The sequence below is a fragment of the Vitis riparia genome, chromosome 19 (assembly GCF_004353265.1).
Source record: "Vitis riparia cultivar Riparia Gloire de Montpellier isolate 1030 chromosome 19, EGFV_Vit.rip_1.0, whole genome shotgun sequence".
NCBI lineage: Eukaryota > Viridiplantae > Streptophyta > Magnoliopsida > Vitales > Vitaceae > Vitis > Vitis riparia.
In genome coordinates this window covers 5,718,820-5,846,189 of record NC_048449.1, presented here as the reverse complement: position 1 = coordinate 5,846,189, position 127,370 = coordinate 5,718,820, and the positions used below count along the sequence as shown (strand labels likewise).

General features: G+C 34.2%; 16 protein-coding genes, 1 long non-coding RNA gene and 1 other non-coding gene across 24 annotated transcripts; 7 read left to right on the top strand and 11 right to left on the bottom strand.

The window, feature by feature from the left end:
* Positions 1-2,570: 2,570 nt before the first annotated feature.
* LOC117908098 (disease resistance protein At4g27190-like) lies at positions 2,571-3,026 on the bottom strand. Its single transcript, XM_034821773.1, has one exon. The coding sequence runs from the start codon at positions 3,024-3,026 to the stop codon at positions 2,571-2,573; it is 456 nt and encodes a 151-aa protein (XP_034677664.1).
* A 7,867-nt stretch (positions 3,027-10,893) lies between these two features.
* LOC117908096 (protein FAR1-RELATED SEQUENCE 5-like) lies at positions 10,894-12,240 on the top strand. Its single transcript, XM_034821772.1, has 2 exons — positions 10,894-12,021; positions 12,118-12,240. The coding sequence occupies exons 1-2, from the start codon at positions 10,894-10,896 to the stop codon at positions 12,238-12,240; spliced, it is 1,251 nt and encodes a 416-aa protein (XP_034677663.1).
* Positions 12,241-14,040: 1,800 nt separating this feature from the next.
* Positions 14,041-14,636, top strand: LOC117909327. The gene is made up of 2 exons (XR_004650333.1): positions 14,041-14,233; positions 14,408-14,636. It is a non-coding gene; the product is annotated as an uncharacterized LOC117909327 (long non-coding RNA).
* Positions 14,637-14,707: 71 nt separating this feature from the next.
* On the bottom strand, positions 14,708-17,787 carry LOC117908095 (disease resistance protein At4g27190-like). The gene is made up of 2 exons (XM_034821771.1): positions 16,471-17,787; positions 14,708-16,377 (listed from the first exon to the last, which is right to left on the bottom strand). Exons 1-2 carry the CDS (start codon positions 17,657-17,659, stop codon positions 14,708-14,710), a joined length of 2,859 nt encoding a protein of 952 aa, XP_034677662.1. The 5' UTR covers positions 17,660-17,787.
* Positions 17,788-25,273: 7,486 nt separating this feature from the next.
* LOC117908671 (disease resistance protein At4g27190-like) lies at positions 25,274-30,326 on the bottom strand. The gene is made up of 2 exons (XM_034822340.1): positions 27,057-30,326; positions 25,274-25,498 (listed from the first exon to the last, which is right to left on the bottom strand). Exon 1 carries the CDS (start codon positions 30,125-30,127, stop codon positions 27,062-27,064), a length of 3,066 nt encoding a protein of 1,021 aa, XP_034678231.1. The 5' UTR covers positions 30,128-30,326; the 3' UTR covers positions 25,274-25,498; positions 27,057-27,061.
* Positions 30,327-46,979: 16,653 nt separating this feature from the next.
* On the bottom strand, positions 46,980-47,381 carry LOC117908094 (probable disease resistance protein At4g27220). Its single transcript, XM_034821770.1, has one exon. The coding sequence runs from the start codon at positions 47,379-47,381 to the stop codon at positions 46,980-46,982; it is 402 nt and encodes a 133-aa protein (XP_034677661.1).
* A 15,976-nt stretch (positions 47,382-63,357) lies between these two features.
* Positions 63,358-67,166, bottom strand: LOC117908500 (disease resistance protein At4g27190-like). Its single transcript, XM_034822123.1, has 2 exons — positions 64,020-67,166; positions 63,358-63,935 (listed from the first exon to the last, which is right to left on the bottom strand). The coding sequence occupies exon 1, from the start codon at positions 67,095-67,097 to the stop codon at positions 64,122-64,124; it is 2,976 nt and encodes a 991-aa protein (XP_034678014.1). The 5' UTR covers positions 67,098-67,166; the 3' UTR covers positions 63,358-63,935; positions 64,020-64,121.
* Positions 67,167-74,406: 7,240 nt separating this feature from the next.
* LOC117909293 (disease resistance protein At4g27190-like) lies at positions 74,407-78,827 on the top strand. Of its 4 annotated transcripts, none has more exons than XM_034823260.1 (4): positions 74,407-75,203; positions 75,324-77,370; positions 77,706-77,805; positions 78,039-78,827. In XM_034823260.1, the coding sequence occupies exons 1-2, from the start codon at positions 74,651-74,653 to the stop codon at positions 77,300-77,302; spliced, it is 2,532 nt and encodes an 843-aa protein (XP_034679151.1). In that variant the 5' UTR covers positions 74,407-74,650; the 3' UTR covers positions 77,303-77,370; positions 77,706-77,805; positions 78,039-78,827. The 4 variants fall into 4 exon arrangements, with proteins under 4 accessions (XP_034679151.1, XP_034679150.1, XP_034679148.1 ...); XM_034823259.1 differs by having other exon boundaries at positions 74,407-75,554; positions 75,645-77,370; XM_034823257.1 differs by having other exon boundaries at positions 74,407-77,370.
* A 301-nt stretch (positions 78,828-79,128) lies between these two features.
* Positions 79,129-82,131, bottom strand: LOC117908093 (disease resistance protein At4g27190-like). Its single transcript, XM_034821769.1, has one exon. The coding sequence runs from the start codon at positions 82,129-82,131 to the stop codon at positions 79,129-79,131; it is 3,003 nt and encodes a 1,000-aa protein (XP_034677660.1).
* Positions 82,132-87,721: 5,590 nt separating this feature from the next.
* LOC117908092 (disease resistance protein At4g27190-like) lies at positions 87,722-90,634 on the top strand. Its single transcript, XM_034821768.1, has one exon. The coding sequence runs from the start codon at positions 87,722-87,724 to the stop codon at positions 90,632-90,634; it is 2,913 nt and encodes a 970-aa protein (XP_034677659.1).
* A 3,470-nt stretch (positions 90,635-94,104) lies between these two features.
* Positions 94,105-97,460, top strand: LOC117908624 (probable galacturonosyltransferase 12). Its single transcript, XM_034822283.1, has 6 exons — positions 94,105-94,445; positions 95,377-95,432; positions 95,577-95,732; positions 95,836-96,426; positions 96,508-96,810; positions 96,937-97,460. The coding sequence occupies exons 1-6, from the start codon at positions 94,235-94,237 to the stop codon at positions 97,219-97,221; spliced, it is 1,602 nt and encodes a 533-aa protein (XP_034678174.1). The 5' UTR covers positions 94,105-94,234; the 3' UTR covers positions 97,222-97,460.
* Positions 97,461-99,659: 2,199 nt separating this feature from the next.
* Positions 99,660-102,290, top strand: LOC117908922 (putative zinc finger protein CONSTANS-LIKE 11). Of its 3 annotated transcripts, none has more exons than XM_034822774.1 (5): positions 99,660-99,761; positions 99,896-100,493; positions 100,605-100,808; positions 101,120-101,382; positions 101,796-102,275. In XM_034822774.1, exons 2-5 carry the CDS (start codon positions 99,960-99,962, stop codon positions 101,905-101,907), a joined length of 1,113 nt encoding a protein of 370 aa, XP_034678665.1. In that variant the 5' UTR covers positions 99,660-99,761; positions 99,896-99,959; the 3' UTR covers positions 101,908-102,275. The 3 variants fall into 3 exon arrangements, with proteins under 3 accessions (XP_034678665.1, XP_034678666.1, XP_034678667.1); XM_034822775.1 differs by having other exon boundaries at positions 101,120-101,386; XM_034822776.1 differs by lacking the exon at positions 100,605-100,808 and having other exon boundaries at positions 101,796-102,290.
* Positions 102,291-102,324: 34 nt separating this feature from the next.
* LOC117908924 lies at positions 102,325-103,828 on the bottom strand. The gene has a single exon (XM_034822777.1). It carries the CDS (start codon positions 103,549-103,551, stop codon positions 102,532-102,534), a length of 1,020 nt encoding a protein of 339 aa, XP_034678668.1. The 5' UTR covers positions 103,552-103,828; the 3' UTR covers positions 102,325-102,531.
* A 286-nt stretch (positions 103,829-104,114) lies between these two features.
* Positions 104,115-108,127, bottom strand: LOC117908925 (transcription factor ILR3). Its single transcript, XM_034822778.1, has 5 exons — positions 107,861-108,127; positions 105,599-105,662; positions 105,008-105,084; positions 104,777-104,939; positions 104,115-104,607 (listed from the first exon to the last, which is right to left on the bottom strand). The coding sequence occupies exons 1-5, from the start codon at positions 108,001-108,003 to the stop codon at positions 104,341-104,343; spliced, it is 714 nt and encodes a 237-aa protein (XP_034678669.1). The 5' UTR covers positions 108,004-108,127; the 3' UTR covers positions 104,115-104,340.
* Positions 108,128-109,552: 1,425 nt separating this feature from the next.
* On the bottom strand, positions 109,553-110,649 carry LOC117909297 (thioredoxin-like protein CXXS1). The gene is made up of 3 exons (XM_034823263.1): positions 110,400-110,649; positions 110,169-110,291; positions 109,553-109,960 (listed from the first exon to the last, which is right to left on the bottom strand). Exons 1-3 carry the CDS (start codon positions 110,499-110,501, stop codon positions 109,805-109,807), a joined length of 381 nt encoding a protein of 126 aa, XP_034679154.1. The 5' UTR covers positions 110,502-110,649; the 3' UTR covers positions 109,553-109,804.
* Positions 110,650-113,349: 2,700 nt separating this feature from the next.
* LOC117909359 (photosynthetic NDH subunit of lumenal location 3, chloroplastic) lies at positions 113,350-114,599 on the top strand. Its single transcript, XM_034823373.1, has 3 exons — positions 113,350-113,759; positions 113,872-114,158; positions 114,253-114,599. Exons 1-3 carry the CDS (start codon positions 113,480-113,482, stop codon positions 114,349-114,351), a joined length of 666 nt encoding a protein of 221 aa, XP_034679264.1. The 5' UTR covers positions 113,350-113,479; the 3' UTR covers positions 114,352-114,599.
* LOC117909358 (kinesin-like protein KIN-14N) lies at positions 114,528-122,369 on the bottom strand. Of its 2 annotated transcripts, none has more exons than XM_034823371.1 (17): positions 122,147-122,369; positions 121,431-121,673; positions 120,297-120,441; positions 119,917-120,026; positions 119,694-119,813; positions 119,364-119,567; positions 118,072-118,281; positions 117,922-117,996; positions 117,622-117,768; positions 117,402-117,537; positions 117,171-117,280; positions 116,646-116,807; positions 116,320-116,537; positions 116,008-116,089; positions 115,800-115,904; positions 115,601-115,705; positions 114,528-114,985 (listed from the first exon to the last, which is right to left on the bottom strand). In XM_034823371.1, exons 1-17 carry the CDS (start codon positions 122,213-122,215, stop codon positions 114,806-114,808), a joined length of 2,421 nt encoding a protein of 806 aa, XP_034679262.1. In that variant the 5' UTR covers positions 122,216-122,369; the 3' UTR covers positions 114,528-114,805. The 2 variants fall into 2 exon arrangements, with proteins under 2 accessions (XP_034679262.1, XP_034679263.1); XM_034823372.1 differs by having other exon boundaries at positions 122,142-122,225.
* Positions 122,370-125,677: 3,308 nt separating this feature from the next.
* On the bottom strand, positions 125,678-125,750 carry TRNAA-AGC. The gene has a single exon. It is a non-coding gene; the product is annotated as a tRNA-Ala (tRNA).
* Positions 125,751-127,370: the final 1,620 nt, after the last annotated feature.

The window sequence follows — 127,370 nt, the reverse complement described above, 5'->3', positions numbered from 1 at the left end:
AGACTTGAGCAACCAACATAAATTTTTGTGAGTCTTTCTAGCTTTAGCTTGTAAATATTTTTTAAAATATATCAAATTTCTTGTATGCTGTAGACTTGGTGGTTTCAGTAGCAGCAGAAGCATGTACACATCTTTGTTGGTGTATCTGTTATAAAATTGGGAATCGGACCTTTTACATCAGGGTGAGATGAAACTTTTAAAATATCTGAGATATGAAATGGAAAATGACTCAGATTCAACCATATAAAAGCAAATGAGTGGCTTAAAGAGGTAGAGGGGTCAAGCCTGAAATGAAGGATATTGCATTGTGAGAGCTTTGGGTTGAACTGAAGCTGAGAATGTAAAGAAGACAATGAAGGAGGAGAAGCTGCTCATGTTGGAGTGTTTCAAAGCTCTGATACCATAATAAATCATTGTACATGCTTTATACAATTGTTTGTACAGCCAAATAAATGGAAATCAACTACAAGGAAATTATATGAATAGAACGATTAGGATTGTGGAGCGATGTGGTTGATGAGATTCTTCTTTCCTAATGACCATTAGTGAACCGCCCAATCTTCCTTCATTGCAGGGACCCTGTTCCATGTGTGCCAATTCAATAACATATATTATCAAAATTCATAGAAATAACAATTCTTCTTTGCTTTCAATCAAATTTACCTGTAATAAAAAAGGTAGCTGCATGTGTTTGGCAACGGTTCATGGAACATGTTCAACAAGATGGATGGAATAAAGACAACAGAGTTTTCTCACACATGCAGGTTATCTGCACAGTTGGCCTGGAAAAAAGGCCGGAGAGTGGATCAGGTTTCGTGGTTGTCCCACTCTAATTTGTCCCACCATGGCAGTTCTCCTCTTATTTCTTTTATGCTATTTTACTTTGGACATTCAGAGGGAGCTTATTCAAATTTCTGCACTCTCTCACTATCAGATGCTCTAGATGTAACCATGTCTCTTCTTCTCTACTTAGAGTCGTCAATTGAGGAAGACATCCCAACTGTACTTTCCTCAAGTTTGGAACAACAGAACCCAAAGTTGTGGGCATCGATAATGTCCTCCGGGAATTGTGTATAAATAGATCCCTCAAATTGTCGCAGTATTCTACCTTGATTACTTCTAGGTTTTCCAAGGATATTTCAACACCATCATAAGACAGAAGGTATTTTATTTTGGGACAACCCAACACTTCCAATTGCCTCAGCCTTGAGAATCTGAGTCTAAGATGAACACCTAATTCTGAAATGCTCTCAAGATTAAAGAGATTGGAGAGATGTTTTTCTAGATTGGGCAGTAGATCATATTGGCCACCATATGATCCTCCTGTTAGCACAAACATGGAGTGGGAAAACATAATTGAAAGAGACTTCAAACTAGCAAAGCAACCAGAGCTCCTTGTAGCTAAGTTTTCAAGCATCTTATTTAGTCCGCTGCATTGATGAAACGATAGAGAAATTGCATCAGATAACATCCACCCAATCCATTCTCCTGAGAGATCAAGATTATCAATAATGACCAAACTTTCCTCAAGGTTTGTGCCTCCTCCACCATGAGTCAATGTGCCCACAGAAAATTCGAAGCTTTTCAATCTTCCAAACCAGCTAATATTCTCAGAGGAGGGGTATATGATGCTTTCCAACTCGATGCTTAAGCGAATTAGTTGCTCCAGGCACCCTAGGTCCTTAAATGTTGCTTCTCCTTCTTTGATCTTTTGCCTCACACCCCACTTGTAGTTGCTACCTATCATTTCTAGAACCTCTAGACCAGACAACCCAGACACTAGTTTGGCTCCAAAGGTTTGCAACTGCTTAGTGTATGATAGGTTCAAAAACCCTTAAGCAGCTCAGCTGCTCCATTCCTTCTGGTAATTCCTTGCGGTCAGTACAACTGCAATCAAGCACTTGTAGTCTTCTAAGCCCTCCCAGTGAAGGTAATTCTTCAAGGGAACTGCACTGCCTTAGTATAAGAGCAGGGAGTTCACCCAGCTGGAGAAGAGAATGAGGCAATCTTTGGATCTTGGTTTCACCCAGATTGAATACCCTTAGTGCTGGAAAGCCTAATAGGAAGCCCTCAGGAACTGTCTCAAGGGGGTGGTAGTTACCTTGTAGAAGTAAAGTTGTTGCCTCTGAGCAAGATATTGGACAATCAGGTAGCCTTGCAATTTTGTTATTCATGTAAGAAATTCTCTTTACAAGCTTCAACATTACAGACTCTGAAACCTTACTCAATCTGATTCCTGAGCGCACTAGAGATTTACATCCATGCTCCAAGGAAGTTGCAATCCATATGGCAACATCACGAACCACATCATGCATCTTCACAGTGGTTTCTTTCGGGTCATCATGTTCCAACAAACAGCAGTCCTTGAGATATTCAGCTACAGCAAATCCTCTGTTGTGGATATTGTCATAGGTTTGGTGCTCATCTATTAAGCCTTCCGCCAGCCAGTATTTTGTCAGTTCACTTATATCAATTGAAAAATCCTCAGGAAACAGGGAGCAAAATAGGAAGCAAGATTTCATATTCTTACGCTGCAATGAATCGTAACTCCACTTTAGGACTCTATAAACCTAATCCTCGATCCCCGGGATATTATCTGGCTGTGAATTTTGTAGCTCATTCAAAGCATCCTTCCAAAGCTCAGCCTTCTTCTTCCCCCTCATAGATGTGGCCATGATGATTATGGCCAAGGGCAATCCGCCACATTTTTTGGTAACGGTCTCCGCTAATGGTTTTATAGGCTTTAAGGTGGCTACCTCGCTTGCATTTTGACAAAACAATTCCCAGGCCTCATCATAATTCAAGATCTGCACTTTTACTCTTTTACCTATCTTCATCTGCCTGCAAACATCTAAAAACCGAGTTGTTATTATGATCTTACAACCCATATGAACTTCAGGCCTTGGGACACCAAAAGCGTCCAAATCAATTCCCTTCCAAACATCATCCAGAATGAGAAGAAACTTGCTTGTCCTCTCCAGTCTCCTGAACAATTTAATAGCCAAACTCTGTGTGCTTTCTTCCATTTTAACTTCCACATTCAATCTGTGAGCTATTTGTATTTGGATCATTTTCAAGTCCAACTCCTTGGACACAGTGATCCATATGACAACCCCAAAAGGTTGTGCAGAAGAAGCATTCTCGAGCTTCTTGTTCAAGTTCTATACCAGGGTAGTTTAAATAGCTTTCATAATTTATTTGTTTTAAATAAATATATTTTATTTATATTTAATATATAATTAACTAATTATATTTATATTAAATATAATGTCTATTGTTTTAGTAAAATTTTAAAAATATTTTTATATCAAATTAAAAATATCAATTATTTAATTTCGTGTATTATTATCTTTTAAATAATGAGATAAGTTTACTTAAAATCAAAATAATATCCTATTTTCATTTTAAAAAATTAAAGTTAAATATTTGAAACAACATAATTATATATATAATTAAAATCGACCGTAACTTTAAACTTAAGTTAAAATAGTTGTTAATAACTACAGTTTTTAGTTGTTTAAAAAAAATAAAATCATAGTCATCAATTACGATTTTACGATACGATAACTTATTTAACACAGATCCATTAAATTGGATATTATTTTAAAAATATGTTTATTTTATAATTTTTTTTTTCAATATGGTATTTTGGTTCAAAACTCTTTGCATTTGAGCACAACTTGCCCACTTTCTCTCAATTACTCATTGTTTATTCCCTGGTGGGCGTGGTTCCCAACCTGCCGGAACCGTACGTGTTGAAAGCAAAAATGAAGTCAATTATCAGTGACCTTTTCTTGTGTTCATTGTCTGCTTTTTCTTCATGGGTCCACAGCGTCCCTAGGAACCACATTTGAATCTAGATGGTGGGTATTTGCTTAATTAGCCAAGTATCACTCCATGCCTACCACTGCCACCTCAATTGGGTGACATGATCAGATCGAAAAAGTTGGTTTAAGATATACTACTCTTTTGAAATTTGAATTCTTTTAGGTAGGGGCAATATTATAATATACTAATGATTTAGGCCCTTTTGCAAATAAAAATACTAAAGACCAAAAACCCTGAACAGTGCACTCAGTAAAAGAGAATCGTGTAGGGACACATGGTCCAAAAAAATATGGATTTTTTTAAACTTTTTATAAAATAATTTAACAAACTACTTAAATATTAATATCATTAAAATATCAACTATTCACGTATACTTTTTCAAGTGACGTGAATGGGCAATACTCTGAGGAGGACAAACTCAATTAATCATCGTTTGTTTTCTTGTGGGCGTGGATCCCCAACGTGGCAGTAATCGAGTTGTCAGCTTCCCCAGCTTATCAGGAACCGCGTTTGAATTCAGAGGGGCATTTTCTTAATTAACCAAGTCTTACTCATGAGTACCAGGAAGACTTGAATTTCTTTGGGAAAATTATGTTTTGGTTGCTCAAAAATTAATGTTTCATATTTAACCTCAACACCCAATGAAATAGTGGAAATTGAAAGTAAAGATATTGTCTTTAAAAAATCTCTAAAATGCTTTTGACTATTAAATGAAAAAACTAACCAATCACCTCACATTTCGCATTCTCTCTTTGACTTTTTTATCATTCTCTCACCTATTTAATAGTCGAACCAACTTAATCATTTTTCTTGGTCAAATATGAAAGATGGTTAAAAATAATTATTATCAAATGTATTTTTAAAGTGAATAACTTTTAAATACCTCATCAAATATTATTCTTTTTTCCAAACTTACATAATATATAATAAATATTTTTTAAATATATTGAAAACTTACATAATATATAATAAATATCATTCTTTATTTCAAACTTACATTATTTCTCATATATATTAAATATTTTTTAAACACCTCATAAAATATTAGTATTATTTGTTTACTCTAACTTGTAAATTATATATATATAATCAAATATTATATTTTTTCAAATTTGTAGAACATATAATAAATACTTTTTAAATACCTCATAAAATATTATTAATTTTTTTTTCTAACTTGCAAATTGGACACATGGTGTTTATTATTTTTTCAAAAATAATGTAAACACTCACATGCATATATATATATATAATATTAATCAAGAAGACAATATTTCTAAGACTAATTTACCAACTTTTTAATAATTTTGAAAGTGTAAATAGGATAATTGGTCGAATTAAAGTCTTCAAAAATATTCAAAATTTCTCTATTCCAAAATTACTTAATTTCTCTCCACACTAATCCTAAATATTTTTGAATAAAGATTTAAATATTTAAAACCATTAAAATAAAGACTTTTTTATTAAAGCAATTTTTTCAAAGTAATAAGATAAAAATCATGAAATCTTCAAAACTATAATTACAACAAATATTTTTAATTTTAAAACTAATTTCATAATTTAAATTAATGATTTAAAAAATAAAAATGTTATAAAAATAATTTTTGTTTATTTTTAACTCCATTTAGATATGATTTTTTTAATCTCTATTGATAACAATGAAATTATATTTATAAAGGCAAAATAGTAAAAATATATATTTCATTTAGTTTACTTATAATGAACAATTCAAACATGATTGATTTTTATTTTATTTCCTATGTGTTAATTTTTATAGGGAATATCTTAATGACATAGTTTGGTAAAAAAAAGAAAAAAAAACTATCAATAATCGTCTTAATATCAAACTCAAGTTGTTTAAAAATCGTATAAAACCTATTAGAAGTCTTGTACACCCTTATACACTTAACACATTTCCCTTGTACAATTAGTGCAATACCCTTGTACAATGACACAAATTTCATATCTTTCATAAGTTATATGTCCATGTAGGTGTAATAATCATATTTTCAATGGTTTAGTTGAGAAAACGGTGGATAACTTAGGGTTAATTTTTTTTCCCCAAATATCATTATTGGGAAAAATATTAGAATTTTCATATGAAAGTTAAATAAAGTACATGACATAGGTGTACAATCCTTGGGTGGTAAGGAAAATAAAAAAGTAGTTTAGAATCAATTAAAATCATTCACAAAGGGTAATCTTGTACACCTTTGTACAATTAGTACATTTCCTTTGTACAGTTAGTGTAATACATTTGTATAATGACACAAATTTTATATCCCTCCTAAATTATGTGTCCACGTAGAAGTGTTTAACCATATTTCCATTGATTTAGTTGAGAAGATGGTAGATGATTTAATGTCAAAATTTTTTTTCTCCAAATATTATTATTGGGGAAAATATTGGAATTTCCATGCTGGAATTAAATAAAGTGCATGACATATGTGTACAATTCGTGAGTGATAAGAAAAATAAAGGAATGACTCATAATCGATTATAATATTTCACAAAGGGTAGTCTTGTACACCTTTGTACACTTAGTACATTTCCCTTATACAGTTAGTGTAATACAATTGTACAGTGGCACAATAAATGAATAAATAAAATTTATTATTTTTTTATTTTCACATAAAAAAAATAGTACTAAACAAGGTCTTCAATTTTCATTTTTAAAAATAGTTTCATTTTTTAATTAAACATATTTTCAAAAAGAGACAATATAAAAAATAAAAATTATTTTTAAAAATAAAAAATAAAAACTAGAAAAATATTTTAAAACCAAATTCAAATATAATCTATATAATTTTTAACTACTTGTTTTCATCTAAAATAAGTAAATATACATTTCAACCCTTTTATATAAGAAAAATTCAATCTCTACTATGTATTGATATAATCCACTTCTAAAGTTAGGTCATATGAAAACATTTTAATTGAGTACTTAAAATAAAAACTCTTTATTCATCCTCTTTCTTTCTTTTTCTTTTTCTTATTTTAATAAATTTTCAATTAATTCAAATCATTAAAAAAAAAATCCTTAATAAACAAATTTGTAATATTTCATATAACTTATTATTAAAAGTCATGTTCAAAAGTTATTAAAATAAGGAAGAAAGAAGATTAAAAAAAATTAAACTTTTTATTTTATAAAAGTAAAAAAAAAAACTTTAAAATACTTTTTAGTATAAAAAAATTAAAATAGTGAATATATTTATTTTAAATAGTATTTTAAATCATTAAATTATTTACTTCTAAAATGTAAAAGATAAATTTTATTTATTTAAATTAATAATTTTTTAGAAAGTATTTTCCAAAATAGTCTTTGAATCATTAATATAATTTTTGTTTATTTATAATTTAAAAATAAAAAATAATGTTGATTTTTCAATTATTTATAAAAGAGTTTAAAAAAATAATGAAAAATCAAAAAATGGTTAAATAAGAAAAAATAGTGGCATGTGAAGAGTGGTAGAATAAAGACAAAAACGAGTCAAGTGAGTTTTTTTGTCAATTACTATCTTATATCCTTAAGATCAATTATGGGTGGTTGAATGACCTTATTTTAATTATCAAGTCTATATAGGTTGAAAACATAATTGTCCCAATTTCTTTTAAATAGGGGGCAGAATTATAATGTGCTAATGTTTCAAGGCCTTTTGCAAATAAGAATAATTAGGACCCTAAACCCCAAAAAGTTGACTGTGTGCTGACAGTGAGTCATCAATTCAATACAATGGGAAAAAATAAATCATTTCATGGAAAGAATGATAAAGGCAACATGAGACATATTTGTATATTTTTTTTGGGGTTGTTCTATGGTACCCACTCTTCATTTTGGGGGTACCTATCCACATTTGACCCCAATAAAAATATGACATGTGTAAAGTACATATTATTAAAAAATTTATAAAAACTTATCAAACCGGTAAGATGACTTGTTGCTGATAAATAATCACATGCATTTCATATATATCTAAATATTACAACTTTTTTATAATTTATTATTAAATATCAATATAATTTGTTATTTAATGCATTACCTAACTCTATCTAAAAAAAGAAAATCTTACCTACTACTCTTATACTCTCATTATTCATATATATAAAAAAAAAGGATAGTAATTTAATATGAAAATTAAATAATTTCAACTACCAAATTACAAAATATGTAAGATGTATTTTGATGAATCAAATTTCAAGATCAAGTTCAAAACTTTTTGAGAGAGAAAATTTAAAATTTGTATTATATGAAGAAGATGAAGGATTTCAAGCGATTACAAGTGTCAAAGGTAATTTTTGATATTTTTTTTTATCCAAATATAATTGTTGTAGGAAGAAATGTGATGTTAAATAACGATTTTAGAATTTTTTATGAGTTTATTATAAAATTTTGTTATCAAATTGTTATTAATATTTTTATATAATTTTTTTTTTTTGTTCATATATTAAATTTGAAGATGAAGCTTTATATGTCTTGAAGGATGTCAAGTGATTACAAGTGTTAAAAGGTAACATTTGATTTATTTTTTTTCCATTTACATATAACTATTGTAGGTAGAAATGTCATGTTAAATGACATTTAAATATGTAATGATTTATAATATCTAGATTTTTTAATTTTTTTTTTCTGAGTTATTTCTAATCAAATTGAGAGCATTTAGTAATTTGTTATGGAATTGTCATCAATATTTTGTAAGAGAGGGTACGAACTTTGTAAGAGATGGTACGAACTTTCTAAGAGTGGGTACGAACTTTCTAAGACCGGGTACGAACTTTCTAAGAGAGGGTGTGAACTTTCTAAGAGAGGGTACGAACTTTCTAAGAGAGGGTACGAACTTTCTAAGACCGGGTACGAACTTTCTAAGAGAGGGTACGAACTTTCTAAGAGTGGGTACGAACTTTCTAAGATATGGTACAAACTTTTTAAGACCGGGTACGAACTTTCTAAGGGAGGGTACGAACTTTCTAAGGGAGGGTACGAACTTTCTAAGAGTGGGTACGAACTTTCTAAGATATGGTACAAACTTTTTAAGACCGGGTACGAACTTTCTAAGGGAGGGTACGGACTTTCTAAGGGAGGGTACGAACTTTCTAAGAGAGGGTATGAAATTTTTAAGAGTGGGTACGAACTTTTTTCGCATATTTCAACTCCATGAGAATTAGTTCATTCAGTCTCACCTGCACAAACCATCATCAAAAACGAAATGTGAAACTTTCTAAGAGAGGGTACAAAATTTCTAAGAGAGGGTACGAACTTTCTAAGAATGGGTACAAACTTTCTAAGAGAGGGTACGAACTTTCTAAGAGATGGTACGAACTTTCTAAGAGAGGGTACGAACTTTTTAAGAGTGGGTACGAAATTTCTAAGAGTGGGTACGAACTTTCTAAGGGAGGGTACGAACTTTCTAAGGGAGGGTACGAACTTTCTAAGGGAGGGTACGAACTTTCTAAGACATGATACGAACTTTCTAAGACCGGGTACGAACTTTCTAAGAGAGGGTGCGAACTTTCTAAGAGAGGGTATGAACTTTCTAAGAGTGGGTACGAACTTTCTAAGAGATGGTACGAACTTTCTAAGATATGGTACGAACTTTCTAAGACCGGGTACAAACTTTCTAAGAGAGGGTACGAACTTTCTAAGAAAGGGCACGAACTTTCTAAGAGAGGGTAGGAATTTTCTAAGACCGGGTATGAAATTTCTAAGAGAGGGTACGAACTTTCTAAGAGAGGGTACAAAATTTCTAAGAGAGGGTACGAACTTTCTAAGAATGGGTACGAACTTTCTAAGAGAGGGTACGAACTTTCTAAGAGAGGGTAAGAAATTTCTAAGAGTGGGTAAGAACTTTCTAAGAGAGGGTACGAACTTTCTAAGGGAGGGTACGAACTTTCTAAGAGTGGGTACGAACTTTCTAAGAGTGGGTACGAACTTTCTAAGACCGGGTACGAACTTTCTAAGAGAAGGTACGAACTTTCTAAGAGTGGGTACGAACTTTCTAAGGGAGGGTACGAACTTTCTAAGACCGGGTACGAACTTTCTAAGAGAGGGTACGAACTTTCTAAGATCGGATACGAACTTTCTACGAGAGGGTACGTAACTTTCTAAGAGAGGGTATGAACTTTCTAAGAGAGGGTACGAACTTTCTAAGAGAGGGTACGAACTTTCTAAGAGAGTGTACGAACTTTCTAAAAGTGGGTACGAACTTTCTAAGAGAGGGTACGAACTTTCTAAGACCGGGTACGAACTTTCTAAGAGAGGGTACAAACTTTCTAAGACAGGATACGAACTTTCTAAGAGAGGGTACGAACTTTCTAAGAGAGGGTACGAACTTTCTAAGACAGGATACGAACTTTCTAAGAGAGGGTACGAACTTTCTAAGAGAGGGTACGAACTTTCTAGGATCGGATATGAAATTTCTAAGAGAGGGTACAAACTTTCTAAGAGTGAGTACGAACTTTCTAAGAGAGGATACAAACTAGATAATGTAATTTTCTAACTACTCTATCTTTTATATTTCAGTTTCTTCGTAGATACGATGGACAAAGGCAAATGAAAGGAATTTATCATTGATTTGAATGATGAAGACTTTGATTACCAATATGATAGCATTGTTAAAACTGAGTCTGATGAAGAGGCCATTCTAGTTTCGGACAAGATTTTTAATGATTTAACTGTTGAAGATGTATGGAAGATGGAGTTTAGCCCAGTAGAGGAGGCAGAAGAATTTTATAATTTATTTGCTAAAGTTACCGGATTCAGTGTTAGAAAGGATGATATGAAACGAGATAAAAATCAAAATATAGTATCTCGTAAGTGGGTTTGTTCGAAAGAAGGATATCGACATAGAGTGTGTTTAGAGAATGAAAATCGAAAACGAGAACCTAAGGCAATAACTCGAGTTGGTTGTGAGGCAACATTTCGGATTAGGTTTAATAAACAAATGAACAAGTGGGTTGTGAAAGAGTTTATGGCTGATCATAATCATCCTTTGGTGGAACAAAAAAATGTCAATTCCTTCGATCCCATAGGGTCATTAAAATGCAGATAAAGCTCAATTGAATGCAATGCGAGGTGTTGGCATAGGAACTAGCCAAATTATGGATTACATGGTGCAACAATCAGGTGGATATAACAATGTTAGCTTCACAAAAAAAGATCTATATAACCATGTTGATGCTGATCGTAGAGTTCATCTAAGAGATGGTGATACAGAGGGTGCTCTGGCGTATTTGTGTGGAAAGTCTGAAATGGATCCATCATTTTATTACAAGTACAATGTTGATGAAGACAACCGTCTAGCAAACCTGTTTTGGGCAGATTCTACTAGTAAATTGGATTTCAGTTGTTTTGGAGATGTGTTAGCATTTGATACAACTTATCGGACTAATGCTTATAAAAAACCGTTGGTCATACTAGTTGGCATTAACCATCACCATCAAACTATAGTGTTTGGATGTGCATTATTGGTAGATGAGAGTGTTAGCACTTATACTTGGGTCTTGGAGACTTTTTTGGATGCAATGAATAACAAGAAGCCTCTCTCTGTTATTACTGATGGGGATAAAGTAATGCGTAAAGCCATCAAGAGGATATTTCCAGACTCTTGTCATCGATTATGTGCTTGGCATATTCAATGCAATGCATTCACTAATGTCCATGTCAAAGATTTTACTAATCATTTTTCTAAGTGCATGTTCATGGAAGGCACCGTTGAAGAATTTGAATGTGCATGGAATGACATGTTGGAAATGTTTAATCTTCATGGACATAAGTGGGTGATAGATATATATGCTAAGCGTTCTAGATGGGCAGAGGCTTATTTAAGGGGGCATTTCTTTGCTGGTATGAAAAGCACACAAAGGTGTGAGAACATGAATGCATACTTGAATCGTTTCCTTAAAACTCGTTTAAAGTTGTTTGAGTTTGTCAAGCATTTTGATAGAGCACTCTCACGTATTCGTCATAATGAGGCAAAGGCAGAGTTTGAGACACACCATTCTTCAGTTGTTCTAACAACCAAACTTTATGCACTTGAGAAATATGCAGGGACTGTTTTCACAAGGCAATCTTTTCTAAAATTTAGGGATGAGATGAAGAATGCAGAATTGTTTTTCCCTGTCAGTACAGAAAATCATGGAGGTTATCGTGTCCATACATTGACCAAGTTTAGAAGCCCTGACAAGATTTGGAAAGTATGTTATGGTAATAGTGATCGGTCTATGAAATGTATTTGTATGATGTTTGAGTCAATTGGTTTTCTATGTCCCCACATGATTGTTGTAATGAAGATAGAACTCCTTGAAGAAATACCTGAGACTTGTATTATGAAAAGGTGGTCTAAGTTAGCAAAGGAAACGGTCCAAGTTCATCATGACAATGAAAGTCAAGGTGATGCGACTAACATCATATGATATGGTGCACTCAGCTCTATGTGCTCACGGATGTCTTATTTCGCATCTCAATCGGAAAAAGCTTTTAAAGAGGCTAGATGTGAAATACAAAGACTCACTTGTCAAATGGAAGAACTTTGTAAAAATTTAGTGGAAGAAAGTGAACGAGAAGATTTGAAAGCTACAAAACACCATGTTCGAGATCCTATCATTGTGAAGACGAAAGGTAATCCGGGTAACTTAAAAGACAAATTTAAGAAGCCAAGGCATTGTGGGAAATGTAAGAAAGTAGGACACACTGTTCGAAAATGCCCAGAGTTCGTCAACACTCACAATGCATTTATCAACATTGAAGATTCAATTGAAGATATGGTATGTTCAAACACACATTCACTAAATTCATTAATTATTCACTTTATAGTTATTTTTATTTGGTTAAATTGGTTGAAATAAAAAATTGAATTCTTTATATTAATACAGGGGGACATGCCTTCATTACTAAATCACAACATGGAAGGTGGATCAAGACACGGGACAAATGAATTTTCTCAAATGTAAGTTTAACATTTTTTAAGTAATTTTTATCATGATGTGAAAAATATTACTTATTAGAGTAATTGAAAAATTAAATCATATCACAGACAACACTTGGCACATTTCAGAATGGTCCAGAAACAAGCTTAAATGATTCATGGCTTGGGTTACATCCACCAAATTACTCCACAAACCAAGTAAGAGTCATAGAATAAATTATTTACACCACATATCATATATCTATATATTGACAGAAGTTCCTTAACATTTAGTATTTAATCATATGGATTTTCTTTCAAAATATTATGTATAACTGTAAATATTTTCAATGTAGGTCACCATGAACCACTTTACATCCGGAATTTCGGGAGCAAGTTCTACATATCATAACCAATGAGTTGTACTACAATGCAAAAAATTATGTACAAAAAAAAAAATCAACTCTTGATTGTATTCTATACTCTTCTTCTCTTTATTTTTGCATGATTCTGAACTTTATCTAATATTATAGCTTTCTCACTATTTTCATCATCAAGAAGTAATTTAATTGTCAATTTGTGTCTTATAGCTGTAGAGTCCCTAAAAAAATTGGAGCCGCACATGTAGATTGCACGCAGGCTGCGTGTACCGGATACACACAAGCTATCAAGGAGAATTATTAGTTAGAATAGATGACTGGTTTGACATTAGGGCTCACAAGTTATTAGTCAAGAGGGGGTACGACTTCACTTCGAGACCGTTTGACACTGCTGTTAGAGAAAGTGTTTTCTATTATAAAACTTTGGTGAAAAAAACTTTTATAAGATTTAGAAAAGTAATTTTAATAGTTTTTTTTATAATATATTATATAAATATAAAAACGCTAATAAATTACTCCAAGTAACATTTATTTAAAAAAAAATGTTATAATAAACCAAAAACTTTTATTATAAAAAATATATAAACATTGATATTGTTAAAAAAAACTCAAAAAATTATTTTTATGAAAGGGAAGTGAAAAGAGGAAGAAGAGCGTAAAAAGGAAGTGAAGAGTAAAAGGAAATAGAGAAAAATGGGAAAAGGTATTTTATAAATATTACAAATTTTGAAGTGTTTTTTTTTAAAAAGAAACACTAACCAAGTGTTTCTCTAATAGTAATATAAATGGGCATATACTGCATCATAAGTCTGGACCATCTGAAAATGGCAGGCTATCTTGCAGGAGCAGCTCTGGCTCTCTTGACTTAGTAGCTGATGGTGGTGTAGCAGTAGCTGAACATCCCACTGGTATCGAAGAAAATGGTTGGAACGGTCTTCGGATGCCAGAAACAGACAAGGGATTTGTAAATAGCAATGACAGGCCTAAAACAAAGACGCTCGAGACTGTAAATAATAGAGAGAGCTTTAAGATGGAGGCTCAACACAAGTTTGTAAATAATAACAAAGATGGCCTGAACGTGGAGAATCAATTAGAAGATGCGGATGATGAGTTTGATTAGAGGTAACCATTTTGATTACTTTTTAGGAGTGCCAGTGTTTACTTGTTCTACGTATGATTCACCTTTTGATTTTCTTTCTTTTCCTTCATAATTTGAAATGCATATTTCATTTAATAACGTGTTTGCATGCATGCAGTATTTGATTTAACTTTACTTCTTTTTTCACATTTTTTTAGGTGTGCAGAAATTCTTTTATTCTCCAGGGAGGTTAATTAACAGTGTCATGGGTGGAAATTGTAAAGAGTGAGGCATAGGTGGGGGTTTGACCGGAAACTGAAATTATGGGATACTAAGTTGCTGGGGTTTTCATGTTCTGTTGACTATGTAAATAACAGACTTAACAGACTTCAGAATATGTTCCGAATAATCAGTTGTATTATGTAAATAATAGCATGACTTTATAAACCCTTAGTTGCTTAGTCTTTTATTCCATTAATTTAATTTTATTTGTTACCATTCTTATCTTTCTTTATTTTTTATTTTTTTGCCCTGAACACAATCAGTTGCATTTTCTTGTGACACATTTTATTTGCACTTCGCTCATTCAAAGGTAGCTTCTTCAGATTTCTACACTCTCTCACATAAATATGCTCTAGATGTTGCCATGTTTCTTCTTGTCTGCTTAAAGTCTTCAAGTTGGGAAGCCCTGATAACGCTATTTTCTGCAAGTTTGGAGCAACGGGATATGGCATTGAGGTCTGCCCTGAACTGTAAATGAACATATCACTCAAATCGGAACAGTGGACTAAGTAAATTAGTTTCAGCTTTTCCAAGGGTTGAGTAAAATCATCACAAGAGAGAAGATATTTTAGTTTCGGACAAAAGAGCACCGTCATTACTTTTAGCCTTGAGAATTTGAGTCCAAGACTCCGAACTAATTCTGAAATGCTCTCTAGGCTATGGAGATCCATGAGGTTAAGTTCCTCTAGATTTGGAAGTTGGTCATTTGGGGAAAGACATCCTCCTGTTGGCTTAAAACTGACGTTGGAATCCATAATAGAAAGTGACTTGAGACAAACAAAGCCACCAACACTATCAAACAGATTATTTAACCCCGTGCACGATTTCAGTTGAAGAACGGCTGCACGTGTTAACAACAACCATTCATTCCATTTGCCTGACAGATCCGATCGCACAAATATAAGCTTTCTTTCCTCAAATTTTCCATCTTCATTCCTTAAACAATCCGTGATTCGATTTTTTTCATACAGTGCGAAAGACTTCTGATTATCACGGGTCATAAGAGAATCAGTAATTTCGTCATGAACTCCAGATACCCTAATTCTGAAGCTTTTCAACCTTTCCATCCAAGGAGCATCTTCCGAAAAGGGATGTGTGGTGCCATTCAAGTCCACCATTAAAACAATTAATCGCTCCAGACATCCTAGCTCCTCAAGTAGTGCTGCGTTTCCCTCGTTTGCCTGTGTCTTCAGACCCCGTCTACAGTAACTGTCACTCATGTCCAGAATCTCTAAACCAGACAGCCTTGATACCAATCCAGCTCGGATGGTTTTCAACAGCAGAGTGCCTGACAAATTTAATTCCCGTAAGTTGCTCAACTGCTCCATCCCTTCTGGCAATTTCTTGATAACACTCCCACTGCAATCCAGCACTTGTAGTTTACTAAGCCGCCCCACAGGGGGTAATTCATTGAGCCTACGACATTGGCTTAATAAAAGGGCACGAAGTTCACCAAGGTGGATGAAGGAAAGAGGCAATCGCTGGATGTTGGTATTACTTAGATTCAAGACCCTGAGTGCTTGAAATCCGAGCAGGAATGCCTCAGGAACTATCTCAAGTTTGTAATTATTTTGTAAAAGCAAAGTGGAGGCCTCCGAGCTCTGACTATCTGGCAGCCATGTTATTTTATTTCTCATGAAAGAAATTCTCTTCAAAGATGGTGTCAATCTGGACTCTGGGAATTTGCTCAATCCAATTCCGGATTGAACAAGAGATTTACATTCATCCTCTGAGGAGGATGCAATCCAAATCGCAACATCACGAACTACATCATGCATCTTCACAGTGCGGCTTCTGCCACCATCACCACTTTCCAGCAAACAACAATCCTTGAGATTTTCAACTAAGGCAACTCCACTTTTGTAGATATCCTCATAGCTTTGTTGTTCATCTACATCTAAAAGGCCTTCCCCCAGCCAGCATTGTACAAGTTCACTTATTTTAATTGAGAAATCCTCAGGATATAAAGAGCAATACAAAAAGCAAGATTGGATGTTACCTTGCAAGGAATCATAACTCCACTTTAAAGGCTTGTAAACCCTCTCCTCTACCCCGTAGATGTTATGCGGCACTGACCTTCGCAGCTCCGTCAATGCAAACTCCCACAGGTCTTTACTAGTCTTCTTTCTCATGGATGTTCCCATCACATTTATTGCTAAGGGCAATCCTCCACACTCCTTAGTTATTGCCCTCGCAACTGTTTCAACGTCTTCTAAAATGGCTGCCTCCCCTGCATTTTTACAGAACAATTCCCAAGCTTCATCATCGTTTAGGACATGAATGGGAATCTCTCTGTCTGTTTTCATCCCTCGGCAAACATTTAAAAATCTGGTTGTCAATATGATTTTACAAGCCGCGTGGTCTTCAGGTCGGGGAATACCCAAAGCATCCAAATCAATTTCCTTCCAAACATCATCTAGAAGGAGGAGAGACTTTTCTTCCCTCTTCAGTCTTTCACAGATTCTGGCAGCCAGACTCTCGGGGCTTTCTTTGGTTTTCTCTTCCATTTTCAATCTCTGAGCGATTTGTACCTGGATGCTATTGAGGTCCCACTCCCTGGACACGGTGATCCATATGACAATGCTAAAAGGTGGAGTAGTTGAAGAAGCATCCTTAAGCATGTTGTTCAAATTCTTAACCAGAGTAGTTTTGCCTATTCCTCCCAGACCCCAAACCCCTATTGTTCTAACTGTATCGTCATTCAGCAGATTCATAATTGTGGCAAAATTTTTGGATGCTGCTGGTTGATGATCAATTGATTCCACAGGCCTATGCTCCACTGCTCTTGCTTGACGACTGGCAGCCAGCAAATTGGCAAGGCAATTTCCACGTTCCTCAAGTCCTCGCACCTCCTTCAGTGCCTCTGCCACTTCCCTGCTTTGCAGAAAGAGATTTTTGAAGCCACCACAACACCTCTCTTTGTTGGCTTCTATCTTTGCTTGCATCGGTCTCACTTTACAGCCAGTTTCTTCAACGTTTCTCCACCAGTCATTTACTCCTGGAACCGATTCATCGTGGTCCCTTTCCACTGTGGATTTCAGATCGTTTAGACGTTGCAGCTCCTGTTGCAGATGACTATAATTAGACTTGAACGTGAAGGGATTCCCAACTTTGGAGCAGATCAAGCCACAGAGATGTTCAGAAAACGATGATACTGCTGAACTCAGGCATGCAATCACACATTCCATTTGCGGAATTGTGGTAAAATAGAAGCAAAAAATTAAAATTTTCAAGGCAAGGTTTTGCAGAATGAATGCAACTTTTCAATTCCCGGACTCCTTTAAGGGTACTAATTTTCTTACAAATGGCATAATTCAAAAGCAAAAGCTAAAGAGGGGACCCTCCTGCCTAGAAGGATTACTCCTCTCCATTATCACAGCATGTACTGTGTTTGGATTTGAGGAAAATATATTCTTTTCAAACTTGTCCACTTAGGTGCTTCTGTTCAAATGATGTGAATGGCCAATACTCCGAGTAGACTCATTGATCGTTTCCTTGTGGTCGTCGGTCCCCAACCTGTCAGAAACAGTGTCGAAAGCTAAATTGTCAGTGACCTTGCCTTCTGTTCATTGTCTGTTTCAATTATTAGGAGCCACGTTTGAATCTAGATGGAGGGTATTTGCTTAATCAACCAAGTATTACTCCATGCCTACCACTACCACTTCCACCTCAATTGGGTGACATGATTTGATGGAAAAAGTTGGTTTAAGATATTCAGACTCTTTTGAAATTTGAATTTCTTTTAGGTAGGGGCAAAATTATAATATGCTAATGTTTAGGGCCTTTTGCAAATAAGAATAATTAGGATTCAAAACCCCAAAAGGTTAACTGTGCACTGAGGCATGAATTCAATACAAGTTTAAAATAATAATAATAATAATATTCGATAACATGGAAAGAATGACAAAGGGAACATGAGCCTTTTTTTTTTTTTTTTAACAATAATAAATTTATTATCCTTATAAATGAATGTGAAATCCCTTATTTTTATGAATGTGAAATCACTTATTAATGAAAATTTTTAATTAGAATGGGTAGCAAATAAAGAGAATGATTATATTTGAAACTTTAAGTTGTATTTGGTTCCGTAATTTTATTTACTAACATTCTTGTGAATTTTTGGAAGCTTGTTGAGATTGTTGGAGTTGCCTTGAACTCGATCTAATGGATTTGTAGATGCCAAAAATTTGGTGGCACTAAAGCACTATGGGATTAATCATCAAATTTGATTATCCAATATTTTAACTCTTTGTCTCAACAAATTCAAGTTTGACAAATGATAAGTGAAATCTTACATTATATATGTGGCATCCAACTCATTAAATTTCATTGTTATCCAAATAACAAGTGAAATTTTTTATTCATCAAAAAAAAAAATAACAAGTGAAATTTTGTAAGACTAGAAAAATTAAATTTTGTAAAAGAAAAAATCAAACTAAATCAATTCAAATTGATGTAAACGGATTATTAAAAAAAAAAAAAAGCTCTCTTATTGACAAGTTTAATCCACGAAGGAAGCAAATAATCAAATTAGTGAATCAAATTCTTTAAATCAAGTAAATCAATTTTTTTGAGATGTCAAATTTAATCCTTAGCTTCATCTATAAATAAAGATACATTCTTTGATATAAGACACTTATTTAGATAACTTAATCATTTATGTAATGAAGAATTAACCACTTTATTTAAACAAGATCGTTTGCCATTGCTCCATTCATTTTCAAAATTTAAGACTATGTTTCAATGTTGAGAAATTTGAGGGAAACAACTAAGCATGCATATTCATAATTTTACAATATGAAAATAACTTTCATTTGGCTTAAGAGGATTTATCGATAGCTTCCAAATATTCACTTTAGGGTATTGAACTTTAAAGGCTACTTAAGATTATCTTTTTATAGTAAATTCAAATTTCCAACTTTTTTTTATTCTTTATTTGGTGTTTAATTTAGTATATGTTAAAACATATATCCTACCTTTTTGTGACGTCCCATATCGGATAGGGGGAAAGTTTTTGACGCTATATAAGTATGGACTCCTTTAAACCTTGTAAACGCGTTTTAAAGCCGTGAGTACCCCTTTAGGTCCAAAGCGAACAATATCTACAAATGACATCAAAGTCAATCTCTAACCTCAGCGTGAGGTTTGTTTGGTCTCATAAGGGTGTGAGGTTTGTTTGGTCTTGTAAGGGTGTTTGTCTATTTGGCCCCACAATCTTGTGGGACACAATGAAGTAACCCTGTAAACGCGTTTTAAAGCCATGAGGGACCCTTTGAGTTCAAAAAAGACAATATCTACACAGTTGGGAGCGAGTCATTACAAAACAACTAACATGATCTCATTAACTCAAAATTGAAGTGTAAGATGCTAAGTGTCTGAATCGTCAAATCATGAATCACTATCTAAACTTAAATTCAAATTTCTTATGGAGCATAACATGAATATCTGAAAATTAAGGATGCCTACCCATTTGCAATTTGAAGAACACACAATTTCAAGAGCGCAAGGTTGATATAATCCTTAGCAATATAATATCTCTACTTGCAAGGCACAAGTGGGCAATCATAGTACTTGAGCAACCAATTACATGAATCCTAGTGACAGTTTTTCTAGCTTTAGCTTGTAAATATTTTTTAAAATATATCAAAGTTCTTGTATGCCATAGACTTGGAGGTTTCAGTAGCTGCAGAAGCTTGTACACATCTTAATTTGTTGGTATATCAATAAAAGAAAACCGGGAATCAAACTTTTAGATATGGGGATCTCGAAAAGGAGATGAAAGTTATAAAATTCTGAGATATGAGGGGGAAAATGACTCAGGTTCAACCATATAAAAGCAAATGAGTGGCTTAAAGGGGTGGAGGGGTCAAGCCTGAAATGAAATTTACGAATGTTGTGGGCTCAGGAGTTGTTTTTTTCAATCTTCTCTTCAACCCATGCTTTTGAAAGCAACTAGTATTGACCATGGAGCCACAGACCTTGTTCTTTTCCATCATCACAACCTCAACCACAGTTTTTCTGGATTGTGGGGGTTTGGGCAAAAAAGGGAGTACCTTAAGCAAATGATTCAAGGGACATTATGTTTTGAATCCAATTGAGTCCAAAAACTAAATTTTAATCCATATAAGTTGTATAATTAATGAGAAGTATATAAAATATGAAAAGATCAATATATCCTTCAAAACTATTTTTTGCCATAATATTTGACAAACTTTTTTATCTTAATTTTTTTTAATAATTATTCTGAAAGTTTATTATTTTTAGAAAAATATTTTTTTTAAAAAAAATATATTCTAAAAATATATCATTTAAAAAATAAATTTGACATATTTTTAGTTATTTTTTATATACATAATTTTAAATATATATATTTTCCAAGATGTTTGATTTTTAAATAATAATAATAATAATTTATTTTTATTTTTTTGGAAAATGGTATATTTTTTTCCAAATCATTAAATTATATTATATTTTATTGAAATTTATAAAAGGAATAAAATTTAAATTAATATATTTTTATTTATTTATTTTTTCATAGTCAGCAAAGATTATTTTTAAAAAAATAAAAAATTCATATCCTACTTTTCGATTTTCACACTTTTTATAGATCATAGGTGAATTCATACGTATCAAAACTTAAATTTTGGGCTCTGTGAGTGGTAGCTGACGGGCCAAAGTGTAACTTCAGCTGCGGTTCCAGGAGCTTCTCCGTCTCGGTGGGCCCATTTTAAATGATAAAAGAGGCGCTTTGCCTTTTAATCAAACACAAGGGCCACTCCAATCCCCCCGTATCAAACACGTGATTCTCTATTTTTCAACTCCGGAAATGCTTCCCTCTATTCACGCTCGCACGGTCACACCCTAATCAATCTTCCCTGACCGTCGACCGTCCCTCGAGTAATGGTAGGTTCATCCCACGGTGAGAGGTTAGCTATCTCTAATCTCAAGACCCATCCACGTGTCAACTGTGGGATTCTTGATTCAGGAAAGGACAATTCCATATAGTAACCGATCATTGTGTTCATTGTGTATAGTCAGTTTTTATATTGTCTATGTATTTTTCTGACAATACAAATGGTAGAAAATAATAATAATAATTGTCTTTCAGGTAGAGTTTTGATTTTGGGTGGGGCCAGAGATGAGAGAGGGTGTGGACGGTTGGATTTATTCAATTTTGGGCTGATGAACTTATACACTGTTTCGATGTTGCAGAACATACTATTCTTACAAATCCTATGGTAACTGGTTCTCTTAGCTCAGGGAATATGGGCTATGGACCTCTTGCAGTGGGTCCAGGAGGCTGGCTTATGGTGCCAATCCTGTTGTAGTCTCAAATTATGGGCGCGTTAGTCCTCAACATTTAACCACTTCTGCAAAGATAATTTCTCTCTTCAAATGGGAGTCTGGTTGAGGCAGTCTAAGTGGAATATTGTTTATCAAAAGCAACATCGAAGAGAGCGTGAAGATGGTATTGACATATATGGTGAAAATGGAAACATAGCAGCAAAATATTTCCTGAAGGAATTAAAAAGAAAAATGCTTTCCAACCAGACACTAGGAGTGCAGTTTCAAAACGTATGATCAGTCCTGAGGAAAGGCATCATTTGCTTATTTCAGAAGTGGAACTGCAGATGCATCAAGCTCAAAACCCATTGTGGGCAAGACCTGAGGTATTTAAATGCTACGCAGGAAACTTGAAAAGATATTTGTGTCCATGGATCATTCAGGTCTCTTGTTTTAAGCTATAAGATGCACTTTGTTCCTGTAAACTGCTTGCCAGATATACTTCCAGAGGATGATGGTAGATGGAGTGGAAGAAAATGTTTTGGGAGGGGAAATTGAGGTCGAAAGGTTTCCAACTCACATGCAATCACACATTCCATTTGCGTAATTGTGGTAAAAGAGAAGCAAGAAATTAAAATTTTGAAGGCAAGGATTTGCAGAACGAATGCAAGTTTTCAATTCCCAGAGTCTTTTTAAAGAGTAGTAATTTTCTTACAAATAGTGTAATTCAAAAGCAAAGGCTAAAGAGGGGACCCTCCTGCAGGCTGTAGGCCTCCTCTTCCTTATTACAGTACAGCGAGTACTGTGTTTGGATTTGAGCACGACTTGCCCACTTGGCTGCAGGCCTCCTCTTCATTATTACAGCGAGTACTGTGTTTGGATTTGAGCACAACTTGCCCACTTTCTCTCGATTACTCATTGTTTGTTCCCTTGTGGGCGTGGGTTCCCAACCTGTCGGTAACCGTGTTGAAAGCAAAATTGGAAGTCAATTATCAGTGACCTTTTTCTTGTGTTCATTGTCTGCTTTTTCTTCATGGGTCCACAGCGCCCCTCTGAACCACGTTTGAATCTAGATGGTGGGTATTTGCTTAATTTGCCAAGTATCACTCCGTGCGTACTAGTACCACCTCAATCGGGTGACATGATCAGATCGAAAAAGTTGGTTTAAGATATACTACTCTTCTGAAATTTGAATTCTTTTAGGTAGGGGTAAAATTATAATATAATAATGTTATAGGCCCTTTTGCAAATAAAAATAATTAATACCAAAGCCCTAAAAAGTGCACTCAGTAAAAGAGAATCGTGTAGAAATACATCGTCCAAAAAAATATGGATTTTCTTTTATAAAATAATTTAACAAACTACTTAAATATTAATATCATTAAAATTTCAATTATTCTCTCTTCCTCTTTCTTTGTAAGTCAACAAATTCATTTATTTTTTCAACACAAGTGATTCTTTTTAAGTTTGACACATGTACAATTCTTTGAGGAGGGCAGACTCAATTAATCATCATTTGTTTCCTTCTAGGCGTGGGTCCCCAACGTGGTAGTAACCGTGTTGTCAGCTTCGATAGCTTATTAGGGACCTCTTAGAGCAATCTACACTCGTTCACTAGTCGAAGAATATGAAAAATTCTGAAAAAACCTAGAAAAGTTCACACATTTTTTTACATAAAGATGGAATGCAAGAAAAAAATGTGGGGCATTTTATAAAGTTTTAGACAACTCTTATACATATTTTGTATATAGGGATTGTATAGGAGTTTATAGAGAATTTTAAAGGTACAGGACTTTTGTGGGTTCCGGAGAGTTCTTTGAACGTCTATAAATAGGAGGTGACCTCATTTGGCCAATGCACCAAATAGTTGAGAGCTTCTTAATATTATAAAACATTTTTTGTGTAATACAAAATTTTATTTCTTAATTGTTGCCTTTGTTGCATGTGCGTCTAACTACCGAGTTGCATAGCATTGCTTAGCTTAGCAAGCTAAGATCGGGAAAAGGCCGACTTAGTAGTGGCTTGAGTTGTCTAAGTGGCCTATGTGAGCTTAGGAAGGTCTAAATCCATGACATGTGACTCTGTTGACTCAGTAGCTAATGGTGGTGCAGCAATAGTTGAACTTCCCATTGGTATCGAATAAATTGGTTGGGGCAATCTTTGGATGCCAACAGAAATAACCCAGGGCTTGTAAATGGTAGTGACAGGCCTAAAACAAAGACTCCACTCAGAGATTTTAAATAATAGAGAGAGCTTTAACATGGAGGCCCAACTCAAGTTTGTAAATAATACCAAAGATGGCCTGAACGTGGAGAATCAATTATATAGCTAGTATCATTGCTTGCTTATAAATAATGTGTTTCAAGAGGTAGGGGGTACAAGCTCTTGAAGAAACAAAAAATGTAAGAAATACTTAGGATGCAGCCGTGTGAATGTATAACTAATTTATAAAATAACCTGGTTTTTGCTGTGTACATGTAAATGTTGTTCAACGACTAACTTTTGTAGAAGTTTAAGTTGTTAGGTAATAAGTCAATTATGCACATTGAGGTCATTCAGGTTTTAAAGCCAATACTATGTCAAAGAGAACCTTCTTTGGATTTGCACATGAATTCAATTCTTTGGATTTGCACATGAATTTAATAAGAGAAATAAATTCATACTAAATAAGCTCTTGTTCAAGTGAATGTTTTGCTAGTTGGACTCGAGTTTGGATGAGATTGGGTTTGGATAGGCTAAGTCTAGATCAATTAATACCAAACTTAGCACATCTTCATCTTGGGTTCTGACCAGCCCACGTTAGCCCATTCTCAAGCTTCAACTCTCAAGTTTTGGATTTTTGCTTAAGAATGGGTTTTATGTTTTTTTTTTTCTTTTTTTTTTTCTTTTCAAATTATAACTAAGGGTGGTTGCACAAGTATTTATAAAAATATGGCACTTTGTGTGGTGTTTTGTTAATATTAGAAGGAAATGATTTCAATCTATGCAAATTTATAAAATGTAACTTCTAAAAATATGATTTTGGAAGATGAAATTATATTTTTAGAAGATTATTTTAACATGAAGGGAATGAATTTTACTTATGTTGTATGATTTTTCAAAAATTCATTTGGCTTGGAAAATTTACCTATATTGTCTTTTTAGAAATCAGATTTAATTACTTTGGCAATAAATATACAAATTAATGAATCTATCCAAGAGAAAGTTTGAAAAATAGTTTCAAACACAACCCATCAAAACTTGAAAGTTTCTTAAAATCAATCCTTCTTTGGATTTTAGAAAAGCAATTGAAAATAGTATAATGTTTTTATTGTGCACAAAACCCATAAACATCTCCAACCCCATTAAAGACCATGGTAAAATGTATCTTACCACTGTTGGATATGCTTAGAGCAAAATTGCCTTTGTGAATATACACCACAAAAATAAAAGGGGATAATTACATACCAACTCTTGTACCAAAGTATTACTAGGAGACTCTAATATCTCAGAATTTTAATTCAAATTTAATAGCTTCAAACTTGTTATAGTACTATTATCCAAGGCTTTTATTACACCATGATAGTCACACATCAATTTCTTCAAGCTTAAGTACAATCCTATATTCAACTTTTCACACCCAAAATACATCAAAATAACAACTCAAAACTCTAATATACATATAGTAACAAAGAAGATCTCTCAAAAATTATATCGAGCACCATGTTCTTGTTCTTTGTCATAGGAAGCCACATCAACCAAATCTGAAAAAGAAAAATTGTTGATGTGAGTTAATATGAAACAAAATAAAACATGTACAAGGTGTTAATTTCGTTTTCTCAGTCTTTTCTCGTCTAATATAGTTCACTAATTATCACACCCAATTTGTTCAAATTAATAGACCAGAAACAAGTATCCATTTCAAATAAGAAAGAAATAATTAGTGTAGATCCAATATTTCGATTTTAACATGGTTTGGAATTAAGGGCCTAATGCAATTGGTTAAACAACTTGGAAAATATATTGGGACAACCTTAGTTTCATTCTTAAAAAATTTGTTCAAATTAATTAACCCTAAGTTTCATTCTTAAAAAATTTGAAGGAATGAAAATAAAGAGAAAAAATAGAAGGAATGAAAAATTACATTTACAATCAAGAAATTATTTTTACTTGTTTTTTCAAACTCATTAATTTCACTTATTTTTTCTTTTTAATATAAAGAATAAATAATTTGAAAATGCATATGTTTCTGACTTATTTGATTATATTTGACTTACTTTCATATATTTCATGGTAAACCAAATCTACGAAAATTCTACTCTTGAACATTTTTTATTTCTTAGTAATATCTTTAGAACCAAAAATAGGAGGTGCTTGGTAAAATTTAATATTTATTACTTAATTATTTAAGTTAATTTGAAGTTAAATTATATTTAAGTTGTTGACTAAAAACTTACTATTTAATTCTTATTTTAAGTATTAATTGTTTGATAAAATTAGCTTAAAATTTATTCTAAATCATCAAATTGATATATTTATCCTCATAAATTATAATCAGGATAAAAGAAGTTTAATAACAATGGAGATCGAGGGGTAGTAAAAAAGATCATAATAGAAGTAATTATGAAAAATGAGGATAAAGAGATAAAATGAAGATGTGGACGTAAAAATAAGTTAATTATTTTTATTTATTACTTAAAATTGTTTTTAACTTTAAGTCATACCATTATGTTATTTTATCAAACATACTTCATTTATTTAATGATTTAAATGAAGTTATTAAATCATTTTAAGTTATTAAGTTGGTTTACCAAACACCCACATAATATTAGTTTTATCATATATTTATAATCTCTAGGGATTGTGTTTGTGTTAAAGAGAAGCATATACCCAAGTTTCTTGTTTGAGTTTCCAAGTTTTTATAGCTCAAACTAAGTAGAGGTAATGAAAACTAATTAAAGGTCTCTATAAGTCAGGAACTGATCAACTCCAAATAAAATATTTAACGTACAGAGTGCAAGTTTGGACCTACTTCATACTATTAGGTTTAAAGCGGTTGACAAACTTAAAACACTAGCAGTCTCAATTTTTAAGTGTTGTAAGAAATCATTAAGCTAAGTAATCATTCCAGTCAACAAGATTACATTGATTTTAGTTGAATAACCTCTTTAATTTATTTAACATACATATTTAAATGTATTTGCCTAAGCAAGGATATGGTGGAAGTAAGAAGGAGAAATCTACAGCAATTCGTGCAGCAGAATAAACTACGTGTTAAAGAAAATGAAATAGAAAAGTGAAGTAGGTGACGGGAGAGCTCACATGATCTATTCCCCATAAGAGGAAGCTGTTTGAACTCTCCTCTCCGAGTTGTCTTCAGAAAACCACCAGGCTGGACCTTTGAAAAGGGGCTGGAGACTGGAGCTGGTAACATCATCATCCCACTTCAATTGTGTCCACCACTCTATTTCTCCTCTTATCTCTTTCACAGTATTCGCACTTAGCTTATTCAAAGGTAGCTTCTTCAGACTCCCACAATTTCTAACATAAATATGCTCCAGATGTAGCCATGTTTTTTTTCGTCTGCTTAAAGTATTCAATTTGGGAAGCCCTGATAACGCTATTGTCCGCAAGTTTGGAGCAACGGGATATGACTTTGAGGTCAGCCCTGAACTGTAAATGAACATATCACTCAAATCTCCAGAGTCCTGTAAATAAATTATTTCCAGCTTTTCCAGGGGTTGAGTAAAATCATCACAAGAGAGAAGATATTTTAGTTTCTCACAATAGAGCACCCTCATTACTTTTAGCCTTGAGAATTTGAGTCCAAGACTCCACACTAATTCTGAAATGCTCTCTAGGCTAGGGAGAGAAATGAGGTTAAGTTCCTCTAGATTTGGAAGTAGGTCATTTGGGGAACGACATCCTCCTGGTGGCTTAAACCTGACGTTGGAAGACGAAATAGAAAGTGACTTGAGATAAACAAAGCCACCAACACTATGAAACAGATTATTTAACCCCCTGCACGATTCCAGTTCAAGAACGGCTGCACATGTTAACAAGAATTCATTCAATTTGCCTGACAGATCCAATCCCGAAAGTAAAAGCTTTCTTTCCTCAAATTTTCCATCTTTATTCTTGAAACTATCCGGGAATAGATTATTTTTAATCATTCCCGATACACGCTCAACATAATGCGACCACACACCAGGATTTCGTTTACCAACTCCAGACACGCTAATTCCGAAGCTTTTCAACCTTTCCATCCAAGGAGCATATTCCGAAAAGGGATATGTGGTGCCATCGAAGTCCACCATTAAAACAATTAATCGCTCCAGACATCCTAGCTCCTCAAGTAGTGCTGCGTTTCCCTCGTTTGTCTCTGTCTTCAGACACCATCTATAGCTACTGTCTCTCATGTCTAGAATCTCTAAACCAGACAGCCTTGATATCAATCCAGCTCGGAAGGTTTTCAACTTCTCAGTGCCTGACAAGTTTAATTCCCGTAAGTTGCTCAACTGCTCCATCCCTTCTGGCAATTTCAGGATACCACTCTTACTGCAATCCAGCACTTGTAGTTTACTAAGCCGCCCCACAGGGGGTAATTCATTGAGCCAACGACAATTGCTTAAAAAAAGGGCACGAAGTTCACCAAGGTGGATGAGGGAAGGAGGCAATTGGTGGATGTCGGTATCACTTAGATTCAAGACCCTGAGTGCTTGAAATCCAAGCAGGAATGCCTCAGGAACTCTCTCAAGTGTGTTATTATTTTGTAAAAGCAAAGTGGAGGCCTCTGAGCAAGGTATCTGAATATGTGGCAGCCTTGTTAATTCATTACGCATGAAAGAAATTCTCTTCAAAGATGGTGTCAATCTGGACTCTGGGAATTTGCTCAATCCAATTCCGGATTGAACAAGAGATTTACATTCATCCTCTAAGGAGGATGAAATCCAAATAGCAACATCACGAACTAAATCATGCATCTTCACAGTGCAGCTTCTGTCAGCATCACCATTTTCCAACAAACAACAATCCTTCAGATTTTCTACTAAAGCAACTCCACTATTGTAGATATCCTCATAGCTTTGTTGTTCATCTACATCTAAAAGGCCTTCCGCTAGCCAGCATTGTACTAGTTCGCTTATATCAATTGAGAAATCCTCAGGATATAAAGAGCAGTACAAAAAGCAAGATTGGAGATTACCTTGCAACGAATCATAACTCCACTTTAAAGGCTTGTAAACCTTATCCTCTACCCCGTAGATGTTATGCGGCACCGACCTTTGCAGCTCCTTCAATGCATACTCCCACAGGTGTTTACTAGTCTTCTTTCTCATGGATGTTCCCATCACACTTATTGCTAAGGGCAGTCCCCCACATTCTTTAGTTATTGCCTTTGCAACTGGTTCAATATCTTCTACAATGACTGCCTCCCCTGCATTTTTACAGAACAATTTCCAAGCTTCATCATCATTGAGGACATGAATGGCAATCTCTCTGTCTGTTTTCATCCCTCGGCAAACATTTAAAAATCTGGTTGTCAATATGATTTTACAAGCCGCTTGGTCATCAGGTCTGGGAATACCCAAAGCATCCAAATCAATTTCCTTCCAAACATCATCCAGAATGAGAAGAAACTTTTGTTCCCTCTTCAGTCTTTCACAGATTCTGGCAGCCAGACTCTCGGGGCATTCTTTGGTTTTCTCTTCCATTTTCAATCTCTGAGCGATTTGTGCCTGGATGCTCTTGAGATCCCACTCCCTGGATAGGGTGATCCAGATGACAATGCTAAAACGTGGAGTAGTTGAAGGAGCATCCTTAAGGATGTTGTTCAAATTCTTAACCAGAGTAGTTTTGCCTATTCCTCCCTGACCCCAAACCCCAATTGTTCCAACTGCATCATCATTCAGCAGGTTCATAATTGTGGCTAAATTTTTGGATGCTGCTGGTTGACGATCAAAAGATTCCACAGGCTTATGCTCCACTGCTCTTGCTTGACGATTGGCAGCCAACAAATTCGCAAGGCAATTTCCACGTTCCTCAAGTCCTCGTACCTCCTTCAGTGCTTCTGCCACTTCCCTGCTTTGCAGAAAGAGATTTGTGAAGCCGCCACAACACCTCTCTTTGTTGGCTTCTATCTTTGCTTGCATCGGTCTCACTTTACAGCCAGTTTCTTCAACATTTCTTAACCAGTCATTTACTCCTGGAACCGATTTATCATGGTCCCTTTCCATTCTGGAGTTCAGATCATTTAGACGTTGCAGCTCCTGTTGCAGATGACTATAATTAGACTTGAAGGTGAAGGGATCCCCAACTCTGGAGCAGATCAAGCCACAAAGATGTTCAGAAAACGATGATACTGCTGAACTCAGGCATGCAATCACACATTCCATTTGCGGAATTGTGGTAAAAGAGAAGCAAAAAAATTAAAATTTTCAAGGCAAGGTTTTGCAGAATGAATGCAACTTTTCAATTCCCTGACTCTTTTTAAGGGTACTAATTTTCTTACAAATGGTGTAATTCAAAAACAAAAGCTAAAGAGGGGACCCTCCTGCCTAGAAGGATTACTCCTCTGCATTATCACAGCATGTACTGTGTTTGGATTTGAGCAAAATATATTTTTTTTTTGCCAACTTGTCCACTTTGGTTCCTCTTTTCAAATGATGTGAATGGCCAATACGAGTAGACTCATTGATCGTTTCCTTGTGGTCGTGGGTCCCCAACCTGTCAGTAACCGTGTCAAAAGCTAAAAAGTATGTCGATTATCACTCATCAGTGACCTTTCCTTCTGTTCATAGTCTGTTTCAATTATCAGGAACCACGTTTGAATCTAGATGGTGGGTACTTGCTTAATTAACCAAGTATTACTCCATGCCTACTGGTACCACCTCAATTATTAGGAACGATGTTGGGGACTTTTCTCGATAGTACGGTAATTTAAAACAATTATTCTTAAATTGTTGTAGTAAAAAAAGTTATTACAAATATATGATAGTTTTTGCCATCTAGGAGAGAGGGTGAACGGATAATTTTTTTTTTTTTAACCAAAATCGTCTTTTCAAAAGACATTTTATTTCCATTTTAAAAATAAATAAAAATTCAAAAGGGAAATCGTCTTTTGAAGAGACGAGTTCCCATGAAAAAAAATAATATTTTTTTTAAAAAAAATCTCAAATTAAAAAAAAAAAAAATCCTCCAGGGAAATCGTCTCTTGAAGACGATTTCCGATTAAAAAAAATTAATATATTTTTTTTAAAAATCCCAAATTATAAATATAAAAAGAGACGATTTCCTAATTTTTTATTTATTTATAATTTGGGATTTTTTTTAAAAAAATATATTAATTTTTTCATGGGAACTCGTCTCTTGAAGAAACGAGTTCTCTTGAGGTTTTTTTTTTTTTTAATTTTAAATTTGGTATTTCTTTTTTTAAAAAAAAAAATTATTTTTTTTCATAGGAACTTGTCTCTTCGTCTCTTGAAGAGACGAGTTCCCTTGAAGCTTTGTTTTCTTTTTTTTAAATTTTTTAACTTTTATTTTATTTTATTTTATTTTTATAATTTGGGATTTAAAAAAAATATATTATTTTTTTTTCATGGGAATCCCTTGAGGCTTTTTTTTTTTTTTTTTAATTTGGGATTTTTTTTAAAAAAATATATTATTTTTTTCATGGGAACTCGTTTTTTATTTATTTATAATTTGGGATTTTTTAAAAAAAAAACATTAATTTTTTTCATGGGAAATCGTCTATTGAAGAGACGAGTTCCCTTGAGGATTTTCTTTTTTTTTTTAAATTTGGGATTTTTTTTTTAAAAAAATTATTTTTTTTCATGGGAACTCGTCTCTTGAAGAGACAAGTTCCCTTGAGGCTGTGTGTTTTTTTTTGTTTTTTTAATTTGGGATTTTTTTAAAAAAAAATATTATTATTTTTTTTATGGGAACTCGTCTCTTCAAGAGACGAGTTCCTTTTGAGCCTTTTTATTTTATTTATAATTAGGGATTTTTAAAAAAAAAATATATTAATTTTTTTTCATGGGAACTCGTCTTTTCAAGAGACGAGTTCCCTTGAGGGTTTTTTTTTTTTTTTTTTTTTTTTTTAATTTGGGATTTTTTTTATTAAAAAAAATATATTTTTTTCATGGGAACTCGTCTCTTCAAGAGACGAGTTCCCTTGAGGCTTTTTTTTTTTTTTTTTTTTTTATAATTTGGGATTTTTTTAAAAAAAATATATAATTTTTTAAAAAAAATATATATATTATTATTTTCATGGGAACTCATTTCTTTATATTTATAATTTGGGATTTAAAAAAAATATTAATTTTTTTTTTCATGGGAACTCGTCTCTTCAAGAAACGAGTTCCCTTGAGATTTTTTTTTTTTTTAATAATTTGGGATTTTTTTTAAAAAAAATATTAATTTTTTTTCATGGAAACTCGTCTCTTCAAGAGACGAGTTCCCTTGAGGATTTTTTATTTATTTATAATTTGGGATTTTAAAAAAAAAAAAACATATTAAGAGATGAGTTCCCTTGAGGATTTTTTTTTTTCATGGGAACTCGTCTCTTCAAGAGACGATTTCCAGGGTTTTTTTTTATTTTATATAATTTGTAATAAATATTAAAAAAAATATTATTTTTTTTAATGGGAAATTGTCTCTTCAAGAGACGATTTCCCTTTTGAATTTTTATTTTTTTAAAATGGAAATAAAATCGTCTTTTCAAAAGACGATTTTGATTAAAAAAAAAAAAAATTATCCGTTCACCCTTCCTAGCTGGCAAAAACTACCATATATTTGTAATAACTTCTTCTACTACAATAATTTAAGAATAATTTTTTTAAATTACCGTACTATTGAGAAAAGTCCCGACGTTTGAATCTAGACATTCGACTCTTGAAATTTGAATTTCTTTTAGGTAGGGGCAAAATTATAACATGTTAATGTTTCAAGGCCTTTTGCAAATCATAACAATTAGGATCCAAAACCCTAAAGGTTAATTGTCAGCCCCTTAGCCTCTTGACTTAACTATGGAGGAAAAGGCCTCATGGGTAGGCCTTGCACCCATGAGAGCCTAGGTTGAAAGCAAGGAAAGTCTGGAGGTTTGGTGGTTCAAACTCCAGGGGCTCAATGAGGAGGCCGCGGGCGAGCCAGACACGCACCGCACGAGCACTGCGTGCGAGCCAGACATGCACCGCGTGCATACCAGATGGGCATCGCGCGCGCACCTGACTTAGGTGGTGTAGATGAAGGTTGAGGGACTTTTGAAATTTTAATTTATAATTATTTATTATTCCATTATGTCTCCTCAGGCATATTGTTGTCTCCTTCAGAAACAATAAAAACGGCCCGTATTGCTCTTTAAGGGGGGAGTAGGTGACTTAAAGGAGGGAGCACCAAGGAAAGCCTTGACCGTACCAAGGGGGCACCATGGCACGGCCTTGGGCGTGCCTAGGACACACGGACGGGACATAAGCACCCACATATGGGCTCCACGACGTGTGGTGTGCACTCGGTGGCCACAATGGCATGGGGCCTGGTGTAGCCTACCTCCTCCCTGCGCAAGCACGAGGGCGCTTAAGCCTTGTGCGGTGAGCCAGCTGATGAAGCTATGGGCACAATGCCATGGTTTGATGGGGCACCAAACAATAGCTGACTCGCACCATGATGCCTACGCACAACACAGGGGCGCAATGCCCTGTGTACCAAGAAAGATCAGCCATGGGCGCAATGCCATGACTCGTTGCTATGAAGCTGGACCTAATAGGGGAAGCAAGCAACAAGCCTAAGTCATGGGCACCTAGACATGGCACGGGCTCACACATCAGTGTGGGGAAGGCATACTGATGCACCAATCACTTGGTCAGCTGGTCGGTGCACGCTGCCTAGCTCAGAAGGCCTTGATCAAAGACATACTGATGGGCATCCGGTCACAAGAGGCACCTTGCGGGGAAGGAGACAACTTGTTAGGGGGACTCTCCAGCAGCTTGGTGAGCAAGGCTTGAGAAGATGGCAATGCAGCTAGCTAGTGGTAGCGTAGCTAGTTAATGGCAGCTAGCTAGGACATCAGGTGATCAAGTCAAGCAGCTAATTGACTTGCAGTTGGCTGAGGAGATGATGGCTGGTGCAAGTAGATGGCATGTGCAGGCCACTATCTGGGTGGTGGGTGGTTATGCAAGGCAATTATGGGCAGTTCTGGCTAGTTGCATAACCACCATGTTGTCCAACTTTTGAATTTGGAAATTCAAATGTGTAACTGCAGGCTAAGTATTTTAAAAGGGCTCCTATAGTCTTGAAACAGAGAGAGATAGAGATTGGGATAGGGTTCTTCTCTTAATGCTTTTGGGTGTGAAACATGTACTCTGACTCAGGGGAACAATTGTCTTATAGAGTGAATTAATACAAGTTGGGAAAGGTTTCTTGTAATTCTTGGTGTCCCTGTTACTGTGCTTTTACTTTGCTTGAGTTTGCTTTTATTCTGTTTTTCTGAAAGCTGGGAAGGAAGGTTGACTAAGGAAGGGTCCTTAGCACCGCGCACTCGTGAAAAATTTAGTGAGATCTTCAGGGGTGTGACATTAACTGTGTTATGAGAGGCATGAATTCAATACAAGTTTTAAAAAATAAAATAATAATCGCTGGCATGGAAAGAATGACAAAGGCAACATGAGACATATACGTATTTTTTTTACAATAATAAATTTATGAATGTGAAATCACTTATTAATGATAAATTTTAATTAGAATGAGTGGCAAATAAAGAAAATGTTTATATCCAGAACTTTAGGCTATGCTTGGTTCCTATAAAATTTGAAGGAAAATGTAAGAGAAAAAAAACATGAAGAAAAAGTAAAATTTGAAGGAAAATGCAAAGGAAAAAAAAAACATGAAGAAAAGAAAAAGTAAATTAAAAAAAAAAAAGTTTAAAGTCAAAATATTATTTTTATATACTACTTTAAATTTATTTCATTTATTTTAATTTTTGGGATTGAGTAATTTGAAAGTGTATAAGTTTTTAAATAATTTTAATTATATTTGATTTTTTTTTTTTTTTTGTATTTTTCATAGGACAATCAAATATGAAAAAAATTATTTTTCTAAGCATTTTTTTAATGCTTTTTAGGAACCAAATATAACTTTAATAATTTAACACTGAGGGATTATCTTAACATATTATGTTGGATGTCTTATTGATCGTAAATTTGCGGAAGGATATTATATTTTTTCAAAAGATAATTTAATTAGTTGGAGTTTCAAAAAATATTTTTTAGTTTTAAAGTTGAGTCAAGAAGTATATAATGTCAAGATTGAGCATTAATGCCAAACATTGGTATCGTGACCTCATCGTTATTGTAATTACATAATTTCCCCCATGTTTTAGGATTTGCATATTTCCTATTAATAACTCTTATTATTTATTCAATGTGATTAATGTATCATATCATATCTCTTGCTTTTAGCATCATGTTTTATGTGTGCACCAAATGCTTGGAATAGATTATAATCGTGTAGATAAGAAGTTGTTCACAAGGAAATGGATGTTCAATATATGATGTGTATTAATTAAGTCATAAATATTTTTACTAAGGGTTTCATTCTATTTGATTTGCCACTTTGAAGTTCAATCTAATAACCCATTGTTAGACCCATTAGTGTAGGGAGGTATGATAAACTTGAAGATTCTACAATAATATACTTGAAGATTTATTCTATTGCAATTTCATTTTGTTTAACTCATTCTTATTATTCTATTGTAATTTAATTGATAAAAGTATCCCTAAACTTAAGAGATAAATGACCTATAAACTTCTATCAAATACAAGAATAAGTAGTTTACTATTGGATCAAGAATTGTTTTTACTTTCTATCAGATCATGAGTTGGCTTGAACTCAATCTAATGGATTTGTAGATGCCAAAAATTTGGTGGCACTAAATCATTTTGGGATTAGTCATCAAATGTGATTTTATTCGATATTTTAATTCTTTGTCTGAACAAATTCAGGTTTGACAAATGATACAAGAAATCTTACATTGTATATGTGGCATCTAACTCATTAAATTTCATGGCTGTCCAAATAACATGTGAAATTTAGTAAAACTAGAAAAATTAAATTTTGTAAAATAAAAAATCAAATTAAATCAATTCAAATTGACGACAAAGGATTATTAAAAAAAAAAAAAAAAACTCTCTTATTGACAAGTTTAATCCACAAGGGAAGCAAATGGCCAAATTAGTGAATCAAATTCCTCAAATCAACTAAAATATTTTTTTTTGAAATATCAAATTTAATCCTTATCTTCATCTATAAATAAAGATGCCTTCTTTGATTAAGACACCTATATAGATAACTTAGTCACTCATGTAATGAAGAATTAGCCACTTTATTTAAACAAGATTATTTGGACCATTCACTTGATAATATGCTTCATTCATTTTCAAAATCTAAGGTTATGTTTAGATGTCAAGAATTTGAGAAAACCAACTAGGCATGCACATTCATATTTTTACAGTATGAAAATAACTTCTATTTAGCTTATGAGAATTCATTGATAACTTCCGGGTATTCACCTTAGGGCATGGAGCTTTAAAGACTACTTAAGATTATCTCTTTATAATAAATTCAAATTTCCAACTTTTTTTTTCATTCTTTTTTCAGGTGTCTAATTTAGTCTATGTTAAAACATACACCTTACCTAAGTCTTACTAATACAATCTGTATTAAGTCACAATTGAATCATAAGATGCTAAGTGTGTGAATCATCAAATCATGAATCATTATTTATACTTGATTTCAAATTTCTTATGGAGCATAACATGAAAATCTGAAAATTAAGGATGCATACTCATTTGCAATTTCAAGAACGCAAGGTTGATATAATCCTTAGCAATATCTAAGCTTGGAAGGCACAAATGGGCAAGCATAGTACTTGACCAACCAACATAAATCTTAGTGATAGTTTTTCTAGCTTTAGCTTGTAAATATTTTTTAAAATATATCAAAGTTCTTGTATGCCATAGACTTGGTGGTTTTAGTAGCAGCAGAAGCTTGTACACATCTTAATTTGTTGGTGTATCTGTAAAAGAAAATTGGGAATCAAACTTTTAGATATGGGGATCTGGAAAAGGAGATGAAACTTTTAAAATATCTGAGATATGAAGTGGAAAATGACTCAGGTTCAACCATATAAAAGCAAAAGAGTGGCTTAAAGAGGTGGAGGGGTCAAGCCTGAAATGAAATTTACGAATGTTGTGGGCTCAGGAGTTGCTGTTCTTTTCAATCTTCTCTTCAACCCATGCTTTTGAAAGCAACTAGTATTGACCATGGAGCCACGGACCTTGTTCTTTTCCATCATCACAACCTCAACCTCAGTTTTTCTGGATTCCACAGGGTTTGGGAAAAAAAAGGGAGTACTTTAAGCAAATGATTTAAGGTACAATTTTTTTTTTTAATCCTTCTTTTGCTACTTTAATAAAGAAAAAGAAAGGGAAAATAAAGGGCCTCAATCATGGTGCGTTTTATAAAGTTGGACCAATCAAATATATATGTGAATTCTCATTCATTATTGAAAAGAATTAAAGAAAGGGCAAATGAGAATCTTGCTAGGATTGAAATGGTAGGAAGGACAAAACCAAGCTCTTCAATTATCCACACAAAGTGCCAACCTCTTTTTCGTTTTTTGCCCTAGTGATCAAGCCTGTGATATGTGCACCGTTTTGATACACTGTTTCGATGTTGCAACATTGGAGAGGGAATATACTATTCTTACAAATCCTATAGTAACTGGTTCTCTTAGCTCGGGGAGTATATGCTATGGACCTCTTGCAGTGGGTCCCAGGTGGCTGGCTTATAGTGGCAGTCCTGTTGTAGTCTCAAATTATGGGCGCGTTAGTCCTCAACATTAACCACTTCTGCAAGATAATTTCTCTCATCAAATGGGAGTCTGGTTGAGGCAGTCTAAGTGGAATATTGTTTATCAAAAGCAACTTCAAAGAGAGCGTGGACATAAGATTGACATATATGGTGAAAATGGAAATATAGCAGCAAAATATTTCCTAAAGGAATTAAAAAGGAAAATGCTTTCCACCCAGACACTAGGAGTTCAGTTTCAAAAAGTAAGTTTAGACCTGAGGAAAGGCATCATTTGTATATTTCAGAAGTGGAACTACAGATGCATGAAGCTCAAAACCCACTGTGGGCAAGACCTGAGGTATTTAAATGTTAGGGAGGAAACTTGACAAGATATTTGTCTATGGATCATTCAGTTTCTCTTGGTTTAAACTATAACATGCACTTTGTTCCTGTAAACTGCTTGCCAGATATACTTCCAGACGATGATGGTACATGGAGTGGAAGAAAATGTTTTGGGAGGGGAAATTGAGGTCGAAAGGTTTCCAACTCGCAGGATTGAAGCGAGGTCAAAAGATCTAGTTCCAGTTTTTGACTGTCTTCAAACTGCCAAATTTTAAAAGCAAGGTGAGGTGAAGTTCTATTTGTCCATGTATTTTGCTAAGGGACCCAAGTATGGCTTCTATTGAATACACTTGTTGTTCATTTGTTGGGACTAGTTTGATTGGTTGATCTTGCTTCATATTATTGTTTAGAAAAATTGCTGATATTGCCAAATTTTTGTCCAATTTATTAACTCATTTGTTTGTGTAATGTGCACACTAATTATTTTAGCATTGTTTCCTTTTATGCTTTGCTTCCTAATTATAGTTTTAATGCACAACTTTTGATAGTGAGAACTTTGTACTCATATTTCTAAATTACAATTTCTTATTCAGGGCTCTTGCTTTAGATAGTGATGCAAATGGGCTTGTACAATATTATAAGTTAGGCTGTTTGAAAATGGCAGGTCATCTTGCAGAGCAGCTCTATGTCACAACCTACTCAAATGACTCTCCTTTGTGCTTTTAAAGGAGAGCAAGAAGCCTATGGAACCTCTTAGAGCAATCTACACTTGTCTACTAATGGAAGAATATGAAAAATTATGAAAAAACCTAGGAAAGTTCACACATCTTTCCACAAAGATGGAATACTAGAAAAAATGTGGGGCATTCAATAGAATTCTAGAAAACTCTTGTACATACTTTGTATATAGAGTTTGTTTAGGAGTTTATAGAGAATTCTAGAGATACGGGGAACCTTTGTGAGTTTCAAAGAGTTCTTTGAATGCCCATAAATAGGAGATGACCTCGTTTGGCCAATGTACCAAATAGTTGAGAGCTATTCCTAATATTAATAAGTATTTTTGTGTAATACAAAACTTTTTTTTTAATTGTTGCCTTCATTGCAGATCCTAACTACCAAATTACGTAGCACTGCTTAGCTTAGCAAGTTAAGATCGGGAAAAGACTGACTTAATAGCGGCTTTAGTTGTCTAAGTAGCCCACGTGAGCTTAGGAAAGCCTAAATCCGTGACTTCTGACTCTCTTGACCCAGTAGCTGATGGTGGTGCAGCAGTAGCTGAACTTTCCACTGGTATTGAATAAACTGGTTGGGACAATCTTCCGATGCCAACAGAAATAGCCAAGGGCTTTGTAAATGGTAGTGACAGGCCTAAAACAAAGACTCCACTCAGAGATTGTAAATAATAGAGAAAGCTTTAAGATGGAGGCCCAACTCAAGTTTGTAAATAATACCACAGATGGCCTGAACATGGAGAATCAATTAGAAGATGAGTATGATGAGTTTGATTAGAGGTAACCATTTTGATGACCTTTTAGGAGTGCCATTGTTTAATAGATAATAGTATTCCAAGGAGGTTAATTAACAGTGTCAATATTATGGTTGACATTGTGTAGAAGAATGGTGGAAATTGTAGAGAAGAGTGAGACATAGGTGGGGTTTGACGGGGAACTGAAACTTAGGATACTAAATTGTTGGGGTTTTCATGTTCTATTGACCATGTAAATAACAGACTTCAGAATATGTTTCATATTATCAGTTATATTATGTAAATGCTTAGTCTATTATTCCATTAATTTAATTAAATTTGTTTCCATTCTGTCCATTTTTATTTATTTTTTGCCTGAACACAATCAGTTGCATTTTCTTGTGACCCATTTTATGTGAATTGATGCTAATATTTTTGTGAGTAGATGAGGGAAAAATTTACTGCTAGATTGGTTTATTTTTATCTTTTAAACATTTTGTTTCTGAAACAACATTTGATGTGCTATGAGACATTGACTTTTAGACCTCATTCAAGGCATGATAGGCATCCTTTCAGACCTCTACCTTATCCTTGGGCTTCATAGATGTTCTCTTCATCACCACTGTAAATGTCTCCCAAACATCATCTATAATCAGGAGGTGCTTTTGGTCATGTTCACTTCTATCTTCAATCTCTGACCAATTTGTGCTCGGATCCTTTTCAAGTTGGACTCCTTGGGCAGATCCATATGATAATCCCATAATGTTGGTTTGAAGAAGAATCCTTGAGCTTATTGTTCAAATATCATCCCATAAGTCTTCCCTTCGATATCACAACATGTTTGCAGGGAGATTTTAGCACAAGTGCTCTTGTATTCAGATGCAACCAAATTCTCTTTCTTTTCTAACAAATTGTCCACATTGGCGTCTTTGTTCTAATGAAAATGGCAATTTCAGATTTCAGCTACAAGCTAAGCATGTCTTGAAATGTTCTTTTTTCTTGAACTCCAGCAACAAAAAGCCCATGTTATATATATATATATATATATATATATATATATATATATATATATATATATCATATTTTTGGAAATTAATAAAAATTAATGTGGTTCAGAGTTCAAGTGTAGGGTGACTTACATCACTCTTAGCAACTTGTCTTCTAAGTTTGTTTTAGGGCCAAATTCTTAGACATTGTATCTCACCATAATGTCAAAAGGCAGTGTACCAAATAGGCACTCTTGATCTTAATTGTTGTTCTAGTTTTTTTTAGTTTCCCTACTCACCCTAAACCTGGAATGCATATCTATCCCACTGATTCATCATTTATCAAATCCATGCCTTGGGCTCAACTTTTTGGTGGAACAAAAGCCAAGGGTTTGGAATTCTCATTTAATTACTATTTAAGTTTATATGTAGGTAATAATTTTATACTTTGAATTATCAACATGAAATATAAAAGTTGAAATTCCTAAAAGCTATGTTTACAAGTGGTCTTAGCTGTGTACATGTTCTTGAAGTTCAAGTTGTTAGGTAATAAGTCATTTGGGTTTTAAAGCCAACACTACACCTAAGACAACCTTCTTTAGACTTGCACATGAATTTAATAAGAGAAATAAACTCGTACTAAATAAGCTCTTGCTCAAGTGAATGTTTTGGTATGGACTCATGTTTGGATGAAATTGGGTTTGGCTATGCTAAGTTCAGATAAATTCATACCAAACTTAGCACATCTTCATCTAGGGTTCTAGCCCAGCCCATATTAGCCCATTCTCAAGCTTCAACTCTAAAGTTCTGGATTTTTGCATGAGAATGGGTTTTATGGTTTTATTTTTTGTTTTTGTTTTTTTTTTCAAATTTTAACTAAAGGCAGTTGCAAAATTATTTTTGAAAATATGACACTTTGTGCCGTGTTACATTAATATTAAAAGGAAATGATTTCAATGGATGCAAATTTATAAAATGTAATTCATAAAAATCACTAAAAATATGATTTTAGAAGATCGATGAAATTATCTTTTTAGAAGACAATTTTAACATGAAGGGAATGCATTATACTTATATTGTATGATTTTTCAAAAATTCACTTGGCTTGGAAAATTTACCTATGTTGCCTTTTTAGAAACTAGATTTAATGACTTTAGTAGCAAATATACAAATTAATGAATCTAGTTTGAAAAATAGTTTCAAACACAACCCATCAAAACTTGAAAGTTTCCCTTGCAGGGCATTCCAATGCCTAGTAGGTTAGAGTATTTATTTAAAATCAATCCTTTGTTGGTTCTTAGGAAAGTAATTAAAAACAGTATATTGTTTTTGTTTTGCACAAAACCCATAATCAATTCGGATCCCATTAAAAATCATGGTAAACTTATCTTACTAAAATTGGATATGTTTGTAGAAGCATTGTCTTTGTGAATATGTACTCCAAAATTAAAAAGGTACAAGTACATACCAATTCTTGTACTAAATATTACTACAACTCTAATAACTCATAATATTACAAATTTAAAAGTTTCAAATTAATTTGTTATGGTATTATTACCCGAGTTTTTATCATACCATGATAGTCACAGATCAATTTCTTCAAGCATAAGTACAATACTATATCCAACTCCTCATACCCAAAATACATTAAATAACAACTCAAAACTCTAACATACATATAGCAACAAAAAAAGATCTCTCAAACATCATTTCAAGCACCATATTCTTGTTCTTTGTCTTATGAAGCCATATCAAGTCACATCTGAATCTAAGAAATGATTGTTGAGGTAAGTTAGTAGAGCTAAGTGGAGAATAACTCTATATATAAAGATTAAGCTAAAAATCCATGAATAATATAGATCATAGAAAATGGCAAATAATTTAACATGTAGAACAGTGTCAAATAATCACATGCATCTTTTTTAAGTATGTTAGCCCTCAAAAGCCTAAAGCACATTATCATTAGTAAAATAAACAAATATACCATTTAAATTTTTAAAAAAAGAATAAAACCTCACAAGTTGAATTCAAACACAAGTGGTAATTGATATCTCACAAGTTGAATTCAAACTCAAGTGCTAATTGATATGAAACAAAATAAAACAAGGTTGTACAAGGTGTTACTTTTGTTTTCTCAATCTTCTCTTCTCTAATATAGTTCACCGGTTATCACACACAATTTGTTCAAAGTGATAGACTAGGAACAAACATCTATCTCAAATAAAGTAGAAAGGACATGTTAAGGTCCAATTTTTGGATTCTAACATGGTTTGGAATTAAGGGTCCAACACAGTTGGTTAAACAACTTGAAAGATATATTGAGATAATCTTAAAGGATTGAGCATACAAGTGAGTTAATTAACCTTATGTTTCATTCTTAGAAAATTTGAAAAAAAGAAAATAGAAAGGAAAAATGGAAAAATACAAATTTAAAATTAAGAAAATATTTTTGTCTATTTCTTTAAACTCATTCACTTATTTTTTTTAGTTTTAATATAAAGAATAAATAATTTGAATATGCATAATTTTCTAACTAATTTGATTTATGTTTGATTCTCTTCCATATTTTTCATGATAAATTAACCAAACTTACGAAAATTACACTCCTAAACATTTTTTTTTTCTCAATAATTTAATAGTCTCAGTTTTGTCATATATTTATAACCTCAAAGGATGGTGTTTAAGAGAAACATATGGACACCCAAACCCAAACTTCTTCTTTGAGTTTCCAAGTTTCTATGTCTCAAACTAAGTAGAGGTGATGAAAACCAATTATAGGTCTCTATAAGTCAGGAACTAATCAACTCCTTATAAATATTTAATGTACAGAGTGCAAGTTTGGACCTACTTCATACTATTATGTTTAAAGTAGCTGACAAACATTAGCAGTTTCAATTTTTAAGCTAGTGTTGTAAGAAATCATTAAGCAGAATAATCATTCCAGTCAAGATTATATCGATTTATTTGAATAACCCACTTTAATTTATTTAACATACATATTTAAAAGAATTGGGCTAAGCAAGGATACAGTGGAAGTAATAAGGCGAAATGTACAGCACTTAATGCAGCAGGATAAACTATACATGCTAAAGAAAATGAAATAGAGGAGTGATGTACTAGGTGACGGGAGAGCTCACATGATCAATGCCTGGGTTTATTCCCCATAAGAAGAAGCTGTTTTTGAACTCCCTTCTCCAAGTTGTCTTCAGAACCAGTAGCTTGGACCTTGGAAAAGAGGCTGGAGAGTGGAGCTGGTAACATCATCATCCCACTCCAATTGCTTCCACCACTCCATGTCTCCTCCTATCGCTTTCAAAGTATTTGCACTTTGCTCATTCAAAGGTAGCTTCTTCAGACTTTCACACTGTAGCACATAAATATGCTCTAGATGTTGCCATGTCTCTCTGCTTAAAGTCTTCAATTTGGGAAGCCTTCTTAAGTGTATTTCCCGCAAGTTTGGAGCAACAGGATATGACATTGAGGTCTGCCCTGAACTGTAAATGAACATATCACTCAAATCATCACAGCCTTGTAAATAAATTTGTTCCAGCTTTTCTAAGGGTTGAGTAAAATCATCACAAGAGAGAAGATATGTTAGGTTCGGACAAAGGACCACCTTCATTGCGTTTAGCCTCGAGAATTTGAGTCCAAGACTCCCAACTAATTGTGAAATGCTCTCTAGGCTAGAGAGAAAAATGAGGTTAAGTTCCTCTAGATTTGGAAGTAGGTCATTTGGAGCACGACATCCTCCTGGTGGCTTAAACCTGACGTTGGAAGATGAAATAGAAAGTGACTTGAGATAAACAAAGCCGCCAACACTATCAAACTGATTATTTAACCCCTTGCACAAATCCGGTTGAAGAACGGTTGCACATGTTAACAACCATCCATTCCATTTGCATGACAGATCCAATCCGCAAAGGAAAAACTTTCTTTTCTCAAATTTTCCATCTTTCTTGAAAGTTGAAACTATTCCGGCGTGTAATTTTTTTATTCACTTTCAATAATGCCTTTGCACGATACCATTGCTCCGTACACACAATTTTATCGAAAGATACACTAATTCGGAAGCTTTTCAACCTTTCCATCCAAGGAGCATATTCCCAAAAGGGATAAGTGGTGTCAGTCAAGTCCACCATTAAACCAATGGGAGAATTGTGTTTTGGATCAGCTGGCCCAAAAATTAACATTTGGTCCTCCAACCATCCATATTTAAGCCCAAGACCTAAACAAAATATGAAAATTAATATGAAGGATATTGTCTTTCATTAATTCCTAAAATACTCTTATCCCTCATATGCCTATAAGTGAGTGTGAATTTTAATATTTTTTTGTATTTTTTTTCCTTTTCTATTCCCTATTAAATATTACTCATTTTTAACTTTTTTTCCTTTTTATTCCAATATATATTTCTATTTTATGTCAAATAAAAAGCAATAATATTTTTTTATTTTTCATTTTTAAAGATATTGAATCTTTTTGCTCTTATTAAAAGCAATGATAAAAATTTTGGGATTTTTCATTCAAATATGTTTTATCTTTTTGTATTTATCTTTTAGTTTAATTTTAATTTTTTATTTTAAATTTATATTACCCTTTCATCTATATTTTTCTCTTATTTTTAATTATTTTTTATATTTTCTACATTAACCATATTTTAAAAAATTTTAAAATTAACTATCCCTTCCACTTTATTATATATATATAGCTTTTTAATTTTTAATGTTTTTATTTTAAAATTTTTAAAAAGATAAATTTGTTGAAAAAAAATAACTAAGATATGAAGTTCTAATATCATATTAATAATTTTTCTTATCTAGATAGATTAATGTAAAGTATTTTGACCCACAATAAGAAAATTGTCAATACAATTTTTTAGTTAAACTTTAAAATTAAGTTTCAAATAAAATATATTATATAAAATTTTATCTAAAATTATTGAAAGCGGTATTTAATTTTTTTATTTATTGACTTTCAAACTTATCTAATTTTTTACTTGAAAGGTAATAGAACATGTTTACAAAAAAAAAAATTAGTTTTTCATTTTTTAAATAAATGAGTATAAATATATTAAAAGAATTAAAGATAATCTAAGTAAAAATTTTGATAAATATGATTATAATTTTAAATATAGATTCATTTGGATAAAATTTCACAAAAAAAAAAAAAAAAAATAGTGAAAAGAAAGAACATTGCTAAAACTACAAAAACAAAATATGCAATCACAAAATTTTGATGATGAAATTTAAAAATAAAATTCAAAACAATTCTTGAGTGAGAGAATTTGAGTGGGAGAAAAATCTTTGAGTGGAAAAAAATAGGAAAGTTTTTCAAAATCACTTGAAATCCATAACAAAAAATAATCTTGTACACCCTTGTACAATTAATAAATTTGTCTTGTACAGTTAGTGTAATACCCTTGTACAATAACTCAAAATTTTATTTCTTATATGTTAATTTTTGTAGGGAATGTCTTAATGAAATAGTTTGGTAAAAAAAAGAAAAAAAAACTATCAATAATCGTCTTAATATCAAATTCAAGTTGTTTAAAAATTGTACAAAACCTATTAAGAGCCTTATACACCCTTGTATACTTAGCACATTTCCCTTATACAATTAGTGTAATACCATTATACAATGACACAAATTTCATATTTGTCATAACTTAAACGTATTTTCAAAAAGAGACAATATAGAAAATAAAAATAAAAACTAGAAAAATATTTTAAAACCAAACTCAAATATAATCTATATAATTTTTAGTTATTTGTTTTCATCTAAAACAAATAAATATACCTTTCAACCCTTTTTATATAAAAATAAATAAATAAATTTCTACTATGTATTGATATAATCCACTTCTAAAATTAGGTCATATGAAAACATTTTAATTGAGTACTTAAAATAAAAACTCTACATCCATCATCATTTTAATCGAATACTTAAAATAAACACTCTCAATCCATCCACTTTCTTTATTTTTCTTTTTCTTATTTTAATAAATTTTCAATTAATTCAAATCATTAAAAAAATCCTTAATAAACAAATTTGTAGCATTTCATATAACTTATTACTAAAAGTCATGTTCAAAAAGTTATTAAAATAAGGAAGGAAGAAGATTAAAAAAAAAAATTGAACTTTTTATTTTATAATAGTAAAAAAATTAAAATAGTGAATATATTTATTTTAAATGGTATTTTAATCATTAAATTATTTACTTCTAAAATGTAAACTATAAAACTAAATGTAAAAGATAATTTTTATTTATTTAAATTAATATTTTTTAGAAAATATTTTCCAAAATAGTCTTTGAATCGTTAATATAATTTTTGTTTATTTATAATTTAAAAATAAAAAATAATGTAATTTTTCAATTATTTATAAAAGAGTTTTAAAAAAATGAAAAATCCAAAAATAGTTAAATAAGAAAGAAGAGTGGCAAGTAGTAGAATAAAAACAAAAATGAGTCAAGTGGGTATTTTTGTCAATTACTATCTCATATCCTTGGCTTAAATATGAGTGGTTGGAGGATCAAATGTTAATTTTTGGGCCCAGCTGGGCCCAAAACACAATTCTCCCTAAACCAATTAATCCCTCCAGGCATCCTAGCTACTCAAGTGTTGCGTTTCCCTCGTTTGTCTCTGTCTTCAGACACCATCTATAGTTACTCTCTCTCATGTCTAGAATCTCTAAACCAGACAACCTTGATATCAATCCAGCTCGGAAGGTTTCCAACTGCATGGTGCTTGACAAGTTTAATTCCCGTAAGTTGCTCAGCTGCTCCATCCCTTCTGGCAATTTCTGGATACCACTACCACTGCAATCGAGCACTTGTAGTTTACTAAGCCGCCCCACAGGGGGTAATTCATTGAGCCTAGCACAATTGCGTAATACAAGGACACGAAGTTCACCAAGGTGGATGAGGGAAAGAGGCAATTGCGGGATGCTGGTATTACTTAGATTCAAGACCCTGAGTGCTTGAAATCCAAGCAGGAATTCCTCCGGAACCATCCAAAGGTGGTGATTATTTCCCTCTGTCTAGAATCTCTCTGTCTGTTTTCATCCCTCGGCAAACATTTAAAAATCTGGTTGTCAATATGATTTTACAAGCCGCGTGGTCTTCAGGTCGGGGGATACCCAAAGCATCCAAATCAATTTCCTTCCAAACATCATCTAGAAGGAGGAGAAACTTTTCTTCCCTCTTCAGTCTTTCACAGATTCTGGCAGCCAGACTCTCGGGGCTTTCTTTGGTTTTGTCTTCCATTTTCAATCTCTGAGCGATTTGTGCCTGGATGCTTTTGAGGTCCCACTCCCTGGAGGGTGATCCATATGACAATGCTAAAAGGTGGAGTAGTTGAAGAAGCATCCTTAAGCATGTTGTTCAAATTCTTAACCAGAGTAGTTTTGCCTATTCCTTCCTGACCCCAAACCCCAATTTTTCTAACTGCATCATCATTCAGCAGATTCATAATTGTGGCTAAATTTTTGGATGCTGCTGGTTGATGATTAATTGATTCCACAGGCATAAGCTCCACTGCTCTTGCTTGACGATTGGCAGCCAGCAAACTGGCAAGGCAATTTCCACGTACCTCAAGTCCTCGTACCTCCTTCAGTGCCTCTGCCACTTCCCTGCTTTGCAGAAAGAGATTTTTGAAGCCACCACAACAACTCTCTTAGTTGGCTTCTATCTTTGCTTGCATCGGTCTCACTTTACAGCCAGTTTCTTCAACATTTCTCGATCAGTCATTGACTCCTGGAACCGATTCATCGTGGACCCATTCCACTGTGGATTTCAGATTGTTTAGACGTTGCAGCTCCTGTTGCAGATGACTATAATTAGACTTGAATGTGAAGGGATTCCCAACTTTGGAGCAGATCAAGCCACAAAGATGTTCAGAAAAAGATGATACTGCTGAACTCAGGCATGCAATCACACATTCCATTTGCGGAATTGTGGTAAAAGAGAAGCAAAAAAAATTAAAATTTTCAAGGCAAGGTTTTGCAGAATGAATCCAACTTTTCAATTCCCGGACTCTTTTAAGGGTACTAATTTTCTTACAAATGGTGTAATTCAAAAGCAAAAGCTAAAGAGGGGACCCTCCTGCCTAGAAGGATTACTCCTCTCCATCATCACAGCATGTACTGTGTTTGGATTTGAGCAAAATATATTCTTTTCAAACTTGTCCACTTTGGTGCCTCTGTTCAAATGATGTGAATGGCCAATACTCCGAGTAGACTCATTGATCGTTTCCTTGTGGTCATGGGTGTTAGTGAACTAGTTGAGTTAGTTGTGAAGTCCAGTTAGTTTCAACTAATCATTTCTGTTTAAAACCAACCTCTCAAGTTAGTTATAGCTATCAACAACTAAGTATATAAATACTACAAAAGTGTAATGATATAAGCACTGAAAATAACAGCAAGAAACTTTACTCTATTTTTCTCTTACTCTGTTTTCTCTTCCTCTTCTTCTAATCGTTTCTGTTATTCCATTTCTTCAACATGGTATCGGAGCAGGCTTTAGCTTAGTTATCCGCCGTGGAAGAAACCTCAAGAACCACCAGTTTTCTCCTAGTTTCCTTTCCCCATCCAGTCTCATCCAAACTAGACAATCACAACTTTTTGGTTTGGCGAAAACAGATACTCTCCACATTAAGAGGCCATAAGCTGCAACACTTCCTTTCTGAAACTTCAGTTCTACCCTCAAAGTTTCTCTCCTCAGACGATGTAACCCAAAATCATGTAAATCCCAAGTTCCAGGATTGGGAACAACAAGATCAGCTTATTATGTCTTGGCTTCTTGCATCTATAATTGATGCTCTTCTCACTCGTATGGTGAATTGTGACACTTCAGCCCAGGTATGGAAAACCCTTGAACTATACTTTGCTACTCAAGTGAGAGTCAAAGTAACTCAATTCAAAACGCAATTGCACAACACCAAGAAGGGAGACTTGTCTATAACTGATTACCTCCTTAAAATCAGAAATGTAGTTGACCTTCTTGCTCCGGTTGGCCACAAGATTTCTATCAAAGATCACATAGATGCAATTTTTGAAGGTCTCCCTCAAGATTATGAAACCTTCATCATCTCTGTCAATTCCAGACTTGATCCATACACAGTTGAGGAAATTGAAGCTCTTCTTCTTGCTCAAGAAAGCCGTATTGAGAAAAACATCAAGATTGCAGACCTTTCCACTCCTAGCTTGGTTCATCTCATCACAACTAATAGAAATGGTTCTCCACATTTCAACTACAGAGCTAGCACCAGAAACTCAAATTTCCATCCACCTACACATTCTGGAAATGGAATGCAACACTTTCGTGGGAACTTCACTCAACAAGGAAGAGGACGCCATGGTCGAGGCTCCTGGAAAAGCAACAACAAACCTCAATGTCAACTTTGTGGAAGAATTGGTCATGTTGTCATGCAGTGCTACTACTGATTTGATCAATCTTTCACAGGACCCTCACAACTTCAAGGAAATCGTCCACAGGAAAACATGGCTCATCTTCATCAACAACTATCTGAAAATTTTTTCCCAGGAACCTCATTAGTCAAACCAACAACAGCAGAAATAATCCAAGACAACAACTGGTACCCTGATTCTGGAGCCACTCATCACCTTACACCAAACCTCAACAATCTCCTGACCAAATCACAGTTTCCTTCATCAGACGAAGTCTTCGTGGGAAATGGTAAGGGTCTCCCTATTCATCACATTGGTCACACCTCATTTTCATCATCATTCATTCCCTCCAAAACACTTGCCTTAAAACAACTTCTCCATGTACCAGAAATTACAAAGAATCTTCTTAGTGTTTCTAAGTTTGCTGCTGATAATCATGTATATTTTGAATTTCATCCTACCTCTTGTTTTGTCAAGGATCTTTCCACCCGGACAGTCCTCATGCACGGCCAGCTTAAGGGGGATTATATGTGTTCGATAACACACAGCTGAAACTCCCTCTTCACAGTGTAGAAACTTTCAACTCTTCATGCTTTGCTTCTACAGCTCTCCCGTCCAAGGAACCAACAGTACCTGCTTCACCTACATCTCCCTTTATATTGTGGCATATTAGACTTGGTCATCCTTCCTCACATATCGTTTCTCTTGTACTCAATAAATGTAATCTCCCTCACCTTAATAAAATTCTATCTCTTATCTGTTCAGCTTGTTGCATGGGAAAAATTCATAAGTCCCCATTCTTGCATTCAACATCCTCCTACACCAAACCCTTAGAACTTATACATACTGACCTATGGGGGCCAGCATCAACACCCTCCTCACATGGACATCAATACTATATTCACTTCATTGATGCCTACTCCCGTTTCACTTGGATCTACATGCTTAAACATAAGTCTGAAGCATTTCAAGTCTTTCTTCACTTCAAGTCTCAAGTTGAACTTCAACTAGGCCACAAGATCAAAGCTGTGCAATCTAATTAGGGTGGAGAATATCGTTCATTCACTCAATACCTTACCTCCAATGGAATTATCCACCGTATTTCATGTCCTTATACTCATGAACAAAATGGACTTGCTGAACTTAAACACCGACACATTGTCGAACATGGCATTGCCCTCCTTGCTCAAGCCTCTCTTCCTTTTAAATACTGGGATGAAGCTTTTCGCACCAGTGTTTATCTCATTAATCGATTGCCTACTCCATTTCTGAAAAACAAATCTCCCTTAGAAGTTCTCTTCCACCAAAAACCATCCTATTCTCAGCTTAAAGTCTTTGGCTGCATGTGCTATCCCAACCTCCGGCCCTTTAACCGTCACAAGCTGCAATTCAGGTCCATTCCCTGCACATTCCTTGGATATAGTCTCAACCACAAGGGCTATAAATGTCTCAGCCCTAATGGTAACATATTGATTTCCCGTGATGTTATCTTTGATGAACATGTCTTTCCATTTGCCCAGCTGCAGTCCCAAAAACAGACAACCTCTTCTTTCAGCTCTTCATCCACTTCCCTTCCCTGTCAAACCTCTCTCCCACTAATGGTCCTCCCTTCTTCAACCTCTTGTTCAACCTCTTCTCCAACCAATCCATCAATATTTCCTGCCACCTCTAACCACAATGTAACATCACAACCTCCACCATCCTCTGCCCCTCATTTTCCCACCCATCATATGATCACTCGATCCAAAAATGACATTTTTAAACCAAAGGCCTATCTCATTTCTACAACTCCCACTTCAGTCCCTGAAGCCCTCCAACTTAGCCATTGGAAACAGGCCATGACTGATGAATATCTCGCTCTTCTCCGAAACAACACTTGGGATCTTGTTCCTCCTCCCACTAATCGTAAATTGATCGGCTGCAAATGGGTGTTCAAAGTCAAGGAGAATCCCGATGGAACTATAAACAAATACAAGGCCCGTTTAGTTGCTAAGGGTTTTCATCAGATTGCTGGATTTGACTTCAATGAAACTTTTAGCCCGGTTGTCAAACCGACTACCATTCGCATTGTTCTCACTATTGCTTTAAATCTACAATGGAAAGTTCGATAATTAGATGTCAATAACACCTTTCTCAATGGCGACCTACATGAAGACATATTCATGCATCAACCTCAAGGCTTTATCGACCCTGTCAACCCAAACTATGTCTGCAAACTCAATAAATCTCTTTATGGCCTCAAACAGGCCCCTAGAGCTTGGTTAGAAAAGCTACATCAAGCACTTGGCACTCTTGGTTTCTCATCCACCAAATCAGATCAATCTCTATTTATCAACATCACACCTACTCACTCCACTTACATTCTAGTATATGTGGATGATATTCTTATCACCGGCAGCAATGATCAGTTTGTTCAACAAGTGATCACTCAGCTTAACAACCAATTTGCTCTCAAAGATCTTGGAGATATTGATTACTTTCTGGTATCCAAGTCAAGCATACATCCGCTGGAATGCACTTGTCACAGGCCAAGTATATCTCCAATCTACTTCAAAAAACCAAGATGCTTCATGTCAAGCCGGTTCCTACACCTATGGTATCTAATCAGTCCCTATTCAACAACACTCAACTCTATAGAAGCACTGTTGGTGCCCTCCAATATGCCACCATCACAAGGCCAGATATCACCTATAGTGTCAATCGAGTTTGCCAATTCATGCAAGCTCCTCTGACTGCTCATTGGAAGGCTGTCAAGAGAATTCTACGCTACCTGGCTGGCACTCTTCACCATGGACTCCATCTTCAGCACAGCTCCAACTCACACCTCAACATAACAGGGTTCTGTGATGCAGATTGGGCATCAGATGTTGATGACTGCCACTCCACATCAGGATATTGCCTCTTTCTTGGTCCAAACTTGGTTTCCTGGCACTCACGAAAGCAACATACAGTCTCTAAGTCTTCCACCAAGGCAGAATATTGAAGTGTAGCTACCTTAGTTGCTGAAATTTCTTGGTTGCAGTCTCTCCTCAAAGAATTAAACATATCTTCCTCCACAACTCCGGTCATCTGGTGTGACAACCTCAGCACAGTGTACCTCTCGGCTAATCCCATTCTTCATGCTCGGACTAAGCACATCGAAATTGATCTTTATTTTGTCCGAGAAAAAGTTCTTCAGAAGCAAATACAAATCCATCATGTACCTTCCTCTGATCAGCTGGCAGATGTCTTCACCAAGGCAACTCCTAACTCCAGATTCCTCACCATACGTGCCAAACTCAGTGTCAACCAAAGTCCACCCTAAGTTTGAGAGGGGCTGTTAGTGAACTAGTTGAGTTAGTTGTGAAGTCCAGTTAGTTTCAACTAATCATTTCTGTTTAAAACCAACCTCTCAAGTTAGTTATAGCTATCAACAACTAAGTATATAAATACTACAGAAGTGTAATGATATAAGCACTGAAAATAACAGCAAGAAACTTTACTCTGTTTTTCTCTTACTCTGTTTTCTCTTCCTCTTCTTCTAATCGTTTCTGTTATTCCATTTCTTCAATAGTGGGTCCCCAACCTGTCAGAAACCGTGTCGAAAGCTAAATTGTCAGTGACCTTGCCTTCTGTTCATTGTCTGTTTCAATTATTAGGAACCACGTTTGAATCTAGATGGAGGGTACTTGCTTAATCAACCAAGTATTACTCCATGCCTACCACTACCAGTACCACCTCAATTGGGTGACATGATTAGATGGAAAAAGTTGGTTTAAGATATTCAGACTCTTTTGAAATTTGAATTTCTTTTAGGTAGGGGCAAAATTATAATATGCTAATGTTTAGGGCCTTTTGCAAATAAGAATAATTAGGATTCAAAACCCCAAAAGGTTAACTGTGTACTGAGGCATGAATTCAATACAAGTTTTAAAAAATAATAATAATATTCGATAACATGGAAAGAATGACAAAGGCAACATGAGCCTTTTTTTTTTTTTTTTTTACAATAATAAATTTATTATCCTTATAAATGAATGTGAAATCCTTATTTTTATGAATGTGAAATCACTTATTAATGAAAATTTTTAATTAGAATAAGTGACAAATAAAGAGAATTATTATATCTAAAACTTTAAGTTATGTTTGGTTTTTGTAATTTTATTTATTGACATTTTTGTGAATTTTTGGAAGCTTGTTGAGATTGTTGGAGTTGCCTTGAACTCGGTCTAATGGATTTGTAGATGCCAAAAATTTGGTGGCACTAAATCACTATGGGATTAATCATCAAATTTGATTATTCAATATTTTAACTATTTGTCTCAACAAATTCAAGTTTGACAAATGATAAGTGAAATCTTATATTATATATGTGGCATCCAACTCATTAAATTTCATTGTTATCCAAATAACATGTGAAATTTTGTAAGACTAGAAAAATTAAATTTTGTAAAAGAAAAAAATGAAACTCAATCAATTCAAATTGACGTAAACGGATTATTAAAAAAGAAAAAAAAAGCTCTCTTATTGAGAAGTTAATTCACAAAGGAAGCAAATGACCAAATTAGTAAATCAAATTCCTTAAATCAAGTAAATCAGTTTTTTTGAGATATCAAATTTAATCCTTAACTTCATCTATAAATAAAGATACATTCTTTGATATAAGACACTTACATAAATTACTTAATCATTTATGTAATGACTAATTAGCCACTTTATTTACACAAGGTTGTTTGAAACCTCCACTTGATAATAATGTGCTCCATTCATTTTCAAAATTTAAGACTATGTTTGGATGTCGAGAAATTTGAGGGAAACAACAAACCATGCACATTCATATTTTTACAATATGAAAATAACTTCCATTTGACTTAAGAGGATTTATCGATAACTTGGAGGTATTCACCTTATGGTACTGAACTTTAAAAACTACTTAAGATTATCTTTTTATGATAAGTTCAAATTTCCAACTTTTTTTTTTATCTATTTTTTATTTGGTGTTTGATATGGTATATGTTAAAACACACATCTTACCTAAATCCTACTAATACAATCTCTATTGACACACAATTAAAGTGTAAGATGCCCAAGTGTGTGAATTGTCAAATCATGAATCACTATCTAAGCTTAATTTCGAAATTCTTATGGAGCATAACATGAATTTCCGAAAATTAAGGATGCATACTCATTTGCAATTTCAAGAGTCGCAAGGTTGATATAATCCTCAGCAATATAATACCTCTGCTTGCAAGGCAGAAGTGGGCAATCATAGTACTTGAGCAACCAATTACATGAATCTTAGTGACAGTTTTTCTAGCTTTAGCTTGTAAATATTTTTTAAAATATATCAAAGTTCTTGTATGCCATAGACTTGTAGGTTCTTGTACACATCTTAATTTGTTGGTGTATCTGTAAAAGAAAATTGGGAATCAAACTTTTAGATATGGGGATCTGGAAAAGCAGATGGAACTTTTAAAATATCTGTGATATGAAGTGGAAAATGACTGAAATAACCATATAAAAGCAAATGGGTGGCTTAAAGAGGTTGAGGGGTCAAGCCTGAAATGAGTGGCTTAAACATTGGAGAGGGAATATACTATTCTTACAAGTCCTATGGTAACTGGTTCTCTTAGCTCAGGGAGTATAGGCTATGGACCTCTTGCAGTGGGTCCCAGGAGGCTAGCTTATGGTGCCAGTCCTGTTGTAGTCTCGTTAGTCCTCAACATTTAACCACTTCTGCGTACCAGAGCCACCACCTCAATTGGGTGACATGGTCAGATCGAAAAAGTTGGTTTAAGATACACTACTCTTTTGAAATTTGAATTTCTTTTAGGTAGAGGCAAAATTATAATATACTAATGTTTCAGGGCCTTTTGCAAATAAGAATAATTAAGACCCAAATCCCTAAAAAGTGAACTCAGTAGAAGAGAATAGTGTAGAGATACACTGTCCAAAAAAATATGGATTTTCTTTTAAATTTTTATAAAATAATTTAACAAACTACTTAAATATTAATATCATTAAAATTTCAATTATTCTCTCTTCCTCTTTCTTTGTTAGTCAACAAATTCATTTATTTTTTCAACACAAGTAATTCTTTTTAATTTTGACACATGGTTAATTAATATATCACATTTTTTTTTTTCTTTATTTTAGGTAAAAAATAATGTGATTTTAAACTTTTTTTAATATGCTAATTACACATTATTATGAAATCTTTTTAAATTTTTATACAAAATAAAAACTTAATTATGATTTTAACCTTTGCTTAATCACACATTCGGTTCGCAGAATTGTGGTAAAATAGAAGCAATAAATTAAAATTTTCAAGGCAAGGATTTGCAGAAGGAATGCGATTTTAACCGTGTTGTCGGCTGCCCTAGCTTATCAGGAACCGTGTTTGAATCTAGATTGTGGATATTTGCTTAATTGACCAAGTCTTACTCATGCGTACCAGACCACCTCATTGTCGGCTTCCCTAGCTTATCAGGAACCGTGTTTGAATCCAGATTGTGGATATTTGCTTAATTGATCAAATCTTACTCATACTTACCAGGACCACCTCGATTGGGTGACATGATCAGATCCAAAAGTTGTTTTAAGATATATACTCTTTTGAAACTTGAATTTCTTTTGGGTAGGGGTAGAATTATAATATGCTAATGTCTCAGGGCCTTTCACAAATAAGAATAATTAGGACCCAAAACCCCAAAAAGTTGACTGTGTACTGACAGTTAGAAATAATAATAATTTTTTTTCTTGAATGGTATATTTGTTTTTTCAGTTAAGAAAAAAAAATTCTTGTTACTTTGAGATCCAATTTTGTTAAAGATATTATAAAATTTTGTCTTAAGATTTTTCTTTTTTCTTAATATTGGTATATAATTTATTATATATATATATATATATATATATATATATATATATATATATATATATATATATATATATTTTTTTTTTTTTTTGTGTCAATTATTAGTCTTTTCATCTTGATTTTAGTGATGGGCAAACCTTGTCATCTTATGTTTAAGGCACGAGTGATAGAAATCAATCCCATTAATGCAAGTCACCCAAATGGTTGAAAAATCAAATCCATCCTAATCGTCCAATCTCTCCCTAAGATCTTAAGCCATTGATGGGTAGAACCCAATGAATTACAAGTCCAAGTCATGGGAATTGCCTGGTGCTAGCTTGGTTGAAAAATCAAATCCATCCTAATCGTCCAATCTCTCCCTAAGATCTTAAGCCATTGATGGGTAGAACCCAATGAATTACAAGTCCAAGTCATGGGAATTGCCTGGTGCTTGGTAACATCCATCACTACCCACCCACTGAAACAAAATTAAATAAAAACAAGAAATAAGAAATTAAAAACACAAAATATAACAAACCAATGGACCCGGCGTTTACTTTTACTTTGACTATGTTTTCCACTTTTCCAATCCAAGTCTTCAAATCATGCACCATTTTTCCATTAATCCCTATTCTTCTCTATATGCTGTCTTCTAAATTTATTTATTTTTATTACAAAATTTTGAAACAAATTAGGGTCTCATTTAAATATACTTTGTTTTTAAAGGAAAAAAACTTTGTAGGATGAACTATTATTTGTATAACAAATATAACAAACTTTGTTTTTTTTTTTTTCTAAAAACAACATGAGACATATTTGTATATATATATATATATATTTACAAGAATGATTCTTGAAAAATGAGTTTACAAGCTATCAAGGAGAATTATTAATTAGAATAGATGACAGGTTTGACACTAGGGCTCACAAGTTATTAGCTAAAGTGGGTTATGACGAGCCCGTTTGACACTACTTTCAGAGAAAGTATTTTCTTTTATAAAACTTGGGTGAAAAACGCTTTTATAAGAATCTCGAAAAGCAATTCTAATGATTTTTTGATAATATATTACTACATAAATATAAAAACGTTTTTAAAAGTAATAAATTACTCAAAATAACATTTGTTACAAAAAAAAAAAAAAATTATAATAAATCAAAAACTTTTAATATAAAAAATATATAAATGCTTATATTGTTAAAAAAAGACTCAAAAAATTATTTTTATAAAAGGGAAGTGAAAAGAGGGAGAAGAGAGTGAAAAGGAAACAAAGGATAATAGAAAAAATGATTTTAATATGAAAAATTTTGAAGCCTTTTTTTTTCAAGAAACATCAACCAAGTGTTTCTCTAAAAAACATTTCAAGTTTTTTTTTTTTAAATTCAAAATATTGTTAAACACTTTTTTTTTTACTTTTAAAACACTTTTAAGTGTTTTTAAGGATAAAAATACTTTTAAAAAACATTACCAAACAGACTCTTTGTCATCATGATTATGAGAACTTGGCCCCAAGATCGCATGTGAAAAGATGCATGGTCTTAACTTGTAAGCTCCATGAATTTAATTAAAATGAGTGCAAATAAGGAGAATTATTATGTCTTGAACTTTATAATATGTTTGTGTGAATCCCGCATTTCCGCTCATGCGTTTCCCACTTGATGGTGAGCTCGATTTTAATTTGAAAAATGATTTTTATGGATTAAGAAAATGACTTGGAGTCGCCACTCATTTTTGTTTTATTTTTGAAATGGTAAATGAAATAAGAATAAAAACCCTAAGTGCGACTCCTAGTTTTGGAAAAGGTGATTTACGAAAAATCGGATCGGGTTCGGGGGTCAGGTTACTTATCGGGAAGGTACGGTGAAAACCATAACACCCGTCTAAGTCCCTAAAGTCGGGTCTCTACTAATAAAACGAAGCTGACGTGGCAATTGATGAGTAAGTCAATGAATACCCTGAATGATCATGCACACATAAGAATCGAGACATGCATAGACAACGATTAGAGGGAAAATGGGTACATACCTGGGCGACGAGCCACCATGCGCTATCGATAGAGAGGGTTAGTGCACCATATAGAGCACAAAGCATGTCACATGCATCACTAAACAGGGATTAAAATTGTTCGAAGGGAAACTAGATTTTTGAAATTTATTCGAGAATCGGAATCTTAGAGATTATTTGAAAATAGGATTCTTAGGAATTAAATGTAAGAATGAGAATTTTTAGAAATTAAATTTGAAAGAAAATTGGGATTTTGAAGAATTATTTGAAAGTTCGGGATTTTTAAGAAAAATTAAGTTACGAAAATTGGGATTATGGGAGTTAAATTTTGAAAGGGATCAGAATCGTAAGTTATTTGAGACGTAGAAATTATGAAAGTTGATGTATAAAAATTGGAAATCTTAGAAATCATTCGAAGGTGAAATTTATAGAAATAATGAATAAGATGATAATGATAATGATAATAATAAGTAGCGGGATAAATACGGGAATTGGAGCATGGAAAACTGAAAATTAAGTTCGGAGATTGGACAATTGGAGTTTCAAATAGCTAAATTTAGAAATCGGAATTTTGAAGAATTAGACTTTAATGATTGAGATTTTTAAGAGAAATAAATAGGTAAATATGGAATAATGTTATTAATTAATCAAAAGGATATTTGAACGGATGAATAGTGAATAGTGAGATTTTTGAAAATTAAGTTTGAAAGTCGGATCTTTGAATAATTGGACTATATTTATTGGAATTTTTAGAAGAGGGAAATAAGTAAACGTGGAATTTATAACAGTGATGACAAAGATGATATTTGGATGAATAAGAGTGAATGGTGGAATTTTTGAGGTTAAACTTGGAAATCCGGTTTTGAAGTATTGAATTTTAATGATTGAAATAAATGAATAAATAAATATGGAATAATGATATTAATTAACAAAAATAATGTTTGAATGAATAATAAAAGAAAAGATTAGTGGAATTTTTCTAATTGAGAATTTGAATTAGGGCGTTTGGTTTTTAAAGGATATGACTTTGAATAAATTGGTAGGTATGAGATTATAATACTAATTGACGAGAATAAATATTTAGGCGAATAACGATGGATAGTAGAATTTCTGGGATTGAAAAATTGAATTAAGACAAGAGATTTTTGAAGAACTAGGTTTTAAATTAATAGATGAATATGAGATAATAATCCTGATTGATGAAAAATAAGATTTAAATGAATTATTGAAAAATTAAATTAAGACAGGGGATTTTTGAAGGTTTAGATTTTGAATAACTAAGTGAACATGGGATAATAATTCTAATTGATGAAAATAAGATTTAAATGAATTATTTGAAGAATTAAATTAAAACATAGGATTTTTGAAAGACTAGACTAGATGGATAGGTGAATATAAGATAATAATTCCAATTGATGATCATAAGTTTTAAACGAATATTTGAAGAATTAAATTAAGGCATGAGATTTTCTTGATGGATTTAGACTTTGAATAACTAATAAATACGGGATAATAGATTTGATTTATGAAAATATGAATTAAACGAATTATTGAAAAATTAAGTCAAGGCGTGGGATTTTTGAAGGATTAGACTCTTAATAAATAGTTAAATGGGGGAGGATAATTCTAATGAAAATAAGATTTAAACGAATTGTGGAATTTTTAGAATTGAAAAATTAAGTTAGGGAGTTGGATTGTCGAGGGATTTAGACTTTAAATAAGCAAATGAATATATGATACTAATTCGAATTAAAGAAAGTAACATTTAGACAAATAGTAGAATTTTAGGATTGAAAATTAAATTATGACATTGGATCTTTTAAAAGGATGGGATTTTGGATAAATAAACTAACATAGGATGATAATACCAATTAATGAAAATAACCATTTAAAACGGAATAAAAAGAACAGTGGAATTTTTAGGGGTTTGAAAATTAAGTTAGGACATCGGATTTCTGAAGGGTTGGATCTTAAATTAGTAAAGAAATGTGGGATGCTAACTCTAATGGATGATAATGAGATTCGAACTAATATTTGAAGAATTTAATTAAGACACATGATTTCTTTGAAAGCTTTAGACTTTAAATAGCTAGATAAAATATGGTAATAATTCTTATTTGATGAAAATAGGATTTAAATAAATTATTGAAAGATTAGATTAAGGTATGGGATTTTTCAAGGATTAGAATTTAACTTTGATGACTGAGAGATTTTTTTTTTTTAAAGATGACAAATAGATACATGCGAAATAATAATTAATAATCATATTGTTTAAGCTAGTGAAATTGAATAGTATAAATTTCGAGATAAAAATATAATTAACAATGATAATTCGTCTTTTAATTGTCTTTAAGATGAGTTAACTAAATGGGTAAAAATAAGATGACAAATAAAAGGAAATGATTTAATTAATTAATTATGGATATTAGAGGTTTTGTTTTTTTTTTTTAAAAAAGGATTATTTAGGAATGGGGTAGCCTAATGGGCTAACTTGAAGTGGGCATGGGCCACTTTAATAAGGGGAATTGGCATAAGGCCTTCATCAATGTAAATGGGCTTAGGCTCCAACTTAAGCCCAGGTCCAATGACAGCAATGGGCAAGACTCAAGGCTCCATCTTCAGCATAGGCTTGGGCCTAGGCTCCAAATTCAAACCCAAGCCCAAAGCCATCATGGGCAGCACCAAGCCCGTCACCAACACAAGCTCCTTCACAGCCCAAGGCATCCCTCTCCATCTGGGCAACTCTTTCAGGCGAAGCCTCCACCGGCAACGACGTAGAGGAGAAGGACGGGGGCGGCGGCGCCGAGATGGTGGAGATGCATGGCTTTCGAAGCCACGGCACCAGCAGGTGGACGTCTCCGCCGATGGCGCCGTCGACCATGCCGCAGGAGCAGTAGAAGAGGACGGCGAGTAGGCCGCCATCGACAGCCTAGAGAGAGGCACCCCAAACCGAAGCAGCAGCGCCGAACCCCAATGGCGGCTCCGGCGAGGCCCGTGGGGAATGGAAGGCTTGCTTAGCTGCTGCACGCTCCCAGCCACTGAAGAGGACTTGCGCGCATGGAGGTGTGAGTGATGGTGATTACACGGGCATAGAGAAAGAAAAGGTGGCGAGAGATGGGATTGGCGTGGAGATGGGTATGGAAAGATGGGTGAGTGGAATCAAACGGGTATTAAATCAAGATATGGTTACATGAATCTCATGAGGAATCTGAAACAATACTAAATTAATCTTCAATAAGAACCAAATAAATAATGAACCTGAACATTCTATAACCCCACCAAACCATTCTAAAGCTCAGCTGAGATACACATATGGCATTAGACTTCTATTCCCATTCAACAAATAGCACCCAACAGTCAACAAAGAAAGAGAAGAAAAACAGATAAGTTGAAACGAAGTGGAAATCCATAATATTCATACCTGAGGACGATCTTCTTTAGCAAGATGGGTTGGATTCCTAACTGCTCTTGCTCCAAAAGTCTCCCAACTGATCTACAAACTGCCCTCTCGTCCCCCATCCCCCTGAATCCGCCAACTCACCCATTTTTTAGTCCAACTTTCACCCACTCTATTGTCCTATGATCAGAACATCTCATCATGAGCGTAGAGGTAGGTGGTTTGTGATCCCATGCAGCCCTTCAGCACTTGAGGAAACCGGCCCCCACTCATTCTACAGCCAGCTGCTAATTCTTCTAATGCTATATATATATATAAAAAAAAACTAAAATCCCTTGGCTCTTCAAAGGGGATCTACAGTTTGGTTACCATAAAATTAAAATTCAATAAACCATTTTTGTATGTTGTTTTAAATTTATTTTACTTATTTTAATTATTTGATATAAAGATTAAATAATTTAAAAATATAAAAGTTTATAAAGAATTTTAATTATACATGATTTTTTTCTTGTATTTTTTATAGTACAACCAAATATAAGAAAATGATTTTTTTAAGCATCTTTTTTTGCTTTTCATAAACTAAACATAACCTTAATAATTGTTAATTTGAGGGTTATTTAGTGCATTATGTCTAATTGATCGCAAATTTTCTCGGAAGGATAGTATATTTTTCCAAAAGACAATTTAATTAATTAGAGTTTCAAGAAATATTTTTTAGTCCTAAGGTTGGGCTAAGAAGTATATAATCTCAAAATTGAGTATTAATATTAAAAATCAATATCTTGACCTCAAAGTTATTGAAATTTCATGATTTCCCCCTTGTTTTAGGATTTGCATATTTCCTATTCATAACTCTTATTATTTGGTGTGATTAATGTGAGTTTCATATCTCTTACTTTTAATATCGTCTTATTATTTAATCATAATTTTGACCTTTAAACTTGTATCAAATACAAGAATGAATAATCTAATATTATCTTAAGAATTGTTCTTACTTTCTATCATATTATATAACTCTTTTTTGCATGTCTCAATATTCTAATAATTTCAATTTAATTTATTAACATTCATGTGAATTTTTTGAAGCTTGTTGAGATTGTTGGAGTTGCCTTGAACTTGATCTAATGGATTTGTAGATGCAAAAAATTTGGTAGCACTAAATCACTATGGGATTAATCATCAAATTTGATTATTCAACATTTTAACTCTTTGTTTTATCAAATTCAAGTTTGTCAAATGATTAGTGAAATATTACATGGTATATGTGACATCCAACTCATTAAGTTTTGTGGTTGTCCAAATAACATGTGAAATTTTATAAGACTAGAAAGTTAAATTTTGCAAACTAAAAGATCAAAACTAAATCAATTCAAATTGAAGCCAAAAGATTATACAAATATAAAAAAAAACAAAGACAATCAAAGTTCTTGTATGCCGTAGACTTGGTGGTTTCAGTAGCAGCAGAATCTTGTACAGATCTTTGTTGGGGCATCTGTTATAGAATTGGGAATCAGACCTTTTAGATCAGGGTTCCTGGAATATCTGAGATATGAAGTGGAAAATGACTCAGATTCAACCATATAAAAGCAAATGAGTGGCTTAAAATGGTGGAGGGGTCAAGCCTGAAATGAAGGATATTGCATTGTGAGAGCTTTGGGTTGAACTGAAGCTGCTCATGATGGTTGAGAATGTAAAGAAGACAATGAAGGAGGAGAAGCTGCTCATGTTGGAGTGTTTCAAAGCTCTGATACCATAATAAATCATTGTACATGCTTTATACAATTGTTTGTACAGCCAAATAAATGGAAATCAACTACAGGGAAATTATATGAATAGGACGATTAGGATTGTGGAGCGATGTGGTTGATGAGATTCTCCTTTCCTAATAACCATTAGTGAACTACCCAATCTTCCTTCATTGCAGGGATCCTGTTCCATGTGTGCCAATTCAATGACATATATTATCAAAATTCATAGAAATAACAATTCTTCTTTGCTTTCAATCAAATTTACCTGTAATCAAAGAGGTAGCAGCATGTGTTTGGCAGTGGTTCATGGAACATGTTCAACAAGATGGATGGAATAAAGACAACAGAGTTTTCTCACACATGCAGGTTATCTGCACAGTTGGCCTGGATGAGAAGCCATGGCCCGGAAAAAAGGCCGGAGAGTAGACCAGGTTTCGTGGTCGTCCCACTCTAATGTGTCCCACCATATCAGTTCTCCTCTTATTTCTTTTATGCTGTTTGCACTTTGGACATTCAGAGGGAGCTTATTCAAATTTCTGCACTCTCTCACTATCAGATGCTCTAGATGTGGCCATGTCTCTTCTTCTCTGCTTAGAGTCGTCAATTGAGGAAGACATCCCAACTGTACTTTCCTCAAGTTTGGAACAGTAGAACCCAGAGTAGTGGGCATCGATGATGCCCTCCCAGAATTGTGTATAAATAGACCCCTCAAATTGTCGCAGTATTCTACCTTGATTTCTTCTAGGTTTTCCAAGGATAGATCAACACCATCATAAGACAGAAGGTATTTTATTCTGGGACAACCCAACACTTGCAATTGCCTCAGCCTTGAGAATCTGAGTCCAAGATGAACACCTAATTCTGAAATGCTCTCAAGATTAAAGAGATTGGAGAGATGAAGTTTTTCTAGATTTGGCAGTAGATCAAATTGGCCACCATATGATCCTCCTGTTAGTACAAACATGGAGTGGGAAAACATAATTGAAAGAGACTTCAAACTAGCAAAGCAACCAGAGCTCCTTGTAGCTAAGTTTTCAAGCATCTTATTTAGTCCGCTGCATCGATGAAACGATAGAGAAATTGCATCAGATAACATCCACCCAATCCATTCTCCTGAGAGATCAAGATTATCAATAATGACCAACCTTTCCTCAAGGTTTGTGCCTCCCCCACCATGAGTCAATGAGCCCACAGAAAATTCGAAGCTTTTCAATCTTCCAAACCAGCTAATATTCTCTGAGGAGGGGTATATGATGCTTTCCAACTCGATGCTTATGCGAATTAGTTGCTCCAGGCACCCTAGGTCATTAAATGTTGCTTCTCCCTCTTTCATCGTTTGCCTCACACCCCACTTGTAGTTGCTACCTATCATTTCTAAAACCTCCAGACCAGACAACCCAGACACTAGTCTGGCTGTAAAGGTTTGCAACTGCTTAGTGTATGATAGATTCAAAACCCTTAAGCAGCTCAGCTGCTCCATCCCTTCTGGTAATTCCTTGAGGTCAGTACAACTGCAATCAAGCACTTGTAGTCTTCTAAGCCCTCCCAGTGAAGGTAATTCTTCAAGGGAACTGCACTGCCTTAGTATAAGAGCGCGGAGTTCACTCTGCTGGAGAAGGGAATGAGGCAATCTTTGGATCTTGGTTTCACCCAGATTGAGTACCCTTAGTGCTGGAAAGCCTAGTAGGAAGCCCTCAGGAACTATCTCAAGGGGGGAATTACCTTGTAGAAGTAAAGTAGTTGCCTCTGAGCAAGATATCGGACAATCAGGCAGCCTTTCAATTTCATTATTCATGTAAGAAATTCTCTTTACAAGCTTCAACATTTCAGACTCTGATACGTTGCGCAATCTGATTCCTGAGCGCACTAGGGATTTGCATCCATGCTCCAACGAAGATGCAATCCATATCGCAACATCACGAACCACATCATGCATCTTCACGGTGGTTTCTTTGGGGTCACCATGTTCCAACAAACAGCAGTCCTTGAGATATTCAGCTACCGCAAATCCTCTGTTGTGGATATTGTCATAGGTTTGGTGTTCATCTATTAAGCCTTCCGCTAGCCAGTATTTCGTCAGTTCACTTATATCAATCGAAAAATCCTCAGGAAACAGGGAGCAAAATAGGAAGCAAGATTTCATATTCTTACCCTGCAATGAATCGTAACTCCACTTTAGGACTCTATAAACTTGATCCTCGATCCCCGGGATATTTTCTGGCTGTGAATTTTGTAGCTCATTCAAAGCATCCTTCCAAAGCTCAACCTTCTGCTTCCCCCTCATAGATGTGGCCATGATGATTATGGCCAAGGGCAATCCGTCACATTTTTTGGTAACGGTCTCCGCTAACAGTTTTATAGGCTTTAAGGTGGCTACCTCGCCTGCATTTTGACAAAACAATTCCCAGGCCTCATCATAATTCAAGATCTGCACTTTTACTTTTTTATCTATCTTCATCTGCCTGCAAACATCTAAAAACCGAGTTGTTATTGTGATCTTACAACCCGTATGAACTTCAGGCCTTGGGACACCCAAAGCGTCCAAATCAATTCCCTTCCAAACATCATCCAGAATGAGAAGAAACTTGCCTGTCCTCTTCAGTCTCCTGAACAATTTAACAGCCAAACTCTCTGTGCTTTCTTCCATTTTCACTTCCACATTCAATCTGTGAGCTATTTGCATTTGGATCCTTCTCAAGTCCAAATCCTTGGACACAGTGACCCATATGACAACCCCAAAAGGTTGTGCAGAAGAAGCATTCTCGAGCTTGTTGTTCAAGTTCTTTACCAGGGTAGTTTTGCCCACACCCCCCATACCCCAGACACCAATACTCTTGACTCCATCATCATTCAGCAGATCCATGATTCTGGCTAGATTTTGTGATGCTGTCGACTGATTTTCGACTGATGGTCCAGGCATGTGCTCCACTGCATGGGCTTTTCGGTTGGCAGCAGCCATAGAAATGATGGAATTGCCCTCTTTCTGAAGCATCTGTACCTTCTCGAGTGTTTTAGCGAGTTCCCTGCTCCATTGACAGCAACTAAAGAAACCACCACAACGCTTCTTGTTGTTGGCTGCTATACTTTGTAGAACAGAATTCACTTCATCCTGGATCCCTTCAACCTCTGTAAGCCACCCAGTTACTTTGGGCATTGAAACTGAATCATCAAGTTCATTCTCCATCTTGTATCGAACATCTTTTAGAAGCTCCAACTTCTTTTCCAAGTCATTGAAGTTTGATTTGAATCTGATGGAATTCTTAGTTTCCGACCAGATAAAGCCACAAAAAAATCGAGAAATTTCAGCTACCACTGAACCCAAAACAGAAGTAATCAATTCCATTGCAGAATCTTTGGTGAAAGAGGAGGTAGAAATTTTTGAAGGCAAGAAGTCGCAGAAAAGAGCACAGGTCTTCAAGGCAGATGAGATGGTATGGAAGCGAGTATTCCAATTAACTAAAGCAATAATGGCCCAACCCAATTTAAAGGTAAAATCGTAATTTAAAAATTATTAATTAATTAAAATAATTTAATAAGAGTAAAACAGTTTTTTCATATTTAAAATCCCTAAATATAAATTAGATTTTTTATTTTATTTTTTCTAATCAGAAAACCTTTTTACACAAAGATCAGAAAGATCAGAGAACCCAAAACATAGGGTAAAAGATTTGGAGGTTTAGAGTTTGAAAATTAATTTTTTAGATAAGATTTTAATTCTTAAATTAATATTTTATATTCATTAATTAGTTTTAAAAAATTTAGATAATTTTTGGAAGATCTCAATCTAAATTAGGGTTTATAAATTAATTTTTAGATTAAAAGACTAAAAATTTATGAATGTGAATTAATTTGTGATGAAAATAGGAAAATATAGAAAATTTAAATTAAATAGAAAATGGAAGAAAATAAATTTTAGATTTAGAAAATAAATAAATAAATCGTTTGTGTAGGCTTTAGATTTGAAAAAAAAAAAAACGGTGTAGATATATGTATTGTGTGAAAAATTAAAATTAAATATAATGAGAGGCGTGTAGGTGGCTTTGTACGATGTGGTGGGATTTAAAAAAAAATGGAGTAATCGTGTGTTGAAAAAATAAAAATTTGGAGTATGCGTGTGTTGAAAAAAGAAAAAATTGGAGTACGCGTGTTGGTTATGTATTGAATTTGAAAATTAATAAAAATTATAATATTTAATTTTAAGCTAACAAATGAAATATTAATAATAATAATAATAGTTATAAGTTTTAATTTAATTTAAGTATATAAAGAAATAAATAGTGAGGGTTAGATTAGGAAAGAAAAAGAATTTTACAATAATTTAGAAACTCACTAAAATAATTTATTATTGTTTAGTAAGTTGAAAAATAATATTGGGCAGTAATAATATTAGTATGAGAAATTAATTAGGATTCCTAATACTAAATAAAATATTTTTAGGATTTTCAAATTTATATATTTAGATAAATAATTAATAATCAATATTGTGTATGATATTATGTTAGGTGAGGAGGAAAATTTTCAAGATTAAAATACTTCAAGATTTTGAGTACTTCTTCAAGGTAAGGGAAAATTAATGAAGATTTTTATAAAAGAAAATAATTTTCTTTTTATATTGTATTTTGAAATGTGTAAAAATATTATTTTTATTTTTCGCATGAATCAAATATGTGTTTTGTATGGAAAATATATTTGAGAATTTTATTTGTTTATGAAAAGTGAAAATTTGAGGAAATATGATATTTTGTTTTATAAATTTGAATTAATGAAATAAAGTATTTGACTCTGGATTATATGGTCCTAATCAACAGGTTATAATTGTTAACATTTTCGACCCTAATCGACGGGTTATAATAGTTGATATTATATGATTCTAATCAACAGGTTATAATAGTTGACCTTATAGCCCTAGTTAACGAGTTATAATAGTTGAACTTATGATCTTAGTCAACAGGTTATAATAATTAACATTTGGTTTTATTTGCCTTAAATGGAACAAATTTAAAACTAGTTACTCAATTGTGAAGTCTCACCTAATTGGGCATTATTTATCATACGATAATCAGAGTAAAAATATTTTGAATATATTCAATTTCGTTTTGATGAGAAATTGTTTTGGAATTAATATGAGAATGTTTTGTTGAAAAGTTTGAATGTATTAGTATTTTGTACTCAAAAGTTTTTATGAAAATAAGTATATGTTATATCCTCTATTTGAAAGTATGATTGAAAATATTTGATCTATGAAACTGTATTAATGTTTCTTATTGGGTTTTGAGTTCATCCCCTTTATTAATAATCTTCCAGGTAACCTCAGTTCGGGCAAGGAGTAATCGTTAAGAGGGAAATTTGGCTTTATTATGATATTTGTTTAAACTCTTTTTATTTTGGACATTGTTTAGATGTTAAAACTTAATTATCGTTTGAATTATTTTTAGTTTGAAGTTATTTGGATAATAACACTTTAGTTGATGTATTAGTTTTTTTTAAGTTGATACTTGAAAATTTTAGAATTTTGTTTTACTATTTTTAATAGAAATTTGATAATTAGTAAATTTTCAATTATAATACTCAAGCCCTTGGACTTGAGATGTGAAATGACCATCCTGTAATGGGTTTTGGGACGTGAGAAAAGCAATTATGATTAACAAATTGTTTACTTAAGAGGATTACGTGGACAAGCACATGGGAAGAAAAGATGATCAGAAAAGCTCTAGAGGGGACCTGTCATGTTTCTCACGATACGTACATAAGTCCTTGCTTTAAGTCTTTTTTTGATGTGACAATTCACCCACAACTTGGCATAATCTTCGTAAAAAGGGAAGGAAATTTTGAAGCATAAATCAAATAAGTGATCTAATATAACTTATATAATTTCATTAAATCATTATGTAAATTAAATGATCTTAAAATTTATCCCAAATTTATTAACATTAAATCTAAATCTAATTTTATTCTTAAATTCTAATTCAAAAATTTTTTTTTCCCACTCATGCTCTTTGAATCTTCATCCTTTTTTTTTCTTCCTTTTCTCACTTTCCTTTCTATTTTTTTCTTTTATTTATTTATCTATTTATTCTTCCTTCTCTTTTCTTCTTTCTCCCCCACCTCACCTACCCACACTACCAGAGACCCACGCGCCCCTCCTTTCTCTTTCATTTTTTTCTCTTTTGATCTTTATTTATTTTTTTATTTTTTTATTTTCCTCTTCTTTCTCATTTCTTTGGGCTTTCCTCCCCTTTTCTTACCCGCCCCCCCATCTCTCATGGCCGACTGCCTCCATAATGCCCACAACCCCTCCACAGCACCACTCCAACATAAGATTTCAAAGATGGTAATTTCTTTTCCCTCTACTTTATTTACTAATTTGAATCCATTTTATGGTGAGGTTTATTTCATTAATTTAAATATTGTTTTCGGAAGTTTTGTACATTTTTTTATATTTAGTTCATTCCACTATTCTTATATAGATTTGTAGCTCATTCCACTACTCATATATTGATCGAATTTCATAGAAGAAAAAAAGATTGAGGAAAGTTATAATTGGGACATGAAACCTAAGTAAAAGGAGAACATTAACTAGGCTTGGATGTACATTTTCTTTCCTTATTTCTATTTAGTTTTATTCAAAAATTTTGTTTTAATAAAATAAACTCTTCAACAATCATGTTTTAATAAAATTAATGTTTGAGAAAGTATTCTTTTTAATAAAAATTCATAAAAATGTTTTTAGAGGAATCCAAGAAATCATTTCATAAAAAAATTTTAAAAATTGTTTTTAATAACAATTCTTTGTTTAATAAAAATTGTCTCAAAATTAGTTTTTAATTCTCCCGTCGCATTCACATTGAACCCAATGCTCCCATGTCCAGCAACTACTTCAGCGAAGATTTTTGAGTTTTGGGTCAAAATGACCCATTTTTGAAACTTAATGTTGAAAATGGGCACATTTTGAAACTATTGTTCAAAATGGCCTCCTTGATGCCACGTAGGCATCACATCATTCAAAATTTTTTTTTTTCGTCATTATAGTGAAAGCCGCAGTTGGGAAACGCGGCTTCATTTTTGCACTAAAGCCGCAGTTGGGAAATGCGGCTTCATTTTTGCACTAAAGCCGCAGTTGGCAAACGCGGCTTCTTTTTTGTACTAAAGCCGCATTTGCCAAATGCGGCTTCATTTTTTAACTAAAGCCGCGGTTGGCAACCGCGGCTTTAGTTCATTTTTATTTAAATTTAAAATTTAATTAAAAAATTATTAAATTACAATTTATGAATGAAATTTAAAAATATACTTAAATAATAAATTATTTATATTTAAATTTAAAATTCTAGTATTACTTCAACAAATATAAATTGATAAATAGAAGATATTATAAATGAATGTTTTATTTATTAATAAATTAATAATCTTAAAATAATAAATTTATATAACATATAAATAATATATAAAATTGTATAATTTATTAATTTAAAATATTTAATTTGTTAATTTTTAAGATATTAATTTATTTATATTATGATAAATTTATCTTTATCGAAATAATAGTATAGTAGTTAATAACTGAGATTTCAATTATAATTTTTTTTTTACTTTCCAATTTAATTAAAAACTATTAAATCACAATTTATGATTGAAATTTAAAAAATATACTTAATTAAAAATTATTTATTTATACTATTATTTTGATAAAGATAAATTTATCATAATATAAATAAATTAATATCTTAAAAATTAACAAATTAAATATCTTAAATTAATAAATTATACAATTTTATATATTATTTATATGTTATATAAATTTATTATTTTAAGATTATTAATTTATTAATAAATCAAATATTCATTTATAATATCTTCTATTTATCAATTTATATTTGTTGAAATAATACTAGATTTTTAAGTTTAAATATAAATAATTTTTTATTTAAGTATATTTTTAAAATTTCAATCATAAATTGTAATTTAATAGTTTTTAATTAAATTTAAAAGTAAAAAAAATATTATAATTGAAATCTCAGTTATTAACTACTATACTATTATTTCGATAAAGATAAATTTATCATAATATAAATAAATTAATATCTTAAAAATTAACAAATTAAATATCTTAAATTAATAAATTATACAATTTTATATATTATTTATATGTTATATAAATTTATTATTTTAAGATTATTAATTTATTAATAAATAAAACATTCATTTATAATATCTTCTATTTATTAATTTATGTTTGTTGAAGTAATACTATATTTTTAAGTTTAAATATAAATAATTTTTTATTTAAGTATATTTTTTAAATTTCAATCATAAATTGTGATTTAATAGTTTTTAATTAAATTGGAAAGTAAAAAAAAAATATTATAATTGAAATCTCAGTTATTAACTACTATACTATTATTTCGATAAAGATAAATTTATCATAATATAAATAAATTAATATCTTAAAAATTAACAAATTAAATATTTTAAATTAATAAATTATACAATTTTATATATTATTTATATGTTATATAAATTTATTATTTTAAGATTATTAATTTATTAATAAATAAAACATTCATTTATAATATCTTCTATTTATCAATTTATGTTTGTTGAAGTAATACTAGAATTTTAAATTTAAATATAAATAATTTATTATTTAAGTATATTTTTAAATTTCATTCATAAATTGTAATTTAATAATTTTTTAATTAAATTTTAAATTTAAATAAAAATGAACTAAAGCCGCGGTTGCCAACCGCGGCTTTAGTTAAAAAATGAAGCCGCGTTTGGCAAATGCGGCTTTAGTACAAAAATGAAGCCGCGTTTGCCAACTGCGGCTTTAGTGCAAAAATGAAGCCGCATTTCCCAACTGCGGCTTTAGTGCAAAAATGAAGCCGCATTTCCCAACTGCGGCTTTCACTATAATGACGAAAAAAAAAATATTTTTTAATGATGTGGTGCCTACATGGCATCAAAGAGGCCATTTTGAACAATAGTTTCAAAATGTGCTCATTTTCAACATTAAGTTTCAAAAATGGGCCATTTTGACCCAAAACTCAAGATTCTTTCTGGTCTTTCTGTTGAGCAGCTAATATGTCAAATCATGGTAAATATGCAGTATACATGCATATGTCACATGGGGGATGAACCTTTTAAACGACCGAAGATATAAAGTCGAAAATGACCATATCAAAGCAAATGAGTGGCTTAAAGAGAAATGAATTTTATGAATATTGTGGGTTCATCATTGAACATGGAACCACAGTTTTTTAAGGGCTCTTGTCATCGCTCTGCCTCATCCTCTTCCTATCAAAGTCAATGTGGATCAAGTCGCACCATTATTCAATAGGCCTCGTTAGTTGGGTCCAATTGTTTAAAAGATCATTTTATCATTCAAATTTGAAACTTTATTTAATTTCTTTTTCCCTTCTTTTGCTACTCCGCTAGAAAAAAGAAATAAAAATCATGTTTGACATCAGTATTTTAAAACAATTTTTATTATTTAAAATTAAAACAAAAAGGAAATTAGATATTTTTAAAAAATATTTTTTTAGTTTTTTTTATAAAATATTAAGTAATAATTTTAAAAAGCTGTTTTTTCAAAACTATTTTATAAAGCACTCCTCAAAGGAAGCCAAAAGGCCTCGAATTGAAAGGGTAAAAGAGAATCTTGTTAGGATTGAAATGGTAGAAAGGACAAAACCAAGCTCTTCCATGATCCACACAAAGTGCCACGTGACCAGGCATGTGGTATGTGTACCATCTTGATAGCTTTGAGAATCTTACATGGTGGACTATCATAGAGTGGATCAAACATGGTCGGGAACCATTCTACTCCTTCTATTAGTCTCATAGATTTGGAACAAAACCAACATAAAGTTTTAAGGACATATTTAAAAATAATTTTTGTATGTAATATTTTATTTTTAATTGTTTTATATATTTATATAATAGTTTTTATATGTAGTGTTTTGTTTTTAATTATTCTACATATTTATATAATTATTTCTTAAAACAATTCTTAGAAAATAATTAAAATATATTATTTAAAAATACTATATTTTATATTTTTAGGAACAGAAAATAGTTTTTAGTTATTAAATACGTTTTTTATGATTTTTTATTCTAAAAAATAGAAAAATATTCGAAAAAACAGTTCCAGTCCATAAATTTTATTTCTCTCTATCTTATATTTTTTTACATAGCCATGAGTCCCATTTCTTTTTAGGTTTATCCCACGGTTAAAATTTTGTTACACATATAAAGTAATGGAATTGTAACTTGGATGCACGTGGAAAGAGCATCTTACAATTTTCTAAAATAAATATTAGTAAAAGAAAAATATTAGTTAGACTTATCATTATTTTTATTGTATTACTAGACAATTGATAATTGAATGTTTATTAAATCTGAACATCATTTGTAGACCTCATTCCAAAATTTGGTCTAAGTACTCCACCTATGTTGACTGGACCTGCAAGTGGATATTCAACATGCAATAATGATGGACGACAAATAATTTTAAGCATGGTGGGCCATCTACCTTCTCTTTTTCCTTTCCCTACTGCTGCCTTGTGATTTACATTATTTTTGCTTTACAGCAACTGATAACATGGAAAATCATTGTAAGCACCATAGTCCATCTTCACCTCTCTTTTCTTTTGTTTTCTTTCCTTCAATTTTTTTTTTTTTTTTTTCTTTCTCCCAATGCTTATCCCTGTAGCCTTTTGGCTGACGTTATTCGTGTTTAATTTAGCTTTGAATTACATTCCTGAGAGACTGGGATTGAGTTCAAGACTTTCAGCCTCTCTGTAAATTCTGAACTGCAAATTCCCATCTTCATCAGAATTGTTGTAAGCATCTGTATTCTTTTTTTCTTTTCTTTTCTTTTTTTTAAACCAAAATTTTGCAATGGAAGTTGTGGCTTCAATAGTGGGTGCACTTATAGCAGAAGCTGCTCGACATCTTTGTAGCCGTGTTTATTCTACAACCAGGGGTTGCCTTGCCAGGATAGTGGCTGTGAGTTGTGCAAAACGAGCAGTGGAGCATATACCAGGGCCGTCGATCGAAGATCAAACCACAGCCTCAAGAACCTTAAAAAAAGTCATGGATCTTCTGAATGATGATGGAGTTAGGAGGATTGGTATCTGGGGTATGGGAGGCGTGGGCAAGACTACTTTGGTAAGGAACTTGAACAACAAGCTCAGGAATGATCCAAACAACACTTTTGGCTTGGTCATATGGAGTACAGTGTCCAAGGAGGTGGATTTGAAAAGGATCCAAACAGATATTGCAAAGAGATTGGGGATGGAAGTGAAAAAAGATGAAAGCATCCAGACTCTAGCTATTCAATTGCTCCAGAAACTGAGAAAGCAAGACAGTTTTCTCCTCATTCTGGATGATGTTTGGAAGGGAATCGATTTGGATGCTTTAGGCGTCCCACAGCCTGAAGATACAAAGGGTGGTAAGATCATATTGACTTGTCGACCTTTGAATGTTTGTCGAGAGATGAAGACTGATCAAGATGTTAAAGTGGATGTCTTGACTGATGATGAAGCTTGGAAATTGTTTTGTCAAAATGCAGGCATGGTAGCTGAATTAGAACATATTAAACCACTAGCAGAGGCAATTGTTCAAGAATGTGCTGGATTGCCGTTGGCGATAAACATCATGGCGACATCCATGAGGGGAAAACAAATGGTTGAGCTCTGGAAGGATGCCTTGAATGAGCTGCAAAAGTCTGTGCCGAGTAATATTGAAGGGGTTGAGGATAAGGTTTATCGGACCTTGAAATGGAGTTATGACTCACTACAAGGTATGAACATCAAATATTGTTTCCTGTATTGTTCTTTATTTCCTGAGGATTTCTCAATTGAAATAAGTCAGCTTGTGCAATATTGGATAGTGGAAGGCTTGATAGACGAGGATCAAAGCTATGAAGTTATGTACAATAGAGGATTTGCCTTGGTTCAGAATTTGAAGGACTGCTGTTTGTTGGAACATGGTAGCCGGAAGGACACCACTGTGAAAATGCATGATGTTGTTCGGGATGTTGCTATATGGATTGCATCCTCCCTGGAGGATGAATGTAAATCCCTTGTTCAATCAGGAATTGGGCTGAGCAAAATATCAGAGTACAAATTTACAAGGTCTCTCAAGAGAATTTCTTTCATGAATAACCAAATATCATGGCTGCCTGACTGTGGGATAAACTGCCCAGAGGCATCAGCTTTACTTCTGCAAGGTAATAGTCCCCTTGAAAAAGTTCCAGAAGGATTCCTACGAGGCTTTCCAGCACTCAAAGTCTTGAATCTATCTGGAACCCGCATCCAGAGGTTGCCACTTTCCCTTGTCCATCTTGGTGAACTTCGTGCTCTCCTTTTAAGGAATTGCAGTTTCCTTGAAGAATTACCCCCTGTAGGAGGGCTTAGTAGACTTCAAGTGATTGACTGTGCCTCTACTAACATCAAGGAATTACCTGAAGGGATGGAGCAATTGAGCTACTTAAGGGAGTTGCATCTATCAAGAACCAAGCAGTTGACAACCATTCAAGCTGGAGTCTTCTCTGGGTTGTCTAGTTTAGAGGTTCTAGACATGAGAGGAGGTAACTACAAGTGGGGTATGAAAGGAAAGGAAAAACATGGACAAGCAGAATTTGAGGAGCTAGCAAATCTCAGGCAGTTAACGGGTTTGTACATTAATGTTCAGAGCACCAAATGTCCTTTGGAGAGTATTGCCTGGATAAAAAGACTGAAAAGCTTCAAAATCTGTGTGGGTTTAAGTATCTGTGATGTATATGAACATGGGCATTTTGATGAAAGAATGATGTCTTTTGGTCATCTCGATCTATCGAGGGAATTTCTTGGGTGGTGGTTAACTAATGCAAGTTCTCTGTTCTTGGATTCCTGCAGGGGCCTAAATCTGATGCTTGAAACCTTAGCCATCAGCAAGGTTGATTGCTTTGCTAGTTTAAAGAAACTTACTATTATGCATTCTGCTACCAGCTTTCGGCCAGCAGGAGGATGTGGTTCCCAATATGACCTACTTCCAAATCTAGAAGAACTTTACCTTCATGATCTCACTTTTCTGGAGAGTATTTCAGAATTAGTTGGTCATCTTGGACTTAGATTCTCAAGGCTGAGAGTGATGGAGGTGACCTTGTGTCCCAGCTTAAAGTATCTGTTAGCTTATGGTGGTTTCATTCTGAGCTTAGACAACCTGGATGAAGTCAGCTTAAGCCATTGTGAGGACCTGGGTGATCTCTTCCTATACAGTTCAGGGGACACCTCAATTTCAGATCCTGTTGTTCCAAACTTACGGGTGATAGACTTGCATGGCCTTCCCAATCTGAGGACCTTTTGCAGACAAGAAGAGTCATGGCCCCATCTGGAGCATCTTCAAGTGTCTCGGTGTGGTCTTCTCAAGAAGCTACCTCTCAATAGGCAAAGTGCAACCACAATAAAGGAAATAAGAGGAGAACAAGAGTGGTGGAACCAATTGGAGTGGGATGATGACAGCACCCGGTTGAGCCTCCAGCCCTTTTTCCAAGCTCACTTGATCTGAAAAACTTCAGGCCAAGTTGAAGCTTGGCAGACCTGTACTCCAGACCAGCTGCCCCTTAGCCAGATATGGTATGTGAATTCTATGCATTTCATCTTCACCTTATCTTAGTGGTATTCACAGATACAATGGTTAATTTAAGTAAAGCTGAAGCTAGATTTGATGTTCAAAGTTGAGTTATTGCTTTACCCCGGAATACACGACGTGGATACTTGGTACAACTTGATACTTAATATTTAATAGCTTAAGATGAGTTTAAGTTAAATTTATCAGCACCTCTGCGCCATACACCATGCTTTTATACTTACTTAATCTCATTGTTTCATTTTTTCTACCTTAAAAAAAAAAAAAAGAAAAAAAAAACATGAATAATTATATATTTATATAAAGGGGCTAAATTTGGCAGGAAAGAGATGGAGCTTTGAATCAATATATTTGATCATGATCATGGCAGGACTTAGTTCTCTTCTGTGCTCTTCTTTGGTAGCTTACCTCTTCCAATTCATGTAAGTCACAATTCCTTTCTATCCCGTAGTTTACCTTTTTGATAGTCCAGATCACTAAAACATCATGCATCTATGGCTTCCAACACTACAAGTGGGGGAGAAATTTCAATGGTCCAATATTTCCACAAAATTGGCAATTTTTCATTGATAAAGCAACATTTTTTAATATTTTGGTTGAGTGCCACTAAACCAACTTTATTTTTGTTATTAATATTCACGTATTTGTGATGCAGCGTTCAAAGATATCAACTTTGCTTCCACAAGATATCCCCTCATGCATCGATTGTGTTTAACCTTAGAGAGCCTGGAAGACCTCAAGGTCTCGTCCTGTCCCAAGGTAGAGTTAACCTCTTCAAATGCAGCCAAGCATCGAACTCAGTTGCCAATCCGACTGTTCCAGGCCTACAGAGAATAAAGTTGACAAACCTTCCCAAATTAAAGAGTTTAAGCAGACAACGGGAGACATGGCCGCATCTAGCTTATGTTGTAGTGATAGGATGTGGTAGCCACAAGACATTACCTCTCAGTAAGAGAAGTGCAGATGCCACGAAAGAAATAGTAGGCGAATTGGAGCGGTGCAACCAATTGGAGTGGGATAGTATTGATATCCAGTCCAAACTCCAGCCCTTTTCTAAAGAACAGAGGCCACGCTGATGACACATTGCAAATTTTTTATTGGACAATGGACTACTTTAAATTCTCCTGCTGATTATTAATTCATGTTGGATAGATTTTTTTTTCATTTAGAGTTCTTCTGTCTTGAAGCTGATAGTGGTGGTGCCGGCTCTTTTTTTATTTTCTTTTATGAAATAAAGGTGCAATGGGCTGGCTTTGACAAGTTAGAATATGAAGGAAACATCAATCGGCAAGTTTTCTTGCTTGGGTATGAAAATTGTACTCTTGAATTTTATTTTTTTTTCTTGGTAATTTCTTAAAACCAAACATAATCTCAATTTTGTCATATGTTTATAACTTCTAAGGATTGTGTTAAAGAGAAGTGTATACCTCAGCTTCTTGTTCGAGTTTCCAAGTTTCTATAGCTCAAACTATGTAGAGGTAATGAAAACTAATTATAGATCTCTATAAGTCAGGATGCGATCAACTCCTTATAAACATGGTTAAAGTATTTTGCTAAGGATATAGTGGAAGTAAGAAGGAGAAATGTACAGCACTTAATGCTGCAGAATAAACTATATACGTTAAAGAAATGAAATAGAAGAGTGATGTACTAGGTGACAGGAGAGCTCACATGATCAATGCCAGGGTTTATTCCCCATAAGAAGAAGCTGTGTTTGAACCACCTTCTCCAAGTTGTCTTCAGAACTAGTAGTAGCTTGGACCTTTGAAAAGAGGCTGGAGAGTGGAGCTAGTAACATCATCACCCCACTCCAATTGCTTCCACCACTCCATGTCTCCTCTTATCTCTTTCAAGGTATTTGCACTTTGCTCATTCAGAGGTAGCTTCTTCAGACTTTTACACTCTTCCACATAAATATGCTCTAGATGTTGCCATGTTTCTTCTTGTCTGCTTAAAGTCTTCAATTTGGGAAGCCTTTTTAAGTGTATTTCCCGCAAGTTTGGAGCAACAGGATTTGACATTGAGGTCTGCCCTGAACTGTGTATGAACATATCATTCAAATCTTCACACATTTGTAAATCAATTATTTCCAGCTTTTCCAAGGGTTGAGTAAAATCATCACAAGAGAGAAGATACTTTAGTTTCTGACAAACGAGCACCTTCATTACTTTTAGCCTTGAGAATTTGAGTCCAAGAGTCCCGACTAATTCTGAAATGCTCTCTAGGCAATAGAGAGAACTGAGGTAAAGTTCCTCCAGATTTGGAAGTAGGTCATTTGGGGCACAGCATCCTCCTGGTGGCCTAAACCTGACGTTGGAAGATGAAATAGAAAGTGACTTGAGATAAACAAAGACCCCAACACTATCAAACAGATTATTTAACCCCTTGCATGATTCCAGTACAAGAATTGTCGCATATGTTAACAACCATCCACTCAATTTGCCTGACAGATCCAGTCTGGAAAGTAGAACCTCTCTTTCCTCAAAATTTCCATCTTTCTTAAAACTATTCATGAACGGAACTCCAGATACTTCCTTCATGAAAAACAATAGGTCTGTCCAAACATAGCATGGAACATAGCATGGAACTCCAGATACACTAATTCTAAAGCTTTTCAATCGTTTCATCCAAGGAGCATATTCCGAAAAGGGATATGTGGAGCCAGTCAAGTCTACCATTAAACCAATTAATCGCTCCAGGCATCCTAGCTCCTCAAGTGTTGCTTTTCCCTCGTTTGTCTCTGTCTTCAGACACCATCTATAGCTACTGTCTCTCATGTCTAGAATCTCTAAACTAGACAACCTTGATACCAATCCAGCTCGGAAGGTTTTCAACCCATCAGTGCATGACAAGTTTAACTCCCGTAAGTTGCTCAGCTGCTCTAGCCCTGCTGGCAATTCCTTGATATTAGTGTAGCTGCAATCAAGCACTTGTAGTTTACTAAGCCGCCCCACAGGGGGTAGTTCATTGAGCCTAACACATTTGCTTAATAAAAGGGCACGAAGTTCACCAAGGTGGATGAGGGAGAGAGGCAATCGCTGGATGCGGGTTTCACTTAGATTCAAGACCCTGAGTGATTGAAATCCAAGCAGGAATTCCTCGGGAACTATCTCAAGGGGGCGATTATTCTGTACAAGTAAAGTGGAGGCCCCTGGGCAAGCTATCTGACGATCAGGCAGCGCTGTTAATTCATTATCCATGAAAGAAATTCTCTTGAGAGACTCTGTCAACTTGGACTCTGGGATTTTGCTCAATCCAATTCCCGATTGAACCAGAGATTTACATTTATCATCCGAGGAGGCAATCCAAATAGCTACATCACGAACTACATCATGAATCTTCACAGTGCGGCTTCTGCCACCATCACCATTTTCCAGCAAGCAACAATCCTGGAGATTTTCAACTAAAGCAACTCCACTTTTGTAGATATCCTCATAGCTTTGTTGTTCATCTACATCTAAAAGCCCTTCCCCCAGCCAGCATTGTACAAGTTCGCCTATATCAATTGAGAAATCCTCAGGATATAAAGAGCAATACAAAAAGCAAGATTGGATGTTACCTCGCAAGGAATCATAACTCCACTTTAAAGGCTTGTAAACCCTATCCTCTACCCCGTAGATGTTATGCGGCACTGAACTTTGCAGCTCCTTCAATGCATACTCCCACAGGTGTTTACTAGTCTTCTTTCGCATGGATGTTCCCATCACATTTATTGCTAAGGGCAATCCTCCACACTCCTTAGTTATTGCCCTCGCAACTGTTTCAACGCCTGCTAAAATGGCTGCCTCCCCTGCATTTTTACAGAACAATTTCCAAGCTTCATCATCGTTTAGGACATGAATGGCAATCTCTTTGTCAGTCTTCATCCCCCGGCAAACGTCTAAAAATCTTGTAGTCAATATGATTTTACAAGCCGCGTGGTCTTCAGGTCGGGGAATACCCAAAGCATCCAAATCAATTTCCTTCCAAACATCATCCAGAAGGAGGAGAAACTTTTCTTCCCTCTTCAGTCTTTCACACAATCTGGCAGCCAGACTCTCAGTGCTGTCTTCGGTATTCACCTTCATATTCAATCTCCGAGCAATCTGTGTCTGGATGCTTTTGAGGTCCCAATCCCTGGAGAGGGTGATCCATATGACAAAGCTAAAAGGTGGAGTAGTTGAAGAAGCATCCTTAAGCATGTTGTTCAAATTCTTAACCAGAGTAGTTTTGCCTATTCCTCCCTTACCCCATACCCCAATCGTTCTAACTGCATCATCATTCAGCAGATTCATAATTGTGGCTAAATTTTTGGATGCTGCTGGCTGATGATCAATTGATTCCACAGGCATAAGCTCCACTGCCCTTGCTTGACGATTGGCAGCCAGCAAATTGGCAAGGCAATTTCCACGTACCTCAAGTCTTCGTACCTCCTTCAGTGCCTTTACCACTTCCCTGCTTTGCAGAAAGAGATTTTTGAAGCCACCACAACACCTCTCTTTGTTGGCTTCTATCTTTGCTTGCATCGGTCTCACTTTACAGCCAGTTTCTTCAACATTTCTCGACCAGTCATTTACTCCTGGAACCGATTCATCGTGGTCCCTGTCCATTGTGGATTTCAGATCGTTTAGACGTTGCAGCTCCTGTTGCAGATGACTATAATTAGACTTGAACGTGAAGGGATTCCCAACTTTGGAGCAGATCAAGCCACAAAGATGTTCAGAAAACGATGATACTGCAGAACTCAGGCATGCAATCACACATTCCATTTGCGGGATTGTGGTAAAAGAGAAGCAAAAAATTAAAATTTTCAAGGCAAGGTTTTGCAGAATGAATGCGACTTTTCAATTCCCAGATCTTTTTAAGGGTCCTTTCTTACAGCATGTTCTGTGTTTGGATTTGGGCACCCAGGAGAGCAGACCCAATTACTCATTGTTAGTTTCCTTGTGGTCTCGACGCGTGGTTCCCCAACCTGTCAGTAGTCTTTTCTTCTATTCATTGTCTGTTATCTTCATGGGTCCACAGCTTCCTTAGCTCATCAGGAACCCCCTCAATTGGATAACATGATCAGCTCGAAAAAGTTGACTAAGATGGGACGAAATAATAACATGCTAATGTATCAGGGCCTTTTTCAAATAAGAATAATTGGGATCCGAAACCCTAAAAAGTCAACTGTGTACTGAGAGTCATGAATTCAAGACAAGGGAAAAAAAAAAATCAATCACTCGCATGGACAGAATGACAATGGCAACGTGAGATATATTTGTACTTTTTCTTTACAATAATAAATTTATCATTCTTGAAAAATGAGTTAACAGGCAACTTTATAGGTTGAACTATTATTTGCTTGATAGGGTAAGATGATAATCTTTCAGTGCTCAATGAATGTGAAATTGCTTTTTAATGAAATATTTTAATTAGAATGAATAATAACAAATAAAAAGATTTATCATATTCGGAACTTCAATAATTAAACACTCCAGGGTTATTTTAGTGCATCATATTGGAGGAGTTGTCACCCGTTGTCAAAGTATGTCCAAAGACCCATCTGAAATTCCTTTAAGCAGAGTCCCTTTTTCTGTGAGGGGTTATAAGTCAGTCTTTCAGTGCTTTTCCAAGAGTGTAAGTAACTCTAAAAGTTCTTTATAGGTTCATGAACACGACCCGACAATCATAGACCCTTCCTCTAGTTAGTGACTTGGCTCCCTTCCTTCAAGTCACTGCTAATAGGATAACATTTATTAGTCCCTTCTCTTCCTTCTCCTTTTACTTTTTTTATGTCCTTTGGTTTAAGGTTCATAAGGGGAGTCGCTAATATAAGACAACTCTGCATTTGTTCGAGCCAATCATAGCCAAGCTCTAAGACTATTCAAGCTAGCATGGTAATGCTATTAAGAAGGATACCTAGCCAATCTTGAACCAAAGCAGGGAAGTGAAGCCCTCGATTAGCAAATAGCTCCCCATTCCATCCAATAAACTCTTTGCTAGAGTTCAAAGGCCACTTTCTTCACAAGATGTAGAAAGTTTGATTGAACTGCGTATAAAAAGAGACTTTTTTTTTTTTTTGGTACACAGGGGACATAGACCCTTCCTCGGAGACTTGCCCCCATTGATTAGCCCGACCCAATTCCAATTCAAGTTCTTATTCACTGGAAATACTTCCTTTGTTGGAGCTGGTAATAGAAATGCTAAAGTTTTAGCCTGTGTTTTTTTGTCTTCTTTGCCTTGCCCACTCCACCTTATTTGTCAGAGGGAGGATATGATTGTCGAAGTTGAAGTCCTTATTAATAGTCAATTTGCAGAAGAATATTATATTTTTCCTAAAGTTAATGTAATTAGTTGGAGTCTCAAGAAACAATTTGCAGTTTTAAGATTGATGAGAAGTATGTAACATCAAGATTGAGCATTAATGCCAAATATTGATATCTTGACCTCAAAGTTATTGAAATTTTATGATTTTCCCCTTGTTTTAGGAATTGCATATTTCCTATTCACGACTCTTATCATTCGATGTGATTAGTGTGAGTTTCATATTTCTTGCCTCTAGTATCGTGTTTTATGCATGCAACAAATGCTTGGAATAGATTATCATTGCATAGATAGAAAGTTGTTCATAAGGAAATGGATATTTTATATATGATGTGTATTAATTAAGTTACGAATATTTTTTGTTAACGGTTACATTCTACAATCTCTCACTCCAACTCCTCAATGTGCTCCCATGACTCTGGTTCTCTGCCTCTGCATAAAGTCTTCAACTTGGGAAGCTTGTACAAGTATATTTTCCTCAAGTTTTGAGCAACAGAATATGACGTGGGACTCTGCCCTGGACTGTATATGAATAGATCATGCAAACGTTCACAGTAGTGTTACCTGATTTCTTCCAGGCTTCCCAAGGTTCGAGTAAAATCAGTACTGCAATTGAGAAGATATTTTAATTTGGGACAACCCAATACATGCAATACTCTTAGGCTTGAGAATCTGAGACCAAGATGCACAGCTATTTCTGAAATGCTCTCCAGAGCTGTTAGCTTAATGAGTTTAAGGTGCTCTAAGTTTGGTAGTAGGTCATATTGGGAGCCACTTCCTCTCACTGGTGGAAAGGTATAGTCACAATTCGCGATAGAAAGCGACTTCAAACTAGAAAAGCAATCAACACTTCTTATGACCAAGGTTTCAATGGTCTGATTCAGTCCCCTGATATTAAAGAGGGTAAGAGAACTTGAATTGGTTAACAAGCACCCAATGCATTCACCAGAGGGATCAACATTACCCAGTCTCACCTGCCTGAATTAATTGCTTCAGGGATTCTAATTCATCAAATGTTGCTTGACCCTCTTCTACCTTTCCCTGCACTCCCCATTTATAGTTACTGTAAGTCATTTCCAGAACCTCTAAACCAGATAACCCGGACACTACTTGTGCCTGAAAGGTTTGCAACTGTTTGGTGTGTGACAGGTTTAATACCCTTAAATGGCTCAGTTGCTCCATCCCTTCTGGCAATTCCTTGAGACGAGTGTAACTGCAATCAAGCACTTTCAGTCTTCTAAGCCCTCCCAGTGGGGGTAATTCTTCAAGATACTTGCAAGTTGCAACCCATCAAAATGAGCTCAAAGTTCATCGAGTTGAAGAAAGGAATGAGGCAGTCTTGGGATGTGGGTGTCACTTAGATTCATAACCCTGAGTGCTTTAAGCCCTTGAAAGAATCTTTCTGGAACTATATCAATGTCTGGATTACCTTGTAGTAGTAAAGTCGACACGTCTGAACACTGTATTTCTCTATCAGGTAATGCTGTTAATTTGTTGTACATGAAAGACATTCTCCGGAGAGACTGTGACTACTCAAAATTTGAAATCTCGGTCAAACTGATTCCTGATCGAGCAAGGGATTTACATCCATCCTCCAGGGAAGATGCAGTCCAAATAGCAACATCGCGAACTAAATCATGCATTTTCAGTGGTTTCCTTTGGTTTACCCCTGTCCAACAAACAACAGTCCTTCAAATTTTCAACTAAAGCACATCCTCTTTCATAGATATCTGTGTAGCCTATCAATGAAGCCTTCCGCCAGCCAATATTGTACAAGTTCTCTCGCATCAATGGAGAAGTCCTCCACAAATAAAGAGCAATACAGAAAGCAAGACTTGAGATTCTTACCTGGTAATGAATCGTAACTCTACTTTAAGGACTTGTAAACCTTATCCTAACTCCTTTGATATTGTGCGACACTGATTTCTGCAGCTCATTTAAGGCATCCTCCCAGAGCGCTGTCATAGTCTTTTCCCTCATAGATGTTCCCATGACAGCTATTGCAAATGGCAATCCACCGCATTCTCTAGAAACCGCCTCTGCATATGGTTTAATATGCTCTAAGGTGGCTACCTTGCCTGCATGGTCAGAAAACAATTCCCAAGCTTCACCCTCATTTAGGACATCCATTTTAACTGCTTCATCAGTCTTCATCTGCAGACAAACATCCAAAACCGAGTTGTCAATATAATCTTACAACCGGTATAAACTCCAGGCTGTGGGACACCCAAAGCATCCAAATCAATTCCCTTCCAAACATCATCCAGAACGAGGAGAAACCTGTTTTGCTGCTTCAGCCTCCTATGCAATTTGATAGCGAAACTCTCAATGCTTTCATCCATATTCAATCTGTCAGAAATTTGTGTTTGACCTTTTTCAAGTCCAACTTCTTTGACACTGTAGTCCATATGACAATGTCTGGAAGTGATGTCAAAGAAGGATTACTGAGCTTGTTGTTCAAGTTCTTTACCTGAGTAGTTTTTCCCACTCCCCCCATGCCCCAAACACCAATCCTCCTGACTCCGTCATCATTCAACAGATATATAATTTTGGCTAAATTCTCTGATGCTGTTTTTTGATGTTCAGTTAACTGTCCAGGAATATACTCCACTCTTCTTTCTGGACCCTTACTGCAGCCACCATGCTGGTGCCTACTTGATGAAGTCTATGAACCTTTCTCAGCTTTTCTGCTACTTCCTTGCTATGCAGACGGCAATTGAAGAAACCTCCACAACAGTTTTGCTCGTTGGATGCTGTGCCGTCACGCATGGAATTCACTTCATTCTCAATCTCTTCAACCTCTACAATCCACCCTCTGGCTACCGATCCATCAGGTTCATTTTCCACTTTGTTTCTCACATCTTGTAGAAGTCCCATCTCCTTCTCAATATCATTGACATCCATTTGGAATTGGAAAGCATTCTTAATTTTAGAATAGACAAAGCCACAGACTCCGAAAAGCTCCTGCAACTAGTAGACCCATTACAGTAGTCACGATTTCCATGGCAGAATGTTGGTAAAAAAGAAGATATAAAAATTTGGAAAGCAAGAAAAATTGTGGAAGAAAACAATTTGCAGAGACGATGCAATTCTTGTTTTGTGATGTGCATTTGTTTGTTTTTGTTTCACTTTTCTCGTTGTTGATGTCATCCTAGAAAATCTTCTTGGTTTTTTCACAGAACCATCTTTTGGACAGCAGGCCGGCTGGCAGCTATGGGGCTGGATCCAACAATGCGCTTACCCAATTCTAGAGAGTAATCCGAGAGGTGTTGGTCGGCCTGTCCCTGCCCAGCCCACCTTGCAGCTCTAGCCAAATCATAGATATTTACTTTTCAAACTCGTAAGATAAGCTGTAAACCACAGTTTCAAGAAGTTAGAATCTTGCCTAGCTATCACCATTAGCTCCAAAGGCAAGCCTAACCCAAACATGAACTCAACTTGTAGCATCATTTTAAATTAATTGAATCCCAGCCAATTTAAACTTACCAAAGATTTGAGTTTACTTGTTTAAAGAATTATAAGAGATCATTCGATGGGGCTGAGTATTCATTGTTACTTAATAGGATTAATTAGTCTTGTTGAATTACTACAATGAGCTAAGTTTGTTCAAAGATTATGCAATTATTTGAAGAACACTTTTTAGCAAATAATCCTCCAAGTGTCATAATATTATAAACTATTGAACACAAGAACACGATGGTAAAATAAATCATATACAAAGGTATATATAATTTTGACATGGTTCGACTAACTATGTCCACATCTACACGAATATAGGAAATATTTATAGTCATCACTGAAGAAGGCCAGCATGGTCCCCATCTGAAGATTCGCTAGGCTGGCGTCTCTAGCTTTTCTTTGTTTTATTCGGCAACTACCCACCGCAGTACATTTTTGAATGATAATGCCGCGTTAGTCAAAGCAAATTCCTACAATCAGTATGAAAACATGGCTTTCTCTATCATTCATAGCACTGGGAAAACTTCGCAATCTTTCTGAAAATCCTTGCCTTCAGAATTAACTCTTCTTCTCTTCTGCTATAATCCACCAATGGAATTCGTGGCTTCAGTATTGGGGTCAGTAGTTGCAGAAGCTTGTCGACATCTTTGTGGGTTTCCCTGTTCTAAATTTAGTAATCCCTTCAAATTCAAATCAAACGTTAATGATCTCGAAAAGGAGATTCAGCATCTAACTGATCTGAGATCTGAAGTGGAAAATGAGTTTAATTTTGAGTCGGTTTCAACGACACGAGTAAGTGAGTGGCTTACGGCGGTTGGAGGGGTAGAGAGTAAGGTGGGTTCAACGACAACAGATTTATCAGCCAACAAAGAGAAGTGTTACGGTGGATTTGTAAATTGCTGTCTGCGTGGTGGGGAAGTGGCAAAGGCCCTCAAGGAGGTACGAAGACTTCAAGCCGATGGAAATTCCATCGCCAACATGGTCGCTGCACATGGTCAATCAAGAGCAGTGGAGCACATACCAGCCCAATCAATTGAAGATCAACCAACAGCTTCCCAAAATTTGGCCAAAATTTTGCATCTTCTGGAGGATGGTGTTGGGAGTATAGGCGTTTGGGGTATGGGGGGAGTGGGCAAAACCACTCTGGTAAAGAACTTGAACAAGCAGCTCGGGAATTCTTCTTCAACCCCACCTTTTGGCATGGTCATATGGGTTACTGTGTCCAAGCAGCTGGACTTGATGAGGATCCAAACCCGAATTGCTGAGAGATTGAGCATGGGAGTGGACAAGAATGATAGCACGGAGAATGTGGCTATTAAATTGCATCGGAGGCTGAAGCAGCAAAACAAGTTTCTCCTCATTCTGGATGATGTTTGGGAGGGAATTGATTTGGATGCTTTGGGTGTCCCACGGCCTGAAGTTCAACCGGGTTGTAAGATCATACTGACAACTCGATTTAGAGACGTTTGTCGAGAGATGAAGACTGATGTAGAATTTAAAATGAATGTCCTAAATGACGCAGAAGCTTGGGATTTGTTCTGTAAAAGCGCAGGCAAGGTGGCCACCTTACGACATATCAAGCCATTAGCAAAGGCAGTAGCTAAAGAATGTGGTGGATTGCCCTTGGAAATAATTATCATGGGGACATCTATGAGGGGAAAAACAAAGGTTGAGCTCTGGAATAATTCCTTGAACCAACTTCAAAGTTCACTGCCACATAGCATCAAAGGAATCGAGGCTAAGGTGTACAGGCCCTTAAAGTGGAGCTACGACTCCTTACAAGGTAAGGATATCAAGCATTGCTTCCTATATTGCGCTTTGTTTCCGGAGGATTTCTCAATTGAAATAAGTGAACTTGTACAATGCTGGTGGGCAGAAGGTCTCATAGATAATCAAAAGAACTATGATGATATACACAACACGGGAATTGCTTTAGTTGAATCTTTGAAGGACTGTTGTTTGCTGGAAGATGGTGACTTTAAGGACACTGTGAAAATGCATGATGTAGTTCGTGATGTTGCCTTATGGATTGCATCCTCCTTGGAGGATGAATGTAAATCCCTCGTTCGCTCGGGAGTGAGCTTGAGTCATATTTCACCAGTTGAATTATCGGGGCCCCTCAAGAGAGTTTCTTTCATGCTCAACAGTTTAAAAAGTCTACCCAATTGTGTGATGCAGTGTTCAGAGGTATCAACTTTGCTTCTACAAGATAATCCCCTCCTTCGCAGAGTTCCAGAGGACTTTTTTATGGGATTTCTGGCGCTCAAGGTCTTGAATATGAGCGGGACCCATATCCGTAGGCTGCCTCTTTCCCTTCTCCAACTTGGACAACTCCACAGTCTTCTTTTACGGGATTGCATTTATCTTGAAGAATTGCCCCCACTGGGAAGCCTTAATAGACTGCAAGTGCTCGACTGTAATGGCACTGGTATTAAGGAGTTGCCAAATGAGATGGAACAGTTGAGCAACTTAAGGGTATTAAACCTGTCACGAACTGACAACTTGAAAACTATTCAAGCAGGGGTAGTATCAGAGTTGTCCGGGCTAGAGATTCTAGACATGACCCATAGTAATTACAAATGGGGTGTGAAAGAGGGACAGGCATCATTGGAGGAGCTAGGATGCCTTGAGCAGTTAATTTTTTGTTCAATTGGGTTGGATAGAAACACATGTACTGCCTCGGAGGAGCTTGTTTGGATAACAAAATTGAAACGCTTCCAATTTCTTATGGGCTCAATCGATTCCATGATTGACAAACGAACCAAATACAAGGAAAGGGTAGTGATCTTCAGTGATCTTGATCTCTCTGGAGAAAGGATTGGAGGGTGGTTAACTCATGTGGATGCCCTGGATTTGGATTCTTGCTGGGGACTAAATGGGATGCTTGAAACCTTGGTCACAAACAGCGTTGGTTGCTTTTCTTGTTTGAAGAAACTGACCATTTCCCATTCTTACAGCAGCTTTAAGCCCGCAGAAGGACATGGTGCTCTGTATGACCTGCTACCTAATCTAGAGGAGATTCACCTTCATTTTCTCAGACAATTACATAGCATTTCAGAATTAGTTGATCATCTTGGACTAAGATTCTCAAAACTAAGAGTCATGGAGGTAACCCGCTGCCCCTACTTAGAGCATCTCCTCGATTGTGGTGGTGTTATTTTAACCTTGGAGAACCTGGAAGACCTAAAGGTATCGTCCTGTCCCGAGGTAGTTGAGCTCTTCAAATGCAGTTCACTATCGAACTCAGTTGCCGATCCAATTGTTCCAGGCCTACAGAGAATAAAGTTGACAGACCTTCCCAAATTAAAGAGCTTAAGCAGACAACGGGGGACATGGCCGCATCTAGCTTATGTTGAAGTGATAGGTTGTGACAGCCTCAAGAAATTACCTCTCAGTAAGAGAAGTGCAAATGCCCTGAAAGAAATAGTAGGCGAAGTGGAGTGGTGGAACCGATTGGAGTGGGATCGGATTGATATCCAGTCCAAACTTCAGCCCTTTTTTTAAGAACAGAGGCCATACTGATGACAAGTTGAAGAGGAAGTTTTAGGGAGGTGATAAGGGGCTATGAGACTATGAGTTCTATCCAGGCCATTGGTCCGGTTAGCTGCTCTTGTTAGAAAATTGTTGCCTCATTTCAGCTTTCTTGTTCAGTTCCTTTTGTTGTTTATGGTTGTTGTTTGTGATTGTTAACTTGTGCCTATTGCAGAGACTATATATATCTCCAAAGAAATAACCAAATTACTTAACATTGTACAAAATTATACTTACACTTCAGGACACAATTTCAATGTTCGGAATTATAAATACATTCAAACATACTTCGGTGTTTGACCCTAATACTGCTTATTATGTAGATGAAAGCTCTAATACTTCTTGTGTGAGAGTTAACCTCAATAACTTCTCTCTAATACTATTTTTTATGCTAGAAAAAAGTTGCGAACACGACAGAGACATGTATAATGGAAGGAAAGAAAATTGACTTAATGAAATTTGATCTAAGATAAAAATTAAAGTAAATTGTCTCAAATTCCTATTTAAAATATATTCTTTTTAGTTATATAAGGTATTTCATATATTAGTATTTTTTTTGTAAAAGTATAAATCTTTATTGACTAATATATTCATTCTCAAAGTATTTTTCATATTTTCAATTATTTCTTAGAATACCCTATTAAAAAAATTAGATTTATTTTTTTAAAATAACTATCTTTTAAACAAATTCTCAAAAAAATATTTTTAATCCAAAATTTATAAAGATTATATCTAGTTCAGAAAAAGTAATTAGAAAATAAAAATATATATAAAGGAAAATAATTTTTTAATGTTTAGTCATAAAATAAAAATATTAAAGAAAATCAAATATAATTAAAATTAATTAGAAATTTATGTATTTTTAAATTATTTAATATTTATATCGAATAATTAAAATAAGTTAAATAAATTTAAAATAGTATATAAAAATAATTTATTTTTTATTTTCTTTTACTCTTTCTTTTCTTAGACTTTTCCTCTTTATTTTTTTCCTTTACATTTTCCCTCAAATTTTTTGAGAACCAAACATAAAAAAATAAATAAATAAAATGTATTTTTTAATTAAAAAATTACTTTAAAAAACAAATACCATAGCCCTAGATTCTGAATTTGTTGAAGATTTAGACATATGCATGATTTGGTAGATTAAATGTTTAATACTAGGTGTTGCTGTGGTAATATCCAATTTCTAATTACAATTAATTCCATTAGACCTAGTGTAGTGTCACTCATAAAAATTTGTGTAGAAGCAATTAAAAAAATAGATGAATCTTGAATTAAATGGAAAGAGGTTAGAATCAAATGATGAACAAATTAGGAAAAAATGTGTTTTCATTTATTTATGTAAAAATAATTATAAAATATAAATTCTCTTAAAATAATTCAGGTTTCATACACTCATCGATCAAAGGTAGTACATATATTATTAAAATGTCGTACTTGAATGGTTAAAGGTCGCATATTTGACCAAAAAAATACATAAAATACTAATTATTTTTAGATAAATATTTAAAAATTTTATTTTATAAATTTGAGTTCTTATTTTATCATATATATATATGGATGTATGAAAACGGATTTTTCCTAACAAATTATTCATGTGATAAAATTCTCATACCGATTGATATTAGACCTTTTAAGTTATACTTCATTGGTTGTCTTGCATCGGCTAAAAGTCCTTAATAGAGCTATCCCTCTCCATCATCATCTCATTGAATCACACTTTAAACTTTCAAAAATAAACTAGTACTTTGCCAAAGATTGTCCCACAATATTTTTCAAAAAAATAAAAAAAAAATAGAAAAGAATACCAGCTGAAAAGGATTATATTAGTTAAGCATAAGTATTTGTCTCGTGGAAAATGATGGTTATTGTAACATTAATTCTAAAAATGGAATTCCTATGTTTACGTGGTAGGTCGTGTGGTGTAGAAACCTTGAAAGCAATGCAACAAGAATGGTGGGGGAAAATGACGGCCACATATGTTCCTCTAGTCAATGATGCCCATATCATAGTCATTCTTTGTCTTGTTCTCACCTTTGCAGATCTATATATATATAATTATATATACTACAACATAAAATTAATAAAGGATTAAATTATAAAATAAAATAATAAATTATTGATGTGAAATGATACATAACCTACTATGTTTTAAAGTATTGTTACGAAATAACGAGAATAAGTAATAAGAAATAAAACAAATAAATTTACATGGAAAACCCTAATTAAAAAAGTCAGGAGAAAAAAAAATCCATTCTGTCAAAAAATACTAACAACTATTGTATAAACATAATCATCGTAATCCTACAAATTAGGTTTCGGTTCGATCGATACCATCACAAACCTTCAAAAAAATCTCATAATTTTATATTTACCATATATATTGCAACATGAGCTTTTTGGGTCGAAGCAAGTAAATTTCGGATTACCAAGTTCTAACAAATGTTGTAATAAAATTTATGTGACATTTAAAAGTGTTTTTGAATATTTGAAATTGTTTTTATAAGAATTTAAAAGTTTAATAAAAATTCTAAAAATTATTTTGGGAATCTATATAATTAATATTAAAAGTGTTTTAATCATAATCATTAATAAAGCCCTTATTATTATTTAATTAAAAAATTAGTCATAGTTCACATTTTAAGTAAACTTTGCAAGTGATGGATGGTCTTAACTTAATTCTAAAACAAGGGTTGTATCCATTAACTGCTTTAATCAGCATGTCACTATAAAACAAAAGCCAAGAGGAATTAATGATAAGTTTTGAAGTTAAACTTTTTACCAAATAACGCACAAATATTTTTAATTTAGTAAAAGCAAAACTGCATGAGTATCTAGTGATTTTTAAAAATATTTTTAAAAATTTTTAAATATTAAAATAACTAAAAACATCTTTTAAAATTACTGTTAAACATATTCTAAAAATCCCAATAAAATTAAGTATTGAAAAATTTTGAAATTTCTAATTTTCTTGGGAAAATGAGAAAAATATGAGTCCTAAGATTGCTGTAAATTCACTCCATGCCAAGAACCCTCAAGCCCAGCCCCATCGCCCTGCTTGTGGGTCATTTTCCATTTAGAAAATCTGTACCGTCAAAGCTCCTCAAAAGTTCATAATTCTACTCTCTCTACTCTACAAACCTCATGTGGAGGAAAAGCTAAGCAATATATATACCAAACACCCCCTTCCCATCTCCAATTTTTCTCCCTCTCTCAACCTCCCTCCTTCAATCCCAAGCCAATCAATCACCAATGCTACAAAAAACAAACCACTTAAGCCTCTCCTCTTAGTCCCATGTCTCTTTCCCCTTAACAACCCTTCTTCCTCTCTCTCCTGTAAAATAATGTATACCCCACATTGTAAGCCTTGATATATATCTAGCCTAAATGCTAAGCAAGGTTAGGTGACTGATAGCAACTTCAAACAACATCCAAACCTTCCTTTTACAGCATACCCTTTCCATGGTTTTTCACAACTCAGCTCACTTCTTCTCTGGGTAATTGCCCGATACCACAATACCACCAACCCAGAAGGACTCGTTTGCCTAGCTAGCTAGCTATCTAGCAACAATGCAGCTCCACATATCGCCCAGTTTGCGGCATGTAACTGTGCTGCCTGGGAAAGGAGTGAGGGAATTCATCAAAGTGAAGGTTGGTTCGAGGCGGGTTTCGTATAGGATGGTGTTTTACTCCCTTCTCTTCTTCACATTTCTTCTGAGGTTCGTCTTCGTTTTGACAGCAGTGGACACCATTGACGGGGAAACCAAGTGCTCTACCATAGGTAACATACTCTTGCTTTATTCTCTGTCTTCTTCACTTCATCATTACTAGTTTTTTCAGAGTTTCAGAAGAATATGCATGTGTTCTGTTAGCAAAATGGTGGCAAATATGAGAAAATTTAGTCCGGAAAATGAATCATTTTCTCGAGAAACTGTTAATATCAGTGGTGAAATATTTCATTGATGAAGGAAAGATGCCTAGGAGATAACTACCTGTATAATTCTTCCACACTAAATTTAAAATCATTGTAACCACCACTATGTAGCCGATCTCTTTGCATAAAAGAATGTCCTCGAAAGAGCTGTTCAAATATTGAATTTTACATTGGAAATGAAGGAGAAAGAATATACAATTGGTTGTGCTGATCCTCTCCCTCTTTCTCTCTCCCTCTCACTTTCCCCCTCTCTCTCTCTCTCTCTCTGTGAAAACTGTCTACAATTATATGAAGAAAAAAAACCCAATTGACATAAAATAAGTTTATGGAGAGTGACAAGAGAAAAGGCTCATAGAGAGATGGCCTCACTTAGTATTTTGAATATATAAAAAATTCATTCTAATTTCATAATTCATATTTTTATTTTATCTATTCATTTTTTTTAATACTAATAAAAATATTTTAAAGAAGAAAGCATGTGAATGTCATGACTAAAATAAAATTACTATTTAACAAATTCAAAATATTAAATGAAACCCATCCAAATAATAAACTCTTAACATATCATGTTGATGAAACCCAATTCTTGCTCCACCTACCCTTAGGTACCCACCCCACCTTTTTCAGAAATACCCGAAATGCCCTTACATTTTGAAGATGAAAATAAAAAGATTTATGATGAAACGACACATCATTGTACAGTACTAATTAATTATTATATTAAATATAGCAATTATAACTGTTATTGACTTGATCTTAATTTTTGGTGGCATGATAGGTTGCTTGGGGAAAAGACTAGGACCGAGGATTTTGGGAGGAAGGCATGAATCACCTGTAATCTCTTAATCCACGTTCTTTTTTTCTCCTAAGAACTATATGCATCCAATCATTTCCTTCACAGTTGCTCCACTTACTTTAATTTTGTGAAGTGGAATTGAAGAAAGCGAAGTAATTTAAAGTTGTTTGATTTGTGAGAAGGTCCCAGAAGTGATGTATCAAATACTAGATGAACCTGCAAGTAAAGATGAAATTCAAGGGAGGGATGATATCCCTCAGACGTTGGAAGAGTTCACGGCTGAAGTGAAGGAAAGCAGATCAGATGCGAGGGCATTTGCTATTAAACTTAGAGCCATGGTACTGCTATTCCCCATCTCAATTAAATTACCTTTAAATTATTTTGCTGATGAGTTCGGATTTGGTCAATATAGTTTAACATGGGAAACTTGAATTTTCTCAGGTGACACTGCTTGAACAAAGGACGAGAACGGCTAAAATCCAAGAATACCTGTACAGGCATGTAGCATCCAGCAGCATACCAAAGCAGCTCCACTGCCTTGCTCTAAGACTAGCCAACGAGCACTCAACCAATGCCAACGCCCGCCTCCAGCTCCCCTCTGCAGAGCTCGTCCCCTATCTCGTTGATAACTCCTACTTCCACTTTGTCCTCGCCTCTGATAATATCCTTGCTGCCTCTGTTGTGGCCTCATCTCTCATACGCAATGCGCTACGCCCCCATAAAGTTGTTCTACACATTATCACAGACAGGAAAACTTACTCCCCCATGCAGGCATGGTTCTCTTTGCACCCTTTATCGCCTGCGATAATTGAGGTCAAGGGGCTGCATCACTTTGATTGGTTTACAAAAGGAAAGGTCCCGGTTTTGGAAGCTATGGAGAAGGATCAGCGCGTAAGGTCTCAGTTTAGAGGCGGGTCTTCAGCCATTGTGGCAAATAATACTGAGAAACCTTATGTCATTGCAGCAAAGTTGCAAGCTCTTAGTCCGAAGTACAATTCAGTGATGAATCACATCAGGATACATCTACCTGAGGTAAAGGAGTTATTAATACAACCTTAACCTATTTCTGTATAATGCTTACTTGGTTTTGAACTTTTATTCTTTCGTCTGCAGTTGTTTCCTAGTCTTAACAAGATAGTGTTCCTCGACGATGACATCGTGGTTCAAACTGATCTTACACCTCTGTGGGACATTGACATGGAAGGGAAAGTGAATGGTGCAGTGGAAACTTGTCGGGGAGACGATAAATTTGTTATGTCCAAGAGGCTGAAGAGCTATTTGAACTTCTCACATCCTTTGATAGCAAAGAATTTTGATCCAAATGAATGTGCTTGGGCTTACGGCATGAACATATTTGACCTAGAGGCTTGGAGGAAGACCAACATAAGCCGCACATACCATAGCTGGCTTCAAGAGGTATGCATTTGTTTCTGTCCACATTAGGCCTCAAAAATGATTTGGGTCGTAAGTACTATTATCTGAAAGTGACAATACATTCATCATTCATAGTTTTGGAAATTGAGTACATTGTTTTGTATGCAGAACTTGAAATCAGACCTCAGTTTGTGGCAATTGGGCACATTACCACCAGGCCTAATAGCATTCCATGGCCATGTACACGTTATAGATCCCTTCTGGCACATGCTGGGACTAGGGTACCAAGACAATACAAGTCTAGCAGATGCTGAAAGCGCCGGGGTGGTCCATTTTAATGGAAGAGCGAAGCCATGGCTTGAGATCGCGTTCCCACAGCTAAGGCCACTGTGGGCAAAGTATGTCGACTTCTCTGACAAATTCATCAAGAGTTGTCACATTAGGGCATCTTGATGACGGGATTGATTGATGATTATGTTGACAATATTGATGATAAAACCTTTGCTTTGTGTATGTTACAAAAAAGAAAGCAAAGCAAGAGAGAGTCCTCTCAACTTCAAGGCCTACAATGCTAAGACATGAGAGATGATAACAGCAAGAGGATAGAGTTCTTGTGAACTCTCCATTTTTCTTTTCTTCATTTTTATTTGTACTTTTTATGGAAATGAAATATACCGTTTTTTTCTTACTTACCCAAAACTGTGACTGAAGTTCTCAGAGTATATTGTCTTGGTATTTCTCAAGCTTTAGACAGCTAACACATTAAAGTTGCTAGGCGCTTTTCCAATTCTAGCTTGCTAGACTAAGCAACAATAGCCTCTCTATTAGGAGGAAGCTTTAATGCCAATTTGTTGGAGCAACTTGGTTGATAGCATTGATAGAGAAACACACATAACTACGAAAAAAATTGGGAAGATTTAAAACTTTATTATATTTTTCAAAAACTTTCTTATATTTTTCAAACATTACACAATCTCGTATTTATAAATACTTAAACCGACTAAAATAAAAAATCCTAAAAAAAAGATATAGAAACCTTCTAAAACCTAATAACTCAAAAATAAAAATTAAAATAACCTATCAAAAATAAAATATTCTCTCCTTATTTTTAGAGACTAAATCTAATTCTAAGATTTTGAAAGTGTTTGAATCAAGTTTACTTTTCAAAATACCCCTTAAATTTGATTTGTGACTCCAAGTAGCATCCTTAACCTTCTAAAATCTTTAAACTTAAGAGATTTAATAAAAATATTCATAATTTAATCTTGAGATTTTACAAATTTTAATTTCACTTCTTCATAATACACTCTCTAATAAAATATAATTGGTTGAAGTTAAAAATTTAACTAGCTCCCATGTCAAAATACAATTGAACCATCAGTCCAACCATCAACTTGATCAAATCAAGCCGATTTTCAACCATCAACCTGAGTTGGTTTTTTTTTTTTTTTTGGATCAAATAGGCTTTCGCTGCACATTAATTTTGTAATCAATGTGGGATGGATTAGTGTAGAAAAATGGTGGTAATCGAGCCTAGGTTGCTGACAAATTCCACTAGGATATTTATAAACTTTGCAAAAATTAATTGACCAAGTCTGGTTTATTTTACATATTTATTCTCATAATCATTTATCAATTATAAAAAACAAAATATTATTAAAATTTTAAATTATATATTTATAATATCACCGATCATGAATAGAGTAACTTTTTTAATTTAATAATCACTACAATTATGAAAATATGGATAAAGAAATTGTAGTGGTATTGTGATAAAAAATATTAATAATAAATATTTTAAGATTAATTTCTTTAAAATATTTGTTTAAATAGATATCTCGAATTATCTATAATATATTCTTGCATTATCCATATTAATTTCTTTAAAATATTTGTTTAAATAGATATCTCGAATTATCTTTAATATTTAAAAATATTTCTTTAGATATTCTTGGATTATCCATAATATTTTATAATGATGTAACAACATGATCTCACTTTTATCGAATCCGAAATAAGCTGAACCCATAATAGATATTTTAAGATTAATTTCTCCAAAATATTTGTTGAAAGAGATTTTCTCGAATTACCGTACTATTTGACTGGAATGTCAATTCTTGAGTATACTTTGTATGTACGGTTTCAAAATTTCCGTACCCCTTAGTCAAAGATTTTATCTAAAATTAAAAAAAAAAACAAATGATTAAAATACAAACATCTAGAAGTTGAAAGTTTTCAAAGGTTTCAAAATTTTCGGTATCTATTTTATACAAATAAATAGGATATAAAAGTTAGGTAATGTTTGTTCGATATGTTACGGAAAAGTAACATACTACAATTTTAAGGAAACATTTAAATATTTAAAAAATATTAAGATATATAATTCATACTTATTGAACTTTATATTTCCGTATCTAGAAATTTAATTTTGGTATGGAACTACAAAAATAGATAAGATTTGAAAATATACATTAATATTAGCTAATTGATGATGTTTTTTTTTTTGGGGTATGATGTCTTTTCGTGTCATTTTTTTGTTGTAGCCTGAGCTAAATATTAATTGAGATGTCAATTTAATTTTTGTGGAAGTCGCCCAAATTAATTTACTAAAACTAAGAATTAGAATTGTCTACATCCAACCTAAAAAATTAGGCATTTGTAAATATCGGATACCCTATTAATCCAACCCTAGATTCCACTTAATTTCAGCTTCAATATTAAACAACTGAACAACCTCGTCACGAGTAAATAGGGCTGACCTTAAAAGATTAACTTGAAGATAAACACCCACTTAGCTATCTGGCATGCCCTTGAAAGAATAATGTGTCTATAAATACCATAATAAGCAAGCTTACCAAACTTAGGCCATGTTCAGTATCACCTACCTAAAACCAGCTGCAGGCTTCAGGATAAATCTGTTCTTATCCATTTTCTAAAGAAATCTCTGCATCTGCAAGGGTCTTGATTTTCCAAGCTTAGCAGTGTCATCCTTGGTAAGCCTGCTTGTTAGCTTCTTTCATGGTTTTCAATTCAATTTATTGTTAGCTTATCATGTTTGTGAAGATTTTATTGTTCAACTATGCTGCAATTGTTGGGGTGGCAACTGACTTCTGTTCTGTGATCAAAGGACAAAGGAACCCAGACCTGATTTCTGGTTGTTTGAAGTTGGTTTTCTGAGAGGAGTTTGGCTTATGGGAAGTGTGGAGCCTGTTTGTGAGTTTTGTGGGGTGGCGAGGGCAGTGGTGTACTGCAAACAGGACATGGCGCCCCTTTGCTTGCAGTGTGATGGCTTTGTGCACTCTGCAAATTTTATATCACGACGCCATGTCCGTTCCCTTCTATGTGACAAGTGCAATTCCCAGCCAGCAACAATTCAATGCCTAGAAGATGAAGCCTGTCTTTGTGAGAGCTGTGAGTGTAATGTTAATTCCTGCTTGGGATCTGAACACAAGCACCAGCCCTTAAGCTTTTATTCGGGCAGTCCATCCCCGGAAGAGTTCATACAAATTTGGTCATCTTCTCCAAGCTGCAAGAGTCCAGTATCTTTGAGTACAATTTGCATCAACAGCTATTGGGAGAGTAGGAACAATAATAGAAGCTTGTTCTGGTCAGTGACATCATTGACCAACAGGATGAAGGAATTGGAATCTTTTACTAAGATGTCCTCATCACCCATGAGTCCACCTCAAGCACTGTTCTTCTCCTCAGTGCCACAACTTTTAAAGGTGATTTCCTCTATTTTCTTGGTATTGTTTTCCTTCTGCTTTAGTAAATAAATCTTATATTGAATCGAATACTTGGCTTGTCTCATGTATGTGGCAACTCATGATGTGTAGCAAGACCCTTCAGAGTCGCAGAATCTTCATATTTGCAATGATAATAATCTCTGCGAGGGGAGCATGGATGACGCAGAATTGAATTTAGAGAAGAGTGATAAGGTGTATGGCAGCTCAGAGTCTTATATCAATTCTTTCGAGGATGTTGGAATGAGTTGCCCATACATGGACAAAAGCTTGCCAGCTGTTGAATCTAATATCGAGGTTTCCTTCTAATCTCTAGGTCTCACCACTTTCATCACATTATTCTACAATTATCAGCTCTTCCAGCATATTAGAAAGCCACCATGTCTAGATGCTTATAACCTAGTTTTTTCAAGCAGAACAAGTTTTTTTTACTCATTTTGTGAAACCCTTCGGCATAAAACCAGTACCAAACACTAGATTATCACCTGTACCCTATCAAAAGCTGGATGTCATGCCTGATTTGTTACCTTGAGTTGATGACTGTAGAGCATCATGACGGCATGCCTTTTCATTGTTCTCATGTTGCAGGCCTACTTGGTGTTATGCAGGCTGTGAATGATCAAGAACCTATAAACCCCTGCAGAAGCCAAAGTGTCAACCTAAATTTTCCTACTGGGCTAGTTCAATCTGGTGCCTCACTCTCCCTATCCAACATCACTGGTGAAAGCTGTGTTGCTGACTATCAAGATTGTGGATTATCGGCAGTAATTTTAAATGGGAATCCAACTTGGGATGCGAATCTGGGGACTAGTTGCTCTCAGGCAAGGGTTGAAGCCAAGAGGAGATACAATAAGAAAAAGAAAACCCGAATGTATGTATGTAATTCAACTCATTATTAAAAGAATCTCCTCTCTAATATTAAGATGATCATAACTCGAATGATTCTACTTTGTGCATTGAATGACTTCTAATGTCTTTCTAAATAATCACTGAAATTTTCCACCTGTAACCCAATCTTTTAACAACTATTTCCAACTCTGTGCATGATATAAGATAGACATGGTATTCATTCGCAATGAATATTAATTTTGGTTTTCCATGAACCCTCTGAAAAGTGTTATGAGTGTTTGATAATAATTCTAAAAATTGTTTTTAACCATTTTAACACTTAAATAATAAAAATTTTCAAGTATTAAAAATATTAGAAGCACTTCTTAGAATCATTGTCGTTATAAAACTCCTCTTTCTTTAAAACATAACAGAATTTTCATGTATGTGATGCAGGTTCGGGAAACAAATAAGATATGCTTCTCGTAAAGTCAGAGCTGATAGTAGACAACGTGAAAAAGGTAGGTTTGTGAAGGCAGGTGAAACTTATGGCTACAATTTCCACTAAAAATCATATCTTCACTCTTTCCGACTAACCCTGCTTAAGTAAGGCACCAAACTATCCTAACCTACCTGCTCAAACTGAGAAAGAAGTCAAAATGCAGACACTCTGTTTCAAATGCTAACCATGTTGAAAGAGTAAGGAGATGGGGAGATGGGGAGATGGGAAGCAGCATGGTTATTCACCAGTTTCTCCAAGCTCAAGCATTTATTGTTCTTTTCCTTTCTGTAAATAGAAGCATTGATGTATGAAGAAGATATCCATTCTAAAAACTAGCAGGTTCTCTGTTCTTCCTAGAGTTAAAAAGGGATAGACTATTCTTTAGAATCTTTGTGTAATAATATCAGTAATTTGCCCTCATGCTTCTTCAATATTTCTCACCCCAACAATCAAAAACAGAGTGCAGAAAAAAGGGCAGCAGAATAAGAATCTAAATTATGTTCACATATCCAAGGAACTCAAGGAATGACTATTACAACTATGACAAATAAAAGGATGGGTATAACTACATTCATTCAAATAAAAAGATCCGTATAACTCCATTCATTCAGACATTTCAACAAACAGTTTCTCACAATTCTCAGAACATGATAAATAGATAAGAAGGAATCTTCGTTGTTCAATTTGCACTTACTTTTTTCCTGTTACATTTGACACCAGGCCCCTCAAAAATTTTGCCGACTTCGTTATGGGTGAGTTGATGGCCATTAAGTTATACAAAACATTCTCGACTTCACCAATAGCTGGCCTTGCCTTGAACCTGGAAACTACCTTCAGTTCTCCTTCTTCTTCAACCAGAACAGTCCATTTCTCACCACTCAAAACCCCATCTCTCACACACTTGAAAACCACTCCCTTTCTCTTGCTCAAAACCCCTCTAACCTCCAACCCCATGAACGAATAAATCACTTCAAATGAACCCACAAAGCCACTCAGCCCTCCAAAGCTGCTCTCATCCTCAAAAGCCCATTTGGGGTTGAAAATCACTATTGGCTTTGGGTACAAAGTCTCAGTTACTGTTTTCATAACTGCCAATTGTGAAGTCTCAGGCGCCAAAAATATTGCCACATCACAAGAATTCAAAATTCTGTTACTCTCGTTGGTAATTGAAGAGATGTCCATGTGTTCAACATGGTTTGTTGAGTGAAGCTCAAAGGTCTTAATTGCAGCTTCTGTCAATGTGGGGTTAGGCCACAATATGAGGCTCTTAACAGGGGAACCTTTTCTCTTGATGGGTATGTCGCCAAAGACATCAAAAGCGAGTTGGGAGAGTGAAGCAGGGGAGTCATCAATGACTGGAATTTCAACCCGAAACTTGGGCTGCTTCTGTTTCTTGAGTTTGCCAGTGAGTTTAGGGTTGTTGAGGGGCTTTTCTAAAGTGGTGGAGAGGCAGGTCTTGGCTTGGAGGATGGCATCTTCTCTTGAGGTGGGTGGGGTGGAGGAAGACAACGAGGATTGAAGAGGTGGAGGAGAGATTTTTCGCTTGCTGGGGAGTTGCTGTGGGAAGAAAGACACATGGTATTGGTGTTGGTGATGTTGTTCAGTGGGAAATGAGAGAGATTGGAAGAGAATTTTAGCGACCGGAAATGGGGTTGAGGGATTTGTAGATCTGAAAGTCTGTAAATGGATTTTGAGGAGATTGGAAGCCATTCGCGCCTTTAAAGAGAATGATGAAAGCGTAGGGTAGGTTGCGAGGAAAGGAGACAATAGGCCTAAACAGATAAGCGAAGAGACATCATGGCAGCTTCAGAGCCTCAAAAAATTGGAAATAAATAAATAAATAACATGAGTTATGACTCTTGCCTGCTCCAAGCAAGGATAAAATGGCACCCGTTAGTGGATTCTTTTAAACAGTTCCGTCTCTCTCAATATTCCGGTATAAACGAAAAGAGGTAAAGGGATTAGAAAACCTAGTTAACAACTCGTCTTGAGTCATGCCTGCATTTAGTGCAACATATTTTTTCATGGATCAGTTGTAAAAAGCCTGTCTGTATTTAGATTCAATAATTTCAGTCCCTTACACTGCCAAAAACAAGTTGCTTCGTAAAAGTGTGAAACCAAATCAAGGGTCAAAATCTTTTACAATTATGCTTAATGGACGGGTCTCAATTTTTAATGCTAACATGGCAAGACCATATCAAAGCATACAGCACGAGCACGAAAATATCCTTGGCAACCCTGAGGATAAGGAAACTTAAAGCCAGGGTCGAACGGAAAAGAATGAAATGTAAGTTGCCAGATTAAACTTATTGAGATTTACATGCAAATACCATCACTAATTCAGGTAAGTTCTTAAATTGCAAACATCTTCCATCACCCACGAAATCCAGTTAGAACCAGGAACACTAATAGTCTAATACAGTCCAGAAACGACAAAATGAAAGTAAACTTCTTTGGGGCAAAATGCAAACCCAAATCATTAGAGGTTGAGTTGCTGATTTAAGCAACTGGTGGACGGAGCACATGATCTTGTGAGGTATCAACTGCAGCAGGTGGCATGAATTGCCACATAGCAACTCCTGGGTAGCCGATGAATGGAACCAACTTGTTGCCGCCAGCTTGGCCTTGAGCTGCAAATGCAGCAGGGATTGAAGGAACGGGAGGCAGGAAACTAGGTTGAGCATTCATTGCTTTCAGTTGCTGCTCCAGTTTCTCTTTCTCGGCCTTTAGCCTTTGCTTCTCATCACGAAGCTCATTCTTCTCAGCCTAAATAAGAAAACGGCAACTTACTGTAAGTTTTTGTATTTTTTTGGGACATTGTAGGTAAGAGGGAGGTTAACTTTTATGTAGAGGAGAAATGGAAAATGGCGTGGGGTATGGAGATTCAACAAGTTCAATGCTCCAACATTTTTTACAGAAACTAAGATAGCCTCACCTTCAATTCTTTAATCTTCTCCTGGAGACTAGAATTTGAGTCCTTCAACTTCTGCGACTCACCTCGTAACTGAGTTACCATTCGAACTGCATCAATCAAAATAGAAGACTTGTCTGTTTTTGGAGGCCTTCCAGGCTCCAGGATAGAACCCAATTCCATAAACCTAGATATCATGACATATTTAGTACGAGGAAGAGAAAGAATGCAAGAAAAGAAACAGAAATGGAGTACTTGTCATTTAGCCTGTCCCTCCGCAACTTCTCCCTACATGCCTTCGAGCTAGATGCACCACATGATTCAGATCTCACCCTGTAACAGGAAATGCAAACAGATACGTGCATGAGAAAGAGATAACAATGGGAGGGTATGATAAAATTCCTCCAGTAACAAACTAGCTTACTTAGTCAAGTAACTCATTTGATATTAAATAATTAATAATAGGTAAGCATTTTAAGCTTTATGCCAAAGTTTCTGTATAAACCATGTTGGATAACAGGGTTGGCAATTTTGTTTTGCCCATATAATCTGCTTATCAAGTTTATGAACATTGCAAACAGATTTCTTCAAACAGATTATGAAGGTCTTGATGCAGCTGCAACTTGGCCTTCAATCACCATCTCATAGTTAACTTTGCTATCATCTCTATCATTGCAGCAAGTGAGGGAGAGAGAGAGAGAAGAAATTCTAATCGTTCCTAACTTAAAGATGAAGAGCACACCTAAACTCTAGAAGGCAGTGAGAACAAGATAGGTATTCAAGTAATGGGCATGGACCACATTTTGAAACAAGGAGCATAAAAGATGAAAGAAGTTCAGTACTCACCCTCTTCTTTGATCCAGTTTCCTTAATGCCGTCAGAGTCCCCAAATGAACCATCAATTTCCCCACTAGGAATGCATTAGATCACATGTAGCAGAAATGGTAAGAGAACAATGTATATATATATATAATATCACCAGCAAAGTTACAAATATATAAAACTTGAATCTTGCTTATTAAAGAAAAAGTACAGCATTGTCACCAATGTTCCAATCAAAAAAATAGAAAAAACTGGAATATGCTCATATTCCCCCCTCCCCCCACCCCCAAATTCATGCTGAACAAAGTCAAATATAGCCTCAATTTTTTTTATAAACAAATAACGCAACTATATTAAACAGCACCAAAAGGACAGCACACCATAGTACACATGAAGTATACAAAGAGTGCCAAGAGGAGCAAACAAAAAGAGAGAACACAAAAAATACATCTTCCTCTCTTAGTAATAACCCAATCAATCTACAAAATCAAATAAAGACATATAACTTATATCTATTTATAACTTCACCCACGAAAACTAAAATATAAGAAAGTTGTTTTTCAAAGTTTAATCTAAATGCTCCTCATTATCAAACGACCTTCGATTTCATTCTTGCCATATGGTCCAAAAGATAAACAAAAAAACTACTTTCCAAACTTCCTTGAATGTTTTACCCACAAAGGAAGCATACCACCCTTAGAGGGTCTCTTGAACATAGCAACTTGGACCCATTGAATATCAAACAAGGCAAAAAGCAACTGCTAAGACCCTCACCTAGGCACAATAGAGAAAGATGTGATCTATGCACACTTCTTCAACTTTACCAAGAAAACATCTATTGACCAACAACCACCCCCTCTTCTGAAGGGCCTAGGGTCAAGACCTTTCCCTGAAAAAACTAACTACATAAGGCACCCAAGAATTCCAAATAACACACATTGGAAAGGAAATTGATTCCCCCGCATCCACACCACCTTGTCTTCCCCCATCCCCAGCCATATCTGCCGCCACTCCTTACAACCTTGAAAAAAAAAAATCCTCTACATTGTGCAATTCCCAGTCATTTAAAGGTCAAAGAAACAAGGGTTCCAATGACCCCACTCTCCTGTATGATGCCATAAATCCACAACCATTTAAAGGTCAAATATAGCCTCAATTGAATTGGAGTCCTATTATCGCAAACAAATTGATTCACCAGATAAGGTTAAAACCTCAGAGTCATCAATGAACTTTCTTGGCAGCTGCCAGCCGCTGAAACCAGTTTACTCTTATATATGCCAAAATTTCATCCAACGGATATACCCAGTACCAGAGTGACATGTAAAGTTCAATTAACTTCATAATTGGCCTCATAACCTAGGGTTTCTTTTCTATGTCCTAGGAAAGAACTGAAGAGAATGATATGGTCACCCTAATTCCATTTCTACATCAATGTTAAGAAATTACCCGAAATCCCATGCACCCAACCAAGCAACCCTTCTGTTGTTCAGTTTTAGGAAAAAAAAAAAATAGAACTATTGCTTGTGCAACAATAACTTTTCTGGCTATGGGGCCTGTGATAATGCAGGTTCAACTCTGCATGTATTAGTTCCACTACGAGCTCATCCATTCCAGAACCCCAGAAAATGGGACCCATAATCCATATGGGTCTTTTCCTATATCATTTTAGTGAACCAAAGCAAAAGGAAATAAAAGAATTTGATTCTCCTTTCATTTTATTCTCCTCCAATTTCTATTCACTGAAATATTAATGGAGCCAGATGAACATTCTCCGGATAAAAATGCTAAAAATTTTAACATATGGCTGTTCATTCGCAAAAGGGTCGGTCCATATGAACTATTACACTTTTTCTCAAGTCCGAATACAGATTCACAACCCCAGAGAACTCCAAAAGAGCAATCTTTTATTTCGCATCAGCATTTGCGTGATCTCTCCACAATTTTGACTCACAAATTTCCACCGGACAATTCAAATTACCGTATGAAAGGAAAAACGCATAAAGAATAACAGCTTGATTCAGCTTAGATATGAGGTTCAAATATAACATAATCATAAAAGAGAGAAATTCATTGAAAATAAATAAATAGGGGAAAAGGAAAAAAAATCTAATGGCCGGTTAGGCTGCCTCGAAATTTCAAGAACAGGAAGAAACTTTCGAATCTTAAAACCGCAACTTCGACCAAAAACATTTCCACAAAATTCCAAATTTTCCTATGCTGTTTTCTCGGACACCAAACAGACAACAAAGTCAACATTACAAGAAGAATACAGCAAGATCTCAGTACCTGACATTAGCAGAAGAGTTCAAGGCCTGCACAGGAGTCCAGGCGAACCCTGAATTCGTATTAGCGAAATTCGAATCAGGGACAGGGATGTCCTCGATGAGCCCGTACTCGTACAGCCAATTGGTGGCTTCTGGAGAAACCATCTCGAAGGAACCTCCGAAAAATCGAGGAGGCCCGGAGGCAATTTCCCGGCAGAGGGAGGAGCGCGTTAGGGTGTTTGGGGAGAGAGAAAAGGGGGGTTTTCTCGAGGGAGAAAAGGGAATCCGAGTGTGGAAAAATGTGGCAACTAGGCAAATGGCAAGCGTTGAGATTCGCAAGTTGGGCTTTTGGCTGTATGGCCCACTCTCTACTCACAAGATGGGCCTGGCCCTTCTCAAAGTGAAGGAATGGTTCAGTGAGCTAACATCTATTCCCTTCTTACCCAAAAGCAACGCAAAAGGCTTTGTTAGTTTTTCACTCCTTTAATTAAATACCAAAGCTTTTTCTTGGATGATGGTTCCAATTCCAAACCCTACTGTTGTGAGGTTCCAATTCTAAAATGCATTTTCTATTAATAATATGTTTTAAAAAATCTTGATTTAGATTCATTTTCAAAATATTCTCGGACATCATTGGGACGTGTTTTTATTTTTCATATCCAAATCTAAGTAAAAATATTCTCAAACATCATTAAGGCGTATTTTTATTTTTCATATCAAAATCACAATGGTCTTGATTTATATTCATTTTCAAAATATTTTTGAAAATTATAAAGGTGTGTTTTTATTTTTCATATCAAATCACACACATCAATCATGATTTTGTGGTAAAATTAAAATCATAGCTATTAATTACGATTTTGAAATTAAAAAAAATAATATATAAATATTGATGCCACGAGAAGGGACATAGATGACCAAAGTTGTAGGACAGGGGGGTGAAGTGTGTGGGGTGCTTGGGTTTGTGTGAGGGATGACAGTGGATAAATGGAGTAGAAGTAGAGTGACGTGTGACGATGCTATTGGTACAAATTATTTTGGGAAGAACTAACCTGGAAGAGAGTGCAGTGACCTTAAACCCTAGCCAGCTATCCCCCATCTATGTAGATAATGTGGGCCATAGGCTTTTCTAACTTATTTTTTACAATAATATTATGCATTTACATAGAAGTTATCAAAAAAAAAATTATTTATATTTTTAAATATTACTTAAAATAATGTAAAAAAATAAATAAAAATACTTTTACCTAAAGAAAAATGTTTAAAAAAAAAAGATTAGAATAACAAACAAGTGTTTGTATTGCCTAATGGTAGCCCATTCTCCTATTCCAAAATTTCCGATGCCCATTTGCCCCTAGGCTCAACGTGGCTACCCTTGGTTTAAGTTATGAATTTGGTTATGAATTATACCCCATAGTTTAAGTTAACATTCCATAAATAAGATTTTACAATTATATGTGGATGGTTATAATTGACTAAGATTGTGTTTGTTTTTTGGCTGAATCGAGAAAGTCAAATATTCAATTAAAAGTATTTTTTTATTAATAATATATTTTAAAATCAACTTTTTAATAAATTTAATTTAATTATATTGATTGATGTCAATAAGTTACTTTTAATTAAATAAAAAAAATTGATTTTTTCTATTCAATTAAAAAACAAACATAACATAAATGTCTATAAAGTACAAGCAACAACAGGACAAAAGATTATATGTTGGGAGTTTCTCTGAATTCATTTTAGTCTTCAATCAGCTTCTAGACAACAATTCCCCGAGAGTCAATAACATTAAAAAAAAATACATCACTCTTTTACTAATTTACAACATTGAAATGAATCCAAAACATTTCCCCCAAGAGTCAAATAACATTAAAAAAAATACATTGAAATGAATCCAAAACTGCAGAGACTCAGAGAAGATGATGATGATGATGATGATGATGATGTAGTTGGCATATTCACAGATTCAAGTCATTTTATGGGAGCGAGAGGAGCGAATAAAAGCCTCAGTCCTTTTCCTGATCTCGTCCGGGTTAGCCCCAACAAGCTTGTCCACCTGAGCCCCTTCCCTCATCAGCAGAAAGGTGGGCATGGCCTTTATCTCCATCTTGGATGCCACCTCCTGATACAACCCACATACTTCAATCAACTGAGTTTCTAGCTTCATATAGAGGCAGTGACTGCCTCTAATAGAGCTGGCCCAACTGCTATTAAGTCTAGGAAAGGACCACACAGATAGGGTATTGTAGCCATCAATAATCTTCTATGAAGATCAGAAACATTAAGGCTGAGTTTAGAGTTTATACCAAGTTTTTGGGTTTCATTTTTACCTTAACCTCGTCCACATCCACCACTAGAAACAGCATGTCTTGGTAATTTAAGGCCAGATCTTCAAAAACAGCAGTCATGGCCACAGAGGGAATGCACCAAGCAGCAGTAAAATGAACCACAACCTGCAAAACGGACATTGCTTAATAGCTATAAACATGGAAATTGAAGAAGGAAGTATCATAATTTTGATGGGTTTGGAGACCATTACAAACAAAGACCAAAAGGCTTACTGGGCAGCCCTGATTTGTAGCTTGCGAGAAGAACAAATCCCAGGATTCCTCTGAATCTACCTTCACAACTCTAGACTCTTTCAGCTGTTGATTCCCTGCCATCCTTGCCTTGCAGACTAAAACTGACTACTACTACTTCCCCTTCTTCCCCTTAAAAAATGGTGGAATTTATAGAGAAACTTGGCGAATCATGATGCTGCCTTGTACCTTTGTGGTGTTGAGCCCATTTTTTTTAGTTTTGGGGCTTTTCGAACTAGATTTAATGGAATTGAATGGGGTATGACTCACCACATTGATTGCTTTATAAACTCTAAGCATATCTAGAGGCCGTTTTGCTTTATCCCATTCTATTCTACTTTTGGGATTAGGATGCCTCTTTTTTATTTAAAAAGAAAAAAAGAGAAAAAACTTAAGAAAACACTCATCTTTCATTAATTCAGCAAAAATTAATCTGTTCGTATTAATCAATACGACTAAACTAAACATATTAATAGGAAGTTTATTTTAATTATATTAATTGATATCAATATATTACTTTTAATTAAATAAAAAATCAAAATATCTGACTTTTTCTATTCACCAAAAAACAAACACCATCTATGACTATGTTTGAAAAGTATTTTTTATATTAGTTCACAAAAAATGTCGATATTTTATAAAGTAAATATTAGAAAGTGTCTCAAATTCATAATTAGTGTAAATTCTTTTTTATAAAGAATATTGTATAAAATATTTCCTAAGTTGATATGTTATTATAATATTAGATTTTTTTATAAAATAAGAAAAATTATTAAGAATATCTTTATAAATATTTTATTTTATGAGAGGAAAAAATTATGATATGAAAATAGATCTATAGAGATAATACAATATGAATAGAGATGTGATGAAGAATGGGGGCTATCACGTGAAGTGAGAGACTAAATCCAATAGTTGTATATGATTATATCCTCTATAATATTTTTTATTTTATAGTGAAATAATTTTCTATCATTCATAGATGTAAACATGGTTGACCAAACCACATTAAAACTTCATGTATCGATTATGTGATTGTTTTTTCTTTGTATTTTTTAACTAACATATTTGCATTAAAATTTTCACTTGCACAATAATAAAAACCTATTTGAAAACTTAAAATATTTTTAACTTGTTTTCAATATTTTTTTTAAATAATTTTTATAAAATATTTTATTATTAATCATTCTTCATATTTGCATAATTATTTTTTATATCACCTTTTAGAAAATAATAAATAACAATTTTTTGTTTTTTATTATTAAATATATTTTTCTATTTTTTAATTAATTTTCTTCGCAAAACTTATAATTTAAAAAAGAATTCAACATAAGAGGTAGAAAAAATATTAATTATTGTAAAAGTTTTATTCTAACTTCCAAAAAAAGATATGTAATAAAATCTAGTAATAAGGGATAAGTACGAAGAGAAGTGACGAAAGGTCTCTCCACCCGAAAATATAGTACCTGCAATGATTAAGCAAATTAATGATATTCCAAAAGTCACTCGTACCGAGCAGATGCCTTTAGCTGTCCCCTGTGAAACTGGCCCAGTTTCACATATTGCTAATATTCTATCTATTGGGCGCGTAAACAAGTTTAGGATAGGTATGATCGGTGCAACAGATGGGATAGGATATAAAATATGATTTTTAATGAAATATAATATTCTTAAATATTATATCTGATAGACATGATTCGACGATATTTCTAATGTAATATATTATATTATAAGGCGATATTTCTATTGTAATATATTATATTATATTTAGTTATTAAAATATATATTATTTTTTAATATCTAGTAATTAAAATTGATGTTACATTCCAATATTTTTTATTTTAAAAAATAAAATTTTCTTACATTTAGTTCTTTTTTTAATCATAAATTTAATTGTACAATAAAAAAAATTATTTACATGTATTTTATTTTACAATATATATAACTTAAAATTAATATACCACTTGTAGAAGTGATATAAAAAATAATTGATAATATATCTTAATAATTATCTTATTTTATATTTGGTTGAAAATTTGATAGGATAAGTGATGATATGACTTATTCTATCTCATCACTCAAAAAAAAATGATATTTTTGTTAAATTATAGAATAAGGAGTGAAATAACTTATTTTATTTTATTACCAATCAGAGGATAGGATGAACATCTCTCTTATCGTATTACATATTGTATTCAATCAATCAAGCACGGCTCTAATGTATAAGTATATTTTATTTTAATAAAGCAATGAAATTTGTTAAATAGCAACGGAAAAAATCACTATCATATATTTTCTTATTTATTTGTTTAGCACTTTAATATATATAAAAAAGGGAATATGGGCCTTGGCCCAACTGCCCAACCTTGACATTTTTCAGTTGGGTAAAAAAGTTGCGTGCTGGTTGATGAAACTCAACCATCCTAATGTCAATAAATTTAGCCTTCATTTTCATATACGATATCATTGTATACCTAATCCTTATAATCATACAAACCAAACCTCAAAAAATTATTATTATAATAATTGTTGCACAAAAACATAATGGGTGTTCTCCTCTGCCATACCATATCTCTGCGTCAATGCATCATAACCCAACAAAACAATTTTTTTTTTTTTTTTGTAAAATAAAAGTGGGCCTCATGATGGCACACTTGTCAAAGAGATCCTGCTTGGGAGGTCACAATCGCCTTTCTGAGGCAGCAGTTGAGCATGAACGGTGAAAGCTCTTCCTTATCACCATCCTGTTTTGCCCACAACCATATCATCTTCCCAGACATGCCTCCGGGGCAGCACCGAAAATCAAAGGTGACCCAGAATGATATAAGCCCCCTAGACTTGGGTCCTCTCTTCGGTCAATTTTCAGCCTAACCCAATTCTTGAGCCTAGGGCGAAGTTGGGCTTGACTATTGAGGGCTGCCGCTTCCAGGCCTAAAATCTTGAACTCATTAAATTACCAAACCACCCTCGATGAGGATAATCCTTTAGGTGGTCAGTAGTAGCCAGCACCATTTCAAACAGATAAAACTGCAGCAGTGTCATTCTCATTCAACACTTCTCCCATGGCTCACTTAGCAAATTTACATGGAGCCTCTGAGACCCTACCATCCATCTTTAAGCTTAGGGGCGATCTCCGAAGGACCAGAAAAAGAGTGACCATAATTGGATTTCTTTGCAAGAAAGCTGAGCAAATTCAAGAACAGCCATTCCAAGCTACAAGAAGATCAGCTCTAGGCCTGTCCTCAATAGCCATTCTTGGGAATTCTGGGATTGGCCCTGCTCTTGCTGAGGACAATGGATACTGGCTCACAGGCCCTTTACCGGTCCCAACAGTCGATAACGGTGAGCTTTTTCTATAGAATGTATCACCTTCACTGCCTGCTCTGTTTCATGGCTCATGGCTATAGTGCTTATAGCTTTGATCATTTTGCTGCTACTCTTTTCTTGGTTGCAGACATCGTGAATAAGGAGACTGGAACTCGTTCTTTTCTCAAGAAAGGATTGTATATCGCGGATGTGGGAACTAAAGGGAGAATGTTGAGGCTAAAGAAATATGCATTTGATCTCATAGCATTGGAGGACTTGATGGACAAAGATGCCTGGAACTATTTTACGAAGTACCTGCGCCTTAAGTCCACCTTCATGTACTATGATTTTGATAAATTAATCTCTGCAGTGCCGGTTGACGAGAAGCAGCCTCTCACTGATCTGGCGAACAGATTGTTTGACAGTGTGGAAAAGGTAAGAAAAAGGCCATGGAAGTTCTGCAATGTATTTCAATCATTTACTGTTAATCATCCAGAGTTTTAAGCAGCTGCTTTCAATGTGTTGGCAGCTTGAAGAAGCTGTGAAGATTCGTGATATTTCCCAGACGGAATCACGCTACAAAGACACGAAGACTGTTCTCCAAGAGGTCATGGATAGGATGGCATAACAAGAATCTTAAAAACCAGCTGAGCTGGTTCAGGGGAAGAGAGAAACAACACATGACACATCTCTGTTTCATGGTGCACTTCAGTTGTAAGGCAAATGAACTTTTGATTGAGAAGATGGCCAGTGAATGACTTCGGCTTTTAAATGCTAAGTTTCATTTAACAATAGGGAAACAGATGACATTGATATGAATATGTAATTCAGTAACACAATTTCGTGGGTGAAATGTTACAAATAAATCAGTCTCAACCTCTCAGCATCATCATAACATCTTTATTTTTACAAATTTAATGATCAAAAGCGCAACCTGCGGTTTCTCTTGTTGCAAACCCAGCATGTCCTCTATACAAATTACAGATGTTAGAATCACTTTCATGTCCCCATTCATAAATATCCGTCACGCAGATGGATTTGTATTGCCTCGAAAGAAAACAGAGCCATTGTTCTACCAAAAGTCAGCCATAGCTCAGGCGAGAATCTGATGGCCGCATGTTTGTTTGACGTCTAGGAATCCCAATCTCACAAGCATTAACCCTGGCTGCGAAACGGAGGGAGCAAAGCGACTCTCCCAACGAGGAAGGATCAGGAGAGATGTTCACAAACATCAAGGTCTTGGAGTCCCCACCTAAACAAGGCTGATAAACAAAATATTTAAACATAATAAGTAACCCAAGGCAGATTGTAATGTTAGAATAGAAAGTAATATGTTACAGAGGGGCCCTGATATCTTCCCCTTTTGCAATTCAATTTGGCCAAACAAACAGTTCGATATCCATTATATTCCATAATACTATAAGAAAAAGCCAACTCAGATGATATTCAGAACAAATTAGCTTGATTTTCTTCTCATTGATCCCATAGAAATTAGAGTAGGGTATCATTATCTTCTTAAAAGATTTATGATTTGACAGGGGGAAGCTATTGAATCAGGTGAATAGCCAAACCCCCTCCAGCATTCACATGAACTCACCTTAGTTTCTAGATTCGTGAGTGCATTCCCATTCAATTCCTTTAGACCCTCTAATTGACCAATTGCATGGTAAAACAGATATTGTTCAATGGCAAGGGAGACAACAGGGAATTACAGCAAATAGCAACACAGGCTCTTGCTTCGGAATTTCAAGAGTGAGAAAGTGGGGTTCAGATGCAAATGAACACAAGGTCAAGATGTATACCTAAATCAATCAAATCATTTTTCTTAAAAAATTTGATTGTCGTTTTTTCATATCTGCCTAAATCAGAGCATTTACCTGAAGAAGATATGTAAGCTTTGAGTTCCTAAATGGTACATGGTCCTCCTTCTTTGCCAGGGCAAATATAACATCACTTAATGATGACAGACTCTTATTGATGGCCTGTCATAATTGAAAAGAATATATATAAGTATAAAGATGCATAATGATAAGTAAAATTAACAGAATTAAGCTTGTATCAGTGTTTCTCAAATACTTGGGTTTCTTTCAAACGGTCCCCTGTTGATCCACTTTTAGAAAGTCGTTCACTGCCCGCAAGATCAATAAGGTTCAAAACACCTTGTACTTGTTGTTCAGTGCTCTGGTCAATATAAGTGAAAAACAAAGAGAAAACAGAGTTAAAACATAATCAAGAGCATCAATGTATCAGCACAGAGGTTCTAGGCACCATGAAGACTTTATACCTCATTAACACCAGATATCCGCAGAGTGAACACAAAATGACTTCTGGATGATTGCTCATTCATCTGTGTTTTGCCCACAGACCTAAAAGGAAACGGGTGACAATTTATAATCTTGAATCCTTGTGAACTGAAGTATACAAACTGCATGGAATTTTAAACAAAAGACAATGCACCCAAGAGTATGCACCCAACAAAACATTTAACAGAACCAATAAGATTAGATAGTTTTTCTTCTGAAGAGAGATAGATTTCTTTTAAGATAGCATAGCATGACTATGAAAAGCATAAAAGGTGCATATTTTGAAGACATGCCTGCTTTGTGCAGCCTGATCTAGAAGAAATGAAACTTCTCTAGTGCTGCGAACATCCACAACGGTAAGATCAGAAACATGAGTATTGCCATTTGCATCGTGTTTGATTGCATACTGCTTTCCAGCAACACCATTTTCTGTTCGTGAGACATCAGAGCAGGATCGATTTGTTGATAACAAATCACGAATTGTTTCATTATATATTTCCAACATTGAAACCTACAAATATATCTTAGAATAAGACATGTGTTCACAATGACCATAGACATAACATTCAAAGGGTAAGCAGAAAATGAACAAAATGGCAAGATAATATTGCTTGCTCACCTGCATTTCATATTTCCATCCTTGGGATTTAAGAGACTGTCTGGTCTCAAATATCTGTTCTAGAGAGCGAGGTATCAACCCTTTTAGCTCTGGGTTTCCTGGCCTGCCCATCATGGTATGAGTCTTACCTGAGCCTGTCTGACCATATGCAAAAATACATACCTGAAAAAACAAAGAATGTCACTCTTTTACCTGAAAAAAATGCATACCTGAATAATGCTAGCAGTATTTAATGTACCAACAAAGTAAAAGAAATATGCATAGTTTGGAAATTGCATATGTTAAATTATTTTAATAGTTGAACACTAGAATCCCTTCTTACTCACCAGTCGTACATGATAACATAGGAACAATAACATTGTAGCGCCAAAAAATCAAGTCAACAAAGTTAAATAACATTATTCCTATTGGTGCTACATTCAGGACAATTAAGCAGATACAGAATGTGTTCAGGAAATTGCTTATCCACACAGAACACATCTATGTAAATGGGACAGGACTGAAATTGGAGCCAATGTAGATTACCTTATAACCATCCAGAGCACTCTGTACAAGCTGTGAGATTTCTACAAAGACTTCCTGTTGCGATGCATCAGGCATAAACACTTTGTCGAAGGTGAACGAATGCTTTTGGCCTGATGATGATAAAAGCATGGGATAAGTTCCTGATACTCGGTATCCAGCCCTCTTTATGAAGCACAACAAAAATCAAGTAACACGACACAAAAAGTATTTTTTTTTTAGTTAGAAACTTACCACTTTGCATTAAATCGATGGCCCGCCCAAAAAACTCTGTTGAAGTGGGATAAGAAATGACCTTTGCTTCTGCAGCAGAGTCATCTGCCAATAGAGGCCGCACTCTACAGAATACACGGATGTTTCCTTTAAGTTCCTGCATTATAAGAAAGTTTAGAAAGTAGCAAGGTATAAGAACTGTGTACCACAACCAAACAAAAGTCCAGTGTAAGAGCACTACCAAAATAGTATTATGCAACTTTTTACGTAGCTTCTCTCCTTCAATAATTTTAATCTCTGCATCAGCCAGGCGATTTTGTAAGTCATGAATCAATTTCTTTTGCTCTTCATATTCAGTTCTTGTCTCCATTGCAGACAAATCCGACACCTAAAGGAAAGGAGAAATCATAATCATGACAATGAATTGACCCAATATACCAGAGTGACCAATAAACTATTCTTGCTCTATATACCCAATAGCCCAACAATTTTTCAATGACTACCAAATAACAATGAATTCTTGAAAGCCAAATATGCTTACCTGTAATTTCTTCTCTGCAGCTCCTAGCTTGTCTTGCAATGCTTTTATCTGGTCACTTTGTGACAAACATCTTGCCTGTAAAAGAAGCCCAAAATTATAACAACAATAATAAAGGCATAATATGTTGAAAAAACAATATTATAAACAGACCTCCAGCTCATTTGATTTTAGTGATAGGTTTTCCAACTCAGCAAAGGATTTCCCAGTACATTCCTTGTACTTCACTACTTCAGTTGTTAAAACTTCCACTTGTGACAAATAGCGATCACGATCATCTCTTGCCTGTTGCAACTCCCCCCTTAAGCACACAACATCATTCACCAAAGCTTCTCTTTGCTTCATAGCCTCATCTTGAGAAGCCTGAAAAATAATTCCCAAATGCTACTTTTTCAAATATTAAGTTGTGGAAGGAAATTATAAAAGAGAATGACAGAAAAAAACTACACAAATTTAATTACAAAACATGACATTGATATCAAACTGTATACATAATGCATGGTAAAAACAACACTTCCCCTTTAGACCAAACTGAATCACACATTGAATGGTGAATCAATCATAATCATACAGTTGTTTCTGGTGGAATTTGATAACTCTGTTTCTCAAATCTGACTGATTTTTACCTATATGATAGCTCTTATAAAATTTTATACAAGCTTCTTTGTGCATGCTGTGCAATTGCACACTTTGTTGAGTACCACATTATTGAATTACCATATCAAGTTGGGCTATGGGTGTGCAATGCAATATATTATACATGAATTGGACATGTTTTTTGAATTTACCTAGGTCGCCAAGTGTTTCTTAAAATCCTGAACATTCCCTTAATTTTGCATTTTATTTCTACCCAGTTCTAACTCGAGGTCTCAAAACTCATTCTGGAAACAAAAATTCTTATCCTTCATGCATTATATCAATTCCAAAAAGAGCAAAAGTCCATTACAGGCTATGCCGCAAAAGATATTTGAAATGACCTTCTAAAAATCTCATGTATAATAAATCTAAAGATAATTTCCTCAAAGAGCTCAAACCCCTAACGACCAACATAACTTGTTAAAAGAATTTAGCAACAAAACCCAAATTCCTTCAAAATTGTGGCCACTCCTATAAATCACATCCCATAGTTCCATTGGCAATATCGCCAATTAGATATCAATAACCATGGAGAATTTACAATTCCAGCTCAAATATTCATATCTCTTGAAGAAACAATCAGCATCCCACCCCCACACCCCCAACCAAAAAAATAAAGGAAATGAAACAAATTTCAAAACGTATGAAAATAAGAAGTAAATATGAATAAATTGCCACCTTAACAAGGTCATCAGATTCCATATTCCTTATTGAGAGGACTAAATTGAAATTAGATGTCTAGATCCTGGTAGAAAATGAACCAATAAGCAGTATAGTATAGTCGATCAGTGGGTGACCGAGAGACTCACTCTGGTCAAAGTGAACTGATCCTGCAATGCATTATAGTGACCTCTTAAAGTGCTGAGGTTCTCTACTACAGCAGCTTTCTCTTTCTCCACACGTTTAAGAGCTTCATTCACTGTGGGAAGCTCTGTCTGAAGTTTACTATTGTATTGCTGTAAACTTGTGTTGTACTCTTGTAATCTCTTGTACATATCATTAAGAGATGTTATCTGCAGAATTCAACAGTTCGGGATGAAAAAGATTTGCTAAGGTGGTTTTACAGTACTAATTGGAAATGAGAACAAACAAAACAGGATTCTAGCAACTGCTAATAAGATCTTTATAAATTCTATTACCTTCTGACTAGCACTTAAGTGCTCTCGTTGAGCTTTTCCGAGCTCATCTGTGAGAGAAGTTTGTAATCTCTCAGCAGCAAGCCTAGCCTCTTTTTCTCTTGTTAGAGAGTCCATTGCAGCCTGATTGTTATATCCAAAAATGATTACAAATCACAAATAAAAGAGGAAACTACCAATTAACATCCCAATCCCAAATAATCAATGCTAGCATGGGCAGTCTTACCAACTTTTCCGATTCTTCCTTCGTCAATTTCTCATGTAGGGATGCACAATTCTTCCTCAACTCCATTATAATGGAATTCAGCTCCTCTTCTTTGTTTTTCATTAGCACCTCTGAAAACACAAAAATTTAGATCAGATTTCTTTTGGAAATCAGTAACTGAAATATGTTTTGTTTCAACAGAAATTTTTCTCAGGAAAAGTTTTCCCAAGCAATATTTTCTCAAAGATTTTTTAATAGACATGATACAATCTCTGAAAGCTTCATGGTCAGAATATCCATCTAGATGTATGGATCATCACAGAAAAGAAAATTATGGGAAAAAGAAGTTTGTTTGCGGGAAAACTTTATGTCTCACAGATGCAAGGATACAGAAGCTTTACCCAATTCATTGCATTTTCTCTCTGCACAATCTAACATATTCCGTAGCTTCTCCTGCTCTAAGAGATAGCTTCCTTCAAGCTCTTGGAACCATTTGATGCAAAGCCTAAGCTTTCTAATATAGTCCATCATTTGATCACATTTCTCCTAAAAACCAAAAAAAAGAAAACTCAAGCAAATAAGGAAACAATCCAAAAATAAAAAATTACATATATCCAAAATTTTCTCAACTTTCTGTTTGATTAACAATTGAACTGAGGAGACAGACAAAGAAAATCACATTATGAATCTCATGTTTCCCTGTTTTTTTCCTCCGTCCTATGGGGTAATGGAAATTCCAAAATTTTCAAAAATTTAACCTTTATCCACATTTCCTCAGCAACCAAACAGAGCATAAATCCAAATCTATAACTAAAAAACAGCATTCTTAAAATTAAACTTATTTTTCCCTTCCATTTCACTATCCTTAAAATCAAATTTGTTCTTACTTCACATTTATTCTATAACCTTAAAACCTCTAAATCATATAAACAACAATCTAAAAGAAATTAAATTTTGCTCATTTTCCAATAAAATTGAAGAAAGAAGAGAAAATGGCGTTACATCTCATGCTCCAGCGTTTTGTCTCCAAAAAGTGGAAAACTGAAGACTGACCTAGTAGTGGGCTCAATGAAGTTTTCTTCTTAGAGACCTAGGTAATTAGAAATCCAAAATTTTCATGTATTTTTCCTCCCTTACCCAACAATTTCACTGCAGCCAAATCCTCAATTTCACTGCAAAATCCTAAGCTCTTATATCTTTTCCCAAACTTTCTCAGCTACTAAACAAAACTTACATCAAAAACCTAACCAGGCTAACCTCAATGTTATATCTTCCGTCTTCTCACCCTCAATATTAGACTCGTCCTTCTTTTCACACTTTCTCACTCAATAATCCAAACCTCTTTTCTTTCCCACTTTTTCCTAGCAACCAAACCCCACATTAAACTAAAAAGAAACCCCAGAAACTTTAAAATTAAACTTGTTATTCCCCTATATCTTCCCATTCAATAATCCTAACCTCTTTTCTTTTCCCTTTTTTTTTCTCAGCAAACAAACACAAAATAAAACTAAAAAAAAATCCCAAAATCCACAAACCTTCAAATTGAACTTGTTCTTGCCCTTCATTTTCTCATTCAACAATGCCTCAACATCCTCCTTAGTAAACTCGATGCCTCCACATTCCGACCCCGCACTACTTGGAGGGCCGCCATTCTCCTGACCGCCATTCACCACCGAAAATGCTTGCCGAGTTCTGCCGCTGTTCGCCGGTCCCACCATTTTCCCAAGTCCGATCTTTCGTCGCTTATCTACAGTAACCTCATCGACAACAGGCTGGTTCTGAAAAAGAAAAATAATAAAAACTGATTCAAAATTTTAGAAAAATATGGAACAAGCTCCATAAGATTGATTACACCAGTAAGTATTGAAAACGATACACTCTTAAAGACGATATCAGCAAAGTTCATGATAATTTTGAAAAGGTAAGAGACCCAGAACATAAATTACAGAGGAAAAGGTTTGAAAACCAATATTATGATTCAACAAGAAGATTCAACAAAAAATTCATAAAAATCTTGAAAAAGAAAAGTGAAGCAAACCTATAACATGAATCACAAGAGAAAAAGATTGAAACTTACAAACTTCGTCCAAAACCCAAATCAGTTTAAAGAAACCATCAATGCAAACCCAAAACAACACCTTTCTCTAAAGAAAGATCAAACCAAAAAATCAAAAAAGAAAGGACAAAATGAGCAAAACCCAGAAAGCAATGTGACCCAACTGTGGAAAAAATAGATGAAATCAAACCTTACGTTTGAAGGGCTTGCGGGAGCGTTGGTGAAGTTAGGGATTGGAGGTTTGTTCTGGTTTTTGGAGGCCATTTTGAATAATATACTCTAGATAGAGAGAGAGGAGAGAGAAATGGGTGTGGGAAGGTGAGACGGGGGCAGTGATTGCAGTGGTGGTGGGGCCATGGATTGGATTCAAAGCTACCGCTACTATATCACAGCCGTTGCTTTGCGGAGCAGGAACTCGATTGAAGAGACAGAGACACCCAACTGTGACTCAAAGAACCGCTCTCTTTCTCTTTTTATCCATTTGTTTCTCTTTCTGGAGCTCATTGGTCGTTTACAAAGTCTTGAATCACCCGCGCGTGGTTTTTGTGGACTACGGCATTTGAATTTTTTTGAAATGGGTTCTGGCGGTGCCACCGAGATCCGTTAAACGGCTCTATCCCTAAAATACCCCTATTCTTCTCTACAAATTCCAAATTGATTTTATTTGCTTTTTCAGATTTAAGATTTCTTGAAAATATACGTTAAAATACTCTAAATAATCCTGAAGATAATATTTTTTTTAATAGAATTGATTTTATTTGCTTTTTCATATTTAAGATTTCTTGAAAATGTACATTAAAATACTCTAAATAATCATGAAGATAATATTTTTTTAATTATTCTATTTTTTATTTTTATTTATAATCGTGGATGTTTGGGACAGCTTACACGCACCTCGAACTAATTCCACGGACCCTGAAATTAACCACCGGATAAACCTTCAATGACTATGAAGAACAAATTCAAGACCAGACCAATTAATTATTTTATATTTAACTCTACTTATTTTTATATTTTAAAAATACACAAGACTTAAATAATTTAGTTAAACATTAAGGTCTTATCAAAAAATTGTTTGAAGAATTATAACTTAAATAAGAATTTTGAAAATTTTACTTTCAAATATTAATTATTTGATTTTCTCTATTTAGAGGATATTTAGTAAAATTTAATACTTATTACTTACTAAGTTAAGTTGGTTTTAAACTAAATTATATTTAAATTATTCACTTAAAACTTATTACTTAATTTTTAGTATTAAGATTATTTGATAAAATTTATTTTAAAACATCAAATTGACATATTTATTCATAAATTATGATTAAGATAAAAAATATCGAGTAATAATGGAGATCGTGAAGTTAACCAAGGTAAAAAAGGTAAAATAAATATGTGATTTTAAAAATTAAATAATTATTTTTATTTATTATTTAAAGTTATTTTTGACTTTAAGTCGCACCTAAGTTATTATATCAAACATACTTAATGACTTAAATTATCAGTTACTAAATTGGTTTACCACACGCAGACTTAGTGTATATAAATATATTATACATTTTTGAAAGCTAATTAAAAAATTGAGATGCCTCAAATTTTAAAATATTTTAAAATAGCTTTTAAAGGCATAAAATAAATCTGTATTTTTTATAAGAATTTTTTTATATATATAGAAATTAAAAAAATAAAAAGTGTTTCCAAATGGAGGTTTAGCTATACCAATTTATGATTTTTTTTTAGTCTATTAAGATTTTAAGTAAAATTTAGATCAATTTTATACAAAACTAATAGTAATTATTGTGTGTATCTAATAGACCATAATTATTATTAAAACAACAAAAAAAAAGCCCAATTTTACGAGCCTTATTGAAAAAAGGTAAAAGGGTTAACAATGTCCATTAAGATTTAAGAGTCCTTCACCAAAAGACAATTAAAAAATACACGATTAATAATCCTCCTCCTCTTGGGTTGGCACCAAATCATAGCCTTTTAAGCCCTTGTTCACTAGTTCCCCAATAAACAAAACCCTTTTTGTCTTGCGTCAGATGGGAGTCAAGAATTTCAATTTTTCCTTTCCATTTTCCGGGAAAACTTTCCCATTACTCCTCGGATACACTAACAAACAAAAAAAAGAGTAGAAGTATCCCTCTCACATTCTGTCCTGCAGTTGTTGGCACTTCTATTCTTTTCTTGGTGCATTGTTGCATTCCTAGATTGTATTCAATCCAAAGTCCTTTTCCTTCAACCCTTTAACCTTTTTGGAGGCTTCCTCTTCATCTATGTTTTAGTCCAAATGGGGTGTCACATTGCCATACCCTGTATGCCTTTCATGCTTGAGTTCACCTAATCAAAAAATGACTATGCATCTTTTGTAGGTAAACCATAATTAGCAATGGATGATTAACACGATAAAATGTCGATATATTTTGAGGTGGTTTTTGTGACTTTAATACTTAAGTTATGTTTGGTAATTCTTATTAAGAGCAATTTTTTATTTTTGAGACAAAAGCTACAAAAACACGTTTAGTTTTGAAAATCGAAATTTTTTAGAAATACATATTTTAATTGTCTTACATTGGTTTTACTTTTTTTTTAGATTTGTTTTAAAAGCAATTATATAAATATGAAGAATAATCGAAGATAAGATAAAAACTATTTTTAAAAGTATTTGAAAAAACAAAATATTGTCACATTTATCACTAAATTTTTGTTTTAAAACATTTTTTAAAGAAAATTATTCTCAAAAACTAATTTAAGAACTGTTTTGAAAAACATTTTCAAACAGATCCTTAATTTATACTGAATTGCATAATCAAGTTATTATCATTAGTTACTAAAATAACAAGGTGTGTGAATGAATGAACAAATGATAGACAAGCTTAATTAAAAGAGAGTGATATTTTAGCTATTTAAGGTAATTATCTATCGTAGAAGCAATGATTTTCAAAGTTGATAGGCGGGTTTGATGTCTAACCAGTTGAATATGAACCTTTTTCTAGTGTATTTGATGTATGGTGACAAAAAGGCCTTGGAATTGAAAATCTTTTAGATGTATTGATGATGGTTGAAGCCTTCTTCAAGTGCTCTTAGGGATAATTTTGAAGCAACATATGGCAAATTGTCAAGAAGTCAACAAAAGAAGTTGAAAATGGGATTTCTTGTCTCCCCTTTTCTTGAATACCAAAAGACCCAATATGCAAAAATTATAGAAAAACCAAAAAGGAGAAATAAGATCAAATGTAACCTAACCAACAAATCCAAAACCTTTATAGAGTCAATCATTAACTTTCAATCATACTAGGAGTGAAATTTGATACATAAATTAGTCAATAGAAACATTAGTGAGGAGTACAAAAACTTAGAATTTGTTTGCTTATGGGGGACTGCAAAACTGATGAGAAATAGAACCCTATGTCCTTAGGGGCTGACCAATGGGTCTTTTGTTGTAATATTTTATGTGTTCTCAAATGATGGCAGAAAGCTTGATAAGTTTCTTTGATCCTGATTTTGTCTCTTGTGTTTGTTTGGCTCTTCTCTCTCTCTCTCTCTTTCTCTATTACAACAAATTGGTTGAAGACTTACGAAATAAGGATAGAAAATGGAATGAAGATTGGGTGCTACACAAATGGCACAACTATAGTGTTATTGAAGCCGGTTAACCACTTAGTCATTTGTAAACAAAAATTCAAACTCACCAACACCCCTAAAAAAATTTAATTCACGTCAAGATGGAGATGCGGGGTATCGATCCCCGTACCTCTCGCATGCTAAGCGAGCGCTCTACCATCTGAGCTACATCCCCCTTTGCGGCATGTGCATAAAATTTTCAATTCTCAAGGCTGTTAAATTGGTCATTGACACAATTTTTTATTGATGAGGTTTGCCGTAGATAATATCATTTGGGAGTTAGCTTCATATGGAGTATTTAAGACTTTGATTGGCAACTATTTTTTAAAATAGTATTTTATTTTAAAAAAATAAAAAATCATAAAAATATATTTGATAATTAAAAAATTGAAATATTTTTAAATAATACTTTTTAAATTATTTTTTAAGGATTGTTTTAAAAAATAATTATACAAATATGGAAAATTATTAAAAATAAAGTATTATATATAAAAGTTATTTTTAAAATATTAAAAACATATTAAAAATATTTTGGGTTTTCAAACAAATTTTTATTCTATAAAATATGAGAGTGTATTTGATAACTATTTTTTAAAACAATTTTCTATTCCCAAAAAAAAAAATACAAAAAATTGTTTTATATTCTTAAAAAAAAAATGGTGTTTTCGAAAAACTTTTTTTTTTAATTATTTACAGTTATTTTCACTTGTTTTTTAATGGTTCTTTTAAAAAAATTATAAAAACATAAAAAATAATTAAAAATTACTACATATAAAAAGTTATTTTTAAAATATATTTAAAAATAAAAAGAAAACAAATTAAAAATATTTCAATTTTTCAAGTAGACATTTATTTTACAAAACATAATAAAATAATTTTTTAAAATTTTTTTCCAAAACAATGACCAAACAAGACATTAGAAAACAAATTTCAAAAACTATTTTTCAAAATACTTTTAAAAATTTTTATTTTTAAAATATTAAAAAAATTATAAACACTTTCTAAAATTATTGTCGATCTTACTTTAAGTTTCTTAAAAATTATGATAATATCATTGGCTTTTAGTAGTTGATCGTTTATGATCAGGCAGAATCCTCTCCTGATTGATTCTTTCCTTGATCTTAGATTATTTGTTATTATGTATATTTATCTTTTCCTAGTTTGTAGGATCTTTTAACTGTATATACACTCTATATAATGAGAAACAATTACCTCAATAATTATTGAGGATTTTAGCCATATTTTACACGGGTTCTCAAACCTTTATATGGTATCAGAGTTGGTTCTAATTTTTTTTTTTTTCGATCTTCTTCATGGTTGCATCGTCGTCCTCATCATCTCCACTTCTGTTCAACACGATGGTGCATATGCTCACCATCAAACTAACCTCCTCTAATTATTTGTTATGGAGAAATCAGTTTATCCATCTATTGACCAGCCAAGATCTTCTTGGATTTCTAGATGGTAGTGTCCCAGTTCCTTCTCCAAAGGTTACTGGTTCTAATGGCACCACCCAGGTGAATCCGGCCTACACCTCTTGGTTGACTACTGATCAGACTCTCTTCAATCTTCTCTATTCTTCTCTTACAGAGGAATCTATGAGTGAGGTACTTGGTCTAAGTCATGCACATGAGGCCTAGACCACTCTTGAAGCCTCTTTTTCTCACAGGTCCAAGACTCGAGAACTCCAACTCAAGGATGAGCTTTAACTGATGCAACGAGGCTCGAAATCCGTAGCAGAATTTTCTCAACTCTTCAAAGGGCTCTGCGATCAACTGGCGGCAATTGGTCGTCC

What these genes read in the sequence shown, in the direction of transcription:
- LOC117908092 (XM_034821768.1), top strand. Translation starts at nt 87,722, where the DNA reads ATGGAATTCGTGGCTTCAGTATTGGGGTCAGTAGTTGCAGAAGCTTGT.
- LOC117908624 (XM_034822283.1), top strand. Translation starts at nt 94,235, where the DNA reads ATGCAGCTCCACATATCGCCCAGTTTGCGGCATGTAACTGTGCTGCCT. An exon ending in AACCAAGTGCTCTACCATAG is followed by an intron (nt 94,446 to 95,376) that starts GTAACATACTCT and finishes GTGGCATGATAG; the next exon opens with GTTGCTTGGGGAAAAGACTA. An exon ending in ACCATAGCTGGCTTCAAGAG is followed by an intron (nt 96,811 to 96,936) that starts GTATGCATTTGT and finishes TTTTGTATGCAG; the next exon opens with AACTTGAAATCAGACCTCAG.
- LOC117908098 (XM_034821773.1), bottom strand. Translation starts at nt 3,026, where the DNA reads ATGGAAGAAAGCACACAGAGTTTGGCTATTAAATTGTTCAGGAGACTG.
- LOC117908096 (XM_034821772.1), top strand. Translation starts at nt 10,894, where the DNA reads ATGCGAGGTGTTGGCATAGGAACTAGCCAAATTATGGATTACATGGTG. An exon ending in GCCCTGACAAGATTTGGAAA is followed by an intron (nt 12,022 to 12,117) that starts GTATGTTATGGT and finishes GTTGTAATGAAG; the next exon opens with ATAGAACTCCTTGAAGAAAT.
- LOC117909358 (XM_034823371.1), bottom strand. Translation starts at nt 122,215, where the DNA reads ATGGCCTCCAAAAACCAGAACAAACCTCCAATCCCTAACTTCACCAAC. An exon ending in AGGAAGAATCGGAAAAGTTG is followed by an intron (nt 119,814 to 119,916) that starts GTAAGACTGCCC and finishes TATAACAATCAG; the next exon opens with GCTGCAATGGACTCTCTAAC. An exon ending in ATCAGTTCACTTTGACCAGA is followed by an intron (nt 118,282 to 119,363) that starts GTGAGTCTCTCG and finishes ATTATTTTTCAG; the next exon opens with GCTTCTCAAGATGAGGCTAT.
- LOC117908925 (XM_034822778.1), bottom strand. Translation starts at nt 108,003, where the DNA reads ATGGTTTCTCCAGAAGCCACCAATTGGCTGTACGAGTACGGGCTCATC. An exon ending in AACTCTTCTGCTAATGTCAG is followed by an intron (nt 105,663 to 107,860) that starts GTACTGAGATCT and finishes ATGCATTCCTAG; the next exon opens with TGGGGAAATTGATGGTTCAT. An exon ending in AAACTGGATCAAAGAAGAGG is followed by an intron (nt 105,085 to 105,598) that starts GTGAGTACTGAA and finishes TCCTGTTACAGG; the next exon opens with GTGAGATCTGAATCATGTGG.
- LOC117908095 (XM_034821771.1), bottom strand. Translation starts at nt 17,659, where the DNA reads ATGGAATGTGTGATTGCATGCCTGAGTTCAGCAGTATCATCGTTTTCT. An exon ending in GAGTTATGATTCCTTGCAAG is followed by an intron (nt 16,378 to 16,470) that starts GTAACATCCAAT and finishes GGCTGGGGGAAG; the next exon opens with GCCTTTTAGATGTAGATGAA.
- LOC117909293 (XM_034823258.1), top strand. Translation starts at nt 74,651, where the DNA reads ATGGAAGTTGTGGCTTCAATAGTGGGTGCACTTATAGCAGAAGCTGCT.
- LOC117908094 (XM_034821770.1), bottom strand. Translation starts at nt 47,381, where the DNA reads ATGGTTCCGGAGGAATTCCTGCTTGGATTTCAAGCACTCAGGGTCTTG.
- LOC117909297 (XM_034823263.1), bottom strand. Translation starts at nt 110,501, where the DNA reads ATGGCAGGGAATCAACAGCTGAAAGAGTCTAGAGTTGTGAAGGTAGAT. An exon ending in CTACAAATCAGGGCTGCCCA is followed by an intron (nt 110,292 to 110,399) that starts GTAAGCCTTTTG and finishes TCCGTTTTGCAG; the next exon opens with GTTGTGGTTCATTTTACTGC. An exon ending in TGGATGTGGACGAGGTTAAG is followed by an intron (nt 109,961 to 110,168) that starts GTAAAAATGAAA and finishes GGGTTGTATCAG; the next exon opens with GAGGTGGCATCCAAGATGGA.
- LOC117908671 (XM_034822340.1), bottom strand. Translation starts at nt 30,127, where the DNA reads ATGGAATGTGTGATTGCATGCCTGAGTTCAGCAGTATCATCGTTTTCT.
- LOC117909359 (XM_034823373.1), top strand. Translation starts at nt 113,480, where the DNA reads ATGGCTCACTTAGCAAATTTACATGGAGCCTCTGAGACCCTACCATCC. An exon ending in GGTCCCAACAGTCGATAACG is followed by an intron (nt 113,760 to 113,871) that starts GTGAGCTTTTTC and finishes TCTTGGTTGCAG; the next exon opens with ACATCGTGAATAAGGAGACT. An exon ending in TGTTTGACAGTGTGGAAAAG is followed by an intron (nt 114,159 to 114,252) that starts GTAAGAAAAAGG and finishes ATGTGTTGGCAG; the next exon opens with CTTGAAGAAGCTGTGAAGAT.
- LOC117908093 (XM_034821769.1), bottom strand. Translation starts at nt 82,131, where the DNA reads ATGGAATGTGTGATTGCATGCCTGAGTTCTGCAGTATCATCGTTTTCT.
- LOC117908922 (XM_034822774.1), top strand. Translation starts at nt 99,960, where the DNA reads ATGGGAAGTGTGGAGCCTGTTTGTGAGTTTTGTGGGGTGGCGAGGGCA. An exon ending in CAGTGCCACAACTTTTAAAG is followed by an intron (nt 100,494 to 100,604) that starts GTGATTTCCTCT and finishes CATGATGTGTAG; the next exon opens with CAAGACCCTTCAGAGTCGCA. An exon ending in AAGAAAAAGAAAACCCGAAT is followed by an intron (nt 101,383 to 101,795) that starts GTATGTATGTAA and finishes TATGTGATGCAG; the next exon opens with GTTCGGGAAACAAATAAGAT.
- LOC117908924 (XM_034822777.1), bottom strand. Translation starts at nt 103,551, where the DNA reads ATGGCTTCCAATCTCCTCAAAATCCATTTACAGACTTTCAGATCTACA.
- LOC117908500 (XM_034822123.1), bottom strand. Translation starts at nt 67,097, where the DNA reads ATGGAATTGATTACTTCTGTTTTGGGTTCAGTGGTAGCTGAAATTTCT.